The sequence below is a fragment of the Vanessa cardui genome, chromosome 14 (assembly GCF_905220365.1).
Source record: "Vanessa cardui chromosome 14, ilVanCard2.1, whole genome shotgun sequence".
NCBI lineage: Eukaryota > Metazoa > Arthropoda > Insecta > Lepidoptera > Nymphalidae > Vanessa > Vanessa cardui.
In genome coordinates, this window is record NC_061136.1 from 2,108,400 (window position 1) to 2,231,411 (window position 123,012).

The following is a 123,012-nucleotide window of genomic DNA, read 5'->3' on the forward strand; positions in this document are numbered from 1 at the left end:
TTTTTCAAACATAAATTAAACACGTGAAAACACACACGGCTTACTTCAATCTGAAAGCACTATTTTTGGCTACGATTGGCGTTTTTTTGTACGAAATCACCACCACCAGATATTAGCGTCATAAGCAATTTTTTACACCATTTTAAGCCTTTTGATAACCTACTTACCATTTTATATAAATATAAAAAAAAACTTCCTTCCACACTCAAGATCCACCTATTCCTTCCAATGACCTTATCATATATTACCTTAATCGCCCAATATACCTAAATAAAAATTACTGTTAGTCACCTTGTTATAGAGTGCGTGGGATGGAGCAATTTGGAAAAAGCAATTGCGACTATACATCACTGTCTTGCTGGTGATCTGTGCGTCGATCGTTGTGGATTGACGCCGTTGTGTTTTATATACCTCTATTTTATACAGGAAAACAACCGATATGGCTCAATGGTAAAACTTGGATGTAAGCCGGATTGAAAATCGAATCCGTGAATATTTGACGTGCTTAATTTGTGTTTATAATTCATCACATGTTCATCGGACAATATTGGAAGACTTGTTAGGGTGAATCAGCTCCAAGGCAGCTTCTCAAAAAGAGTACAAAGCTATAGCTGAGCAATAAGGCATTTTTATAGTTTTCTTCTTAACACCACTTGGTGCTTTAGCGAATACTTTATACAACTTGTTTGAAGGATATAATGTTACAGCAATCAAAGTTATTAAAAAATTCTGATTTATAAATTGAACTGCCACAAATCTTAAAAAATTGCCATCAATTTAAAATTGGAAGAGATTTCTTAGATTCTTATAACCAGAAAGAGTTCAAGCCCTGCGCCATCAACAGCTTTGCCTGCTCTGCGAGGGAAGGGATCGGTATATACATACGGATATATCAAATTTCCAGACCCCGGTCTATTACTGAACATTTTACGACTGGAAAAACTAATATTTTTTTTATCAGCCCATGACCGCAAGATTACATTCTACAATATTATATGCAGACCAACCAGAAATCTATGATAGAACAAGGTGAATGATATAAAAACCTTCTCTATTAAAAAGTACATGAAACCTTTTCAGTGATTGGGTTCATTTGTTAATACAAGATTGCTAGTTTCTGCCATCACAGGTTTTAGGAACCTCTTTTAATTTTTTGTATTTTGGTTGAGCGACTTTTCGTTCTTACGTAGTTAGAATAATGGAGTTTGATTTTTTTCTTGTTTCATTAAAATTTAATTTCGTTTTCAAATAATTTATTCAGAATCTACTCTGAGGTTTAAATTGTGCCCTGGCATGAAAGATTCATTAGCATATCTAAGGCGTTGATTAATATAACCCTGCATATAAACACCGAGCCTATGCATATAGGATTAGTCAAAATTGTAAGCTTAATTAAATCACTTAATTTATTCGATTCGAGGATTTCGAATTCAAGGTGTTGTTAGAAATTACTTTAAATATTCATAATTATGTTTATCTATTAAATTTTATTCTACAAGCATTGTTCTCCAAGGTAAGTCAGTAAAGGTCCAATGGAACGCAAACGTTGGCCGTGCATTGGCTAATGGTTAACATTTCTTACAGCACCAAATGTCTTTGGACGGATGCGACCACTTTTCATGAGTTGACTCATTTGGCCAACAGAATAACAATTTTATATAACAAAAAATACGTTAGCTGTTCCGAGTACTTTGTTCCGTGATGGTAAGCAGTGTATAATCACTCTCGAGAAACGTGTTATTAATTTCCTTTTTTTTTAAGCCTGACTTGTAGTGCTAGTGATTGTCACATCAAAACAAAAAAACCCTTCAGCTTTATTGTACTAGTATATAGAGGTGAATTATTCAATAGGGCGTGAATGACCATATCCAAAATTATGAGAAATACTCAAATGAGTTTAGGCTCGTTTTTTGATGAAAATTGAAACTGCATTATTACACTTTGCTAGCCTGGAATTTAGAAGCCTATATAGAAGCTTTGTAAGCAATATCTCGGTGTTCATTGTAATCGAAGGAGCCCTTGTAAAAGGATACGGTTTTCCTTAAAGTCGCTGACTTTGGTATATTTATATTTTTTCTAAATATAGTTTGCCAAACATAAAGATACTAGAGGAAGAGGAAGTATATGCCCAGTAGGACGTCAACAGCTGTTTCTTTTTTTAAATGTTATAATCTGGTTCTCACATTTGTAGATCTGCAATCTTTATTATTTACTTTGTAACAAGATGATAATATTTATGATATTCAAAAATATTCTAATGTATGCAATTGTTCTATTTTTTTAAATACGGATACATATCTTAAGTATTAAAACTAAGTAATTAAAGAAAATAATTTTATGGGAATCACAAACAAAAATACTTTAAGAAAAAATAATTGACAAAACAGAATAGTTAACAATAATTCTGTGTGAATTAACAAAGAGTAGATTAAATAGCAGATAGAGAGAAAGAGAAAGGGAGGGAAAGGTTGCTTGGATGGGATAATTAAAGATAATTATCCCATCCCATCAAGATCCTTAAATGACAATTTCTCCCAATTCACTTTTCTGTATACTATAGTTATATAAAAGGAAACCGTAAAAAAATCTCAAGCATCTACAGAAATAGTTATATATTATATGGCATTGCATCCAAGGTCATTGGACCAGCATAAAACTTTTGAGAGAAATATATCTTTGTTGTATGATAAAAAATAACTGAGTTCAAACTATAGATCAAATAAGTACCGTCCAATAAATACTAATTAATTCATAAATGACGAATTTCTGACTTAAACAGTTCTAAAAGAATCACAATTGACTATTAAACATCTTAAATTCTTCGAAGTCAATTAAAAACAATTGTTTACTAACAGGAGACTTTAAGAACGTAAATATTATAGAAAACTTGCAACTTGTACCAAAATACTTTGACAGATGTACAGAGCGATAGGCTATGTTGCCTTAGGTACTGCGACCCTTATCAACAATGTCGGGTGACTTAGAATCCATAATACAGAGAATATCACTTTGTAAATATAATCGAGCAATCAAATATAGACCTTAAAAGTAAATAACACAGAGCTTACAATTCTCCCAACCAAATGACCAGCTGAAGTAGGTCTTAGAAAATTTTGTGTTGCCCTCCTATTAAGTTGCTTGTGTTATATTGTTTCGTTTTGCCTTATTTCAATCAGCTGTGCAAAGGTAAGGAACCCAATTTTCTGCAGGGCTCTCCGAATTTTATTACACGGGTAAATAAATTATTTGTTGACTGTTTGGTCTTAGAGGCTAAGAAATATCAGCAATGATAGATCGAACATAGGTACATAAATAAAGATACATATATTACTAATTATTATTATTGTTGAGGATTGCTGAGTTGAGGTAACATTTGTAAAGTGAGAAACATACCTAAAATTCGTCAATCTTTATCTGAAACTATACTAGTAAAAAAACTACATATGTGTGTGTAACCAGTGCTTCAATATTGTAGTGAATAAGTTTTCACTTAACACCTTTTATATCGCTTAGTAGAGCAGAAAATAAAATTCTCCTGAAGACTCAAACTAAGTGGACCAAAGGAATACACGATGAGTCTGTTGGCTCACTCGTGTGGCATCTTCATAGCGGATTACATCGATACAAAGCATATCCTGTGCAATAGCCGTTTTATAAAAGAACGTGCCTTTAAATCGTTTGTATTGTGTGATATCATTCGATGAATTAGAATGCAAATCTATTTGATCGCAAATGTTACATAGCTGATACAGTAGCATTTGAATTCGACAGGACAAGAATACATTTTGGTCATTGTAATATAATAATTTTGATAGTCATTACTTTTAATAGAATTACAATTAAAAAAACACAGATCTTCATAAGACAAAGGTGAGGTGGAGAGGCAGAGGCGAGGTGCAGAGGCCTATGTCCAGCAGTGGACAAAAACGGGCTGATGATGATGATGAAACAAATATTATCACCATTAGACCGCTCTATAAGTTAAATTCGTTTCAAGATCGATGAGTTATTAGTTTTGTTGCTGTATATGAAATGATCAATATATATATATAGATGAGAATATGTCATAGTAGGTAGACATAACATTTTACGTGCTTAATTGTAGTTATGATTGATTTAGTCATCGCGGAGGATGGTATCTTGCCACAAGTACGGACTTCGTACAGTGTGACAAAGTAAGCAAAAACTCATGTCAATGGTATAGAACTATGGACATTTATCAGACGTTGTTATTAACAAAGAATCGTTAATAACAAATAATTGCTAGCGACCCAACTACTACCCAAAACACAGAGACAAATATCTCAGAAAATATTTACAGCAACGTCTGGGTATTCTAATTTATTCTAGTTAGTAACACAATAAGTCATCCATTATAAAATAGCAAAAGTGCAGTCTCTTGTCAAAGAGCTCATTGAAATTTATGTAAATAAATGATAATTTTCATATATATTTATTGGAAACAGAACAATACCAGCAATTGTATTTTTAAGTTTTATTTGTTACATTTTCTTTACTTTGCCTTTTCATTTATTGTTATTATTTCATTTTACCGTTATTTAAATAAGTTTAATGACAATTCTTCATTAACTGTATCCCTTGTTACCTGCAATAGTGTATTACACGATATTATTAATATACATATATGGATATATAGGTAGAGGACGGCCAAAGAAACGATAGATGGATTGTGTGAAAGAAGATATGGTTAGAAAGATGACGTTTGACCAAGAAGTATAGAAGGAGAAGACATGCTGCGCCGACCCCAAATAAAATTAGGATAAGGGTAGGAGGATGATGATGACGACGTTATTATGATTTTTTTAAATGATAGTGTACTGTTGCAAATATCAAAATTATGTCGACAAGAAAATGCGCCCTCAACTTCCAACAAGACCTTAAAAGTATCAAATTATCTTCATTCCTGTAATATCTGTCTGATATGTCCTTCAGACAGCTCAATAATATCGGATGATTGCTCTGGATTGTCGAGTGATGTTGTGTCTCAAACGTATTTAAAATATAATGTGTTTAAGAGATGTCAATATAAATTCGTAGGCATCTTAAATAAATGATCAATATATTTACAACAATATTATGTGTATTCACAGTAACATTGATAACTTTGATAAAATGAATTATAATCATTGTGTGTGCACTAGGAGTAAGGATAAGCTTATAACGCCAAGATTCCGACTCCGCAAAGGCAATAAATCCTTCTTGGGGCAAGGTATCCGTTTCTATAGTAAAATTCCGCAGACTTTGCCGTTTAGTAAATTCAAATCGTTTGTAAAAAATACATTGGTAGAAAAAGCATATTATTCGATACAACATTTTTTATAGATGATAAAAAAGCGTGGAGTTAATACCTGTTGACTTCCAAGCAGGATATATTAATTTCAATAAAACGCTGGTGGAATATGAACGAATTCATTCGCTATTTAAAGGTCGCTATTTAAAATTCCCACAAAATTAACTAAAAATAACAACTAACAAAAAAAAACTCACTTACTTACTTAACTGACTTACTTAATACAAATTTAAAATAAAATTTAGATAGAAAGACAGATCAATAGCTAAGTTATAAAAAAGAAATTTTGTAATATAGCCTAAATAAACTATTAATAAGTGATTCCGAGAAACTATCTATAACAGAGCACAGCACACACAGTATGTTCTACCGTGAATAATGCATGACAAATTTTGAAAATAGCTAAAAATGTAATAATTCAAAAATGGTTCACTTTTGGAGGTTTAATTTTTTAAAATTATTGCAAATAGTCACCCCTATCACCACCTAACGGATATACGTCGAATTACCAATAACCCTGTATAATGTAGTTATATTATTGTTATATTTGGGGCCGGTGTCCAATAAAATAATAAAACTTATTTTAAATTTTTGTGTGAGAGAGATATCAGTATAAATTCGTGGACGTCTTAAAAAATAATAAAGCTTACTCGTATTAATATTCAAACGAAATTATTTTAAATTTGTGTGTGAAAGAGATGTCAGTATAAATTCGTAGACGTCTTAAATAAATAATAAAACTTGTACTTATATTAAATACGAAGCAGTACAAAAGTGTCGAAATAGGTCACGTTGATATTTTAATCCATTTAGCTTAAGGACATTAATTGAATGGAAAAGTGGATTAACGGCGAGACGTTTTAATGTCTAATCATCATCACCTGCCCTAGTTTTTGAAGTCAATAAAATATCTCATTTAATCATATTATTTACACTTTGTAATTTTTATCAAATATTCAATCTTATTATGCTTGTAATGAAATTAACATAAGGTAAGGCGGAAAGTTATTCTATAATAATTGTAAAATGTATAGGACTTAAGAATCAAAATGGCGTATCACCATGAGTCACTTGTCAACATTTCTAGTGTGAGATACGACAATATCTGTGCTGTAAAAGAACTCAATCCAAAGTATTACGCTAATCTAGATGAATATATTATTTTTTTATTATAGATACAAGATAAACTGTTAACACAATTGGGTATTTGACAATTTTATAAAAAGTATTTTATTGTATTCTTAGGACACTAAAGATACGTTTAATAATTGTTTATTTCATTTTTAAAGTTAATTTATAACAAAAACAGACATTTTAAATAATACGATTCAAAATTCCCGCCAAAACAGCAAGTCACGTGACATATTAGGCCGTGACGTCATGATTCAATAAACAGTTAAGTGAATGATCCTGTGTAAACTGTTTTTCTCTTGTTTTTCTTGAAATCTCGAAGAAATGGCTTCGTCATCATACAAAGTTTGCACAGTTCCTTGCTGTACAAGTACAACAATAAAAATCCCAATAAATTATTTATTCATGTGCCACAATCGGGGCCTCTTCGTAAAAAGTGGTTAACGAACTTTATGCTCAGGGCATATTCTGCATTTCACTGTGCACAGAGTGTGCTCACATTTTAATTGAACATAACCAATAGCATCATCACCATAGGACTGTCTTGATGATCTGTAAATAGAAATATTTCAATAAAATAATTATGAAGAAACAATGTAAATGGTCAGCAGACCATGTTACGTATGTTTTGCATTCTAAAACTGCTTCAGTTAATTATATATTATTACCTACCACAATATAACCCGAAATATATTTTTGACATACATAACCAACAAAGTAAATAATGACAAAAAATATCAAAATTTTAAGGCTAAGGACATCGATTGAATTAGAACATTATGAATATATGTATATTAGATAGATACCGTTTTTTATACTTACACTGAAGTTTTCACGTTTCTAAATTCTGCAGAACAGAAGTCCGGGTTTGATGCAAAGAAATTTGCAATCATAAACGAATCAACTTTTGGCAGATTAGCACTATCAGCTTTTATAAAGTCTTTCTCCACTTGCATTTTGACTGAATAACTTATAAAATCAACACAAAATTATTAATAAAATAACACCACCGTACAAAAGTAACAGTGCAATTTGTTTGACAGACCAAACAAGATTTGTTTGTTTATTGAATCGTTACGTCACGCGTTCTGATTGGTTAATGAGCCGTTTGAGTTTTGTTATTGCACAGATGCAAAATTTCTTATTTATTTTTAAGAAATAAAAATATTTATAATGTTTAATTTGTAAATTGACATAGTTATTCTGAATCAGCATCTTGAAATCTACATAATTGAATTATTTTCTCATTTAATTGTTAGCCATGTCAAATACCGAATTATAGCATTTTAATTTCTTAAATCTTTCCTCTCGTAGGATACCGTGCACACCATTAATTTTTTTATCCTCCTGCTCTTTTTTATGGTAAAGATTAGCAGACGCGCATATGCCCACCTGATGGTAAGTGATCACCATTACCATACATAGATACCATACATACATAGACATAGACAATGACGCTGTAAGAAATATTAACTTTCTTAAATCGTCAATGCGCCACTAACCTTGGGAAGTAAGATATTATGTCCCTTGTGCCTATAGCTACACTGGCTTACTCACCCTTCAAATCGAAACACAGCAATACTAAGTACTGTTGTTTGGCGGTAGAATAACTGATGAGTGGGTGGTACCTACCCAGACGGGCTCGCACAAAGCCCTACCACCAAGTAAATCTTGTCTCAATTTTACCAGGAGCCGGCTCCACATTTCGTATTTTTCCATACTCATGTTTCTGATGTCATCTCGCGAGAGCCATTCTTTCCAGCCATATGATATTTCACACAATCCATTCATTGTTTCTTTGATCGTACTTCCTCTATATTCATTCACGTCCATGCTCAAAACTTTCCTTGCACATAAAAACGTGCACACCATAAAGTCGAATGAAAAAAAAAACTATTGTGTATTAATAAAAATAAAAAAGAAAGCTGACGTAGACTAAACTTATAAAACATAGGAACAAATGCAAATCAATTTTAAAACAAGACTAATGGTAATAGTCGATGAAAAAATTTGCACTCATCATGGATTACTAGCAAAAAACATTACAATAACTTCTTATTTCAAAATTCAATATTACAACTAAACTAGGAAACTATTGCGCTGCTATCCTTGTTTTAGTTAGCTAATGACCATGGGCCGGTAACCGAAGATATCTATACATATAATAAAATTGGAGTGTCTGTTTGTAACATTAAAATAGCTCTTTTTTACTCAATGCATATGTATCTATACACGGTACATATACCAAAATACTATTTATTACAATTTTTGCCGGTCTGACTGTCTGTCTGTCTGTCTGTTTGTTCCGGCTAATCTCTGGAAAGGCTGGACTGATTTTGACGGGACTTCATAACTAATATAATTGAGAGTAACTTAGGCTACAATTTTTTTTTTTCTTAAATTCAAATGCGTACAAGCTTCGTAGTTACTTAATATGACTTTAAAAAAAAAACATTCTTAATTTTTAAGGTTTCTCAGTCTATATATATACAAGCTATTACAAACAATATCTCTACACAGTACAGCATAGTAGGTAAAACATTTTTATCGTCGAATCTCGAAGATTAATTTCTCAAGAATCACCTATACTTTCACAGACACGATATTATTTTGTTTGTATTTTTATCACTAATTCCGAGTATTCCATGTTTACTTAGAGCCTTATTAGTCGTTTAAAGGAAGATAAGTTGTTTATCAAATCAAGGATTGCGTCATATTTGTAATGGAGTCTGATTCTCTCGAATATCATGATTAAAGTAGGTGTCATTAAATTAAAAAGAAAGTAAGTGTTTGGTCACCAGTGCTAAATTGTTTCCGCCATAGACGGCCTTCTTGACGATACCTACTCTCAACGTGGAGCAAGATTTAATAACAATCATATAAAATGAGTTCCTTGATAATATAATCATGTCTGATATCGTGTAGGTATATCCCTTATCTTAGGATAATATTTTTGTGATCTCAATACAATGCCAGCTCGACTTCCCTTTATCATTGAAGTTAAAACAAACAACAATAACAACAGCCTTAGCTCAGCAGTGAGAAATTTACAGAAATTTCCCACTGCTGGGCAAAGGCGTCCTCTCCTATTTAATGAGAAGGTTGGTCAATGAAGTTATCGCATCAAAAATGTGGTATTAATGAAACGCATTTTGTAAACGGGATTTCAGGCATTTTAGAAATACTGGACTTAAAAAAAAAAAACTAATTCTTTTCCTTCCATTTTTGAAAAACGAAATCATTACAAATTTCTTTAACCGAAGAATTGAAGAATTAGAACCAATATATTCAGCGCTATACACCGAGCTTGACTTCCGGACGTGGTTTCTTCCCGCCCGATTTGTCAACGTCACAGCTCATATTTTATCAACCGGGACAATGGTAACTACATTTTGATATCCCTGTAGTTTTGAGGAGTTTGATCGATTGCTGGCTGTATTAAGTCGGTCGTTCGTTCCAGTGCGGTCGCCTGCTGCCTTTATATAAGAACCGTTATTAATAGTGTCCTTTATGCATTTTTTTGATCAGTTGATTTACGGCCAGTAGTTAGCCAATATTTTTTTGGTGAAATCGTTATTTTTTTAGAATATGTATCTCGTATTCTTATATTTAGGTATATTTATCATTAACTTATATATGTGTACACATGATTTTGAATAACTGTAAGGTACTTAAGAAAAGTTATGCATTTTATTATGAATTGATTTCCCCATTCACAAATATCGATCAGTTTGCATTTTGCCTGAATTTTGCTATTATTATTAACAAAATGCGCTGAGATGGCCCAGTGGTTAGAACGCGTGCATCTTAACCGATGAGTTCGGGTTCAAACCCAGGAAAGTACCACTATATATATATTGTTGGACTAAACAAGCAACATCTGCGTCAAGTCACACAACTTTCCTTTAAAAAAAAAAGGCGGGAGATTCGTAGTACACACAGAGTAGACACATTGAGAATTGCGAATATAATTATTATGGTGTAATGTGATTATTGATGGTTACTTGTGTTGTAGACTAAATGTTTTTCTATTGTGGTAAATTGATTGTTATTTTAAATTAAAGATAATTGTTGATAATTGGTAATTGTTGTAGAGGTTAACCTACTTCCTACTTCTGGTTCTAAATATATAAACTTAATTTGTGTTTATAATTCATCTCGTGCTCGGCGGTGAAGGAAAACATCGTGAGGAAATCTGATTGTGTCTAGTTTCATTGAAATTCAGCATTCCACCAACCCGCATTGGAACAGCGTGGTGGAATATGTTCCAAACCCTCTCCTTAATATGAGAGGAGGCCTTAGCCCAGCAGTGGGTAATTTACGGGCTGTTACTTTTATTAACAAATAGTCCTTACAATTTGGAACATATTTAATGCAAGCAAACTTAATTTTTCAGACTGAACTGTTACAAATCGAATAAGAAGAGTAAAAATAGAATTTAATGAAAAAAAATATGAATGAAGGATAGTTCGATTTAAAAGAGTTTATAATGGCTTATCATGTTTAGTCGTATATCGAAGAGAAATACTTAACCAAATTATTAGAACCCAATCGTACCTATAATATTTTCTCAGTTCTCTAAATTATTTTTCTGTTTACCTTATTTGTTAAAAGATAGAAAATGCAAAGAACTAATCTGATTATCATTTTACAGTTTACCTTGAATGAAACTATCCATTTTTGTTTTAAGAACATGCAAATAACTTATATCAATTCGAGATATAGGCTTATCTGAAAAATAATCTTGAAACTCATCACAGAATACCATATTATATAACCATTTCGGTCCTTTAATACAAACGCTGGAAATATAGAATTTTTATCGTTTGATTAAAAACCAACATAAAATAAACTTAATAACTCCAAATGAAATTCACATCGGAATGATAAAGTGAGCCACTCAAATATGTACAGTCGCAAAGAAAAAAATGATCCACCAACAAAATGTTTACACGAGCGTATCCCGTCCGTTATCACGGAGGGAAAGTATTTATCACAGCGTGAATAGGCAGAGGGACTTTGACAGATCGCTAGCGTCTCGCTTTGTTAAATAAGTCAAGATTTCAGCGTTGACGTGGACCTTTTTGTCGTCGCCTCTTGGTCTATTATACTGACGTTGTTTGTTTCCACTTTGGCCAGTGCTCGTGTACAGTTTTGAATATAGATAGGCTTCAGTTATATTTCTAACATTTTTTGTCAATGTAAAAGTATTGTATATATATCACAGATTTTATTTTCCTGTTTTGAATTTTGATGTATTTATGAAACGTGATTGTTCGGTATTTACTTGGAAAGAAATAAATACAAGCTATATCACAGATATTAAGTAAAAGATTTACTGGCAATTAAGTCACAGTGTGGCAATTATAATAATTAAAATGAAAACATTCCACAATACAGAGAACATAATGATAAATACAAGACAAAAATGATACTTCTTAAGAGAAAAAAAAAAACTTAAACTTAAGCTCTAAACTACAACAGTGTGATAAGTTATAATTACTACCATCGATATCCTCAGTTATGCTAAATAAAACTCACATGCGCTTCAATTGAGTGGACGAAGTAACGTCCCCTTCAAATACGAGACACGATTTTCTTTAATATTATGAATAATAAGCTCTCATTGTGTGATTAATTTCACTCGGTGGTATGGTTTTGTGCACACCTATCTGGAGATCTACCACACAGTAAATTAATATTATACCGTCAAGTGTTCTTAGAAGTGGCAAATAAGTGAGCTAGTGTAACAAGGGACATAGCATCTTAGCTCAACATTGGAAGTACATTAATGTGACGTAGGGAATTAATATATCGATGATAGTGACCACTTAACATGTGCCCTTTTATATAAAATATATCAATGTTGAATAATACGCCTTCATCATCTTGGACCATTCCAAGTTGCTGATATAAGTGACCTGAAAATATTCCACTGCTGGGCTAACGCCTCTTCTTTTTGTGGAAATGCAGTTTACTCCTAAATATCAAAGTAGGTGACAGATTTTAATCGGCCAAAATTGATATAATACACAAATCTGTGATATTGTTTGACAAGATCTAATACTTTTAGAAGCATTGTATTTAAAATAAGAAATTATTATATCATGGTACAAGATTATCCCACCAATTAATATGAAGTCAACACTGAGAAGAACATTTAAAATAATAATAGTACAATTTAAATACGTAAATGTCAATTTACTAGCCAAGCTAATCCACTTTCCTTGTAAGCCTCAGTGAACTTCACATAAATCATGCGAAAGTCAGGACTCCTCATCAAGCGTTATTGATTAATCGCCCCTGAACTTGGAAATTGGTAGCACTTAAGTTACCAATTCCAGTAAATTTCAACATTCAATGTTGAATTTCAGAAGAATTCAATAGAATCATAAAATGAATTGAATTTATGATGCGGTACTAGTTCATTAACTCTCCGTTTATTTTTATTTAATGTTGGTAAGATTTTCATTTTTGTAATAGTGAAAGTGTAATCAGCAGAAGGTTTTATTAAATTAATGTTTTGCAATATCTTATTTTTATTGATGTGCTGAGTAATTGTATCCAGTTTTGTGAATGCACCCGAAACGAATTCTGTACCAATTGCAATTCAACTGATCAAAATTCTTACAAAAATAATTTTGAATTGAGAACATCTTATGGGAGGGTAAACCGTTTCGTTTCGTAACGCGTAGTCAATTTTTGACAAATGGAACTAATGATTGTGGCAGCGTATAATTTCAATATGAAATAGTTCATCTTAGATTAGTTTAAGTTATCACTATTGTCGAGCGTCCCGAGATGCACATGTATTTTATTATTATTTTTTAATGAAATATTAAGATGACCTGATAAGTCACTGATGATAAATGGTTCAGTTTTGAATATAGATAGGCTTCAGTTATATTTCTAACATTTTTTGTCAATGTAAAAGTATTGTGTTTTATATATCACAGATTATATTTTCCTGTTTCGAATTTTGATGTATTTATGAATGATTTAAGAAGTGGAACGTGATTGTTCAATAAATGATTTACTAGGAATTAAGTCACAGTGTAAATGTCTATTATAATAATTAAAATGAAAACATTCCACAATACAAAGAACGTAATTATATTTAGATGTGTGGACCTGATAAGTCACTGATGATAAATGGTTCAACTAACCTTGGGAACTATGTTATTACATCCCTCATGCCTGCAGTTACACTGGCTAACTCACCCTTCAACCTGAAACACTAAATTACGAAGTATTGCTTGGCATCAGAATAAATTATAATGTTTGGGTGGTGCCCACCTAACGGGCTAACGCGAAGTCCGATTACCAGGTAAAAGTATACGGTTGCAAATTACATATCATGCCTTCTTGATTTACTCTTTCTCATCTCTACACACGCTTTTCTGGTGTCTTAAGATTTTCATTCCGTTATTTTTAATGAATTAAGTATTAAATAGGAGTATTTAGCTCCACATGCTTTCGTGTTTTTAGTATATATAGATAAAATGTTGGTTATATTAAAAATACCGATCGCAGCGCCATCTAGCTTTTCCATCAAAAGTGGACTCACTGCCTATTATTTATATTTTAAGACATATGTACATATACATCTCACATGTAGCAGATTATCATCTAACACATTTTTCCTCAAAATATAAATTAAGAGCACTTGGATTTTTAGTCATGCATGTTATGAACCTGCACTTGTTTCTCGAAACTTACTAAGGTATATCCTTAGTTAAATAATTTAAACAATAATTGATAATGAAAATCAACGCAATATTCCATTCATTTCACAATCACGACCATAAAATTGATACCAGATAACTATTTATTGGACACAAACAACTCCCCGATAAAACAAACATCTGTACCGGTTCTCAACAACAAAGTTAGAGGCGATTCGCAAAAGGCCACTCGGTCGCATAAATCAAGGTAACAAGTATTAGCGAGGTATTAGCGAAGTTCGACCGGATCGATGACTAGACGCCGGGAACAGCTGTAACTTGTACTGTTGATAACACCGTGATATGTTACTCGGAAACTTCGCACGGTATATTAGATTTAGCCATACATTTTGCTATCGGCTGACAAGTTTTAGTGTATGTAGATATCGCTTACACGGTTTATCGATATTATACAACGATACAGTTACATCAAACCCTTTGGTACCATTCAGTATAATTGGTTTTAGTAAGCCAGATAATTTCCTACTATTGGCAGGAGTTCGGAGCACAGCGCTGTTCTATTGCTTTAACTGTTTAACTTTTTTTAAATGATAACTTCTTATGGAAGGATAACGTTACGTAACGCGTTACACGCCAGTCTGTCTGGCGTGCTGTCTAACACATACGCCAGCGGTAATCAGGATCTTCGTCTTCCACTCTCACCTCCATGAAAATCAAATATACTCCAAGAGTATTACTTATTAAAAAAATATTTTATTCACTTCTACATACATTTCAGTATGTGAACCGAAGTGTAAACCGCAAATTGTAGATACAAATATAAAAACCTCTACTAATTTTCTGGTGCTTAATTTCTATTAAAATAAACTACGTTCATAGAAGGATAATATAGTAGGAAATCTTCAAAAATTCATTTGTCATACGAGTGAGGAACGAAATGCTGTTACTGTAGTTTGTCAACCACACTTCTAACTCCCTTGACAGCAAGAATATTGACGAACATCTGCGGACTGTCGGTGATTGCTGCAATAAAAACCTACATATTCAATAAATAAACCGGCTTTAAATATTTACCAATACATCTCAATTAATTCTTTAAAGTACAGAGGCTGTCTTACCATAACTATAATCTATATTAGTATTATAAATTTGAAAGTAACTTTGTGTGTCGCTCTTTTACAAACAAACCAATGAACCGAGATTGATGAAATGAAGTGTGTAGCAACTTTCAAGGACGGACATAGGTTACGTTTTTTGCCTAACACGTGATAACCATCCGCCTCAAACGCGTGCGAACCCACGAAAACTGTATAACTGTATAATCTAATATGTCGATCATTCAACGACTTTTCCTTTTTTAATTTTTATATATTCAAATTCTGCTGCAGAAGAAAAGCTGTATTAAATAGTTATATATGCGTATATATTTCGTTTGCTAAAACGTAATCCGATTGGCAATTTTTCAAACTGAAATCTTAATTTAAGTTACGAATCGATTTATACCCTGACGAGTTTCCGAATTCTTCGAAGGCATAACTTAATAAATTAAGTTTTTGCTCGAGAATATTTGGAATTCGAAGGCTCAACTGAAACTCTCATTTTACTGGTATTTCGATCCATTTGTATTTAAGGCTTCGATTGTGTGGAATTAAAATTAATATCACTTTGGTAAGATTATTTTGGAAAGGACGTCGATTTATTGAATGGTCATTGACTTGAGTTTGTATTCTTTGACCTTAATATAGATTCTGGCGTATTCAATTTTCTGAATTTCTATCTTTACGAAAGATATTTCCTAATAAATTCCTAAAATATTCTTCAATTTATAAAGTGTAGTTTTAATCATCAAACTACAAAAAACTTGTATTTTCTTAATGGCTATGTATCTGTTTTTAATAATAAGCAATTACTTATCAACAGGTAACCATTGTTAATTATATATACGAAATTGGGCAAGTTCGTCTCGGGAGGTACCGACTTATAGATATTATACCGCCAAATAGCAATACTTTATATTTTTATGATCCAGAATCTGCTAGAACTATGGCTATAACCACAAGGATATAACATCCCGGCTCACAGTCATTCAGTCAGAATGGCTACAGTGGCGGATTTACAAATCTGCCGCTAGTAGGCTAGTAGGCTATTAAATTTTTGCTGCCCCTACTTTTTTAAAGCAACATTTCTGATTTGTGTTCTATCGTCCTCAATACATCGGTTTTACCCGTTATTAGTATGATTATAAAGTATGTGATATTTCTGTCAGTTACTAGATTAGACTAGATGAGGACAGTTTTTCCAACCCGCTATGTAGTGACGAGTATACGGATTACGGACGTAATGTGAATACATATAATTATAAGTCTTTTCATATTTCTGTAAGATAATAACAAATTTGGGCTAAATTTGTCGCCCCTCTAAATCTGACGCCCTAGGCTCCAGCCTACTTATCCTATTGGTAAATCCGCCACTGAATGGTTAGTATAGCAAAGCTATCATTTTCTAAGGAGATAAGCTAATTGTTATATTATTGGAACAAGATAGTGCTTACAAATAGCAAAGATGGACTCATTATCTCCTGATTCACAACAACTCAAAACAATTTGTGACGGTTATCGTATACGACTGAGCTGAAGTCAGAGGTAGGACAAACATCGTTACTTTGCTTTGCTTTTTAAGGTATGTCTTTCTAAATGTTTCTTGAAATAATGATATAAAAAAACAATAATTCTATATTGCTAGCCACTTAATTTATGAAGCCGTCAAATATCATAAAGCTAAGCTTAGACTATACATGAATGTAAAATACAAGAGAATCACCAATCAATCAAATAAAACGTTAAATGAATTAAATAAACCGAAAAAATAATGTATTTAACAATACTACTTTTATTTATGACGACCTCCGTTGTTGGGTGGTGTGTACACCGGTTTTCATGGGTACGCCATTCTGAGGTCCCGGGTTCGATTCCCGGCCGAGTCAATATAGATTATCATTACTTTTCTATGTTGTCTGGGTCTGGATGTTTGTGGTACCGTCGTAACTTCTGATTTTCCATAACACAAGTGCTTTAGCTACTTACATTGGGATCAGAGTAATGTATGTGATGTTGTCTCATATTTATTTATTTATTTATCTGAAATCAACACAAACCTCTTACTAATATTTGCTAGTATGTTATAAAAAAAAGAATGTGTATTTTATCAAATAATTCCTTGTAATTTCCCTCGTATTGGGGAATAACTTCCTTTAATAACATAAATATTTATTTACTTATCTCCGGTGAATAATACCTTTTATTTATAAATATTGACATGGCATACAGGAATCTTGTCGAAATTTATTTTTTACTAGCGACGCGACCCGGCTTTGCCCCGTGCGTACTTGATATGTATCTTAATATATGTAGCCTGAACTTAGATGGCCCAGTGGTTAGAAAGCGTGCATCTTAATCGATGATTTCGGGTTCAACCCAGGCAAGCACCACTACATATATGTATATGTGCTTAATTTGTGTTTATAATTCTTGTCGTGCTCGGTGCTGAAGGAAAACATCGTGAGGAAGCCTGCATGTATCTAATTTCATCGAAATTCTGCCACATGTGCATTCCACAACGCATTGGAACAGCGTGGTGGAACATGTTCCAAACCCTCTTAATGGAAGAGGAGGCCTTAGCCCAGCAGTCGGTAATTTACAGGCTATTACTATACTTTTTTATACGTAGCCTAAGTGTTATTCTGATGTATAACCCATGTTACTGTAAAATTTCATCCAAATTCTTTTAGTAGTTTTTTCGCATAGGAGTAACAAACATACATCCTCAGAAACTTTTGCATTTGTAATATTAGTGGGATTCGATACCGCTAAAACTATTCAGACAGGATACAATGATTTTTTGACCAAAGAGAATACCTCACCAGCTTTTCGTCTCCACTAAAGTTTGTACACTAACAATGAAACAATGGATGTTTGGAATAAAAATAAAAACACAAAAATGATCTTATATTCGGAAAACAAACTCCATTCACAAAACACAAGAACACGAATTCAAACAAAATGTTAACGTTGAAGGAGTTTTACGCCTTCCGGATGGACCTACAGTGCCAAGAGCAGATAATGATATGGGTCAAAGCAATACAGGCTGTATCGACAGCTACGAAAGTCTATAATCGCATGTCGTATTTAAAAGATGTTAAACAACCGTAGTCGTCAATTGTAACTGCAACTAGAAAATAGTACAGAGTAGTTTTATAATAGATACTTCTACATTTATTCATATTGCAATAATAATATTATTATTTACATTTAGTAGGGGTAAAATTGAAAGAAAATACGGGAACATACTTAATTTCTTAATTTGATTGTGTTCTATTTTTAACAAATAATTTGTGTGATATTTTTTATATAAATTGTTGTATTTAAATTAATATGATTTTTTTTTCAACCAATTAATAACTCCTCCGACCACCTTGGACGAGTAGTGTGTACACTGGTTTCCATGGGTAAGTCACTCAAAGATCCCGGGTTCGATTCCCGGCCGAGTCGATGTAGAAATAGTTTATTGGTTTTCTATGTTGTCTTGATCTGGGTGTTTATAGTACCGTCGTTACTGCTGATTTTCCATAACAACTCATAAGCACTTGGTTTTAGCTACTTACATTGGGATCAGAGTAATGTATGTGATGTTGTCCAATATTTATATTTATATGTATATTTATATTATAACTCCTACAATGAAATTTAACTTTAAGCTTTAAAGCTGTAACTATAATCGGCCATGATTAAAGTCTGTAACAATCCAACAAATCTTTTGCAAGTATTTTTCTAGGTCAATTATAATTTGTAGCGAGAAATATTATACAGTATTAAAAGATTAGGTAAGATTTTTCCTTCTTCCCGTCATTAGAGAAGGTTAGAAATAACGAAAAAAATACCGAATGAAAATACATTTTCCTTATCAGAACGTTGATTAGCATAATTAAACCTCTTAAGTTAATGGCTTAGGTGGAGAACAATTACCACGAAAATATACGATACGATACTTATTATAAATTGATTTTAATGTTGTTAATCTGCTTTTGTTTTAAATGATTTGTGTATCCATTTAAAGCCAAGTGAAAAATGACTTCATTTAATAGTCAAAACATAACATTTTGATTCCGTACTTAGCTAAAAAATCTTGATACTTGTGTTTGAAATATGGAGTGGTAAATATGAGACTAGTAAGACCTTATCTAGTCATATACTAAGTGTACATTATTAATTATATTTGTAGGATTTTTTATCAAAAATAGATTAAAACCCTCTTTTGTCAGTATAAGTGTAAGTACATACACACACACACACACACACACACACACACACACACACACACACACACACACACACACACTATTGTGTATATCGGTATCATGGAAAAAGAGACATTGATTCGACATGATCACTGTATTTCCAAGTAGCTACTAACAATCATAAGTCACAATAAGGTATTAAATACTAACAAAACAGGCAAATGATGTAGTGGCCTCTTGTTTGCATGTATGTTTCGATTTAGTGCCAAAATATAGAGGACTATAGACAATATTATTCTTAGCTATAATATGACGTATATTAAAATATTTTATGTTTATTAGTTTTAAACGTTACATGAATACAAACTCATAAACTCGGCGAAAACAATATCGATTAACAAAACAATACGACACCCACACAAATACAAATTTATCCAAATCGAATTTATAATTTGAAACAAACAAATACAATCAAGAACAAGTATCATCTAACTATAACTAGAATCATCTGTACACAATATACTCTGTAACTATTCCATGGTGAAAGGAGTCAGTTTTGAAAACAAAAGAACAGCAAACAGCGCTCGGAAGAGGATGTTTGCGACCGTCGCGTTGACGGTGCTCACGATCTCGTTCGTTGTATCGCAGTATGAGTACTCCATGGCCGGAGGTATGCTATTGATTTGTTAACTTATTGAGAGTATTACAATGCATACCTTGACTAATAAATTATTTGTTATTATTTGTGACTTATCTGTATTATCTGAGATCTGTGGGACTGATGTCGTAAAAACGGACGGGTGTGTGTAACACGAAATCGGGTACAACAACAATCAAATTTCCCACTGCTAAGCTAAGGCCTCTTCTCCCTTTGAGGAGTTTTGGAACATATTCCACCAAGCCGTTCCAATGTTGGTCTATGGAATGCATATGTGGAATTTTTATTAAATTAGAGACATGCATGTTTGCTCACGATGTTTTCCTTCAGCGTTAAACACGAGATGAATTATAAACACAAATTAAGCACATGAGTATTCAGTAGGGTGCATCTTAACACTGGGCTCTTCAAAATGAATTCGGGTAAACGCGCGCTTTGATTTGACCAATGAGCCCACGTGGTGCTACAGTTGACCTTGAAATGGTTCCAATCTATTTTATGAAAGGTTAATGAATGAATGAATGAATGAATATTATACGATAAGGATTGCTTGTTATGTAATACTTGACTTAAAATACTGAGCCGATATACATAAAGTTAGTTCCAAAAGACGCAGCGTTTGTTGAAGGTGGTTTTAATATACATTCAAATTGAAATGAAGCTTAAAGAAATTCACAAGTTCTTGTATATTTACTTCATAAAGTATAATTTGAATTAGAATTTGTTACAATATTATTTTATGAGTGTTTGCCCTTCACAGTTCCAACTACTTCAAATTCAGACTATTGGAACGACTAGAGTGAATTTCATGATGATTTCATAATTTTTGGGTTTAAGTTAAAACGAAAACATTTACACATACAAAAAAAAGACAATAATTTCGATACGATTCCTGAATTTTTATGTAGTCGTCTTAGGACTGATCCCAAGGAATTTATACCCCATTTATGGGTTAACCATATACCCTTTTTTTCAACAACAGTAAGGCAAGGTAAGACATTTGAGACACAATGAATGATTTTTTTTTTATTTTTTAAAAATGGACAACATCACATACATAACTCTGATCCCAAACAAACTCTTTCTGAGTTCAGAAGAAGAAGTAACGACGTTACCACAAATACCCAGACAACATAGAAAACTAAGGAACTTTTTCTATATCGACGCGGTCAGGAACCGGGAGTAACTCGACCACGGAGGTGTTCAAATGAATGAATGTCTTTCAACATCGAAATTAATGTGTAGATTTCCATTTCCACTGGATATTTATATTATTTCCAATATATTTCTCTTCCAGACCTTCCGAGCTACATAAGAAGCGCATTACGTCAAAAGAATCGATTCAAAGCGATCCCTCGTGAAAAGAAACGGACCATTTCTAATCTCACGCTGCAAGAAGTATTCGATAAAATAAAAGACATCACTAGAGCTCTCAATCAGCACGCCAAGAAAAACGGATACTTCGTTGATTATAAATTTCGTATTTTAGAGAAAAATTGACAAATCATATCTTGTTGATATTGGTAGAAAAGCTTTTTAAAATGCGGCATTTGACCTCTTTATGATACTAAACTATATACTAGATTATTTTCAAGTTATAAATACATAAGAATCATTAACATTAAAATATTAAATAAAACTAGTTACTGTACAAATCTTGACCGCGTGGAATGGTGGCAAGAATGCTAGCAGCATTTCCCCGTTGAATCGAAATTCCGATCCTCTGGGCAAAAAACGTTCCAGCCCTCCTGTCACCAGTGGAGGCAATGAGGCGAGTTATACTTTTGATGAAGCTTTTGCGTTTCGACAAATAAATACATAATATAAAATATTACAATCTGATCTTTCATTACATAAAAAATAATGGCTCAAAGCCCTGCTTGGTGGTAAAACTTTGTGCAAAACTCTGGGTAAAACCAGCCACTCATCACAAATTTGATCAGCCAAACAGCAATACTTATTGCCGTGTTCCGGTTTGAAGGGTAAGTCAGCCTTTGTTACAACAGGCATGAGTGACATAACAACTTAGTTCCCGCTGTTGTTATCACATCCGAGATGTAGAGAATAGTTGGTATTTCCTGCAGCATCAATGTATGAACGGTCTTGACTCGGCGATCCAATTCTTTTGCCAATAAATACAGAACTTTTGAATTTGTTGTTTTTACATTTTACTAATTTTGTTTTTTTTTTCTCCGTTTAATCCTAAACTTTCTTTATTTGCGTTTGAGGAGTACAATAAAGTATATTTCATTTCATTCATTCATTACTTTTCCTCGAAAATATTTTCGACTGAAATTACTTTCAAATAAAATCTCAGGAATTCATGAGACCAAATACAATAGCTATTTTTAAAGACGGGTAACTTTATCGAAGAACTTGTTTGGTCAAAATTAAGATGAAATGTCAGAATCAAACTTTAAATTCCTCATTTCTTCCAGAGAGATGGCCCAATAGTTAGAACGACACGACGAAGGCATCTTAACCGATGACAGCGCGTTTTAACCCAGGCAAGCACCACTAAATATTCATACTCTTAATTTGTGTTTATAATTAATCTCGTGCGTGAAGGAAAACATCGTGAGAAAACTTGCAAGTGTAACCTGTATTCCACCAACCCGCATTAGAACAGTGTGGTGGAATATGTTCCAAACCTTCTCCTCAAAAGGGAGAGGAAACCTTAACTCAGCAGTGGTAAATTTACAGGCTGTTGTTGTTGTCCACAAATTTTCCTTCTCAAGTGTTATATATAAAACTCGCACTAAGCTGATTAAATTCAGTTACAAAATTAATTGTTAGCACATGATAAGAAAACACTGTGTGCGAAGGAAATCAGATTACCTACAGCGCTAAATTGTTTTATTTCATGTGTACTGAACAAACGCGATTTAACTCAACGTTAAGTTATTTTGGCCCTTCCAGAGCGATAAATATTGAACCTACACGAGAACCAATTACGCGGGAGACGCTATTTTATTATCATTTGATTTTTTTAAATTACTTTTAGCTTATCTGTATTAGGTTAAATTAACTTATTTATACTGTGTGTGTTTGTAGAAATTTATATTATTGATCCAGTGTTAGCTCAATGCTTTGTTAATAGTTAATTAACACTACCTTGATTTTTGATTTTATTTGAAGAATTGTGCTACAAATATCTGGAGGTAAGTACTGGTTTTTTTATTGTATACAAACTGTGGGACTATTTGAGAAATATATTACTAATAAAAAAAATTTGTTTGGTGAATGAATAGACATAATTAGAAGCAACGAGATTATCCAATGAAGTTATAAATACTTAATTAAATTTGATATCATTCTCGTCCTTCAAAAAACGGTAATGTGTAAATATAAGAGATATAGGTTCATACGTAAAATTTGTAGATCAAATGTCAGTAGTAAAAATTCAAAATAAACCTAATTCAAGAAGGTCTTAACAAGCAATTTGGAATCGTCATTTTACAAACTGTATTAATATAAGTCACCTTTCAGTCCTTCAACATCGATCACGTGTATATTATGTCGTTTACGTTTTGTATTACAGTTGTTTGTTTGTAATGTTTGCTACAAAATATTTGTTACCTAAAAAAAAAGGTTTCATTTTATTTATTTTTAATTTTTAATTTGCTTAGTAATGAATTACCAAATTTGTTATTGTCTTTTGTAATTTGCATTTTATATTGCTTTATTATTGGTAGTATATTTTGTTTCCCCTTTTGTATAGAAGTAGAAAAAAAGTTGTGTTAGGTTAATAGATAAAACTGTTCTTTTCCATGCCGTGATAACTTTTAATTGAAACAACACTTAGATAAAATCTAATTATCTTTATTAAAACCTATAATGGTATGTTTTGTAAGTTTTCCTTATTAATAAATAAAAATGTATATGTATACAACATATCCAGCCTGGAAGTCAAGAAGAATTATAGGCCCGTACTAAAGTATGTAAAATACTCAAATTATTTTCAGTCGATCTAATATGTTACGACTGTGTTTGTTGACGTTTTATGCGAGTTGTTTAGTAAACGTAACAATATAACACTCGAGAAAACAGAGCATGCGACGTCCTTGTGGGTAAAACACAGTTTGTTGCAATTCCGAAGTGCTTGTGAAGATTGCATCGTGAATTTACACCGTATGCACACTCGACCTTACTATTCCTTGCGCTCTATAAAATCTAAATATAAACACGTGAGGTAATATTGAAGCTGGTGTGGCTCAGTTGATAGAATGTGTGAATCTTAATCCTAGTGCGAGTACAAATCCAGAAAATTAATACTTAATTTTCATGTATTCAATTTGTGTTTATTATTTATATCACGCTTGTAAGATTTATTTATGGTGATGAACATTATATTATTTTTAGGTTATAAGACCATAAAAGATTTTATGAAGCACAAATATTTATTTAACCATGATAATAGCTATTGTAGTCATAATTTTATTTTTTTTTACATTTACGTTTATCAACCTTAATTCTAGCTTCGTGTACTTATTGATAATTGCGAAAAGGAATTAATATATTATTAATAATTTAACAAGCAAAAGCAATGATAGTTTATCACATAATTATATCATACCTTAAATGATAATACCTAAATGATGGTCCAGGAGAAAGTCCTCCATAAGTAGCATCCATTAATTACATAGGCCTCACTGCAAATCACGTGTTTCACAATAATGAACAAAAAGTCAAAGTAGCGTCTTATTGAATATCCATGTTATAAATACAATAAAAAAAATTGACTTATATATTAATATAAATAAAATATAAATATGAGACAACATCACATACATTACTCTGATCCCAATGTATAAGAAGTAACGACGGTACCACAAACACCCAGACCCAAGACCACATAGAAAATAATGGTAATCTACATCGACTCGGCCGGGAATCGATCCCGGAAACTCAGAGTGGCGTACCCATGAAAACCGGTGTACATACCACTCGACCATGGAGGTCGTCAAATATAAATATAAATAAATAAAATACAAAAAAAAATATATTTTAATTTTTAAGAATTACTTAAAATATTCCATTAATATGGCATGCGTTGTTTTTGTTCATACTCTGTCACGCTAATTGAGGCTCTACGTAATGGAAAAGCCAGGGAAGTACCTTAGCCAAACTATGAAACATCTATGAGTACCTGTACTCAAATACTTTTCTTAAATACTTTCAAATGGAGCTTGTAATTTATTTATACATTTAAGAAAAGAACAATCCTCAATTCAATAGTTATTTTTAAATAAAAGTGCCAATGATAGACCTTGCCTTACTTATTAACTTAGGTCAGCTCAGACTACGAGAGTATAGTCAATATCAACTTGATTGCATATTCACACAATATGATCGTATTATTGGTCTACTGGTGTGCTTTGCGTATTAAGTGATAATATGAGCAGTATTTGCGGGTTCTTGTGTCTCCTTTTCAGTTATGGTAGATAGACTGACAAATAGGTCAACTGATGGGATGTGTCACCAGTGTATATAGAAATGTAAAACTATAGCATACTAGTCACCTGCGGCTGCGTTTGCATGCGTTGGTTGTTAGTTGTAATGTGTCGGGCAAAAAGTACTGTATGTCCTTTACTGAAGTTCAATTTTGCTTCATACCAAATTTCATCAATTCGGTTCGAGGGTTTGTGTCGTGAAAGAGCGACTGACAGACAGACGGATTTACTTTCACATTTATAATATTAATATAGATTAGCAATGTGGTGCCAACAACCAATGTTGGCAACCAACATTGAGAAAACCCTACCACTAAGAAACAAAAAAATATACCTTCAAATATTTTATTAGTAAACCGGAGTAAATTGTTAAATAATGTTAATTGTAGCATAAAACTAAATACTTTTATTATAGATTTTTTTTTTTTTTTTATAATTTTGCATAGTCGTACGTTCGTTACCTATTCAGGGCTTATTTTAAAGCTAATCGGTACTAATTGGGGCTAAGTAATTGAGCCAATAGTGGTTACAGTCACAAGGGACATATCATCTTAGTTCCCAAGGTGGCATATTGCCGATGTAAGGAATGGTTAATATTGAAGTGATAACATATACATATATTATTGTTAAAGAAGACTTTCCACTAATCAATAGTTATTCTAAAGCACCATTAATAAATATAATAAGGCCCAATATTAAATCATCAGTATCTTTATAATTACCGCACACTCTTAAATTCTTCGCAGACTGATGTGATTTGCTTTCAGCCTATCATCTATATCTCAATAAGATAGATATTATAAATCTTTTCTAAAACGTTTGTATTACAATTTTGAAGCAATTAGTACTCTTATATACTGTACTGTTCAGTTTATATATGTACCATATATATCTGTATTGTACTAGTAGTAGTAAGCGGTAATAATGAAGTAAAGATTATAATGTCAGTCATTTCGACCATGGCTTGGGAGCCATCCCCAGTGACACCGGCATCTCCACAGGCACGTATACAGTATACAAGTTTCTGTGCAAACATAGGTTTACTCGATATATTTTTATAATATGATGGGGAGGAATTTTGATAGAACCGAAAAGTTCACACAGAACCAACAGCTTCACTTCAAGGCTTCTTTCTACACTTCAACTTTCATCAGCCTGACCTTACCTTGAACGTAGGATCACAGGATCTGTGTCCTTATATATAATTAAAGTAAATAATCAATATAACGATGAATTTACCTCTTAAAGTTAATTAGACGAGGATATTCGGTAGGGTCTGTTGCAGGAATTTCAAATGTAATTAATTTCAACGATTCATTGTTCGAAGAAGCGTAACGGATAATTTTACCCATAACAATCAAGGGGTAACGCTATAGATTAATCTTGGATGTAATAGATATGAATACATAATACATCACCGACAATATTATTGGATCGATAACTTGTTCAAACTAGTTTTAACTGGATTCAATATTAATTCAATATTTTTGTCCGTTGATAAAATGTATAAATCGATGTAGTGTTTAATATGATATAGCTTATTCCAACCAAAGAGGTAAAAAAATAGACAACTTTGATATTATTTTGACGCGACGTCGACGTCTGGAAAAATCTATGATATTCATTGCGGATTCTCGAAAAAAACAGCGCTGCAAATACCGAACGTATCGGATAGTATCGGAAATTTGTAAGTTAATTAAAGGGGTTATAAGTTATTAAGTGGAATACTCTTGTATTAGTAATAATTACAAACTCCATTCAATATCCAATATAAAACAAACTTGCTAAATAACAAAATCGTTATAAAATTTTATCGAATGACAAATCTGCAAATATACGAACTTGGGATAGCATTTACAACAAAGTAGCGAGCGCTCATAAAGGATACCACTTCAATCTTCATGCTGGAGAACTTAGAACATCCGTTTTCTCTACACACTCGAAACTTTATTATGAAAATACTAGCGCCCCGCACCGGCTTCGCTCGTACGCGGGTGCAATACTAATACTAAATATACTACAGAATTTGTTTATTACGTACATCACAGTCACAGTGAGTCGATATGGCCCAGTGGTTAGAACGCGTGCATCTTAACCGATGATTGCTGGTTCAAGCCCAGGCAAGCACCGCTAATTTATGTTTTTAATTTTTCTTTATAATTCATTTCACTCGGCGGTGAAGGAAAACATCGCGAGGAAACCTGCATGTGACAAATTTCATAGAAATTCTGTCAAATGTGTATTCCACCAACCCGCATTGCAACAGCGTGGTGGAATATGTTACAAACCTTCTCCTCTAAGGGAGAGGAGGCCTTTAGCCCAGCAGTGGGAATTAACGGGCTGTTGTTGCTGTTGTTGTTGTTGTACATCACATTAGAAACTTCTAAAATTATCAGTGTTTCTTTACTATTTTTCCTTATATTATAAAAAACCTTCCTCTCGATTCACTCTATGTATTAAAAAAAAAACCGCACCAAAATCCGTTGCTTTATTTTGAAGATTTAATCATAGGGACATAGGGACAGAGAAAGAGACTTTGTTTTATACTATGTAATAAGTGTGAACAAAATTGTGTAAAAGATATTAAGAAGGACCGAGAAAGCGACTTCGTACTATGAAATAAGTGTGAATAAAATTGTGTAAAAGATATTAAGAGCAAACCTTGAATACTATCACTAATCATTTTAAAGATCTAAGCATACATAGGAATTGACAGTGGTAAGCGACTTTATTTTATTGCGACTTTAATTTGAAAATTTTTAATAGTTTTTTTTTTAGTAGTTACCTATAATAAACAGTATTCTTTATCTAAATATTGAATTCGATTTTTAGTATCATGTAAAACAAAAGTGACTAAGCGAATAAAAATAAATTATAGTCTATGTTATGTAAAGCTCCTGTATGCAAGTCAGCACTGAAATTTGTTATATTACAGAGTTGTGATCATAGCTTTACAAATGTTTGCTTCTGCTTCGCTTGTTTGCGCAGATGTATTAGATCCCTTACTATTTATTACAAAACAAGTCATCTGAGACAGATAAAATGGCAACAAAATAACTGTCTTCCATTTGAATGATGTAAATAAGACACGAACAAAATTGTATACGTTGTTATAATAAAATGTGACGTCACTGTGTCCGTAAATTAGATTTTTGACAAACAATTTTTTTTTTAAATAATTACTTCTTCCATTGTCTGTAAATACTTTAAAATCTGTTGATTATTATTATTCATTTCATTATGTTTGTATTTGAGTTATATCAAGACGAAACTACATCGATAATGCTTAATTAAAATTAAAGAAAAACATCTATAATCTCAAATTATATTTAACATGTGTAATAGTATTATACAAAGTTATTTCATTTTGTAAATAACTCAATTGTACTTAAGACTATCAAAAAACAAATTAGCTCGACCTAAATAAATACTAAAGAGGCTTATTCGAAAAAGTTTCCATATCGAATCAAATCTTATTTGTTACAACCGTTGCTACTTTTAAGCTACGTCAAGATAAAAAAAATTCAACTCTTACACCGTTTTGTATTTTTCTATAAATGATATATAGTTTTTTTTTTATGGTATAGTTTGGCGGACGAGCATATGGGCTACCTGATGGTAAGTGGTCACCATCACTCATAGACAATGAAATATTAACTATTCCTTACATCGTCAATGTGCCACCAACCTTGGGAACTAAGATGTTATGTCCCTTGTGCTGTAGTTACACTGCCTCACTCACTCTTCAAACCAGAACACAACAATACTGAGTACTGTTATTTGACGGTAGAATAACTGATGAGTGGGTGGTAATTACCCAGACGGGCTTGCACAAAGCCCTACCACCAAGTAAATATTAGTATAATATACACTTTATTACTAAAATGTAAAGATACAGTTAAAGAAACGACTTTAAACTTTTCCTTGTTACAAATATTTGTCGCGAGCAGAATAAATAGAAAACGGAGTTGTTTGATTAAATATTGTGAGTACAATCAAGGAATTCAATCTAACGGCGAAATATGCTTTTACGTTGAAAATACCTGAGCTATTATTTTATTCCGGAACTTTTCAATTATACAGTAAACAATGGAAAGTTTAACGCTGCGACCTCTCGCGGTTTTGACCCGGTGTTGACTTCGTTTCAAGTTTACTAAGATTTTTCACTAGCTTCGAAACTTGCTTGTAATATTTATATACATTTGGAAATATGAATTATTTACTGCTTGCAATCATCTTAAATTAAAATGTAAAGCATTTAAAAGCCATAGCTAAGCTAAGGCCTCTTGTTTAACGTTTGGACTTAATTCCACCACGCAGTTAGTAAGTGCTTCCCGTATTGGAGAATACACACACGTACCAGGTAGATATATTAAATACATTTGACCTCCGTGTTCGAGTAGTGTGTACACCGTTTTTCATGGGTACGCCACTATGTTGTCTTGGATCTGGGTATTTGTGATAACGTCGTTACTTCTGATTTTCTGATTTTGATCTGATTGGGATCTGAGTAATGTATGTGATGTTGTCTCATATTATAATATAATATTTGACTAATATTTATTTATTTATTGTAAAAAGTAAATGGAATTCAGGGGTTTTTGACTAAATTTGACCTTGAAATTTGGTATTGTTCGCGCAAAGGAAACCTACAAAAAAGTGTCCAATCTGGTGTTCTTGCGACTGGGGAATATAGCAATTATCTCCGTACATAAAATTTGTAATTATGTTTATTTGTATGTTCGTCTATTTATTCTTGAATCATGTATACAAGTATCATTTAACTTTAATTGACATAATAGGTTCTCACACATTACGGACGGGTAGATCTTTTTACGAGGCATAATATAAAAACGTCCTTATAAAGCGTTTCTTAAGATAAGATATAGTACGTTTGTATCAACCATTTTAACGGATCGTATCTTAATTTAAACGCTCGTTATCAGTAACCATTTACGAGTTACTGATGTACAGTCAGGGTAAGAAAAGGTTCGTCACCATAAGATCTATTTTCATGTGGTCAGTATGAGCGAAAATCATATATTGCGTCGCAATGATTCTATGTTTAGATTCATAAGGTACCAAGAGCTGAAGACTTGATAAAGGAATGAATTTGAAAACTAACGTAGGTTTTCTTACTCTGACTGAACAATAAAAATAGTTAATTATTATAACCGAAATTAATGATTTACAAATAAGTTTTTCGAGTTATCATATCACAAACATATTTAAAACAAGTGTTAATATCATAAAAGTTATAAACGCCAGTTTTAGTTGTTGCTACGCGGAACTATGATGTTGTAAACGATGAAAAAATTCTTTTCATTGCACAGTAAAGGTGTAATAAGATAAGTGTCACCTAGTTTTCAATTGTTACACCGTGTTATAGTTTTAATTTTTTAATTACTCAGTTTGTAACTCAGTTTGTAACAATATCGATATGTATAGTACGACATAACTTAGATCGGCATCGGCAAAATTCGTAAAACCGATCACATCCGAATTAAGTACGCTATCCCTAATTATTAGTATTTATTTCTTATGTGAATATGATCTTTACAAACGTAATAACATGTAGTATCATATGACTAATATATTCGTCAATTTGACACATTGATTTACATGCACTTGCTCTCTCAGGTTGAACTGACGCGAGAATCTATAGCGACGAATAGCTTCAAATGGGGCGATAGGGAGCTATTTCTATTGGTTGTATAAATCGGCAGTAATCGGTTTTTTTGAATATGCCGATGCTACATCTATGTTGTGTCGTACTTATGTCAGTAACGAATTTCAAACATCAACGATCACATAATATACAAGTCTCAGAATCAACAAATTTAAGGCATTTCGTTTTCACTTTGTTTTCGTCTATTCTCGTTTGAATCGCCATTGTTTTCGACTAAGGGTGCGACCAGACCCCAGGGCTATTTACGAGCTTTCTGTACGTGACAATTTTATGAGGGCAGCGTCGTTCTCTTGTCAAAAACACAAGTATACGGACACAGTCAATTACATGTTTGCTTCTTATCCCTTAACAAAACACGAATAGACGAATAATTTTAAATTTTATTCGAAGGAAATAAAGTTTGAATTACATTATCACAGTTTCCGAGTCAATGCAATTAGTTTCCTTTACGAGCGCTTATTGCTTAAGTAACTCAAGGGAAAGTTAGAGAAGCTAATTAATAGCTAAAACGAAGTGTATTAAGGATGGAAGACATTTTTCATATATTTGCGACTTTATTATTATTGTGACAGTGATTAGTAACAGAATTAAAGGTCATTGCTCTTAAGATCTTTTACACAATATTGTTTATTATTTATATGATTTATATTGATTTAAAATTATGATTATTTTAATAGTCCAGGATCCATGGTCCATAGATGTCATGTCTCAACGTGCTTAAAGAATTTTAGACGCTCAATTTGTAATAAAACGTTACAATGTTGCCTTTCGTAACGGTAGCACGCAAAAGCGATCCCGTGGCGCCGACTGAAAAGACGGAGAGGGTACCGCTGTTTTTTCAACCGACTTCAAAAAGGAGAGGTTATCAATTCGTCTGTATTTTTTTCATGTTTGTTACCTCATAACTTTTCACGGGGTGGACCGATTTTCATAATATTTTTTTTTGTTTGAAAGGACTCCAAATATAGCAATAATTATAACTAAATTATAAAATCGTAAATCGACTTTTAAGTAGTTAAGTCTAATATTTTTCATTTCATTTTACATAGGAGTAACACATTAAAAAACGAATCAATGGTCCTTTTTGCACTTGATTCCTATCAAGCTAATGTTTTGTGAGTAGCTTCACTACGATGAGACGCCCAACAATTTCCTGTACTAAAACAGAGGTAGCAGGGATATATCGATTTGATGATTCTCAGAAAAAATACTATGGATGACGGATTATAACATTAATTAAGTTATTATTATGACAAATTTAACTATGTGACTATTTTCAAAAGATCTTAAATTTAGACTATTAAATACTAGAATGTTGTCTCATAAGCCTTATCAGTTCTAATTTAAATTTTGCGAAGAATTAGAATGCCACTTTTTTAGGCGTTTTAACGTTTGGCGTCAATATGGCGTAATATTTCTTACAACGTCATTGGCTATGGGTGATGGTGACCACTTACCATCAGGCGGCCCATATGCTCGTTCGCCAACCTATTCCATAAAAAAAAGAATCGAAAAAATCAGACGAAGGACTGAATCGACTGTTTGTATATTTTGGCAAATATTTCGTTTCATATGAGATTTACGCTATTTATACTTATAATTAATATTGTAGCTAATTAAATTATCTGTAACTTTTGTTTTAGAGTAGGAAAAAATGTAAACTAACCTTAAAATTACGTATTTCATGACATATGCTAATAGCTCTGCTATTTTGTGCACTAATAAGAGTTTATGATTATGACATCTTTACTTATAACTTTGTCGTTTCGTAAATTCAAATCGTTTGTAAAAAATACATTGGTAAAAAAAGCATATTATGCGATACAAGATTTTATATATAATAAAAAAGCGCTGAGTTAATACCTGTTGACTTCCAAGTAGGATATATTAATTTAAATAATTCTATTACACTAAGGTGACTTTGTATTCTTTAAATGTTAAAAAAGAGTAAATACTGAGTTTCTTGCCGATTTTTCTCGGTAGAATCTACTTTCCGAACCGGTGGTAGCTTCACATAATTGTAAAATGACGATTCCAAAATGCTTGTAAAAGTCTACTTTAATAAAGTTTGTTTTGATTTGATATAATACACCATTGCACTTAACTAATTATTTCCACTTTAATTTAATTTCTATCATTACGATAACAATTTCGTCGACATTTAATAATAATAAATATAAGACAACATCACATACATTACTCTGATCCCAATGTAAGTAGCTAAAGCACTTGTGTTATGGAAAATCAGAAGTAACGACGGCACTACAAACACCCAGACCCAAGACAACATAGAAAACTAATGATAAAATCTATATCGACTCGGGAATCGAACCCGGGACCTAGGAGTGACATACCCATGAAAACCGGTGTACACACCACTCGGCCACGGAGGTCGTCGAAATTAAAACGAAATTTTTTCGCGGATTCATTGACAAATAATAGCGTGTCGATTTGATTTCAAACAACAACTAACCAATCCACTCCAATGTAAGCAAGATAAACTTAAGAATCGAATAGCTTAGACAATTACATAAGTAAAAGAAGTATTTAACGTAAATTTCAGAAACTAAATATTTACCAAATGATCAAATGAATTTATAGTTGCAATAGTTTAAAACTAGAATTTTGGAGACTGTTAGTATCAATTGAAAATACACGAAGCGAGTTGTCGCTAGTTTCGTGCACACTGGATTTTGTGAACTCAACTTTGCGCAAATAAAATTGGACGTATTATTATTCGAAACCGTATATTCGTATTTCCTTTAGAAAATACCTATTTCAGTATTGTTAAATACTTTTTCGTCACAAATACATACTGTCTTAATATTACTTACGTTAGTAAATAACCGTTATTATATACTTTAAAAATAATAAACAGTCACTTTTAACTTTGCGTAATATATTACCCAATTCATATCAAATCAAATCAAAATACGCACTTTTGAATCGTCATTTTACAATTAAGTGAAGCAGACCAGACAAGAAACTCAGTAGTTACTCTTTTTCTTTTATATTTATTTTATTATTTTGGTTTTGACTTTATTTGTAGTCATATTTTTCGGTTTCTATTACTTAGGCAGACGTTTCGATATTTCCACTAGAATCTCTCTGTTGTTCCATTGATTGTTATCTTTGTTATCTTGCAATTAATGGTCTGTTGCAATTGGGGGGCATTCATCGTCACATAACACGGTTTTTGTGCAGGATTTTTCAAGTCGAGATGGCCCAGTGGTTAGAACGCGTGCATCTTAACCGATGATTGCGGGTTCAAACCCAGGCAAGCACCGCTGATTCATGTGCTTAATTTGTCTTTATAATTCATCTCGTGCTCAGCGGTGAAGGAAAACATCGTGAGGAAACCTGCATGTGACAAATTTCATAGAAATTCTGCCACATGTGGGTTCCACCAACCCGCATTGGAACAGCGTGGTGGAATATGTTCCAAACCTTCTCCTCAAAGGGAGAGGAGGCCTTTAGCCCAGCAGTGGGAATTTACAGGCCGTTGTTGTTGTTTCAAGCACTTGTTCTTGTTCGAATTTTAATCTGCAATTTTCGACTTTAATGTACTTCTTCCGCTATGCCCTCAGCTGCTATTGATTCTATAAATATAACTTTATTTTCAGCCAATGCTTTCTTGTCCATATTTTCTGAGCGATATCGTTGGAATAGCTTAGATTGATAGGCACTAAGTGCTCTCTCGGTTTCCCTTTGGCGAAATTTCATACGTGATTTTGACAAGAATTCGCACTTTCCCATAATAAATAAATATATGAATATTAAAATTATGACATCATTATATCGCTTGTTCTAAATTTAAATAAATTCATTTCTGACCCTTTCTACTAAAATAAGAAGCCTTACAAAGTAGGCATGTGTATTTTTAGCAGACGAAAAATATAATTTAAGATATTTCAATGTAATTAATAGTTTACGCCTATAATATTTGGTGGTAGGTCTTTGTGCAAGTCCTTTAGCTAACCAAGAAGCAGCAATACTTGGTGTTTTGTTCTAGTATGAAACATTTCACTTCTCAAGATGACGTAAGATATTGTTAAAATTTCATATATCAATATATAATGGTCCATTTGACCGTAAGACAATCGATATCATATAAAAAAGCGATTTCAATCAGATCACGTAAGGAACATTTAAAATTAGCCAACTAAGCTATTTTAAATTGAGTTTCCACGGATTTCAACCACAGACTTGACTTTGACAAAAGACAATTCCCTATCACGCAAAGAGTTCTCAAATGAAAACGGTCCGTGACTTCTTAGATTGTCAGGTCCTGTCCATAGCTGAATCGTTAACGGTATTAATTTGCACTTTTTACTTTTTTCAATTTTATTTTGGGATTTTGTCCTTTTTTTTCGCTGGAAAAATACTTTACGCGCTTCCCCCACGTGATGGAAAGTGGGGGGAGGGTTTACCCATTGAGGCAGGGAGAGAAGATGAGCGAGTCAGCGGCGGCATTCTCTTCCCATTCCCGCTCCGCGGTTTCCTTCTGCGACATGACACTCTCGCAGAAGAACGCATCACCGACCAGCACATCTCGCTACCGAGCGTGGCGTTGATAGCGCTCGGCAGCGAGAGGTCTCCGCCAATAGTCGCTAGGATTTGGATGTGTGATTGTCCTACACAGGTAAGTAAGTCCTATTGTACCCTTTTCCTTTGGTTTTGACGTTATTTATTATTAATAGCTATTAAGTAGAACTCCAGGAGTATCCTAGCAAATTCTGACGAAGGATCTGCCAGAATACTCAGAACAAATCCAAGATTGAACGAATATACATTTAAACTATAGAAAAGTAACTTTCTCTGATTCTGTGTCTGCCACATTCCATCAACAAATTATATAGCTCTTCAAAAATTCCACACTTATCACATTTAGATAAATTTTAACATGAGAAAATAAATACAATATTTTGATAATTCAAGCCTTCAAAACTACTGGACTGATTTTAATGGTCAGTGTGTGAATTTGGCTCACATGTATAAATCTTATATGCAGGTTTCGAAATACAACTACGCAGTGTGCTATTGTTTGGAGGTAGAATATTTGTTAAGTGAATTATGTCTCTCCAGATGCACCTTTACAGGTCCGGCTTTCATAGTAATAACTCATAAATTCTATAAAGCAAAATCTCAATGGAGAAATAAATTAATTGTGTTTATTTTAATTCATTTCAATCCCAAACACAGCGTTCAGTTATTCAAAAGTTAACTAATTTGTTTGACAAATCAACTTATACAGCTTAATATTTATTTATTATAAATATTTATGTATATTATAGACACAATAAAGCGCTGCTTTTAATATATATTAAAAATTAATTAATGCGCAGTCTCTGATGACTTTTTTATACTAATGAAGTATTGATAATTATAATTTACCGAATAGGTGGAATTCCACTTATCGTAAATAGCAGGGTTTCCGATTTTGAATGGGTCATAGATGGTATTCTAAGTCCTAAATAAAAATAATAGGCTAATGAACTATTAAAAAAATCTCTCTGTATGAAACAAAATAATAATCTTTTCGGACTTTCTTAATTTCAACTATTCAATTATGTACTAAATACGATTGTCTAATTTATATACAACTTCTTTTTTTCAATTTAAAGCTTAACGAAAAACCAGAGTTATTGTGTACAAAACCAATCATGTCGGATCACCAAAAAAGTTATTTGGTTTTGAATTGAAAAATTTCTAGGAACAAATCTGAGTCTGAAACTCAGTATGTCGTGTACTCTGAAAGTATGTAAAAACCATTGTTCTTGTGATGGTAGCACTATTCTGTTAGAAGGAACTAGAAACTCGAAATTTGGAAAATAAAATACCTGTCATTAGAAAAGCCGGCGGAAGAAACACAGCGTTTGTTACTCTTTTTAGTCAATTTTATTATTTACATACATTCATTATGAAAAGAAGAAAACAAGAGGCGATCGTTTCGTTACCAAGGTGTGCTATCAACCATAAACTCACAATTTATCACTTAATATTATTTTAACATTTTTTTTATTTGGCATCAGATGCATTTTGAGTTCGGACAAAAGAATATCGTCATAATTTATCTAAAATCATATAATCTCGTGGTCGGTTAAAATGAAACTAAAATACGGGCACTTTCAATTCATTTCTTTAATACCACGGGTTTATATAAACCAATATTTTATCGCGTTTAAAACTAGCACTTAACCTAAGCGCTCGATTCTCTGTGGATGATGGATCGTGATAAATTGAGCTCTTCGCGTCAATTATATTTCTTATCTTAATCGTTTAAAGGAATACGGTTGCGAGCTTTGTATATGTATAAAAGTGATGCTTCAAAAACATTACCAATATTTCAAGCAGAAAAATATTGCTTGAATAAAGTTTATTTAAGATAATATATTAGTTTTACCTAATTAAATACAAATCTAATGATTATCAAGTCATTAATTACAAAAGGATAGCATATGTATTGAAATTCCTGTTATTATCTAGGTGGTATATCTGTAAGCCTGTGGCCTATCTAGGTATGTACCACCAACTCAACGTTGGCTGGCCTGAACTTACATAAATATCTTGATATTTAAAAAATGTCGTATTTGGGAATGAAACGATCGCCTCCTGGCTATTTCATTTCATATTAAATTGTTAATATATGTGACAAAAAAACCGCTAAGTTTCTTTCGCCGGTTCTTTCGCCGGTGATAATGTTTCAATTGAACATCAATAAGAAAGTGTAATACTTCTATATTGAATAAAGTTATTTGAGTTTGATTTTGAACATGTAATCATAGAAACAATAAAAATGTTTTAAAAACAAATATTTAATATTTTTCCGTCGTACGTTTTTAATAAAAGTTCATTCAAAAACATTAAATGTTATCTTTAGTTAAAAACCTTAAAAATATTCGAAAAAAAAAAACATTTTCGATTGACGACATTTACGCCATAATTTATAGTTGTATAAAATATTCACAGAATATAGTCTTTCAGACATATTCGATGTGTTTTTATTCGAAAGATAAATGGATTGAATGGTTAATACTTTTATACAACCATTGTGACAAGTTATATGGGATATTTTGTTACTTAATTTATAAATGCATTAATCTCATAGCTTTCGTAATAATATTTAAATGAAAATAATTATTTTCGACGCTCCAAGCTAAGTTAATTTAAGTTCAACAAAACTAATTTATTATAATTAATAGTGCTTACGTTTTGTTTATTGTTAATTAATTCGGTATTATTTTTATTCAGTAATAATTATTAGATGTATTAGGTACTAATATAATCAAATTAAAAAAAAGTCTTTTGTTACCTTATACACTAATTAGTCTAGATTACATAGATTATTTTTATAGTTAACTAGCGAACCTTCCCGGCTTTGCACGGGTGCAATACTGATATCAAATATACTACAGAAGTTGTTTATTAACAACATCACATTACAAACTTTTAAAATTATCAGTGTTTCTTCACTATATTGTCCATATATTATTAACAAAACCTGCCTCTCAAATCACTCTATCTATTAAAAAAAACACATCAAAATCCGTTGCGTAGTTTTAAAGATTTAAGCATACATAGGAACATAGATACAGAGAAAGCGACTTTGTTTCATAGTATGTAAAGATGTTGATTTAAGCGACTTATACAAGCTTATATTACGTAACACTTTAATTTAATCAACTAAAGTTAATATGGTGACTAAATACACATCAATCATAAAAGAGAGATAGGTATATAGAAACAATGAAACAGATACTAATCTTGTGACGCTACTAAATCGGTACCTATGCTAAAATATTTTGCCAACTAAAACTTACTAGTTACCATAAAATATTCTAGCCAAATTATACAAATATAAATGCCCCAAGTAACAAATTATATTCCTGAAAAATATCCTACACAGGACGTTCAAGGGGCCATTTTCATTTTCCAAGAAATATGATGTCCATTTGAGCGATATGTTTGTCCTAAACGGCTAATATGTTATTTATTGTATTATTTATTACGCATCAAAACATATCACAAATGTAATGGACGTTTTATTTGCTTGCCAACTCGTGGTGGACTTAGGAAGTTATATTTCCAAATATTTATTACAGACTTGGAAACATATATGGAAGATGTTTTACGATTAATCGACGGCGTTTAATAGACTTCGTGGAATAATATATTTGGAAATGGATTTATCTGTAGTAAATAAAATAAGCAATTACATTGATATCATTTTTTTATTGGCCGTAAATGTACTACGATTCACGTGGAACGTTTCATAATGTTAATAAACAGCTTACATGGACCCTGTACTAGTTTTCGGTCAGTATCACAGGTTTTCTTATTAACTGGACGGTTTCATTGGATATTGGAGTAAGCATACAATTTTTACTTAAATTCTAGATAAGGTAAATAATATATGTATGGTACTGAATGTGCCTGCTGTTCCTCTTTTTCCACACTGTGGTAACCTTTAGAAATCTACCCGAATTTGTTTGAGGAATCTGCCTACCAAAACCAATTCGATGACCATCTTTAGCACGGATCGAGAGCTGTGCTCCCCTCTTGGCTCAGAACTCTCCTCGAGGTATCTCCGCCTCCCCCAACTCTTTACTAGTGCATACAGCAGTTCAAGTTATCCTGATAGCCATCCTCCTCTGGGTTGTCTGAAACAGGACGCATCTTTTTTTAGGACTGTGGCGCATCAACCTACCCAAGAACGAACTTGATATTTCATGAGCGATGAAAAAAATGTAAACGACACAATACAGACGGAGTTTCGTTATATTTTATCATCATTTTAAAATTAAATAAAACTTCAAATATACCGACATAGAGAATGCATATTTAACCACTTTTACTTATTTCAGCTTTATCTCGAGGACTTTATCTAACTCAAGTGTATATCTAACCTCTGTAAGCACTTCTAAGATAGATCATGACGAATGAACGCCTTCAATTGCCCTGAAGTTCTTATCTAAACCGTTCTTGAAGAAATATAAGCTTGTCGCTTTTGAAATGTACTATGAGAACTAATTCCAAAGCGGACGAGATAGACTTCATATCGTAAAATTTTCTAAGCTGAAGATTAAAATAGATCTTTCATCGAAATAAAAAATAAAGAAATATTTAGTTTATTTTTATAGTATTTAAGAATCCTATTTAATTCCTTCGTTGTTAGTAAAATACCTCCCCTTATTATAAAGGATGAGATAGGTTAATACAGGGTTTAAATTGGCCCAATAAGTTTAATAGAGGCAAAGCCCTACTGTGAGCCTTTTTGGGTCGAATGGGACCTCAATCAGTTGGCTTTGCTGTTTAGATATGCAATTCAGAATTTAGCTGCTATCGAATTCATTTGGAAATTAGGAATGTTAGTTAGCTATTTTACTTTTCTACATATCAAATACTATTGAAACATTTTCTTATTTCTGGGATAAAATATTACCCAATATAAACCATCAATTTTTTCTATGAAGTTCGCTGAAAAAAAATTGTAGTATATATTGCATTTTTTTCTGGCATCGATTTAAACTGCCAATAGATATTGGAACGATATGAGATTGTAACCATTTCTTGCGTTATCAATGGGCCATTGATTTGGAAACCAAAACGTTATCCCTCGTGCCTGTTATTCCACTGTCTCAATTATCCTACAAACCGAAATACAATAATACTATTTTTATGGTATAGTTTGGCGGACGAGCATATGGGCCACCTGTTGGTAAGTGGTCACCATCACCCTGTACCAATGACGCTGTAAGAAATATTAACTATTCTTTACATCGTCAGTGTGCCACCAACTTTGGGAACTAAGATCTTAACTAAGATTATATTATAAGATCTCTTGTGCCTGTAGTTACACTGGCTCACTTACCCTTCAAACCGGAACATAACAATACTGAGTGGTGGTACCTACCCAGACGGGCTGGCACAAAGCCCTACCACTAAGTAATTCTTACTACTTAATGATGAAATATAAGAGCGGGTGGATTTTTTTAGATTCTTTATGACGTCACGAATTTATTCAATTTTAAAAATTCATTTTTCATTTCGTCTAGTGTGTCTTTGCGTAGGTAAATTATAAGTTGTCGTGTTACATACTAACAAAGATATCACAGAGCGGCGCCTTAATTTATTACTGGCACAGAGTAATATTTCGGTAGTGAATAAAGGGAATCTGAGTGAGGTCGGAATGTGCCCGCTATCACTCAACGTCATTCCCGTATTTATCACTAGACTGCCATCTCTAGAAAACTGCGCTAAACTATAACAAAGTAAGACATGAATTTGTATATTCGGAACTAGTACTGGCTGTCTGTGGTTGTGCCCCCATTGAATTCAATAATGTATTATATTTATCACTACCTGTGCCCGAGACCTTGTACGCCTTTGAATATAACAAAAGTAAATATTATTGTAGCCTAAGTTACTCTCTATTATATCAGTTATTGGCCAGTGAAAGTACCGTGAAAATTTGTCCAGCCGTTCCAGAGATTAGCCGGAACAAACAGACGGACAGACCGTCAAAAATTGTAGAAAATATTATTTTGGAATATGTACCGTGTATACATATGCATTGAGGAAAAAGAGGGCTATTTTAATATTACAAACAGACACTCCAATTTTATTATATGTATCGATTTGTGTTTATAATTCATCTCATGCGTGAAGGAATACATTGTAAGGGAACCTGAAAGTGTCTAATTTCCTAGAAATTCTGACAGATGTTTATTCTACAAAAAGCATTGGAACAGCGTTGTGGAATATGTTCCTAAATCTTCTCCTTAAAGGAAGAGGCATTAGCCCAGCATAGGAAAATTTACAGGCAGTTGTTGTTGTTATTGTTATTTATTAATCAAGTCAAATCAAAATAAACTTTATTCCATTAGGATTTTACAAGCACTTTTGAATCGTCATTTTACAATTAAGTGAAGCTACTACCGGTTCGGAAAGTAGATTCTACTGAGTAGAACCGGTAAGAAACTCAGTAGTTACTCTTTTTTAACATTTAAAAAATACAAAGTCATATTAGTTAAATACAATTATTTAAATTAATATATCCTGCTTGGAGGTCAACAGGTATAAACTCCACGCTTTTCTATCATCTATTAAATCTTGTATCGAATAATTTGCTTTTTCTACCAATGTATTTTTTACAAACGATTTGAATTTACGAAACGGCAAAGTTAAAAATGTCTGCGGAATTTTATTAATTTCAGACGTATCTAAAAGTTTATGTTTAAGTTGATCGCTTCGTTGATCTTGTGATTTAGCTTATAAGGACAAACATACTGGGACTCTGAGTTCAAACCGAAGGTCAGGTCTATTTATTAACTTCACGGGACGCCGAGCGATGTAAAAAGTCGTAGGATCGAGCCCTTGGGCTATTGTCGTGCCGTTAAAAGTTGGGGTAAATAGGAATTACTAGTAACTCCTTAATTAATTTGGGTCATATATATTATTATTCATACACAATATACTGATATATTTCGATTTGTAGATCATAGTAAAAAAAAAACTTTAATATAAGTACTGTTATATTTTAGTTTCAAATAAAAAATACGTTATCAATTCGTCTGTATTTTTTTTAATGTTGCTACCTAATAACTTTTAACTGGGCGGACCGATAACAATAACTGCAACTACGTTATATAATCGTAAATCAACTTATAAGTAGTCTAATCTTTTTAATCTCATTTTACTTAGGAGGCCTCTAAAAAATATGTCGAATACGCAATTGTTTTTATTACTTTTTAGTGCATATTTATTTGTTTCAAAATAATGTATTGTTTGAAGTCGGTTTTTATTTTTGATAAATTTTTTATTTATGAGTCTTGATTTCCAAAGTTTGGACAAAGTTGATGACAGTTACATTCAATTAAGTTTATATACATTTCACAAGTAAAGTATGTTACCTCAGGACAAATAAAAATCCAAATCGCACTAAGATAAACTATTACTACTATTATTAATACCATTCATCGAGTAGTGTTCAACAAAATTCGAAAACGTGTTTCTTTTAGGCACTGATATTATTTCAGATGATTTTCCTAACTTAAGACCAAAAAAGTCGATAGCAATATCAATAGCACTAATACCATTTCCACCATTTCCAATTTACAATAAATGAATATATTTTGGAATTATTTTTTTTCTAATAAAGTGAAAAGTGAACTGCCTATAAATGCGGCACTGTTTGGCTAAGGCCTTTTCTCCCTTAGAGGAGAAAGTTTGGGGAAAATTCCACTCTGCTCAATTTTTTTTCGTCATGTGATAGACTTTCATCGAGTGTCGGTTCTCACGAAGTTTCGCATGTCACGATGTCGACCTTCACCGTCAAACACGAGATAAATAATAAAGTTATTAAGCATACGGAAATTCAGTGATGCTTTCCTGAACTTAAATCCGCAATCATGAGCATTGTTCACGTATTGTATTCACCAATTAGTGGTGGTTAGGTTTTTGTAATATCTTACTTGAAAAAATACCTAACCAATATACCTTTAACTATTACCAGAAGATATAAAGCTTAGAGATGTCATTAATATATGTAATATATGTAGATCATTATTATGTGCACAGATATATAAGGAGAGCCGAGATGGGCCAGTGGTTAGAACACATTCATCTTAACCGATGATTGCAGGTTCAAACCCAGGCAAGCACCACTATATATGTGTGCTTAATTTGTGTTTATAATTCATCTCGTGAAGGAAAACATCGTGAGGAAACCTGCATCTGTCTAACTACATTGAAATTCAGCCACATGTGCATTCCACCAACCCGCATTGGAACAGCGTGGGAAGTCCAGCAGTGGGAAATTTCCACTTTACTTTACTATATAAGGAGTTACGTTTCACCGTTTAACCATTTTTACAAAATAAAAATCAAAATAGTCTTCGTTCATAGGCTCAAAGCACGTTATTTTATTTTAAATTCTCACGGTATAGTGTTGAACTGAATGTTAAACTACCACCAATTGGGAAAGTAGATTGCACCTAGAAGAACCGGAAACAAAATAAGCTACACTCTTCCACCATACTTATAACAGAGTACGTCAATTAATTAATCCATAATCTGCCTCAAAAAATACCAAGTCTAAGTTGTAATATCTGTGGAATTTTATTATAGAAACTTATTCCGTGTCTAAAAAATATTTATTGACTTTGCAATGTTGGATACTAGGTGTTATTAATTAATCTTTCCTATACATTCAAACTATTAACGCAATAAAACTAAATTTAAAATTCTTGTATAGAATAAGTATATATACAATCAACCTAATAGGCTACGGCCAGGAAACAAAATTCAAATATTCAAATTTCGAACGTTAGTCAGTATTCGTTAGTGTCAGTAATCGGCGTGTTCCTTTATTCCAATTTCTCATGCAACTGTTTGCTGATGAATATTCCGAAACAACACGGTATTGGTCGCCTATACAAACATATCCGTGGAATGGAATTAGCATATTATCTGGCGACTCTAAATATTCAATGCTTACGTTTAGTCCGCCAATAGGAAAGCATAGTTTGTCGACAGCTTTTTTTAGTTTGTATGAATTTTTGACTTTAACAATGCATATGATAGGAAGGCGGACATTTCTATTACAAAGGATAGAAATTTTACAAGCATTGTTAGTGACATTTTTACAGTATTGAGTGCAGCGAGTATCAACACGGTTTTAGCATACGAAATACGCTTCGTTAGAACCACAGGCCGTATGTTATACTTGTTAATGGTATTTTTACATATTTTCCACATAATGTTTGAGGCTCATCTGATGGAAAATAACTACCAGTGCCAATGAACTTCTACGATACCAGAAAGTTCAAGAAATTTCCCTCGGAGAAATCGCCATCGGAAGCTGGTTTCACAGAGTGGCTGTGCGATTCGGAAAATGCCTTAAAAATCGTACTTTTGTTTATTTTCCGACATCTAGATGGTGTGGATGAAACTTCGAATTATGACGCGATATCCAAAGAACAACTTTATAAAGATGGTGAATATAAATAAATAAAAATATACTTGACAACATAACATACTAAGTGGCTAAAGGTATGCGTTATGGAAAATCAACAGTAACGACGCTACCATAAATACCCAGACCCAAGACAAAATAGAAAATTACTGAACTTTATCTACATTTACAGTATCATAATCTACATTGGAATCAATTAAAAATCAGGTGGAGCAATCACATCGTCAGTATTTATAAAAATAAATGTAGAAATATCACAGAAGAAAATCTAGCAAAATGTCGTTTATCATAGAAATGCTACGACTAAAATGTCTACGTTTTCCACAAAATTACATGACTTTTACATGCGAGAAACACATTTTTCTAAGAAGTACCATATTTTATTATAATATTATTAAAAGCATCACAACATCACACAAACGACGTTTTATTTATCAGGCAAGTTTTGACGTTTTCCGTTAAAATATCATCGAATATTATGTTCTCTTAGAATTTATTATAAGCCAAATGACGTCCAGTAAACATTTACGGAAGGCTTTTACGATTAATCAGCCGTAAAAATGAGTCCGTAATAGCCTGCGGCAGTTCTGCCTTTTCAAATCCTCTTACATATTATAGTGCCTTATTGAAAACTGAGGCAATAACGATAAAAACATTTCTGATTTGAAGATCGACGAATGTTTTGTCGAGAAATTTCTTTATAAATAAATATTTGATTATGTAAACAAATATTATGGGGTTGTAGAGTGACTTATATGCCGTGATTTGTGACGGTAATTTATGGCATGTATATCATGTTTGATGATAAACATCAGCCAAAATTCCGTTTTGGTCACATTTTTTATAATTAAATAACTTGTGACCAAAAATTAGCATACTACTGTCTCATCCTTACAAATAAAATTTGTATTAACGTTCACAGCCGATCACAAAGTTCAAATGATTATCTTAAAGACGAGTATAATTTAGCTTTCGAGACACATAGACTTAGGCTTTTTTTCTTTTGATGGTATACCTCAACACTTGTGCACTAACCCACATTGGAGCAGGAATTAAATAGGCTATCTCTGAAGGGAGGAGAGCTGACTTAAGCCCAGCACTGAGACATTTATGTTATTTTTTGACTTTACGCAAAGCAAAAAATATTTTATGCTACAAATGTTAAATTAATGTATGAATAGACGGCGTGTTTTGTAAAATTGTATATCAACATCACATACATTACTCTGATCTTAATGTAAGTAGCTAAAGCACTTGAGTTATGGAAAATCAAAAGTAATGACGGTACCACAAGCACCCAGACCCAAGACAACATAGAAAACTAATTAATTTCTACATCGACTCGGCCAAGAAACGAGCCGGGGACCTCGAAGTGGCGTACCCATAAAGCCGGTGTACACTCGACTACGGAGGTGTTCATTGAAGGTATTTGGATGGAACTTATTTTGTTTATCAAATTTAATTCACAATAAGAGTGTACTGAACTGTAATATGCTTTATCGTAAATAAAGATATCCAGTCAACGTATCTCGCAATAAACGACTACATTTTCAGAGCAAAAACCGTCCCCAGATCTTGGATAATAGGCAGAGATTTATCCATTACATTCACCTATTCACCCATAATGTCCGCGAGCCATTAAAGAGCGCTAATGTTCCTCTCCGGGCGGAATATCAGTTCGCACAACAATATCGAGACCTCTTACCGGAAAAAATAAATAATATTTATTGATGTGGATATACCGAAACTTATAATGTAATATTGTTTAATAGTATTTATCGTTTTCATTGATATTAAACCATAAATAATAAAAAAAATTACTTAGTGATTGGGTCTGTCGCCAAGTACCCAAACAGTACCATCACACTATCCTTCTTCATAAATTCTACAACCAAGCAGTAACTATAGAAGGATTATGATGCAATATTTTTGGAAATGAGTGGCCAGTGCAACTAATGCCAGTCAATAGACGTAATATATTAGTTTCAAAAGTTAGTGAGGCATTAAAAATGGAAAGATGGTTAACATTTCTTACGATGCCAAAGTTTGTAGGCAGTGGTGACCATTTATCGACAAAATAGAAATACTTCAATAAATAGAAAGACCTTTCTTCTACTAGCTGACATACTTAATTTAAATGATAAAAATTGAAGATACAAAAGGTTCTAATGAAGGTAACCTACCTTAATTATTAATTATATAATTATATATAGTTTTGATGTCACGGAAAAGACGAAATTTCTAAATATACATCAATTTTATTTATTTGCCTGACGTGTTAATTGATTGACATATTTCGAGTCTTGAGCGTAAATCGTTGACAAAAGCGTTAGTAAAAAAAAAACACACAAAATAAAAACAATTTTCCTAGCATCTCCAAGACGCAGACGCGATAGTGCTCCAAAAAGTTTTGTTCCAGGTCCTAATTACAGGCAGATACTAATCTGCCTGTAATTAGGCAGAATTTAACATACTAATGTTAGGCAAAATAATCTGTGGTTATTATAACACAGGTTTTATTTTAAGCTATGTATTTTATCGATTGTATATAATTATAAAATCTAATTAGCATAATTACCGAATTGGTCCCTATTATAATTAATTTCAGCTCATTAATATTCTATCACTTGTTTTCACGTGGACCTGATTTGTAACCAGCTGACACCATCTCTTGTCAGATTGTTAACTATGATATAAATGTTTCAATCCCTTTAGATATAAAATATATTATATTTAAATTTCTAATTATGTAGTTTCTGTTTCTGTGAACAGTATAAACATCCATGTAATTATTATAAACTAGCACTATTAATTCTCGTTAAAGCCATAATAAAATAAAATATATTTTATTTTATTATAGCTTATACCTGAGAGGTAGACATTAATTTAAATAATTGTATTAACTAATATGACTTTGTATTTATAAATGTTGAAATGGATCTACTGAGTTTCTTGCCGGTTCTTCTAGATAGAATTTACTTTCCGAACCGTTGGTAGTTTCACTGAATTGTAAAATGACCATTCAAAAGTTTTTGTAAAAGCTTACTTGAATAAAGTTTATTTTGATTTTCATTTTTGATTTTGATATACTATCGTTGACTTGTTGTAGATATTTTTAAGGTGAACAGTTCAGATGTATCTCGTAAGGTACCAGCGTCTGCAATATAATCACTTTTCAAATATTTAAAACTACCAGTATTTCTCTACTGTATTGCACTTACGTACTCACGCACTCTAGCTATTTAAAACGCATTAAACTCATTTCCTAATTTAAATTACAAAATTAATAAATTTCATCAATACATTTTTTACGTCTAAAGTTAAGTACATATATTGTCTTTTCGTAGTGAGAAATCATTAAAACATATATTGGCAAAGACTGACAATATTATTTTATTAAGTATAGTAAAGGAGAATGAAAATTCTCAGTCGGTTATCGAACCTACAGACAGACACAGCGGGACACTTTCATTTACTGCTCGTGATAAGCAGCGCGCCTTAAAATACAAATTATTTGCACCCATTGTTATGCTATATCAATATCTGTCACCCACAGAACCTTAAAGACCTTCGCAGGAATATCATTGATTGATTGAACCGTTCTGCTTCATGGATTCTCTATAAATTCAAAGGAATACTCTGAGATTCTGATTTAATATTGAGAAGCATATATATAGCGTACAAATATGTATGTACGTTTATGGTAAATAGATATAAAATAAATATGTGAGTATAAATAAATACTAAAGGAATTTCTAATTCAATTTTATGTATGTAAGTAAAAGCTGAAAAAAGGGACTGTTCTAGTGTACAATCTATTAAAATCAAAATATAATTTATTAAGTCACGCTTTTACAAACACTTTTGAACCGTCATTTAACAACTATTATAAGTGGAGCTATCACCGATTCGGAATGTAGGTAAAAACGCAGTAGGTGCACTTTTTCACAATTAAAAATACAGCCGTGTTAGTTAATTACTAACTAAGATAACTACTAGCTTAGGTTGCTGGTTTTGGAAAAGTACGTAAAGCCCTGCCTCTATATCTACTCTATATTAGGTATTTCTCGTTGTGTTGCCGTCTCATCGAATTATAAGAGGAAGAAAAGAGATAGACAGTCGCTGTGTATGCGTAAATACTTATGCATTATTATTTTCCCAGTAAGTACTGTTAGAATAGAGTCATAATGAATAATAATAATAATTCAATCTATTTGATTTTTTGAGGTTTGATAGTTACTTACAATTATAAGAAAGTGCTTCACACTGCTTTAGACGGATTATATTCAAACACCACCGAAGTAGTAACAAATTATGATGTTACTAAATGTCACGCGCGGTTTCGTTCGCGTTTAAGGGGTTTGGTTGTCATCTGTTAAACAAAAAAGTAACCTATATCCTTCCTCGAACTTCAAATGTGTTTGGTCGAGAAAGACTGACAGACAGACAGTGTTACTTTCACATTTTTTTTTATTTTTATGGTATAGGTTGGCGGACGAGCATATGGGTCACCTGATGGTAAGTGGTCACCATCACCCATAGACAATGACGCTGTAAGAAATATTAACTATTCCTTACATCGTCAATGTGCCACCAACCTTGGGAACCAAGATGTTATGTCCCTTGTGCCTGTAGTTACGCTGGCTCACTCACCCTTCAAACTGGAACACAACAATACTGAGTACTATTATTTGGCTGTAGAATAAGTGATGAGTGGGTGGTACCTACCCAGATGGGCTTGCACAAAGCCCTACCACCAAGTAAGTATAGAATATAAGTATAGAAGTATGGATTAAAAATGTCAATAATATCATTTAAAGGGCTTACATTGTGTAATGCAGGTTTCCATTGAAAGATAAAATTTCAATACGAGACCTAATTAACGTTTCGTTAATCCTCAAGGGAATAACTATTTGTACAATATTCAGGTACATTCGGTGCCTTTATGTAACCACATAATTTAAACCTTATCGTAATGTTGACCCTTCTACGCTATTAGATTCTGAACTATTTGGGTTTATAGCGAATAGAATATTGAACATTTCACGCCGATAGACCTTTAGTATCAAAATTATTTCAATGGTCAGTATATCTGCGTTTATTATTAATGTAGATTATAACATTAAATTTTAGAAGGGATTAGGATCGTATTGCTTCCAAAAGTTAATCTAAATTTGGAAATTACAAATATGGTCGCAGCGTTTTTGTAGGCTTATCTTTATCGATCACCAAATAGTTTAAAACCTTCTCGGTTGAAATTTGTTCTAAACCTTATCCGCATTGGGAGAGGAGGCCTTAGCCCAGCAGTGATAAATATTACAGGTTGTTTATTGTTGTTGTAAATGGTTTAAAACCGAAATAATAATAATTATTATTATATGAGACAACATCACATTCATTACTCTGCTCCTAATGTAAGTAGTTAAAGCACTTGTGTTATGGAGATCAGAAGTAACGACGGTACCACAAACACCCAGACCCAAGACAACATAGAAAACTAATGGTAATCTACATCTACTCGGCTGAGAATCGAACCCGGGATCTCGGAGTGGCGTACCCATGAAAACCGGTGTACACACCACTCGACCATGGAGAAGAACAAGGCTTAAGCAAGTAATAACAATCACAAGGGATAATATAATGTGCCCTGTGGTTAACGATATGTACGCAGTTATCGTTGATTCGATTTATAATTATGTAAAAACCAGCCAGCCAAAAGTACCACTTATGATAAGTGATGTATTGTCACTTATATTAAATAATAAAACCCGTTTATTTGCTCTCATGGCGTTTTTATTAGTCATTGTTATACTATAATTATAATTGTTGTTTTATTTTTTTTTATATCTTATAAATATTTCAAAGGATACCAAATTAATTCTTAGTAATAATTTTTGGAATAGCACAGTGATATTTTTTATACCGAAAAATAATAACATCTGCAATAACGTGGATTTTTGAGTAACTTAATGAGATGGGTGCATTAGGTTAGAACGTGGGCAAATTTATGCCCAAGCTAATTATAAAAGGAAAAATTAATAATTTATATAACAACAATAACAGCCTGTAAATTCCCACTGCTGGGCTAATTGCCTCCTCTCTTTTTAGGAGAAGGTTTGGAACATATTCCACCACGCTGTTCCCATGCGGGTTGATGGAATACAAATGTGGCAGAATTTCTATAAAATTTGTCACATGCAGGTTTCTTCGCGATGTTTTCCTTCACCGCTGAGCACGAGATTAATTATAAAGAACCCGCAATCATCGGTTAAGATGCACGCGTTCTAACCACTGGGCCATCTCGATACATGCTTCAATCATGTAGTAATAATGTACTAGTTGTCGCCCACGACTTCTTTCGCGTTTTAGGGGATTGGTTGTCATGTGTTAGGCAAAACCCACCCCTGAGCCGCTGAGTTTCTTTCGCTGGTACTTCTCAGGTCAGGGTGTTCCTTTTTCCGAACCGGTGGTTTAATTTGACCATCAATAAGTAAGTATAGCTTCTGTGTTGAATAAAGTAAATTGAGTTTGAGTTTGAAAAAAAAGTAGCATATGTCATTCTTTGGAGTTTAAGTTTGCTTCATGGCAAACTTCGTCAAGTTCGGTTCATTAGTTTCGCGGTTAAAGTGCGACAGACAGACAAGCAAACTAACTACTCAAAACTCAAACTCAAAACTCAAATAACTTTATTCAATATAGAAGCATTACACTTTCTTATTGATGGTCAATTGAAACACTACCACACACTACTGATGATAACTAAGTGCTAACTACTGATATATTTATTTTATTAGTACTCATATTAATTACTAACCTGAATGTACACGAATACTCCAAGTCTACTTATTATTTAATTTTTATATTCTTCGTATAAACGAACTTTTGTTAGCCAACTGTAAACATCTTTGGTGTTTTTGTAGTAAATACTGTATAAATTTGATACAATTAGTTTATTACAATATTCCATATTGTTTGAATATTTTATATATTTAGGATATTTGATCATGCGGACGACGTGGATCAGATTTTACTTCTTAGAACAACATAGTGAGGTCGGAGACAGTTACACATTTTTTTTCTAAATAGTCAGTTGAAAAATAAACACAAATCACATTGAGTCACTAAAATTGATGGCGTGACCCTTCCAGTCTGCTACAACTATCAGTATTTCGGTTTATTCTTTCAACAATTTATGACCCCCGTTTTCCCCTTAAAATTTTGGGGAAGAGTTATAAGACCATTGTCAGACCTGCTGTCCTATATGAATCATGTTACGCGAATGGATAGAGTAAAGAATGAGTATAAACCTACATAAGAGGAAGTTAGAAAGTGGCACCGATAGCCGAGAAGTTATGTGGAAAGCGACTGTCATGGTATGGGCATGTTATGTGACGACAAGAGGAACATATTGTGAGGAATGTCTTGAACATGAAAGAGAATGGATATAAATATAAATATTTGACAACATCACATACATTAGCTGGCTAGCACTTTGGCAAAAGACGGTACCACAAACACCCAGACCCAAAACGACATAGAAAACTAATGAATTTTCTACATCGACTCGGCCGGGAATCGAACCCGGGACCTCGGAGTGGCGTGAACACCTTACTCGACCACGGAGGTCGTCGAAGATATAGAGGATATAGAGGATGGGGAAGACGAATGAAACGATGAATGGATTGTGTGAAAGATAATTTGGCTGGAAAGAATGTTACTTGTGAGATGATGTCAGATAGGGAAGTATGGAAGAGGAAGACATGCTGCGCTGACCCCAAATAAATTATGGATATAGATTAGTGATAATGACATTAAGTCACTAAACACTAAATGATGAATGACTCAGCAGTTACAAACAGCAATCTCCAAGGTTCACTAAACAACTGAATGGAAAGCACGCAAAACGCTCTCCTTCCTATCTGGTGGTACTTGTGTTTTGGGTCTAGTAATGAATTATAAATTACGCCTTCTAGAGACATTATGACTTACATGAATAAGGATTTTTTAGGAAAATAAATTTATAAATATTCACGAACAGTATCCAGTGATATTAGTATCGAGTCGAGAGAAAATTAAATAACTCGTTTCATTTGAATAAGTATTTCCATGCTCAACCAAACTTCATACCTATTTATGTATTTTTGGTGTTTCTGGTTTTCTGTTGGTTTTTCAAACGGGATCTATTGAATTTCATTTAGAACTCAAGTCAAGATATTAAAACAGACTTAGTTACAGAATGATTTTGGGATATTTATATTACGTTTTATTATAATTATAAAACAAAAGTAAAGTTACCAAAAATAGAATAACAAAAAATGTGAGACAAAAAAGCATACAATGAGATTTAAGATGTCATTGTATCCCAACTTAATATTTTTAAATTAATTATATTAACAATTCCCACGCGAAAAACTTGGCTTGTTCGCGGCAACAGCTAGTATATAATAATAAAATAAACATTAAAAATGTGTCTCTAAAAATACTGTATCAACCAATCAAAGCAGAGCATAGCAACAATCAAATCGAATACACAACACACAACGCTCTACCTAAAACCACGTAAAATAATTATGAAAGTATTTCATCAGATTTCCAATTAAAATTAATAATAGTTTAATTCATAACGTCACTTCTATTCTAACGTCTCTAAAAATAATTCATAAAAATTGGGTATAAGAACGGTGGGAAATTTCCTTATTTGCTCAGCAACTACGGTCATTCTTAAAAAGGTAACTGCATTGGCTACTGATTTAATTCTCATTACCAATAACATTAAAGAATAATAACTTGATCTGTCTATTCTTACTTATCAATATATTCTAAATTAGTCTATCTCTTTCAGTCTGTTTGGCTTTAAAAGAACAACAGGTTCTTTCAAAGCCAAAATGAACTGATTTTGATGAAACTTAGCATGAGCTTGAATTCCAATAAAAAGGTAGCCTTTATTTTTACATAGATTACTTTTTATTCCTAATATCTAAAGACCTTTATATTCAATATTTTTAATATATTATTGTCGTATCACATTAGGCTAGCTGGTCTTCGAATCTGTTTTTTTAAGTGATCAAATTTCATTTCAAATATAAATTTTATGAGCATTGAATAAGAAACTAGTCCTAAAGTAAGAAATTGATTATTAATAGTTACTGGTCCATTTTATTTTAATGAATAATTTGCTGATAGTTATGGTCAAAGAAGGGATCTAAGGTTAGATCAAAGGTAACTCAAAACCCTTTATCCGGTAATAACCCTGGCTTACCCGGTTTATATTTCGAAACTATCAGCATCATCATACGATATTTAGTTGTCGTTGAATTTTTGTATTTGTTTTTGTTGTATTGAAGTATATTGAATTCTTATTATAAATATATATATTATTATAATTATACTCTTGTAACAACAACAAACAACAACAGCTTGTAAAATTTCCACTGCTAAGCCTCCTCTCCCGTTAGAGGAGAAGGTTTGAAACATATTCCTCCACACTGTTCCAATGCGGGTTTGGTTCAGGCTTCCTCACGATATTTCTTTACCGCTGAGCACGAGATGAATTATAACACAAATTAAGAACATGAATATTCAGTGGTGCTTGCCTGGGTTTGAACCCGCAATCGTCTGTTAAGATGCACGCATTAGAAATCCTGGGTCATCTCGGCTCTGTATACTGCATATACTATATTCTTGTAATGCAATCAATTTCAATGTTACATAAATCCAAATGTTTATTTTCGGGTATGAAGTAAAAAATGCGTTAGATTTATAAAAACCTAGTATGCTCCATTATGCTAATAATTTTAGGTATCTGTAATGGTGATAACAACCTAGAAGCCGTCAGCTATATGCGATTTATAAATATAAGAACTATTAACACAAGCGCATGAAGCATTATGATAAACGTCGTATTGTGAGAATTTGATTATCATTTATTGGTATGTCAAGGTAAAGTAAGTTAGAAATTATGTATATACATATATATATAATTTCTAAAATAGTACATCATAAGAACCTATTTATGTGGGATATAGCTTGATTTAATGCATAACACGGTTTCTTTAATTCATATTAACTTTATTATTTCTTTCATCAATCTTAGTGACAGACACAATACAAAAACGTTTCTGACATTACAAGTTGCCAGTCATTATCAAATACATAATATACTTAATATAAACTATTTCCACATTTATATAAAATAATAACAATGCGTCTTGAAAATTAATGAAAGCCCAAAATCTGTCACACAAATATCAATGGAATCGTATTTGATAACAGCGTAAGCCAATTTTTGTCCCATTGATTAGGGAACGATAGCTTTTTATGTACATAAAATATCGGGTATGGTCTCGCTTTGATGAGCTCCAGCGATAGATGTGCAAAAAAATATAGGGGATTTTTAATTGTATATTACTAAATTATAACGATTTAACAAATAATTATTTTTAGAGAGCGAAAAAGTTACTGGGCATGAAGATAGCGGCGTTATAGCTGTATTAAAAAAAATTGCAAATGCTAAAATCGAAGCAAAACTTGTCATAGGTTCAGAAATTTGTAAAAATCTGTTGATTAAACATAATTTATCGCATAAAACATACTTGGCTTATTAATTATTTTTTTCAAATATTACAGTTGCGTATGCATCGTCAGTACCGCGAATTAATGCCAATATCGTTCAGTAACCGAAGATCTCGAATATCTACCCGTTAGGGAGCACTTAACAGCAGTCGTGTTAAATTACTCAGAGAAAAAAATAAGATGTCGATTGCAATCTACGGTCCATCTGCTCCATTATATCTGAAGGTGGCGAGAATTTCAAATGGTACGTTCACAGTAGAATGGGTGACTTGATAAGGATTGAATTTGTTAAATGGAGGTAGGGAATAGTAGGTTTTAGTTCGCCCTTATTATAAAGAAATTATGCACAAAGTTGTTTCATTTATTTATCGATTTAGGGAACAAAATTATAATTACATTTAATGATAAAAAAAAAAAACAAATATAAGAAAAGTAAATCAATTAAGTGTCCACTCAAAATTAACGGACAAAAACTAAATCAAAATAAACTTTATTCAAGTTTTACAAGAACTTTTGAATCGTCATTTAACAATTAAGTGAAGCTACCACCGGTTCGGAAAGTAGATTCTACCGAGAAGAACCGGCAAGAAAGTCAGTAGTTACTCTTTTTCAAAATTTAAAAAATACAATCATATTAGTTAAATACAATTATATATTTATGTAATGTAATGACAACTTACCTTAAAAATAAAAATAGATAATATAAAAAGCAAGTAAAACAGTTATAATTTAATAATATGACGTAAACTAATATTAAATTCACTATTTTTTCTATCTATTTTTCTATGTATATTGTATACTATGGTCCGCCATGAAAATAGCTCAAAATTTTCCAGCATTGATATATTTACAGAATCTGTTGCTAACTTTAGAACGTTTTTAGAACCATAAAATCTTTTATTAGATTTTTTTTTTTAATTTCCCTTTTCATATTATTTCTTTTCTTCTTATTATATCGAGAAATTGTTCTGACCTCATTATGATTTAGTTATACGTGGTAACTTTACAGGTATTTGTGGTAATTTTATGTTATAGCTGTGTGAATGAAATGGACTGTTTCTTTCTCAAATATAAAAAAAAATCCTATACAATATTTCACAACCATTGCGTGTGTTACAATAGAGATTTAGGAAACATAGGTTATTACAGACATGAGAGTTAAAAGGGTTTAGTTTGCTTTCATCGTCTATACGGTATGTATACGTAAGATGCGTAGACGAATTTTAAGTGAATTGTCCGAATTTCAATCACAGTGGTTATTGGTCAGTAAAGAGAAGCCTCCGCATTTTTAAACAATCTGATTGATCAGACCTTGAACACCACCACAGACTACCTTGATGTCCGAAAATCCACAACATCGTGATTTCTTAGTCATTTTTTGCCTCGCACAACCACCACGGTTTTTCCGAACCGATATGACATGAACCTTCAAGAAAAGAGCGTACTCCTTCCTTAAAAGTCGGCAACGCACCTGCAATCCTCCTGGTGTTGCAGAAGTCCATGGACGGTGGTAGTCACTTTCCATCAGGTGTGTCTCCTGCTCGCTTCCACCTAAGTCATAAAAAAAAAGATATTTGACCTGAGTTTCTTTCGTCGGTTCTTCTCAGGGTACTTTCTTTTCCGAATCGGTGGTAGTGTTTATTTTTGTCAATCAATAAGTAAGTGTATAGTTTCTTTATATAATAAAGGAATTTGAGTTTGAGTTTGTGTTTTAGTTTGATCTAATATGAGATCGATCAGGTGCGAGCCAAATGGCTAAAATTGTAACTTTTTTAGTTTCCTGATTTGGGGCTTTTTATTTTATTGACAAAATTTTATTGATAAAATTAATCAATAATTTAATTTTGTAACCTCTCGCCCTCGGAATGTCTGATAAGGTACTCAGTTGAAGGTGAAGCAGCTAGCCAAGTATAATGTATTAAGAATAAATTAATATAGGAAAACAATTGTCTATGGCTCAAACATTGCAGACGTTAAGTCAACACCATTGTACGAAAATATCCCGAAACAGTTAAATAATAAATATTAGAAAACGAAAATAAGATTTGTAATATACTAGTTTTCGTCTTTGGCTTTGCTTGCTTTATAGAGCTTGTTTGTCATGTGTTATTCTCACAATATTATTACAAATTATACCATATGCATAATTCTGATGTATAAGCTATATAATTGTATAGTTCCATTTAAATCATTCATTAGTTTTTCATTAAGAAGCAAAAGGCATCCCTACATATAAACTTTCGTTTTTATAATGTTAGTAACGATAATAAAATAAGAAAATTGTTTTCTGGACCGTTTCTTCCTATTCGTGACTATTTAACAATTGACTGTCTACTACGACTCATTTGGTATAGTTACTGGCAGTTTTGTAGTTTAAAATAATAAAGCAACTAACCCTCTACTCAAAACTAGCAAAAAGAATACAAAATTGGGACACAAAACAAAAATAAAGGGGCAATCGACAAAAAATCTGTAATTTTTATAAAAAAAATTCAAAGGCCAATAACTTGAGAAGGGTTAGGTTTAGGATATGGGGTTCCATAGTCAAATCGGTTAGGAATGATGGAATCTATCCTCTCTTAAAGGATTTCGGTCGACTTAACCTGTAACCCTGTATACATCAGATCTAATCTTGTTATCTTATTGCTTGAAATATTTTGACGTATTTTGCATGCATTCCTGTTGTCTATGTTTTTAAGCATATATAGATTTATTTTGACAATTTTTCGTTTTTTTTTTTATTCCATTTTCAAAGTTTATTACAAAATGTTTCCGAGTCTTTCGAATTTATGAGCTATAAAAGTGATAGAGTGGCAATATTCGAAAGCATTACGCTATCAAAGAAAAACAGTTGAGAGCTTAAGAGATTATCTCGTAAGTAATTAATTATGATTTGCTTTTTATATATGTCAAGAGAAATATACTGGATAACGTACGTAAAACGCCTCCCATTCCAATTGAATGGAGATGATTAACTTTTACTTTAGGCACGACTAATATATCAACAAAAATACATTTTGTCAATAATATTCTAAATAAAGCAATTCTGGTTTTCGTCGAATTTGCTATTTTATTTCAAAAGGATATTTTTACGAAGTTCGTAATCACTACAAAGAATATAAAACAAAGTCGCATTCTCTGTCTATAAGTATGCTTATATCTTTAAAACTACGCAACGAATTTTGATGCTGTTTTTTTTAATAGATAGAGTCATTCGAGAGGACGGTTTTCTTCATGGACAACATAATAAAGATACACTGATCTAGGCCTAGTATTAGATAACTAAAATGTATGATTAAAATAACGCAATTGTATTTATGCATCTTAATTGTTAAAGAAATGAGAGATGAGAAGAGAAGTAAGAGAATTGTTGTTGATTATTTCAACAATCTACAATCAACCGGTGGTAACTTAAAATTTAATCTTGTAAAACGATTCAAAATTGCTCCCAATAGTCTACCTGGATAAAGTATATTTCGATTTTGATGTATCGCCGCTTAGACCAGCTATGTCGCTTATATCTTCGTCGGCATCTTTAATAAACCTTGATATTCGATATATAAGAAGGAAAATAGAATTTACATTACATTTTTGGTGCAAAACTTTCTATTATAAGGATATTACTCGTAAAGGTTATTTTATAATTTATCCGTAGAAAAATGCCACAGCATGTTAGTAACAAACGATTAAACTAAAATGTATTAACATCATTACATATATAAACACATATATACATGCATCAGACACATTTCAATTCGGCAAGACTCACATTCAAATTTAATAAAAATATATATATCTAATAATTTAACTCTGCAAACCAATAATTCCTTATTGTAAAAATGTAATTTAATGGTTTTGTGAAACAATATTAAAAACAGCCTGTAAATTTCCCACTGCTGGGCTAAGGTCTCCTCTAAACATGAAGAGAAAGTTTGGAACATATCTCACCACGCTGTTCCAGGTTGGTGAAATACATAATATGTGGTAGAATTTCTGTGTAATTATTTAGCTTTAATGTGCTTAATTTGTGTCTGTATTTGATAATACAGACACAAATTAAGCACATTAAAGCTCAGTGGTTGCCTGGGTTTGAACCAATAGATACAATACATACCCGCATTACCGGAACCGAATAATTGATAATGGTGGTACCTACCCTTGTAGAGTTATAATACTTTAAAAATATCTGTTTGGTAAATTATATTGTAAAAATATACCAGAGTAAGCGTCTTTGAGGAAAACCGTATCCTTTTACAAGGGTTGCTTCTATTCCAATGTACAGTCAGGGTAAAAGGTTCTTAACCTTAAGATCTATTTTCGTGTGCTTAGTATGGGCGATAATCTGCTTTACTGATTGAGAATGACATATTGGGTCGCAATGTTATTATAACTCACGCCTAGTAAAGAGTCTACAATGTAAGTTTTATTTTATATGCATTTGTCAGCTTAGTGCCTTAGTTTCAAAAGGTACTAAGAGTTGACGACTTGATAAAGGAATGAATTTGAAAACTGACGAAGGTTTTCTTACTCTGACTGTACATCGAGATATTGCTTACGAAGCTTGTGTTTCCTGTTGCATTGTGAGATGAATCGCTTTATCTTGTACCTTGTCGAGAAATTCGTACAATTTTATATAAGGGAAGAGAGATTTAATTTCAAATAATTTGAACTTAAGTTCTTAAAAAGTATAACAATTACTAAAATTATTGAAATAATTTCTTTCCGTAAATCTCTTAGAGAATAATTAATAGTTACTTTAATCATGCTTTAAACTGGTGAAAGAGTCACCTGTTGCTATGTGGTCACCACCGCCTATAATTGCATCGCTAATACACCAACAATCTTGATAGATAACATGTTATATCTCTTGTGTTTTTGTTGTTACACTAGCACACACTGCCCTTAAACTCAACAAAATAAAGGATTGCCACTTGGTGGTAGAATATGTGATGAGTTGGTGGCACCCAGACTGGGTTGCACAAAACCTTACCACCAAATAGACATTACATTTTAAAAATTATTAACATTTTGTGGTCGATCTCTGTGCAATATTTGATATGTTTATTTTTACATTGGCCTTATAAACTAAAACAAAGGATATTTATAAATGTCTGTGCTTAGTCATGGTATAACCACAGAGTATTGACTTGTACTGTTGCTACCGATTTCGTTCAAATCCATTACAACACTTCCATTATATTCTGTGTCCTTGTTACAAAGTTGTAAGCTGTCTTATTTGTAACGGAAAACTCTATACAGCAAAACAGCGATCGCTCTTCCTCGACGTTTTAAATTATTAAATATCTTTCTATAATACAATTCGTAAAACGTAACGTACCTTTAATGATTGATAATTTTCTACAGTTATATTAAGTTTACTTAATGTTTGATTTGAAATAATTACAAGTATTATTATTTTCAAGTTACATCTCAGATGTTATAAGTTTAATTTCAAGGTCGAATTCAAACGTTTTTTTTTCGATGTTTTGCGTCTCATTCGTTAAATTAATGAAAAGGCATATAGATTGTATTTTGTTCTTATTTCGAATTCAGTTACAAGGGAAATAGTAGGGTATTTTGTATCATGTGTGTGCGATATTTATAGTGAAATCTCAAAAGAAAGAAGCAAAATGCAACCAAAAGTTGTTGCGCAACAGAATCAACTGATTTTAGTGATTTTTGAGACAAGGGAATTGAAACACCAAGCTATTTCTATGATGGTAGCTGATAGAAAGATTTTTTGACAAGAAAACCTAAAAATTTTTAATGTAATCAATCTGAAATTGGAAACTGACATCAGTATAGCTTTGTAAATTAGCTATAAGATGAAGTAGTATAAGCTGTACAATAAAATGGACATATTTTCATTCGATAACTCACTCAACAGTTTCATAGACTCTTTTAATACCAATAAAAAGTTGGAAATTAAGAATGTTCTCAAGCCACGGAAATTCTCATGCAAGTATGTCTTTTCCATGACAAGGTCGAACCCTATATCGCCCAAATCGTCAGATGGCAGAGCCATTGGATTATGAGAGTGGGAATATTGAACACTCATTCATCTTTACATTAAAAAAAATCTGGCACAGATGATGAAATATTGGTGGACGAGCATATGAGCCACCTGATGGTAAATCAGTCACGATCACTCATAGACAATAACGCTGTATGAAATATTCACCATTGCTTATCGCCAATCAGAACCAACCTTGGGAACTAAGATGTTATGTCCCTTAATATCATGTGCCTTTAATTACACTGATTAACTCACCCTTCAAACCGGAACACAATAATACTGAGAACTGTTATTGGGCGGTAGAATATCTGATGAGTGGGTGTTACCTACCCAGGCAGGCTTACACAAAATCCTACGCCCAAAATAAATTACAGAAGATGAAATAATAAAAGATACTTTATTTAAGCATATTTGCATAACACCATCTTGGTGCCATGAGTGCTCCGATAAAAAGTTGAATCCATTTTGACTAACGTCATCTCACATCAAGCCGTCGAAAGCCAAATAATTCAACCAAAACAGTCCCTAAAGGAGATCAATTGAAGTAATTTCGGTTCACAAAAGCCGGATGAACAAAGACTCTTCCGCAAACTTGAAGCGTATTCTCAAAAGATCGTTTTATTTTTAGCTCAAACAATTCTAAGCTAAACTAAACAGTATTGGCGGTCTACCGTTTAGCCGGCAGCGAGGGGCAATCGATTGCAGCAACAATGCCAATTTTGTTTCTAGAATTTTTATTACGTTGCAATTATTGACTTCATTTTTAGTTTCAGTTTAAAGATGGCTTCCAATATATTAGAAATAATTCAGCCATAAGTTGGTAGTTGATCAGTAATAAGGATTAAAAATATGGAAACGTTATGGGAATATGAAGATATGCAGATGTCTTCACGACTAACCAATTTTAATTTTAATACAATAAAATATTAATGTCCTTTAATATTGACCAACTTTATTGTGTAAGGTCATGTTGACTTAACTAAAGTATAACCTTTATATGATACTTTATATGACCTCTTCATATTTCAAATATATGTTATTCTTACAGAATCGTATCATCACATTCAAGTCGTTAATATTGACGACATATATATATATATATCATGGCATTAATCTCATATACTTATAGCGTAAGCCGATTTTTGTTTCTGTTATTTTTGGACGATAACTACTCACAACAGATCGGTTATGGTCTCATTTTGAAGAGTACAGTCGTAGATGTACAGAAAAATAAAAAGGAACCTTGATTACAATTTATTAAAATGTTTGAATTTAAAAAAAGAATAAATTTAAGGGAACTTTAAATTGTTACTGGCCGGTTAGAAAATAAAAATAAAAAAAGTAAATTGCTATCATTAAATTCGAATTTTAACTTAACTGAAGTAAAGTTCCATCATTTTAGCGCCAAATGTGTAAGAGTGTGAGTGACTTGCAGTTTACAATGAAATGAAATAAAAACAAAAACTGTCATAGGTTTAGAAATTCCTAAATAAATACTTTCAATAAACCAGAAACTTCGATGGCGACACTATAGTTACTACGTTATTAAGTTCAAGAAAAAATATTTCATTTAAAAACACGTGTATGACTCTAACTCATGTACTTTGCTCTTTTGCTGCTGCATCCCATCTTACTTTTAATGAACACGTATGTTCTGGTAAACGACTGATGAATGATAAATAATTAATAATTGATTGTCTTGAACTCATTTATATTTCAAATAAAGACATTAAAGAAATTACCTATTAAAATATAAAATTCAAAGGGTTACTTCTGATTAGATATTACAGGTATTGAATAATGTATATGTATGTATATTTTTAGAAGAAAATTAAAATCACAAATAGCAACACTCTGAAAGGATATATAAGGACGACTGTTGGCGATAATCGTCCATCCGCTTAACTGTCAGAATATTTAGCGATTTGTCTGTCATAGAATGAAAATGTATGTTGGCCACCACTTAAATATTTAAAAAATAACATTTCGTAATTCTGTTTGTAATATTATATTAGTTTATTGATAGACATAGACAAGTTGTTCGATGATGATGGTTAGATACTACTAAATCAGTAAAAGTCGAGCAAGAGTAGCAAATTTTAGTCGCGTAATCCTTTAGATTCCAGCAACATATAATTCATATTTTGCGAGCCCAACTTCTAGCCGATTGGAGCAGTGTTTTAACGTTGAATGGAATTTGGATTCGTAATGTGTTCTAACTACTCACCTTAGTTCCATATAAAGGTACTATATTCTCTTGTATGTGTGTGTTAAATAAAAGAAATAATTTTGTAATTGTAATATAATCTCGTATGCCACTTTTGTTTATCTCTGATCTGAGTTTATAACATTTCTACGTTACATTAATAGAAATGCACAATTTAACCACGATAAGGCATTATATAATCAGAAAGAGCCTGTAGTCGAAACAGTGGAACATTGCCAAACTCCAAACATATGCGGGTTAGTTACCCCAATTTGAATGCAATTTTTCTGTAAAGGATATAGTGCTTTGTACTCGAGTTTTATCGTTTTAAAAATGTTTGTTATAATGCTTTCCGTTTTAAAGTTATTAAAATTGAATTTAACATTATAATTTTTGGATCCAGAACGGCAATAAATTTAAGATAATGGCCAGTGATGAAATAATTTCGAGAGAGCAACGTGCTTATGGAACTTTATAAATTGTCAAATTATTTTTTCTATAGATATGCGTCGTACGTTCATAACGTCTCTTCAACGAAGCTTTCTACGAGATATTAAAACGACTTCAATTATTTGATATTCTTATGAGCAATGCAAGCTAGATTAGCTGGTAGCTGGTATGTAGTTTTTACGTACAAAAGATAAAATATTTTTTTTAGTATTCCAGTGTTACTAACGCCAATGTTTTCTTTCATATTTAATTCATACTTTATTCTTATTCTAACATAACATATATTAATATCAGTTTCGTAAAGTTAACTAATATTTTCTTGGTGGTAGGGCTTTGTGCAAGCCCGTCTGGGTAGGTACCACCCACTCATCAGTTATTCTACCGCTTAACAACAGTACGCAGTATTGTTGTGTTTCGGTTTGAAGGGTGAGTGTGCCAGTGTAACTACAGGCACAAGAGACATAGCATCGTAGTTCCGTATGTTGGTGGCGCAATGACGATGTAAAAAATAGTTAATATTTCTTGCAGTGTCATTGTCTATGGGTGATGGTAAATACATACTATCAGGTGGCCCAAATGCTCGTCCGCCAACCTATACCATAAAAAAAATATTCTGCTTATTTGAGCACACTTATTTTTTAACCTAAGAATTCCACCTCACCTAAAATCAAACTCTTCAAGGTTGCTAAAAGGTTTCGGGATCTGCAATAGAAACTACGGAACCTCTCATCTATCGTATTATTTATTCACTCACTAGAGATATCCGTTAGCCTATCTAAATTGATTATATAATACTTTTTATATTTATCACTCATCCTTATCAGCTAAAATCAAATCACTATTTACAAAAGTGGTATTCTTTGAAAATGCTTATATAAATTATTTTCATCTGGAAATAAGTTTTAATCATTTACTACGACATATCGTATATTAGACGTACGACATTATTTCATGTTAAAATTATGCATTGAGAAACAAAACCTGTGTACCTTTACATCTTAAAATAAATTTCAAAGAAGATAAAAGTTATGTTTAATGTTTAGGAAAATTCTTAAGTAAAGTAAGTAAAGTAAAGTAACAGCCTGTAAATTTCCCACTGCTGAGATAAGGCCTCCTCTTCCATTAAGAAGAGAGTTTGGAACATATTCCACCACGTTGTTCCAATGCGGGTTAGTGGAATGCACATATGGCAGAATTTCGATGAAATTAGACACATGCAGGTTTCCTCACGATGTTTTCCTTTACCGCCGAGCACGAGATGAATTATAAACACAAATTAAGCACATATTTATAGTGGTGCTTGCCTGGGTTTGTTGCACGTGTTCTAACCACTGGGCCATCTCAGATTTCATAGGAAAATTCTTAATTAAACAACAATTATAACAAAACCATGGATCAATGCGAAGTGGACTTCTATTTAAATTTCACTCATATTTCAGAAGTGTTTCTACCGTTCGTATTTCCCTCGCATATTTTATAAGCGGTCGGAGAAGTCGGTGTACCTCATAATATCTACAGTTGTATTTACAGAAAGGAAATTAAATTTGCTAAATAAAATCAACAAATACTGTAGAAGAAAACAGAAAATACTCTTAGAGAATATCAGAATATTTTATTAGAATCGAGAGGAATTTGGAGTCAGATTTCGTGGAAAGAAGCATAGTGTTATGTAAATACGTTTTCAACCATTTCTAGTTGAAAAGTATTGAGGGGAAGCTCAGATATGTAATCCTTAAGCACAGTTAAATGCTACCCACGCAAATGCCAAATACTGATAAATACAAGTATCTCTCGAGTTTGCTTGTAGATCTAGTTCTATTATAGGATTGTAAGCTCGTCGTACTTTGTATGCTAAATCACAAGCGTTTGGAATTTTACCCCTGCGCAGACTTGTTTAGCTAGCAGGGGAACTAAAGGCCCGCATAACAAGGCATAACGTTTTTGCCAGTATTGAGTGGATTGTCTTCAATTGTCAGTAAAGGAAAGCATGTGTAGTATTCTGTTAAAGAATCCTATAATGCTATTTTCTGAGTATCCAGTACCTATAAGCATTTATTTTACCATTTAGAATATAAACAAAAATAGCATTTAGCTTGTTAGCTCTTCAAGTATTTTATATTGTACCAGCCGACCATTATATCCACGTTCAAATATATTGATAACTGCCAAAAAACCTTCGAAATACGTTAAAAATATTCGTCCAAATTTCATGTCAAAATGTTCGGTGATTTTTGCATGATACTCATTAAAAAAAACAGCAATCTTATATATAGAAATAAAGAGTTGTGTTCAATAATAAAAACCCTTTGAATTATCCGTATAATATTAAGCTTACGAATTTATTTTCATCTAAACATCTGTATATTTTAATATTGTATTTATAAAGGCAAAGGAATTCATATGCATCACTTAATTAATGTTAATTAAAAAGCAGAATGTACTGTTATGTATTTTTAGTAAAATATAGCGCTAACTAGCGTTAGTAAATTAGCTTGTAAAATATTCTCGAGTATCTTACAGCGGCTTTAAGCGGTTTGTTACAATAACATTATATCTCCAAGAAAATGTGGATGAAAACAGGAGTATAAATTTACGACAATTTCCATAGAAAGGTTCTAATAATAAACTAGAGAATAAGTTATCGTCGTCGAGGTCTGTTTGTTGAGGGTGTTGAAATATTAATAGACTGGGTTCAAATTCTCAGGGAGGATTTTAATAGATACTGAAGATTTTTGATATAATATTAGGTGTATTTGGTATTTATTTTTGAGTTTGGTCAACGCTTTAAATAATAAGGCTGCTATTAAGAATGGTTAATATTCGTATATAGTAATATAATTATTGCTAACGAGCCAAGTAACAGTAAAAGCGGGCCAAAAAATAATAATATTGCTAATATTATGATAACTCCTAAATAATAACTAATGAAAAGTGGTCACCACTCCCAAATTGAGACCGTTTGAAATTTTAACAATTTCTTACATGCGCCGCTGACCTTGGGAACTGAGATGTATATCCCTTGTGTCTGAAGTTACACTGACTCACTCATCCTATAAACCAGCTACGGCAATATCTGATAAGTAGGTGGTACCTACAAAGGCATTTACTCAAAGCCCCAAGTAGTGTTGATGTATTAAGTCACTATGCCAATTTTGATCATACCGGTCCTAGATTAAATTGCTTATTATTTTGATATATACTATCATTAAAACAGCATGAACAAATCTTTACTAGTATATTATAAATGCAAAAATCTGTCTATACATCTGTTGCTGTTTCAAAATCAAGCCACTAAACCGAATTTGATAAAATTCAATTAAAGCAAGTAGGAACTTGAACAAGGAAAAGTAGCGAACTACTTTTTGAGGCCTAGCACCGAACGACGAACCCTTGAAATTACAGGCGAGCGAAGTCACAGGCGACCACTAGTTCTATATGCGTATGTGATAATCTCATCGTCATGTTCAAAGTAAAGTTACTCATAATTTGAGAGAGTATTAAAAGTATCTGTTCTCAAATGCTTCAATTTATTTTCAATAAGATCGAGATTTATTTTGTCCTATAAATAGACTGTTTAAGTCAACATCAAATTTGAGCTACGAAGCTGTAGACATTACGTAGGCAGTTTTGAATTTCGAACTGGTTCTAAAAAAAAAAAATTAATTCCCCTGCTAATTTTTCTTTCAAAAGCAATTCATTGTAAGCAAATAAACAGTTAGCAAATTTTCAATTCGTAACATCTTGCTTTGTCAACGTCTCTCGTCTTTTATAAAACCGATAGAAAACTATGTACTTTTAGAAATACATTTCTATAAGCTATACTGAGACTACGCAAAAGGCTGTATACAGTATTAAGCCATCTTCAAAAGCTATTTATGAATAACACAATGTGTCTGTTACCATTTATTTTTACGAGAATAATGAGTTTATGGTACTTGAAAAATATTTTTTAAATGAAAATTCTGTAGATTTTAGACAAGAATAACATCCGGAAATATAGGCTTTTACGTAAAGCCCTAACAGACGGTGGTCTTGATGAACAAAGCTAGGCTCTCAGATACAGTGTATAAGGGTACCCTCACACTGAACTGATTTTTAAACGACATTGTTGAGTTGCATAACTCGAACAAAGTAAGCCGAGTAAATAGTCATTAAAAAGGGCGTGTTTATTCACTTGAGTGTGTGCGATTGTAGATTAACGACGTGATGTAGGTAAGCTTAATAATAAATATAAATATAAATATTGGACAACATCGCATGCATTACTCTGATCCCAATGTAAATAGCTAAACCACTTGTGTTATGCAAAACAACATACTAATGAAATACTAACTAATGAACTTTTTTTACATCGACGCGGTCGGGAATCGAACCTGGGACCTCGGAGAGGCGTACCCATGAAAATCAGTGTACTATTCAACCACGGAGGTCGTCATAATGAAAACTCTTATTAGTTAAATATCATTGACGTTAATATAAGCTGGAATTAATTCGAGTACATTGAAATCAATAGCAATTAATTCTATAATATCATAGAATAAGGACTTTTTTCAATAAAGCTTAACCCTTTAGCTTATCGACAAAAAGGGATGGATTTTGTTTAAATTTAAATTTAAGAGTTCTATAAGTTGTTCTTATTATTTTTTTATTGTATTAAGCAAATTGCTTGGTGGAAGGGCTTTGTGCAAGGTACCACCCACTAATCAGTTATTCAACCGCCAAATAACACTACTCTGTATTGTTGTGTTCCGGTTTGAAGGCTGAGTGAGCCAGTGTAACTACAGCACAAGGGACATAACATCTTAGTTCCCAAGGTTGGTGGCACATTGACGATGTAAGGAATAGTTAATATTTCTTACAGCGTCACTGTCTATGAGTGTTGGTAACCACTTACCATCAGGTGGCCCATCATACGCTTGTCCGCAAACCTATACAATAAAAAAATCTAAATATTCACGTATTGATTACTATATAATCTTGATTGTTTATTAGTGATAATCATCACACACAATATATAAGATATACTTCTATAACTAAAACATTCCATCATCGTTATACTATAATATTTTCCGTAAACTAAATTGGCAAATATTACGCGTTTTTATAGTCGCTCCTTGAGTAGGAAGCCCTTATCATCAGACTGGGCCGGGCCATTTTTAATGAGTCATGAAAGACATTCATCTGCTGACGTGGCTTTTTATTCACTTAAAAATTATTATGGACAAGACTTGTAATTAATAATTAATTTATAGTGAATTAATAGAATTATAGTATGATATATATATTCCTTCATCGATTTCCTTTAGGCCTGTGTGTGTGTGTTTGTGTTTCTGTGTGTGTGTGTGTGTGTGTGTGTGTGTGTGTGTGTGTGTGTGTGTGTGTGTGTGTGTGTGTGTTTGTGTGTGTGTTTGTGTGTGTGTGTGTGTGTTGTGTGAGTGTGTGTGTGTGTGTGTGTGATTTAATTTTAAAACACATGTAATTTTTAAATTACATCTATCTTTAAAATAGATGGCCCTGTGGTTAGAACGCGTGCATCTTACACGGGTTCAAACCCAGGCAAGCACCACTGAATATTGAAGTACATAAACTACTACTACGACTAATTTCATAGAAATTTTGCCACATGTGTATTCTACCAACTCGCATTGGAACAGCATGGTAGAATATGTTCCAAAGTTTCTCCTCAAAGGGAGAGGATTAGGTAATTAATTATTTATCTTTTATTACATATTGTTCAAATTTAGATTTTGCGAGATTGTCAAACATTGCTATATTGGTAACAATGTTGGTGGACATGGTAAATGATCGAACGTCAACCTTGATTGTTCTTTACGATCTGTTCAATTAGAAATCATGTCTTCTGTCCCATATACCTAATAGTAAGTTGTTATTAGTTTGACCCAATTTATTGGTTGGATCTCCAGTGTGTTGTTCAAAGACAAAGAGTAGAATAACGTTTTCGTTTTGGGCTTATTCTGCCCTTTTATTTACGAAACATGACCTTTTAAGAAAATGCTTAAGCTATGTTGTGTACGCAGTGTCACTATCGTAAATATTTTTAAAAAACCAACAAGTTTTTATAACTAAAATCAAGATGCTATTAAGCACCGTAATTCATTTAGTCTCTGGTTATATTTGATTTAATTTTTTGGAATGTGTGTATGAAATAAATTTTCAACGGGATTTTTAAAATTCACGAACAGCTCCATCTTATTGCTATGCAAACCTTATCTAGTAATATTCGTTTATAAAACATACAGATTTTACATTAATTTCACATTATTATATTATTATTTTAATTTTCCCAGTAATATTTCCGAGGACTTTAATAAGACGGTCATAAATTGATTGCATTTTTGTTTGATATGCATTTAGTTTAATAGTTATTATTTAAAGTAACTAAACAACACAATGAAAAATATGTTCATAATTTTATAATTTGTGAAAACATAAATGCCAAGTTTTGAAGATTGCTAATGCACATAAAATTTAAGCCTTTTTAGTATTTGTGCTGAGTTAGTCCAGTGCGTAAACGCATGCGTATCAATCGGTAATTGTGGGTCAAACTTACGTAAGCACCACCAAATCTTCATGTGCTTAATTTGTGTTAATAGTTTATATCATTTCCAGTGGTGATAATAACACAGCGAGGAAACCTAAATGTGATTAATTTTAATATTTTTTACCTAAGTTAATGTACAAATTGACCCGCATTAGAGTAGGTTCTCAACAGTGGGATATTTATTGAGTGATAGTTTAGTTTTGTTCTTTAAAGTATATCACGCGGTACAGATGATAGATTAATATGATATGTCTTGTCCACGCTAGTCTTTCCTAATAGCAAAATTCTAAAGAATCTACACTTTTACGACAGGCTGAGGGCATTCGTTTACAAGACAACATTAACGATAACAATTTTTACATCTCTCTCAAGCCCACGGTCTCATTCATGGCCAACTTTATTTCCTTTTCTCTTTGCGCTATTGAAGTTTGATGATGAGTTAGCTTTTGTTAATTTATTATTTTTTTCAATACACTACCGTCTTATTTTGCTACTGAAATGCCTCTGGTTTTGATAACATTACAGATCGTCATTAGCAATACTAAACAAATACAAAAGTGCCAGAACTGCACGTTCTACTTCTTCTACCTAAATAAAAAAATCGATTTATTTATAACGATTTTTGCTATAATGTAATGTAATTTCTCAACCAAACTTTTGTCATCACTACTATTTAAGACTTACAAATTTAAATATGAATAATAATAATCAGGAAATCGATTTTTAATTAGCGTACGACTACGTCATGTTTTTGTGTCCTGTGTTGCGTCATGAAACATTCATACTACGCCAAAAGAAGCATAACTTTGAAGAAAGAAAACCAGTAAAAAATAATAGAACATTTATTTACCTAATTAAATATAAAATTAATTACTAAATAATATGCAGTTTTTTTTTAAATAGATTTGAAAAAGTAACGGAAATGCTTATTGCACGTAAAACTCACTCCAAAATAATTTAAAGACTGTCAATTGTCATGACAGTGTTGCTATCATTGTAAAGTAAAGTAAAGTAACACCCTGTAAATTTCCCACTGCTGGGATAAGGCCTCCTCTTCCATTAAGGAGAGGGTATGGAACATATTCCACCACGCTGTTCCAATGCAGGTTGATGAAATGAACATCCGGCAGAATTTCGATGAAATTAGACACATGCAGATTTCCTCACGATGTTTTCCTTCATCGCCGAATACGAGATGAATTATAAACACAACTTAAGCACATATATATATATAGTGGTGCTTGCCTGGGTTTGAACCCGCAATCATCGGTTAAGATGCACACGTTCTAACCACTGGGCCATTTCAGCTCCCAGCTATAATTGTGTGTGTGTGTGTTTTGTAATTACAGACATGTCTCTATGTATGCGTTAATACGTATACATAGATATATGTCTGCAGACACCTGCAGTAGTATGCAGTAGAGAGGTGTGTGTGCACGTCAGTTGTATTCGTTTAAGTGTATGTTTTAAGCAATTATAGTTTTATAATCAATGGTTTAATTTAAGTATTCTTAAACGTTTTCATTTATTTCATTGATTATGGTATTTAAGCAATAAATATATAAAGAAAAGAATTTACCATCGACGACGCCATTTTTTTTAATAAAAGCAAATGTTTTTAGTTAAATCAAAATAGACGTAATTTTTTAGTTGTGTTAAAGCTGAGATGTTAATTTCAATCGAAGATCTTGACTTCCAATCTATACAAGCACTACTGACATTACATGCTGCATGCATATGCTGCTACGGTAAGCTGTCTGTGATTAAGGAAATTGACTTTTTATAAAATCTTTTTTACGAAAATATAGATAATATTTTAACTTTATAAGTGACCTAATAGATATAGGAGTTCAAACATGACTCTAAATCGAACCCAAAGTCATATTTACAAAAGAACGGGTCCATATATCGAGAATGTATGCAGACTACGAAATTAAAATTGGCTTGAGGCCAATATAATTTCATAGTACGCTGGTATTTATCGCTTTAGATAGTGTTGTGTATATTAGCATTAGATTCGAAATTTTTAGTTATAATATGATCCTTGCTTGTTTTTTTTTTATTTGTTTAATTTAATTCGTAATTTAAAATCTCAAAGGTTACCTGGAACATGAATACATATCAAGGTATGTATTTAGTAGAGGTATGTATTTATTATTGTTTATTTTAATAATTATTTATCTTCTTAAAACTGGGTTCAATATTGATATTAATAAATATAACTATAAATATGTAATTTAAGTAATTATACTAATGACAAAACTAATAATAACACTGCTTTAATGTCACAGTTGTATTTGCTATAGAGGTACCTTTTCAATTTTTTTTTCTTTGCTTTTTTTGTATAGTGTATTTTTTTTCTTGGATGTTTACTTTATAATTTTAATTAGTTTTTTTATTTTGTAAATCATTTCCATCATATCACGTTGGCTTCCCAAATAAATAAATATAATCTTATAATTCCGATGTGCTGATGCTAAATCAGAATTGTCCAAAACTATTTTTATATTAATATCGGTGACAGACCTTTTGTTTCTAATTTTACGCGCGAAAAATCTTGTATTAATTTAAAAGATGATCGAATAACGTTCTGAAATCGATAACAATTATTATTACGAAATCGGATACACCAAAAAGTATTTATTAAATTGATAATATTCATATTATTGTAAATGCATAATTACGAATTTCGAACACAATATGAAGTGAAATATGAATATTATTTCCGAATTAATAAGGATGAAAATGAACAAGATGAGAAAACATAACCAGTAATAATACTACTCTATATTGTGCTGAGCTGTAGTTATATATGTCATACTTCACTGGGTAAGGCTATGTGCAAGACTTCTTGGTAACTTGGTATAACCCGCTCCTTGGTACTGATACATTCCACTATCTTTGCTACCAAGGTTGGAGGCACATTAATGATGGAAGGAACGGTTAATATTTCTTGCAACACCAAAATCTAGGGCCGGTATTAACTACTTGCCAGGTGACCTACAGTACGTAAAAATATGTTTAAGTATTGGGTTTTGATTGGCAACCTTTAACAAAAAAGACTATGGTGATGAAGGTGGTAGAATATATGATGATGGTGGTACCTACAAAGATGTGGTGTTAAAATATCCTACCACTTTGTTCAATCGAGTTGAATATTATCACAGGTTCAGAAAAGGAACAGAATCATAGAAAAATCCACGAAATAAAGTCGGATAAAAAAATATTCACACCTATAAACATACATATAATTACTTCCGAAATATATTTAGCGGAAACAATAAAGCCAAAACAAAATATACTTTATTCAAATAGGCTTTTACAAGCACTTTCGAATCGTCATTTAACAACTATTTTTAGTGAAGCTACCACCGGTTCGGAAAGTAGATTCTACCGAGAAGAAGCTCTATATCCTGCCTGGAAGTCAACAAGTATTAATTCCAGGCTTTTTTACCGTCTTTAAAATATGCCTTCTTTACCAGCTTTATGAAAGCATTTGGTATATCAAAGACTGCTTAAATCATAACCACTTTAATGCTTCCGTACATGGGTAAAAAACTGTGACGTCACAAGCCTTTTAGTTTACATACAAGATAATGAATGACACATACAATTAATAAGCAATATATGTTTTAATATTCAAGTGATTTTACCACAAAGGATTGATCAACGATACCATTTTCCGCGACATATCTCTGAAGTACCTAACGCAATATACAAATCGAGTTTGACCTTTACGCGCTATGCTATGACATTGTGCTGAGAGGTCTACTTATATATGTTGATTACAGGAAATGTATAAATCGGGACGCTACATTTAATTTTATTTGATTTATTTTATTATTTTTTCTTTATAATTTTAAAACATATTTTTTATTTGACATAGTCAGGAAGACTGGCAGAGGAAATTTGATGGTAAGATGTTACCACTACCGATGGCATTATAAAAATAGTAACCACTAAAAATAGTTTCCAAATAGAACTGGTGATGAGAACTGATGGCATGTCGTCATCACTACTAATAGACAGTCACACTGTAAAAGATGGTAATCATGCAACATATCACCAACGCGCCACCAACCTTGGTATCTAAAATGTAACATTTCTTGAGCCTGATGCACTGGCTCACTACATAAACCAAAACACAATAATGTTAGGTTATGCGGTTTTTCAGGAGAATGTACGATGATTTGGTGGTACTATGTGAGTTTTGAATTATTTTTTGTCCATTTGGTTATATTGTAAGAAAATAAATAAATCATAAATTATCTTTAAAATATTAATGTAGTTTGGATTTAAATAAAAACAAAAAAAATCACATCGATTAAAAGATTTTTTCCAAAGTTCGTTCAATCATTTTCGATTCAGCCGCTTTGTAAACGTCACAAAGAACTAACGTTACTTAAGTGACCTTGTATTTCAATTAAAGTGGAAGAAATAGGAAAGGGATGGCCGAAGAAACGATGGATTAATTGTGTGAAAAACGATATGGCTGGAAAGCATGTTACTTCTGAGATGACGTCAGACAGAGAAGTTTGGAAGAAATGCTGCACTGACCCCAAGTAAAATTGGGATAAAGGATCTCCTCTTATAATGCCCCCGAATTATCAAACCACTGCTGATTTGAAATATAAAATAGAAGGTATCTTATACGGGTCTTTTTTTTTTAAATTTAATCCTTTTTTTTAAATAAAACTAGTTATAACGGATTTTAATCGCGTGTATTAATTATTTTGGACATCCCGACGTTTCGAGCACTTTACAGCATTCGTGGTCACGGGTAGACAGTCTACCACGAGACAGTTTACGAACGCTGTAAAGTGTTTAATTAATTAATATTATAATTATAATTAATTAATACACGCGATTTAAATCCGTTATAACTAGTTTTATTTAAATGTGTAATAATCGCGAGAATTTAAGATAATCCTTTTTTACATGGGTAATCCACATAGAAAGATCAGTTGAGTTACAATAAAACGCAAAGTATATGTAGGTACTAAAATTTGCATTATTTTCAGTAACAGAAAAAAAATACACAGAATACTTAAATCTTAAAAATGAATCGCTATTACGTTTTTTAGTTATTTTTTTTAATCTACACGTTTTCATATAAATTTTTCATCTGTCATCTATATTAATTCCATTGTGCCTGCTATTTACGTATACATAATATATAGCTGAAGCAACTTTGTTCCAACCTGGAGTACCACGATACAAATATTTTTAATTTATTGTTCTTCTCTATAGAATCTACTTTCCGAACCGGTGGTAGCTTCACTTAATTGTTAAATAACGATTCAAAAGTGCTTGTAAAAGCCCACTTGAATAAAGTACATTTTGATTTTGATTTTTTTGATACCGTAAATACCAAAAATCCTTTTAAATATTAAAAACTATATTAATATTATAAATTTGAAAGTAACTCTGTCTGTCCGTCTGTCTGTAGCTCTTTCAAAACCAAACCAATGAATCGAATTCGATGAAATTTGTTATGAAGCAAACTTGAACTCTAAAAAAGGACAAAGGCTACTTTTTTGTCTAACTAGTGAAAACCAGCCCCTAAAACGCGAGCGAATCCACGGGCAACAACTAGTATATAACATAATATAAAGGTTTTATTGTAGTCTATAACATTTGCGATGCTTCGTCGAGTCTAATACCTATACACAAACAGCTAAAATACCTCACCATGACTCCCCATAATCGAGTAAGATGAGGGTTATAAAGCTTTCCGAAACAATTTCTCCTTCGTTACAAAGTAAAGGTACGGCAACATTTCTGGCAAAAATTGGCAGTTATCCTCCACAAAGGTAATCTACCGTGAGTTTCGTGTTGTTTAGCCGACTCCACTTACCAAAACATAATTGTATTGGCATTATGCCAGAACTGTTTCATCTCTAAATGGCGGTGTATATAATTTTATATGGCCGCTTATGTCAGGATCGTTATTTGTATATTGCTCACTTTATATCAACTATTTTCATGTAGAAATGCGTTTACTTAAAAGTGGGATTATATTTGCTTTTTATTCATTTCGAAACCATTTCTGCTACGTTAGTTATATTAAGTTTTTGTTAAGGTCGATTACTTTTCTTTTGGTCAAGTATTTTTCACTTTGGAATTTTTGATTCTTTATATTACCGAATAGAGTGTAAAAGAACTTGGCCGAAAGTAAACAACTGTAAATTTCTTACTGCTGGGCTAAAACCTCCTCTTCCATTAAGGAGAGGGTTTGAAACATATTCCATCACGCTGTTCCAATACGGGTTGGTAGAATGCACATGCTGCAGAATATCGATGAAATTAGATACATGCAGGTTTTCTCACGATGTTTTCCTTCACCGCCGAGCATGTGATGAATTATAAACACAACTTAAGCACATCTGTATAGTGGTGCTGGGTTTGAACCATCGATGCACGCGTTCTAACCACTGGGCCATCTCAGCTCCCCATTGGGCCATCTCAGCTCCCTCGGTCGAAAAATAATAGCTAAATATTGGGCACTATTAAACGCAGACTAGTAAATAAGTATGACGTATGGCGAGTGTCGAGTGTAGTAGTGACGCACACCGAGATAAAGTCGAATCGTTGGTTTTGTAGTACGACGTTATTTAACTCATTATCATTATCTGACTCATACATACTCCTCGCACTCGTTGGATTCCAGTTGTGATATGCTATCAACTAAACTTTATTGACTCATTCAGCATTTATGTAAAACCTTTTTTTCTCTCTTGAAAATCTGCTTACCACGATGAAGTGGAGAGAGTATGGGACTTACCGGTGCCCATGCCGCAGACTCGCGATTCCCTCCGTCTTTTCGGCGCGTGTCACGGGAACCCTTACACATGCTACCGTGATTTGAATGTATAGGCTTTTCAAACTATAAGAAGAATAAAATTAAACAAACAACTCTGACTGTGAATTAGTGCGATTTCATTGGTCGAGTTTTGGTAAAATGGAGTTTTGAGTCAGAGCAACTTTGGTACCACAATTTTGGAAAATAATTTAATTGATTTATAATTTAGTGATATAGAATTTGATATGTATTTTAAATTGCAAAGATAAAAATAACATATGGAGAACTTTTAACTATTCGAATTATTTGTCATAATAGTAGAAGTTAAATAATGAACCAGGAAAAAGAGCATATTCATAATTATATTAATTGTTCTTATTACCTATATTGACATAATTATGACCTATTGACCTCTATCGGCTATTGCTACCAATCATCAACCGTCCAAGTGTGTTCTGCACAGGTGCAAAATCTATTCCCTCACTCATAATCAAGATAACAAGATAATATTAGGAAGACTTCAAGATAAATACTAACAGATTTACGTATTTTCCGTAAAATATATGAGTGGGTGCAAAAAGCCCTGCCAAAAGGTTATTGAGAAGATTTATTTAAAAACTCTCTTATAGTAACTATTATTTGCCCTACTAGTTTTAGGGTGTTGGTTGTCATGTTTTTGGCAAAAAAGTAGTAATCTCCTGTCTTGGAGTTCAAGTTTGATTTATACCAAATTCAATAAAATTGGGTTCAGCGGTTTGGTCGTGAAAGAGCGGCAGATAAAGTTACTTTCACTTTTAAAATATTAATATAGATCTATACCAAAGTCTGTTGAAATTGTGTATTTTCAACCGACTTCAAAAATATTCTCGTATTATTTTTTGATAGATATACTATAGGGTTTTCTTGGCTGACACCAACTCCAAATTTAACAATAACTATAACTACGTTATATAATCGTAAATCGACTTTTAAATAGTCTAATATTTTTTATTTCATTTTACTTAGGAGGACTTAAAAATATGTTGAATACGCAACATTTTTATTACTATTTAGTGCATATTCATTAGTTGTTAAATAGTGTTATGTTTAAAGTCGGTTTTTCTTTTTGTTAAAATTTTTATTTATTGTTATATTTACGCACTTCGGATTTACCGAAACCACATATTATTAATTGTATTGTAAAGAGCTATCGAAAACATATTACGTCAATATGTTATTACGAAACAATAAGATTTGATCTTTTATGACGAGTGCGTTTTAACCACGAAGGCAAATAGGCCTATTAATAAAATTAGGTATACACAAATATTTCATAAAAAGTGCTATTATTTTTGTAACGGTAATGTTATATCAAAAAAAAAACCTCGAACATGTATGAATTATTGAGAAGTTATAAAATCAATAGCAGTTGTTCATGCTATGTCTGTAATATTAATACTATAATAGTATATCTAGGCTATGTCTTATATAAAAAATGTTATTAATAATATTCAAATTATTAATATTTTTAATGTGAACATTATTTTTTCACATGTTAATAAGACAGTACTGATTTCCGATCCAGTGTGAATCGTACGTCATGAACTGACGTCATAAGTCAGTTCCTTTCAAAACAAACACTATTTAAATAAATAAAAAAAAAAAAACAAAAACATAAAGAAGGATTGAAAAAAATTTATTATCTGTGTCTAATCTAAATTAATCTGAATACATGTTTCTGTTCCCATGTATATGTATGTACATACCACTTTAACTCACACATATACATGCTGTACATGTGTGAGTTTCAGTAATCGTATGTGTGATATCTTTGGATGAGAGTGACATAAGATACTTAATTTATCTACCATTTTTAATATTTTTTAATTTAGTTATATGTTAAATTAATTTAATTATATTCATAATTAAATTTTAATTATGTCTTATAATTTATATAATTATGGTCTTATTTGTTTTTAAATAATTGGTCTGACTTATAACCAGTCCATTTTAAAGACTATTGTATTATTGCTGATGAACTTTCACTTAAATTCACATTTAACTCTAATAACTGGAAAAGTTATCTTGTGTTTTACGTGTAAGTACTGGATAATAACGACCCGACAGTTCTGTGACATATGTATTTACATTTATGTTCAAATAGTTTTTGACCAGATAGGATTAATTAATAAATTAGCCATGATTTACTCGAGTTAAAGTACATTACTCTTGATTGATGATTCTGAGTTCAAAGCAAGCACCAGAGCAAACACGTGCTATATTTATGTTTATTGCTAAGGAGACTACCAGGTGAAAGATGAAAAATTGTGTATTCGTCTCGTGGTGGATTCGTCTTATTAAAAGGGAGAGGAAGTCTCAGGCCCTCATACTATGCCATATGAAGTTTGGCACAGCTATGTAATATAGTCTGAAATAGCACTACCTTTTATCTCCTTCTGTCTTAAATGAAAACCTCTAAATGAATATTTTAATATCCAATAGTATCCATTAGTTCAGTTAGTTTTGGAGTATGTCGAAAAAATTGTTAAATGTTAATGAGTAATAACAGTCCGTAAATTTCCCACAACTGGGCTAAGAGTTCTTATTTATAGATACGAAGGTTTAGAGACCTTTCCGCAACGCCGATTTGATGTGGTTTGGTGGATATTGATAAATTTATTTAATAAAAAATATTATCCTTCCTATAATAATTTATGAGGATAAAGTAAATTGTTTTAAACAACTAAACGTAATGGTTTTAAGGAACAATGCACTTTAAACGCTATGAATAACGTTCAAATTCAATTGACGTCAGAATTTAACCCTTTCATAAACTATTTAAAGCGAATCAAAGCGCAAACCGCTTTATTGTGTTAGCGTTGACTTTTGAAACGAGTCCTGTGCTACAAATATAATAATAATAAAAAAAACCATCAGTTCTCTTTACATATATTTTTTCTGACTCGAAATATTTTTTTATATTTAAAATGTCATTTTTAAATGAGAATTCAGTGTAATATTTAATAGTGTACAAAGTGATATTTATTATATGGTAAGTAATTAATGCAATTGATAGTCGATGCTGTGTATTATTTAATCTATCGAGAAACAACACTATCTTATTTCGATGGGATTCGATAGCAACCTCATCTGACAGCCAGGACTATTACTGGCACACCTTTGCCTATATAAATGTAAAACATTAAATAATTTATATTTTTGATTTTCTTTAATTGCTTCTGACAATTATTTCAAAATTAGAACATTTTGAAAATCGAACAGTATTTATGTATAGTCGAGGAGGTGTCCAATCTCTTACAATAATAGATAAAGGAACGTTGTTAATGAAAAATGATTATCTGCAAACTAGCGTTCGCTAACTCAGTGGCACTTTGCTCGTCGAGTTGTGCGGAACTGCTTTTACAAACGGTACGTTCTGTATGAGATTTATAATTTAAATACAAACTTATTTTAATTTCGAATAACCGGTTTGAACTGGTTAGAAATTTTGAAATAGGAATTATTATATCGTTAACGGTCAACAGTTAAGGATGAAGTGAAGATGCTCATGATAAAAATAGAGTTCAAAGAATGCGTTGTACTGATTTAAGTAGAAGGAATCTGCATGACAAATGCAATACCCGATATAGAATCGAAGTAATCTTTACTGAACTGCGTTTATTTCAAATAGCTTTCAATTAAATATATTCTGATGTCATTAATTCGTGTTTATAATTCATCTCGTTCTCGGCGGTGAAATAAAACATCGTGAGGACGCCTGCATGTGTTAAATTTCGTAGAAATCCTACCATATGTGTATTTCGTCCTCAAAGGGAGATGAGGCTTTTAACCCAGCAGTGGGAAATTTACAGGCTCTTGTTATTGTTATCATTAATTTTCATAGTGAAGACTTATTTATTTTTTGCGATTTTTTTAATATAAAATTGCCGGAGATTTATTTACTTATTCAATAACTGTCTGATAGCCACACTGTCTGATAATATAACCAGTTCAAACCTACATCATAACAGTATTGTACAGTAGTACTCGTGACGTCAATACTTGTAACTATAAAAGAAAAAATATATAAATATATAAGAAGTCAAGACTATACTTTAGTCGTAATCTTGAGAGAGAAACTCCGACGAAGTTTATATATTTAAAGATTAAATATAAAGGTCTTAACGTAGCTCTGTATTTGCGTAACGACTCAACACTTTCTATGCGAAAACAACATCGTAAACAATGTAACGGATGGTGACAAAACAAATGGTCTGAGTTCTAGAAGAAAATAATGGCCGCATAATGTCCCGAAAACTGAAAACCTTAGAACGTAAACGAACAGAAGTAGCAAAAGTCCAACAATCAGTTTTCTATGTTATATGTGTTTGCGTGAGAAACTTCAATGGATTTTAATTAATAAAAATAAACTTTATTCAAGTAGGCTTTTACAAGCACATTTGAATCATCATTTAACAATTAAGTGAAGCTACCACCGGTTCGGAAAGTAGATTCTACGGAGAAGAACCAGCAAGAAACTCAGTAATGACTCTTTTTCAACATTTAAAAAATACAGTCATGGTAGTAATTGCTTTGTTATCAACTAGTGATACGAAATGTACTAGATAATTTGTTTATTTACAACATCACATTAGAAACTTCTAAAATATCAGTGTATCTTTAGTATATAGTCGATCTTCCTCGCATTTTGGGGATTTGGTTGTCACGTGTTAGGCAAAAAAAGTAGCCCATAACCATCCATGGCGTTTAAATTTGCTTCATAACAAATTTTATCAAATACGCTTCGGTGGTTTGATATTGAAAGAGCGACAAACAGACAGAGTTACGTCCACATTTATAATATAAGCATAGATAAAAAATTAAGATATTAGTCTATAATGACACAAGCTGCTGTCCTAAGTTTGTTTGATAAAATTGATGCAAAGTATAAAGGTTGAGGTGTTAAATATCTTAGAATACTTACGTTAGGAAATAAACCTATGTAACAAATATTATGTAAGAGTACTCAAGATTGAGTCTTATGTGGCTGTAATTAAGATGTAATTGGTTGATTTAATAGATTTTCACATGTCTTTTATTGGTTTTTAATCGAAAGTAAATATCATAAAATAAATTATTTATCACTTCTCACTCTATGTTTAACCGCAAATTTATTAATAATACATCTGTTTTGATTAGTGGAATAAATATACAACAGTAAATGCTACATGAAAACACATATTCGACGGTTAAATATCGGAGAGAACATACTTTTTTTTTATTTTGGCCTTTTTTGTGCCAAGAAACAAACGGCAAACAAGAAACGGCACAGTTTATTGAATAGATGAAGAAACGATGGAGAATTATTTGCTTAATTTAATTTTGAAGGCATAACAGTAGTAGACGGGGTATTATCTTATACTGACAATTAGGTAACGTCAGATGTCAAACATTACTGCGGTTACTAGCAACGAAACGACAAAAATGTGAAGTAAAATAATAATTAATCATTTATAATTTTTCATAATAACATTTAAAGACGCAACCGTTAATTAGGTTGGGCTAAAGTTATATTATTCTAAAATATAAAGGACTATAACAACAACAACAGCCTGTTAATTTTCCACTGCTGGGCTAAAGCCTTCTCTCCCTTTTGAGGAGAAGGCTTGTAACATATTCCACCACGCTGTTCTAATGCACTTTGATGGCACACATGTGGCAGAATTTCTATGAAATTTGACGTTCAGGTTTCCTCACGACGTTTTCCTTCACCGCTGAGAACGAGATGAATTATAAACACAAATTAGGCACATATACTCGTATATAGTGGTGCTTGCCTGGGTTTGAACGCGTAATCATCGGTTAAGATGCACGCATACTAACCACTGAGCTATCTCGCCTCTTTTTATTAATGAGTACTCCTTTAATTGATATGAATATATAACATCGTCTCATTTCCAACTCGTTTTTCTTCTGTCTCGAAAACAAAGAATTTTTTTTTTATCATAGAGTAAACTTGCGCTGACTCTTTGGCAGGTCATTTTTCTAACATTATAAAATTCAATATTTCATTTACAAACTTGGCAAGGGACAGATATTAATGTGATTTTCGCAGATGTAGCTTTATTTAACAATATTCTAGTTTTAATAAATCACATATCATATGTCCTATTTTTAAAGAATTATCCGTCATTTTTGTAAACGTCAAAAAAAATTTTCTTTTATAATCTTACTATAAGCTAACTTGCTTCGCACGGGTGCAATACTGATACTTAATATACTACAGAATTTCATAGTTTTTTGACATTAGACATTATAAAGTACTATGTTCTGCATTTTAAATCTGTAGTATCTTCCAAATCACTGCATAGTATAAAACAAAGTCGCTTTCTCTGTCCCTATAACCCTATGTGTGCTTAAATCTTGAAAACTACGCAACGGAATTTGATGTTGTTTTTTTTAAAAGATAGAGTAATTCGAATTGAAGCTTTTCATATATAATGCATGCACAACTTAGTAAAGAAACACTGATAATTTTAGAAGTTTCCACTGTGTAGTCATATCATTGCACCCGTGCGAGGCTGGGGTGGGTCGCTCGTATTTATTAAAATTACATGCTGTAAAGGGCTGTATTGTTTTATATGAATTGCATAATGTATTTTAGGTACTTTATTGGATAAGGATGAATGTTATATTGCTTGAAATTGCGTTGTAAATAAGCCATTATTTCTCTTAAAAAAGTAAAGGATAAAAAATGATTATTGTGCGTTATCCCTAAGAGTATATATACCATTGCGGATTTTTTTTATATACCTTCTTGAGGTGTACAACACCGTAGTATAATATTATTTTGAACTATCAGGTAGGTTTCAGATAGCTTTTGCAATGTTGCTTACATTACTTTAGAAACATCTAAAGTAGTCACTATTTCTTTTCTATATAAATAAAATATAAACCTTTTTCTCGAATCAATATATCTATAAAATTGCACCAAAATGCGTCGTTTATTTTTAAAGATGATAAATAAAAATTTTAACAAAAAGAAAAACCGACTTCAAACAAAACACTTTTTTAAAACAAATGAATATGCACGAAAAAGTAATAAAAATAATTGCGTATTCAACATATTTTTAGAGTCTTCCTAAGTTAAATGAAATGAAAAATATTAGACTACTTAAAAGTCGATTAACGATTATATCATGTAGTTATAATTATTGTTATATTTGGAGTCGGTGTCAGCTAATAAAACCCTACAGTATATCTATCAAAAAACAATACGAGAATACTTTAACAAATATGTTTTTTACAAATTACCTTTTACACAATAATATACTGGATCAATCAAGGGGCTCGTATCGCTTCTTTCTTTTGATTTTTGGGGCAAGGGCACCGTGGCTGACACCGGCTCCAAATATACCAATAATTATAACTACATGATATAATCGTTAATCGACTTTTAAGTAGTCTAATATTTTTCATTTCATTTAACTTAGGAAGACTCTAAAAATATGTTGAATACGCAATTATTTTTATTACTTTTTCGTGCATATTCATTTGTTTTAAAAAAGTGTTTTGTTTGAAGTCGGTTTTTCTTTTTGTTAAAATTTTTATTTATGTGCTTTCCGCTTGTATCTTTGTAAAATATTCCGTTTGTAAAATAAGTTGTGATTTTATTCATAAGCGTACTCACGAGTGGACCATAACGTACTAAATAGGATTTAAATTCAGATCAAGATATGACATAAAAAATATAGATATGTATATTTATCCCCCGAACCGTATCATCTCCGTATCAAAGCACCTAGATCGCATCTCAGAGAGATGAGACCTAGGTCCTTAAGTATTTTACAGGCTGTTACATTTTTTTTTTTCTTTATAGATTTAAAACGTCATAAATAAAAATTTTAACAAAAAGAAAAACTGACTTCAAACAAAACACTATTTTAAAACAAATGAATATGCACGAAAAAGTAATAAAAATAATTGCGTATTCAACATATTTTTTAGAGTCTTCCTAAGTTAAATGAAATGAAAAATATTAGACTACTTAAAAGTCGATTAACGATTATATCATGTAGTTATAGTTATTGGTATATTTGGAGCCGGTGTCAGCCACGGTGCCCTTGCCCCAACAATCAAAAGGAAGAAGCGATACGAGCCCCTTGATTGATCCAGTATATTATTATGTAAAAGGTAATTTGTAAAAAACATATTTGTTAAAGTATTCTCGTATTGTTTTTTGATAGATATACTGTAGGGTTTTATTGGCTGACACCGACTCCAAATATAACAATAATTATAACTACATGATATAATCGTTAATCGACTTTTAAGTAGTCTAATATTTTTCATTTCATTTCACTTAGGAAGACTCTAAAAAATATGTTGAATACGCAATTATTTTTATTACTTTTTCGTGCATATTCATTTGTTTTAAAATAGTGTTTTGTTTGAAGTCGGTTTTTCTTTTTGTTAAAATTTTTATTTATTTTTTGATTTTAAGTGAAGCTGATGTTGACTAACTAATTTTTTTTAATATAGATAGATTAAGCGTTCCTTTTATATGAGTCAGAAACTACTTCGAGGACAATTTCAAAGGAAACTTGCGAATAAAGCAAAAATAGACTTTCGAGAATGCGGATTTAATACGTCACGCGGCGTAAACTACAAGGATCCCTCGAAAGAGCTGTAATCGAACTCAGCAAAAAAACTTTGAAAAAGACCAACTATATTTCGTACATCATATGACATCACATCACATACACAAAATTTGATTATAGATAGTAAGAAATTCTGCCCCATATCGCACCCTAACTGCGAGCCGTATAGGAGTTCCATCACTACATAGTATAAAACAAAGTCGCTTTCTCTGTCCCTATATCTTTAAATCTACGCAACGGATTTTGATGCGGTTTTTTTTAAAAGATAGTGTGATTCAAGGAGAAGGTTTGTGTATATAATACATGAACAATATAGTAAATAAACACTGATAATTTTAGAAGTTTGCGATGTGATGTCGTAAATACACAAATTCTGTAGTATATTTAGTATCAGTATTGCACCCGTGCGAAGCCGGGGTGGGTAGCTAGTTGATTATAATATTCGACTATGATAATTACATAAACATAACCACATTACGGAAGGTGACTCAAATATCCAAATAACCTATAAATAAAAGATTCGACTGAGTATCGCTAACGTGCTCCTCAGAATTGTTCCGTTCCCTTCCGTTCCGTTACTTTGTCATGGATCCTGTGATCAGAACCTTACCAAACTTTCACCAAATTACCCTTGAAGTATATATTTTATATTAAAAAAAGAATTATCAAAATTGGTTAACGTGATTTTCAGTTATTCACCGATTTGTCACGCATATACATAATGCAAATTTAAGACTTATGTCGTTTTCATATGGATACCATCATCGGAAAAAAAATTAAAAAAATGGGACCCCACGGGAAGCACTACCTTTCAAACAAAAAAAAATTATCAAAATCGGTCCACCCAGTGAAAAGTTATGAGGTAACAAACATAAAAAAAAAAAAAAAATACAGACGAATTGATAACCTCCTCCTTTTGGAAGTCGGTTGAAAACATACAAGAGACATATTATGTTAAGCGATCTTGTTTTATACTATGTAATGATTCTGGATAAGCACTATGCGATAAGTATGTAGTTATCGGAAAAAGTACTATGCGAATCATTTGAACCGATTTTGTTATGTTTATATTTCAATACTAGATATATGTAAATATGTGTTTTCTTGGCTGACATCAGCTTCAAAAATAACAGTAATTGTAACTAAAACTAACGTATTAATAAGTAGAAAATGTAAGTTGATTATTATTAATTTGTAAAAGTAAAATACGCTATTATTAATTTTATTCTTTTTAGTGCATATTATTTTGTTTTAAAATAGTGTATTGTTTGAAGTTTATTTTTATTCACTGCCCTTCTTATTGTATACAGTCTTAAGTAGTATAATTTGAAGTAATTTTTTTGTTTTTGTTTTATTTTGCAAGGTAATTTGAATTAAAATTTTGTCGTTTTCATTTAATTATTTTTAAACATAATTATATAATTTTATCTACAATCTACAACTTTATTTAAACGAAACCTCTCGTTTTAATATGTATCCTTTTATTAATTATTTATGAATGTGTGTGAAAATTTTCATTTATTTAGAATAATGATGCAATTAATTATTCGGAAGGTTTTTTTTTTAGACAATGACGCTGTAAGAAATATTACTTACCTTACATCGTCAATGTGCCTCCAACCTTGGGAACTAAGGATGTTATGTCCCTTGTGCCCGGCACACTGGCTCACTCACCCTTCAAACCGGAACACAACAATACTGAGTACTGTTATTTAGCGGTAGAATAACTGATGAGTGGTGCCCTACCATCAAGTCGCATATTTTATTGCTAACTTTGTTGTAGTAGGTTTAAAGGTATACAGTCGAATGAAACTAATTCAGTTGAGATTTGATTCATTCAAATATTGAATCAAGTGTTATTTGAACCGTCTGAAATGACTTAAAAAAATTCTAGTTAGCTATATATGTTTTTTTCTTTAAATGATTAGTCCGTTCTTTAGTTACGTTTACAGTTACATAGTATGATTCAAGTAAAGAAAATCATATTCATATATTTCTAATTGAGCACTTAAGTCATTTCAATATATATAACGATGCATTTTAAAATATTTCTGTTTCAACGTATTTTAGTAATGATGTATTAATATTTTATTTCCATTAGACCACGAAAATATGTGAATACATAAATATTGTTTTTCATAGCGATAGTCATTTGCTTTGCACATATTATTAATAACGTTTTAATTTATATATCAAATATTAATAATAGGTGAATCTATGTATATTTTCCATTAATGCCTCTGATTTGATTGATTGGTATTATTATAAAAGAACATAAAAAATATAGTATAAGTAAAAAAAATACATCATCAATTTAAAGTTTTGTACAATGTACTAACTAGTTACCCGCTACGGCTTCGCACGCACGCAATACTGATACTAAATATACTACAGAATTTGTTTATTTACGACATCACACTAGAAACTACGAAAATTATCAGTATTTCTTTACTATATTGTCCATGTATTATATACAAAGACCTTCCTCTCGAAACACTTTATCTATTAAAAAAATCTGCACCAAAATCCATTGCGTAATTTCAAAGTTATAAGCATAGATAGGGACAGCGGTAAGCGACTTTGTTTTATATCATTGAATGAAAACTGCCTAATGGCGTTGCAACAGGCCACATATGTCTTGTTTATATTTGGAATCTAGAGATGATTATTTCTCAAAGGCTTCGCTAACCGACAGACTTAAATTTGACAGCAAACTCCACAATCTCCATTCCCTCAATCAAAGACCGTAGATTGTACTGTCAACCCAAAACAGGAAATCTTAATAAACAGAATAATATTAATAACATTCAACACGCGATTGCCATTAAAACATAAATTTTTAATGTTCTCATCATAATAATTAATATTTTATAGTTCTTTATACATTTATGACGTCATAAAATTGATCTGTTATAAATTTATGTTATGTTTTATAATTTACTAGTTTTATTTTGTAAGATATAAGTTGGCGGACGAGCATATGGGCCACCTGATGGTAAGTGGTCACCATCACCCATAGACAATGACGCTGTAAGAAATATTAACTATTCTTTACATTGTCAATGTGCCACCAACCTTGAACTAAGATGTTAGGTCCCTTGTGCATGTAGTTACACTGGCTCACTCACCTTTCAAACCGGAACACAACAATACTGAGTACAGTTATTTGGCGGAAGAATAACTGATGAGTGGGTGGTACCAACCCAGACGGGCTAGCACAAAGCCCTACTACCAAGTGTTGTAATTGATTTAAAATAAATTTAAAATCGATCTTAGGAAGTTTTATGTAAAGAGAAAAAGTGAATTTATAAGGGTATCTTTTCATAGATTAACATAATATATATGTATATTAGTCAGTACAAGAAACTCCATACGTCTATATATACCTAAGAATAATGCGTTAAATTGCAATCATATATCACGGTTCACAATATTTCGACAGTTTACAATCTTTCGAGATAGATTGTAATCTAACAATGTTTGTAATGTTACGGTGACATATAGGTACATACACAACGTATTTACAACTATATCGCTCTACATGTCTTAATACGGGAAGTATTTACATTCACTTCTAAGAAATTTTTAACTTTTCCGTTTAGTAAATTCAAATCGTTTGTAAAAAACACATTGGTAGAAAAAGCATATTATTCGATACAAGATTTTATAGATGATAAAAAAGCGTGGAGTTAATACCTGTTGACTTCCAAGCAGGATACATTAATTGAAATAATTGTATTTAATTAACATGACGTTGTATTTTTTAAATGTTAAAAAAGAGTAACTACTGAGTTTCTTGCCGGTTCTTCTCGGTAGAATCTACTTTCCGAACCGATGGTAGCTTCACTTAATTGTAAAATGACGATTCAAAAGTGCTTATAAAAGCCTACTTGAATAAAGTTTATTTTGATTTTGATTTTGATTCGATCTTCGAATGACGTAGGGCATCTCGTATAAAATCGTTCCTCATTAACGTTTCATTATGTTAGTAAGTGTTCACAACTGCCCTTAAGAAGTATTAACCATTCCTTAAATCGTAAATGCTTCAGCATCCTTGGAACACAATATGTTACATCTGGATCAAACCGGAATTCAAATAAGATCTGTTTTTTCATGACATTGGTGACAAACGAGCAGGAGGCTCACCTGATGGAAAGTGACTACCACCGCCCATGGACATCTGCAACACCAGGGGGCTTGCAGTTGCGTTTCCACCCTTTAAGAAAGGAGTACGCTCTTTTCTTCAAGGTCCTCATGTCGTGTTTGGTAGTAGGACATCCAATGAGTAGGAGGAATTTACCCCAATGCCCTACCAATTGAAAATACCAATAATATTTTAATATAATATTCTTATTGAGTCATTCAAGTTTGTTAAGACAATATGATATGATTTTCATTGTATCACTTGAATTTACTATAATGCAGATAACAAACGCTTACTAAGGCTAAACTATTCAAGTGCCATAGTGACATTATTATTTTATCTTTAATGACAAATGATTGAGAGTCGAGATGGCCCAGTGGTTAGAACGCGTGCATCTTAGCCGATAATTGCGGATTCAAACCCAGGCAAGCACCGCTGTTTCATGTGCTTAATTTGTCTTTATAATTCATCTCGTGTTCAGCCGTGAAGGAAAACATCGTGAGGAAACCTGCATGTGACAAATTTGGTTGGTGGAATGCACATGTGGCAGAAGATGATGCACGCGTTCTAACCACTGGGCCATCTGTGCTCATTCATGTTGTTAAATGATTTTTACTATAAATAACTACACATTGAAATGTTAACGTTTCCGTAAAATTACTTTTATAATAGACATACATTCTTAAGTGACACACATAAATCTGACTCTGAGGTGCATTCAAATTCATTTATCCTGTATTAAAATATGCTGTTTTTACCAGTACTTAACCAACCCTATTGAAGTTGACATTACCCATATTCCTTGGTAAGCGTTTATGAAATTGTCATGAAAAGGTCACGCTAAATTTCGCGTCAATTGCTAGAAGTTTGCTAGAAGTTATTAATAAATTCATTAAAGTCCTTATCTCAAAGAGAGTGATGCTTAGGCCGATAGAAGAACATTATAGGTTGTTACTTAAATTGAATCAAAATATAATCATATGTCTCAAATACTAATATTATAAATGGAAATGAATACTGCCCGTACCTATATTACGATTTCAAGGATAAACTCTTGAACCGATTTTGATTGCATTTAGTTTGAAGCAATCCTGAATCCCATAGAACGAAGGTCTTTTATGACTACAATTTATCACCCACTCCAAAATATATATATGTAGTTTCACTAAGAGTCGTACTTTGTTTAACGAATATGAAACAAATTATTTTTTTAAGTCTTATGCTCTTAATAATGTGTTACATCAACTTGTATATTTGATCTTTGAATTGTCTCACACTGATGTCTTACTTTGTCTACAAGTACGAAGTATTAACTTTGTCCAACAAAGTTCCAAGACTGGTCAGTCTCAGTACAACAATGTTTTGTCTTATTTCAAAGACTAACATTTAACGCTAGTTAGTAATTAACGAATACGTACCTAAACTAACAAATGATCTATCTCGGATAAGGATTAATTAATTTTGAACTTTAGTCTAATGTGATAAGATCTATTTTGCAAGAAATAGTAAAGAGGAAATTGCTGTTTAATAAATTAATTATTGTTAACGAGGTCGAATAAGGTAAAGGTGATTATTGTTTATCGTATCTTTGGTAATGAATGATTAATTTCAATAACAAATAGTCATTTCATATTATATCGTAGTCGTTATAGTATCAAGTACCTTTTTATCCACACTACACGTGGAACGACGGTAGATCAAAATAATTATATACGTTTTCAGGTCTTAATATGCTAAAGATTTTTATTTTTTGTTTCATGGTTCACCAACTACATAGCATGTGTGTGTATCTATTAGTTTTATGAAAAACTGCTAAAACTAAAATGATAAGTTAATTATAAGTAAACACCGAAATAAGAATTAAGATAAAAATTAACAATTAAGTACTTGTATAAGTAATCAAAAGCATATCTACGCTAAGCCTAATTATAGGTACAAATGAATTATTATTGTATTAAATATACTATTTAAAAAAAGCAAGAAGCCAAATACACACACTTTTACTTTAAACTCTAGATAAAGCTGCAATAGTATAAAATATTTATTTTATTTATTTAATAAAGTCGTAGATTAAGATATTCTAACGCCCTATGTCATATAAAAATCATTCTACGCTATGTAATGTACTCGTTCAATTAAAGTACGTCTTGTTTAGCTTGTACGTTGGTAGTTAGTCCTCGAAGTACTTGAAATATCTCCCGGCGTGCCCTGGGGTTAATACAGATTCGAATAGGTACAATTACAGCAAATAGCATGCTATCTTTGTTGTCAAAATTAATGTAAATGTACACTGACAAATGTAAAATCCACTGACATTATAAATGTATTATTTTTCGTATTAATAAAATTATAATTTTTTATTTCTATCTTTTCAACCGACTTCAAAAAAGAGGAGGTTATCAATTCGTCTGTATTTTTTTTATGTTTGTTACCTCATAACCGGCTCCAAACAATAATTATAACTACGTTATATAATCGTAAATCGACTTTTAATTAGTCTTATATTTATCATTTCATTTCACTTAGGAAGACTTAAAAAAAAATGTTGAATACGCAATTATTTTTATTACTTTTTAGTGCATATTTATTGGTTTTAAATTAGTGTTTTGTTTGAAGTCGGTTTGTTAAAATTTTTATTTATTTTTGAATTTTGATTTCATTCAATAGCATGGTGGCAATATTTTTATAATATTTAGACATATCTGTGCTCTGTTTTTTTAACCAATAATCATTAGATTTATATTTGATTTGCACAATTTGCAACATCTGATAATGACTGACGTTAATAGTACAAATTTAACTATCTATAATGAAACAAAAATAAACATGAAACTCATTGAAATACATGATCATGAAATTGGAGAACGTGATATTATGAGCTATTTTTACTTTTTATTAAATAGTCTCACTATCGATCCGCCCCGGAATTACACGGTAATACTGATAATAAATATATGTACTATAAAGTGCATAGATTTTTGTCAATAGACAATACAAACTCTTACGTCAATGCATTTTAAAACTGTAATATCTTCGAAAATATTAATTTAAATTACATTCTGTGAAAATCCATATCGAACAATGTAAAATGCGCAATCTATTTAAATACTTAATTGGATAAAGATTAAGGCTGTGTTGCTTAAAATCGCTTCGTAAATAAACCATTATTTATCGTAAAAAGTAAAAGGTAAAAAATCGTGGTTGTGAGCTATCCCTAGTAATATATTAGGGATACATCATCGCTGTTTTTTTTTTTTTTTTATGTGTACAATACTGTACTATATTATATTGATCTATCTGTAGGGTTTAGCCAGCTTTTGCAATTTTGCTAAAATTGTGAGCGCTTAAAAAAGTGTTTATTAACGTGCTTACATTAGAAACCTCTAAAGTTCTCTATTATTTTGTACTACTCCGTTGCGTAATTTTGAAGAGTTGATAATGCAGCGGTAAGCGACTTTGTTTTATAGTATGTAAATCAATAAATCAATCTACATGTTCTTATCTATGTATCTTATCATACGTAGTGATAATATTTATGTATTCAAAATCAAAATAAACTTTATTAAAGTAGGCTTTTACAAGCTCTTTTGAATCGTCATTTTACAATTAAGTGAAGCTACCACCGGTTCGGAAAGTAGATTATACCGAGAAGAACCGGCAAGAAACTCAGTAGTTACTCTTTTTCAACATTTAAAAAATACAAAGTCATGTTAGTTAATACAATTATTTAATTAATATATCCTGCTTGGAAGTCAACAGAAATTAACTCGACGCTTTTTTATCATCTTTAAAATCTTGTATCGAATAATATGACTTCAAGTTGGAGTAAGGTTCTTCGTGACATTTTTATTTATTCGTTATATTGTTATTACAAATTAAATACTGCATTAAAATTAAAAAAAAATCATAATTATGTATTCGTTTGTAATCTGATAATAGTAATAAAAAAAAACAATAAAAACGTACTACATATACATGCGAACTGGGCGTGGGACAGTAAATAAGTATATAATATTGTAACAACAATACATTATAAAAAAAACACAATGCAAAGTCAAATTCTCAATTAATGTAATATGCATATAATACATTGAAGCATCTTTTTGAAATATTAAAATAATATTTTTTTAAATATTTATCTGTCTGTCTGAGCCAGACTCGAATCCAGGTAAGCACCACTGAATAATCATATGCTTAATTTGTGTTTATAATTCATCACGTGCTCAAAACATCGTAAGGAAACCTGCATGTGTCTTATTTTAAAGAAAATTGTGTCACATGTAAATCCACCAACCCGCATTGGAGCTCTTTACCTCACAACAAATTTACTGGGTCTAATCTAGAGTCAAAAACGTGACAAGATTTGAAACCAGGACCTCAGTATAGCAGCCAGCCAAAAGACTAATGCGGCATTTGAAACGAATAAACGAAATCAATTATACGTAGTTAACGTATTGCATAATATTTAGTTCGCACTTCATTATATGCGTTCGCGCACCGTTCGAAGTTCAGAATGACGAGGTACAATCTTAGAAGTCATAGCGTTGAATGGATGTGTGTGACGTTTGTATATTGATAAACGTTTGTTTGTGTGTGTGTTTCGTTTGTCCTGAGTTAAATATATTGGAATTTCGGTGAACTAATTGAGAAGGTATGATTTATTTACATTTCAAATTATCGAAAGTATTTTTAAACATTTTTAATTGTTTATAGAATACCAGATCAAAGAATGAATTGTCAAGAAATTGGCATAGGTAGTTGTTATTGTTATAAATATATTTATATATTCAATAATAATAATAATTTTGTTCGATAAATAGTTTTTTAAATGCATACGCTGAATAGTAATTCGTTACAGCGAATTTAAGAATAATATTTATTGGAAGTACGACACTTGATTTTGTTCTAGGAAAAAAGGTAAATTAATTAAATTCTTTAAAGGATATACAATTATCCAGGAAGTCAGTTCAGTAATTGAACATAGCTAGATATGATCGTTGTGTTATTAGTGATGGACTGAATATAATCAATAATATCTCCTGTTTTATCATTTATTATTTTTGTAATATAATTAAGATTTACGGCATTTACTGTGTGGAATCGAAAATTTTGTGTTATAAGTTACCTTAACTCGTCTTGTTTACACAATAATTGTCGCTGGTTGTATCAAAACGATCCGTATTATTGGGAATATTCATAATATTGTCTTATGCACTTGTAAGTAACACCATTTTGGTATAATCTCGTCTGGACAATAAAGAAGGTAGCTCGTTTTGTACAAAGTAAGAAATTTCAGTATCTATGGCGTTTTCAAATTCAAACTCAAATAACTTTATTCAATATAGAAGTATTACACTTTGTCAAGTGAAACAGTACCACCAGTTCGGAAAAGAAAATACCCTGACCTGAGAAGAACCGGCGAAAGAAACTCAGTGGATTGTTTTTTTTTTTTTTTTTTTGTCTCATATATTATATAAACATGATTTCATTTAATATGAAATAAAATAGCCAGGAGGCGATCGTTTCATCCCAAGGTGTGCTATCGGTCACAAACTCATTAATTGTATAATAACCTTTTTCACACAAGCAAATATTAATATTTCGTAAATAATAATCAAAATATGCTAATCGAGCAATATCAATACCAGTTACTTGTCTAGCCATTCTTATGGCTTGTGTAAGTTTCTGTTAGGCTGTTTTCTAGGCTGTGTACTAAGAGTTTAAGACTTGATAAAGCAGTTAATGACGAAGGGTTTCTTACTCTGATCGTACGTTAAATGAGAAAAAATAAGGCCGTCACGTGACGCCGAGCAAGGCAAATATCGTATTTGTTGATTGTGGAAATTATAAATAATAAAATAAAAGTATTAAATATATGACTATTCGTTATTATATTGAAATGAAGTATGCATATACATATATAAATATTTGGTCAACATCACATACATTACTCTGATTCCAATGTAAGTAGCTAAAGCACTCGTGTTATGGAAAATCAGAAGTAACAATACCACAAACACCCAGACTCAAGACAACATAGATAACTAATGAAATTTTTCTACATCGAACCCGGGACCTCGACGTGGCGTACCTGTGTACACACTACTCCACGGATGTCGTCAAGGCACCACGTGTATAGGAACCCATATACTAGACATGACGATATGGCCTAGTCGTTTCACGGCATACGAGTTAATTTTATATATATTAATAAAAGGACAAGTCTATCTATATTGCTTGCAAAACTGTAATCACCTTTATAACTCTCAATATTTAGCTTAAAAATTCAATATCAGTTATTAACTGACAATAAAATTATCTCTTATAATATTTTTATGATATAATAGAAATTATTATGTGTTATTACTTAAAAACATACCAGCGCTATCTGGTAAAACTACTCCACGATCTACGAGATCTACCACAGAAATCCAAGCTCTATATCTTTTACATTACGGACGGTATTCCTTTGAAAACGATTAAAATTTTAACTATACCTGACTTACAAAATTGAACATGCAAATTTCATTCTTAGATAGAGGCACGTAGCCGTTCGTTGATCTAGTAAACAAACTTTGCATACTGATAGGGGGGCGGGTACGTTACAAAGAGGGATATTGGCTAGAAACCTAGTGATTAAATTAGTCCTAAATAAGACGCCAATAGCACAGCACATACGGCTGCTATACGACGTTTACGCTTTGAAATATTGACGAATACTCTTCCATTGAAGAAAATCTAATATCACGTGATCATCTCGAATCACCATTGGCCAATCAATCATACGAAATAGCAATAGTTATTGTTGTGATCAATGAGCCAATATCACTAAAGACAAATGCGATGAAACATTTTAGTTCCCAACGTTCATCTTAGTTCCCGAGATTACCTTATATTGTTATATCACGCACCACTCACCATCCTGCAAGTTTTTTTAAAAAAATGTATAAACTGTGATTTAAAACATAAGTTCACTAGATTTTTTTTTGTATTCCATACGTATGTGATATGAGCATCGGAAAAGATTAATTATTTATTTCCCGCCAGTTCCATTCGTTGGAACACGTTCGAAACCAGTTATAATTCTAAATTTAAAATTTCTTGTAAGAGCCTTGTATAAAGTTTTTATTCATTTGATTGGTAGAAACTATTTTTTTTAATCAAAATGTTCTAAATTCAATTTGGTATATAAAAGCAATTTTGAATCGTCATGTTAGTAAATGTTGAATTGAATGTCAAGCTTATAACTTCTTCTATCCTATACGTAGGTCATTTCGGCTCTTGTGAGTAAAGTACAATTAAACTGGTATATATCCCACCTAGAAATCAACAAATACTAAGTACAAATTAATATTATAAATGTGAAAGTAACTCTGTCTGTCTGCTACTCTTTCACGACCAAAACGCTCAACCGAATTTTATGAAATTTGGTATCAAGCAAACATGAATTCCAAGCAAGGTAATATACTACTTTTTAGCTTAACATGACAACCAACACCCTAAAAATCGAGCGCAACCGCATTCTACTAGTAAATATTATCAATGTCATTTAATACGAGCTTAATTTAAAAAGGACTTATAAACACAAGCAGTATCTATCGAAAACGCACATTTTAAACGTACCTATATTGAAAATTTCGTCTATTATAAACCACATCGCCGTTCAATTGAAACTCATTGTGTACAATAGAGCAGTGAAATAATTTATTTATAAATAAACCGCGACTCGTGCGGGCCTAATGTCGGATTATTATATGTAGGGTTGTAAGCGACTTAAATTTTTAATACTTAGGCAGTATCGATCGATACGGAATGTTAAGAATTCGATTTTTTGGTTCGATTTTTGAAATAAGAATCTTTGTTTAAACCCGTCAGGGTACCATCCACTCATCAAATATTCTACCGCTTTAGTGCTCAGTATTGTTGTGTCCCGGTATGAAGGGTAAGTGAGCCAGTGTAACTACAGACACAAGGGACATAACATGTTAGTTCCCAAGATTGGCGGCGCATTGGCGATGTAAGGAATGGTTAATATTTCTTACAGACATCAAGGTGACATCTATGTTTGATAAGGTTAGGAGCTTTTTCTCGATTCTTCTCTTTTCTGGTTTTCTGCTCCAGCACATGCAGATATTTCTACAAAGTGTCCTTTACTGCTGAGCACGACGTAAATATGATAAAAACCAATTACGCACATGAATATTGAATATTCAGTGGTGCTTATTTGGACTGTAATGCACAATTTTCTGTTTTTGATTTAATCGTCAATAATATTAATGGTAACACTGAATTGATTTTTTTTTATTTAAAATGCTATAGTCTGTCTGAAAATAATATTTGAGCTAGTGGATTTCTTTCTTTTGAACTATATTTTTGAGACGTGCTTAAGTAAATACTTAAGAATGTCTCACAAAACAATAGATGACATTCACAAAATGTCCGGTGATTGAAAATAATGATCGTGTAGGCGAAACCTTGCTCGATCTCGTGTGGGTTCAGAGAATGAACGAACAATTTAGCTAATTGGGTAAAAACGCGAATAAGAGATTTTAAACAAAACATTCACATTCAACTTGCATGTATCGCAAATTCACGCAGTAACATGATAAAAATATTCTGATGAATGATGAATGAAACTTAGCAATCTTATGTCAATTATATTTATTGGAAACTAAGGATTACATGTAAATCTAAACGCAAAAGTTTGTAACAAAATTACATGAACATACAAAAAAAATGAATACAGAATTGTATACCATTTACAACTACTTGATGTGAGAATAACCTTGATCATTTTGAAATTATCATCAAATGTATAGTTTGTATTTGTAAGTAACCATGTTATTAAAAGAGTATACTTATTTTATGATTATAGTAATACCACTATAATTTTCAATAAAATAAATTAGCAGATATCAAGAAGGTAAAGCCAAAGAAAAAGAAATAAGGATTCAAGTAGAAATAAAATTATTTGTACGCGATCCATCTTTTCTGTTTTCTCAGAAATTCCTAAAATATTTTTAGTAATAGCTCTAGTTTTACATATAGATTTGTTGTTTATTGGTAATATTTCTTATAGATTTTTGAAGATTAAAGACGTAGAATGGCTGAAATAAGCAAGCATTTATTCGAGAGAACGTGCAGAGATGTTCACTGCAGCGTCCTCCTGCATCCTTGGAACAGAAGCTGTTGGACGTCATCATTTTCAACGTATGGAAATTCTTTAATCGGAAGCGCTAAGTTTTATTTCATTGTACATTTGGTGAGTTAGATACTTATCTATCATTTATATGTAGCGTTATTTTCTTAAATTTGATATTTATTTCAGCATCTATCTCTGTAAATAAAATTATGCTTAAATTCAAAAAATATCTGATATATTTTTTATTTAATGAAAAACAAGTTCTTATACAATGTTGTTTTTAGAATAACGTACCTAATCTAATAAAATAAATATTTTTTCTTTATAAGCTTAATATAATTCTGTATAGAAAATTATAGAATTATTGCAATTGGTCGTAATGAAAGTCGGGTATTCCCCATCAAATTAACTTAAAATTGTCGGACGCTTGTAATAACACCATTTCGCAGGCACAAAACTTAATGAAGGGCAAGAAAATGCTGAAGAGAAAGGAGTTAATGAAGGCTGGCGAGTATTACGTGCGATCAACCCTTTTGGGTGCTCTTATAAGCGGGACTTGTGTCAGCTTCGGCTGTTTGTTGAGGTTAGTGCTTTTGTATAATGCGTTAATTTCTTGAAATTAGATTTTGTTGTCGGCTAATAAAATGCAGACATGTTTTATATTTATTTTATTGTTATTGTATAGTTTGATATCTACGTGTTGACAACGACTACCGATGTACTGATAAAGCCAGTGGGGTTTTTGTTACATCGTCGTCAATATAATAAAAATAAAAAATAGCCTCAATCTCAATTTAAGATAACATACCTAAAGTACGAATAACGTTTCAATGATATCAAAATTATTATACAGAGAAAAAATAATTTTGGAATATTTTGTTTCGAAGGAATAGGAAACCTCTTTAAATTGGTTGACTGTCACACGAACATACAAGCACTTATATTTATGTTCTAATTTTAAAGTTATGTAGATACCGAGAAGATACAGAAAGAAAGTACATTCTCTATTGCAATATTTGAGATACAGTTGCTTCAACGGGGAATTTGCAATGATACCTTAAATATTTGAGGAACAGCCTGTAAATGTCATAGTTTTTATAAATTAGTGAGGTAAACTGTCAAATGGGTAGCTTGATTGTAAGTGGTCTCCACAGCTTATAAACATTCGCGTTGTATGAACTGTCATTATTCCTCACATGCTCGCTAATGCTAAACCAACTTTAGTCATGAAGTTGTGTTCCATTCTTTCTGTAGTTAGTGAATCACTCACCCAGGAATACAACTATAAAGTATTGTTATTGCCCTACTAACTAGTAAACTGTTGGACAAAGGCAGAGGTCTTTTCGAGGAATAGGTTTTTAAGCAAACTCTGCTCCAATACGTTGGCGGGAGAACTGCTCAATTTGAATTCGAAAACATCGGCTAAGATTTACGGATTCTAACCACTTGACCGTCAGTAGTGTTATGTTAGTAGGCTTTAGAATTATTAATAGCTAGTAGTCGCTCGCGGCTTCACTCGCGTTTTAGTGTATTAGTGATCATGTTATATCCTTTCTTGGAATTCAAGTATGCTTCATACCAAATTTCATGAAATTCGGTTAAGCGGTTTGGTCGTGAAAGCGGAAGACAGACAGATAGAGGTACTTTCACATTTATAACATTAAAATAATATAGATTGCAAAACGTTTCCGTTTTTAATTTTTTTGACTAATGAACATTATAATGCTGTACAATGAAATACTATAAAAAATTTTTTTTTAAATCTTTTGAAGAGATTACTTTTGCAAAGATTTTTATATGATAATTGATTTAATCTGGCGCAATAGTCAGGACTGAACATTTTTCTTTCTTAGAATTTAATTGGTTAATGCCGAGATCGTGCTAGTTTTAACCAGATCTTACCGGTTTTTATACAGGATGATTGCCATCTGACCTCTCTTACTCCTAATGGACAAACTACATTGGATAACATTATATATCCTACTACGGTTTAATTATGAATCAAGAACGACTATGAACTAATAGCAGGGACATAAATACAATATCTTATATAGATGTTCAATTTAAAAGTATATTTTATTCAACCTTATCTGACGAAAAAACATGTCAGATAACAAATGTCTTCAATATGTTTCAAAAAATCATTTAATACCCTAACTAGATATCGCCCGCGGCTTCGCTTGCGTTTTAGCAGCTCATCAGATGTTAGGAATGAAAAGTATCCTCTACATTTCCTTGGAATTATTTATACCAACTTCATCAAACTCGGTTTAACAGTTTAGCCGTGAAAAGACATTAGTCAATTCTTTCATTTGTAATATTACCATAGTTCTGCCTTTGTAAAAAATATATCAATTTTTTTTCTTTTCTCTCTTTGTTATTCAAAGTATCGATATATTCCGAATAAATTGGAACACTCGTTCTGAAACAGATATTCGTCTGCCCATTTCAAAGGTCCGTTCCGATCGGAAATCGAACTGGCAACTGATACAGCCTTTGTTTCAAATATTTTTATTACTATACTTGTATATATTTTTACATAACTAATTTATTTTTTAAGTATTGTTGGCAAAATCTATATCTTTATTACGAAGTGTGTGTGAATTTACATATGAATATAAATTATTTGGTCTGGATAGGGCTTTGTACAAACCCATCTTGGGTAGGTATTTCCAGATATTCTATCGCTAAATAGCACTACTAAGTATTGATGTGTTCTCGTGTGAGTGAGTGAGCCAGTGTAACTATACGCACAAGACACAACATCTTAGTTCCCAAAGCCAGCGGGACATTTCTGTCATATCAGGAATAGTTATTAATTCTTACAGATCAAATTTTGTGCTACTTACCATCAGCCTACCTATAACATAAGATATACAATTAATGTTTTTTTTATAAAAAAAAATAATAATCCAAAAATGTACGGTCGTTGGTCTAAGGAAAATTATATATTGAATATAATAATAAATACGTAAATACATATATATTTAAAAAGTATCAAACTATGAACCAGATTAGAATAGTAGCTGTATAGCAAAAATTTTTGCTGAAAATTGAGAAAGGTCGGTTATTATTATGTTAGTCTTAACAAACAATCTAAGAAAATGATTGGCACATGAACATTATACACATATAAATCATCGTATACAAGTGCTTAGATGGCCCAGTGGTTACAAAACTTAACTTATGGCATGACTCTGTGTTCAAACCCGGGTCAAGCAACACTGCATTCATGCGCTTAAATTATATCTACAATTTATGTCGTGCTCGATGAAGGAAAACATCGTGAGGAAACCTGTGCGCAGTAGATAAGATTTTACCACTTATACACACAAACCAGTTTTTAAGCAGCTAGGTTCATAGCTTCGTCTCAAAAAAAAGGGGGGGGGAGGGACTAGGTCGCCAAGTAGTGGAACATTATCGAGTGAAAAAAGCATGCTTCAAATTGTGCTTCTAGAAAATTGACTGTAATTTTCACACACTTTTTCAATTTTAAAAAGGTAGAAGTACAATTATTATATTTATATAATAATGAATCAGTACGAACAATTTGACAAATCATCCCGTCCGTTCGTTCAGTTGGTCAATGTTAATTATTTAAGTATTACAGTTGATTACTCCACTAATTATAAAACAACATAGTTGTATGTTACAATGCATTTGTTGTTCCACTGAACGATTGAAAGTGAATTACTCATTCAGAACGGATGCGCTGTGCAACTATTAATTTCATCATAATTGCCGGTAATTTTTTATTTTACTTACGCAAATGTTCGAATATATTTATATGTGGCTTTTGTTGTAAAAAAATGGTCTCGTGGGAAGTTGGTATCAGATTATACTGTGACGTATATTGAGATCATATAAATGATAAGTTATTCTTATTAAAATTTCGTGTGAATTAAAACAATATAATAAGAATTTTAAATAATTTTGTATTAAACTGTATATAATATAAAGAGAGAGACAACGAGTTTTTTCTTACTCTTTCTCGCATCGAAGAAGTATGAGGAATAGATCGCCCGAAGGAGGCATATAACCATTTCTTTATCGTTTTCTACACTCTCTGTGTGCACTCACACACATACAAACACACACACACACACACACACAAAAGTAAAAGGATTTCGTTTAAATGCTTCTCTAAAATATAATAATGGTTTTTTATCATGCTGTGTCTATCCACACCAGGAATATTAAAAATATATACTATATATACCAAAAATATGACGTATACTAGGTATGTCCTTAGTGCTAAATATGAAATTAGTAGTTTTGTTTGAATCCATCATATGTACAGACGTTTTCGTGGTGACGTATAAAATATATTATGTGAATAAATCAAGAGGAATATTAATTCAAAACAATAACCAAACGTAACGTTTTTATTAAAATATTGGTCTATAAATAAATACTTTACACTATTTTACCTAAAATAAAGTCGTGACAAGAACGAATTTTATTTCCTGCTATAAACGAAAAATAAAAATTTATTACAGATGGATTCTCGGAAAGCAATTCACATATTACACCTATTTCTTGATTCCCAACACGATAAACGGTCTCTTCATACTCTTAGAGCCCCCGAAGAGAAGAGGTCTGGTCATAAATTTATTTTGTAATCTGGTAAGTTGCTTTATAAACTTTATTATCACATTTTCGCTTATATACTTATTTTTCGCTACTTGAAAACATTTTTTTTTTAATTTGAATTTAGAATGTTGAAGGAAATTCAATGTTATTTACGAAAACTGATTTGCGTGTCATCGATGCATAGATACAAATGCGTGCTGTAGTTATACAACTTTGTATTAAGGAAAAAGTTTAAATCAATCTTCAATATGAAAATAAATAACAACAACAACAACAGCCTGAAAATTTCCCACTGCTGGGCTAAGGCCTCTTCCTCTTTGAGGGGAAGGTTGTGGAACATATTCCACCACGCTGTTCCAATGCGGGTTGGTGGACTACACATGTAGCAAATTTTTTATGATATTAGTCACATGCAGGTTTCCTCACGATGTTTTCCTTCACCGGCGAGCACGAGATGAATTGTAAACACATATTAAGTACACGAATATTCAGCGGTGCTTACCTGGGTTTGAACTGGCAATCATCGGTTAAGATGCACGCGTCCTAATCTCTGGGCCACCTCGCCTCATCTACTACCTATTTTGATCGCGGTTGCCATTATCAAATGAGAATAAATAATTCCCCAGGAGATATTTTAATGCACATATGAGTGCAATACAGATGTCCTATTTATTCCTTAACTATCTTTATTGAATGGGATAGTAAACCGACAAAATTAGAGAGCTCAGACGGTGGACGTATCTTTATGTACTTTTCAAGTCTTTGGAGTGTGAACGCTAAGATACAAACTGTATCTACTGTTGAGAATTTCTGACAGAAAAACCGAACGGCTTTAAAGGGCAGAATCTTGGCCTTCAGCCTTATAGGCTAGAGTCAATCAACTCTGCGATAAACACATAGACAATATATTTATATCCGTTGACTTTATAAAAAAAAGTTGAAGTTGTAATTTTAGTGTTATTATGTTTTTCAGGCAATCGAATATTGGATGCGTACACTTGAAATTAAGAAAATGATATCAATGACAACGTCAAAACAAACTTTAATGTTTATGACCGGTAGCGCTCTCCTTTTCTATCTTATGCGGTTAGAAGGTGACAGAGCTAAGAGGACTCCATTATTATGGTAAGTTAAATGGATTGTTTTTATTTAAAGATTTTTTTCGTATTAGCTTCCCTTTATGAAATCGATTTAAGTAAATATTTTGTGTAACATTGACATATGTTCTAAAACAGAATATCTTTAAATTATCCCTAAATATTCAAGTACTATTAAAGAATTATTTATCAGAATATCCCTTAGCATACAAACCATGTTTTCTTTCACTGTTAAAAATTCGCTAAACCAATCTTAATTTTCTCTTAATTTTGTTTTCAGGCTTTTTACACCTGAAAAAGTAAGACAGAAAACGGACGAATCAAAGGATGTTTGTCCCCACACTGGACCATGCGGCCGATATATTTTTAAGGTAATATATATTTTGATAAAGTATTTTTATAGGCAATTTAAGTACTAATAATGTTCATACTAAAATAAAAAAAAAATCACGAAAAAGCACCTATATTTTAATCAGTAATTATTACTTATTTTGAAATCAATTGAAAGTGCTTTACTGGAAAAACATGTTCGAAAAAGCAAAAACCGTTAATGTTTTTATTGGACTTGAGGCCTTCTCATTGAAAAGGCTCAAATATAGCTTCACACTCATCAGATGTAGATTTTGTTAGAATACGAGATAAATTATAAAAACAAAATATAAACATGAATAGTCAATAAGGGCTTGATTCAGCGACTAGTCTAAATATTGAGCAAACTCGGCTTCAAGTTTGAAACATCTAGAACATGATTATAATCTATACATATAATAAAATTGGAGTGTCTGTTTGTAATATTAAAATAGCCCTTTTAACTCAATGCACACGGTACATGTATCAAAATATTTTTTTTTTAATTTTTGTCTGTCTGTCTGCCTGTTTGTTCCGGCTAATCTCTGGAACGGCTGGACCGATTTTGATGGCAGACTTTTACTGGTAGATAACTGATATAATAGGGAGTAACTTATGCTAAAATATAAATATAAGATACGCGTATAAGGTCGCGGGCACAGCTATTTATTAATAATAACACATATTGTTTAATTTCAGGGTGCTTTGACTTACTTCGGAGTGGGCTTAGGTTTCACTATCGCACGAGTATTATTACCAAGAATATCTTCACCGTTAAAAGCCCTTTCGAGTTTAAGAAGAAATCATTTAAACATGGGACTATTCTTCGCTAGCTATATCGGTATTTATAGAGTACGGTCATGTTGTTTTACCCTTTTAAGTATAATAGGTTATGATGATAAGTGGTTACCATTGCCCTTATATATGAATACTGTAAAACATATTACCTTTAGCATTTCTCGCCAATTCACTAACATCCTGGAGAACTGGTATACTTGGTGGTAGGTCTTTGTGCAAGCCCGTTTGGGTAGATACCACCCACTCATCAGTTTTCTACCGCCAAATATCAGTACTCAGTATTGTTGTGTTCCGGTTTGAAGGGTGAGTGAGCCAGTGTAACTACAGCAAAAGGGACATAACATCTTAGTTCCCAAGGTTGGTGGCACATTGACGATGTAAGGAATAGTTAATATTTCTTACAGCGTCATTGTCTATGGGTTATGGAGACCACTTACCATCAGGTGGCCTATATGCTCGTCCGCCAACCTATACCATAATAAAAAAATCCAAATGTCTTTAATATACTGACCCTTCAATCTAAAATACAACATAAAGTAGTTGGTAAAACAATAATAATCCCATAGAATTGAAGTATGGCATCGAGTAAACTAAACTTAATTCCTAACCCACATTTAAAATAATTTATGAGATATTTTTTTTTGAATGCAATTAGTCATTTTTAGTCTCAATGCCTTAATGGTATACATACTACCTAGTGGTGTGATGTAAAAGCCAATAATATCAGTAATTTCTTTACTTCTCTTCGTAGTCCTTTCTGATGAAACTTAAAGGAAAGGCTACATAAAATGTATTACAAAACTATTTTCTTTATTAATGAATGAAGATACGGGAAGTAAATCAGTTAGTCTATAAGCAACTTTCATCCAATTCACAAGTATTTCCTTTTTTTTAATAGCAGTAACCTGTTTTCAAAAGCATTTATCTTAATCAGTGTGTAAAATATAAAAAATGATAACATTTTTTATTTCTATTTCATTGCAGGCTGTGATATGTTATTTATGTCGTAAGCAAGGATATGACTCAGCGTTGTACGCGTTACCAGCGGGATATCTCGCTGGATTGTCGTTCCTATTCAAACCGAGTCTTGGGTTTGCCATAGCATCACTGACAGGCGCTTTTAAGGTAAGATCTTGTTATAGGTGTACGTGGTTTTTTAATGAGATTTCAACGAGTACCTTTTTATGAAATAGGTAGGTGAAAGGACAAATGCGCCACTTAGTGGTAAGTGGTCACCACTATCATAGACATTGACGACGTGAGAAATGATACTGAATTATGACATCCCCAATGGGCCACCAACCTTTGATAAAATTACTTTATTATGTTGCTTACGCTTGTAGTTACGCTGGTTCACTCACTGCTGAAGCCGAAATACAACAATGCAAAGTTTTATAGCTTGGTAGCAGAATATATGACGTGTGTGTGGTACCTACGCTGACGAGTGTGCATAAAGCCCCACAACCAAGCGAATTGATAACCATATAAATTCAAACCTTGGCAATGTAAATATTGGTGATGACAAATAACCCCAAATTTGGACATCGTTCTGAAATAATTTCAAAACTTGTCTAATTATTTTGTAAAATTCTAACCGATTTGTGATATTCTATACCGGAGTGTTCAATTGGTTGTTTAATCTAACTAACAATACTTGAAAGAAATAACTATGGCACTATGTAAACATTAGGTGTATTTCAAAATGAATGATTTTTCGGAAGTTGTTGTAAATAATGATCACAAAAGTGACCAAATTATATTCGATATTGACTACAAAAGATAATATCGGCTACTTAAATTATAATTACATTTATTCGTCTGCTTTTTAAATCTTTTCTTTCATTCGTAGTATTATTTTTCTTTTAGTTATATACAACGATTCTTTACGAGAAGAAAGTTTTACCGGAGAACGTACCCTTATCTGTGATGCTGTATTGTCTTTGTCAAGGATTACTTTTTCACTCGCGTGTTATGCATCCAGACGTGTGTCCGCAATATATTTTTAAGGTCATGAATAGTGTTACCAATGGAAGGTAAGTATTTACGTTTATTATTATTTTTTAGAATAAAGTGACATCAAATGCAAACTCATTTCTATCTATTAACGCTTGAATAATTGGGGAATATTTTTTGTCCATATGTTTTTCCTAATTATTGCCAGCTTATTCCTCTACAGATCTAGATTTCAATTCCTGAATTGAAACTATGTGATTTTTCTGCAAAGTAAATCGCAGTCAATTGTATAAATTACATTGTTTGCAATAATGCCCTTCCTGTGCCTCGGAAAGCACGTTGGTCATTTAAAAGTAGACATACTTATGCCCAATACTATCTCCGTCGTAGTCTGCTGGTCTCCATTTGGATATACCAGATCTATTAGGCAATAGTCATGTTTCATTAAATCTTTTGATGTTCAATTAATCCTTTGTTACAGAACTGAAATAATATATAATAACTTATTGGAGGTAATCAAAAGTGCGACGTAAAATAAACTTGAAACGTCTTGAAAAAAGGAAGAGTATTTGCAAATTTATTATTGAAATAAAATTTTAAGTCTCTTGCAAAGATTGACGGAATCATGGACTGCTGAAAAGTTATTTGGAGCATCTACGTAAAACAAGATGTTATAATATTTAAAGTTCTTTCGTGTGAACAGAAAAGTGAAAACATAGAACTTCGATCGTGTTATTAAATATAAATATTATTTATAAAGAGTTACTGTTTTTTATTGTATTTAACTAGAGCTTGAAAACAAAGCGTAATCTTTATTGTAAAGAACTATTATTATACAACAGATTTAAATCGGATTTTTTAATAATTCAATACGATTGTAAAAATTTTTTATTAATTAAAACATTTTGTTTAAATTTCAATCATAAGCAATGATTAAATTAACAGTATGAAGAATATTTGAAGTTTGTAAATCTTTTAATATAATTGCTATTTCTATGAAAACTGAAACTTGGGTAAATGCTTTGGTGGCTAACAGTCACGTGGAAACAAACCTTTATCTACTTTTTGATATTAAAATCTTTTTATTTATCGAGATTGGAATTAGACGATATTATGTAGACGTTTTTTATAATCGCTGAAATTGGGGAATTAATGGTTTTGCTACAATTTTTGTTGTTGTTTGATTACGTCCTTTCTTTTTTGTTGCACTCCAAGGGTTTACAATGAGAACTTTTTTAACTCCACTTTGACCCTTTTCCGGAGGTCTTATAACACCGGTGGCGAATTTGCAGATTGAGTCGCACTAAAAGTATGAGAAACAGTTGTAGAAATATAGCACTCAAATTAGCCCATACGAGGCGGATTTATTGTTATCAACAACAACCTGTAAAATTCCCAATGCTGGGCTTTGGCCTCCTCGCCTACCACGATGTTCCAATACGGATTGGCGGAATACACATGTAGCAGATTTTTTATGAAATTAGACACATGCAGGTTTCCTTACGATGTTTTCCTCCACTGCCGAGCACGAGATGAATTATAAACACAAATTAAGCACATGAATATTCAGTGGTTTTTGCCTGGGTTTGAACCTGCAATCATCGGTTAAGATGCATGCGTTCTTACTGGGCCATTTCGGCTCACATACGAAGCGGATTAATTGTTATTAAAAAGTATATTCATCTAGTCCATATTAAAAAATCTGTATTTTACTTTACCTGTTCTTTGTTATAGAAATTGTTTTTATTCCCACCGCAACCAGAGTATATCCTTTTCTTACAGACCTTCCAAAGTGGATCATAGTACCATCTTTCGAGAGCTCCAAAGCAGAATCCGTAGTCGAACGACAAACTGCACCACTTCGGTCTTCTTTCTAAAATATCAAATAATAATATAGGTTTTTATTTTTTTGGCTTGAGAAAAAAAATGGATATTTTTTAAGGCCTTAGGTTATTTAGAAATTAAATTTGGTGGAAGTCAAAATTTATCCGTGGAATAAAGCGTTTTATTAGTAACAAATCTTCCAAAGTGTTCTGTATCTGCATTATTTTCGTTGTGGTAACTTTTTAATTTGCTTATTTTATTCAGACTTCTTAGTCCGAATTGTCGATTTTCGAAGTATAATCTGATTGTTTAATAATTATCATCAATACAAAGCTACACTATCCATGCTTACTTAAATCATTATAATATATCGTATATTATAATGATTCAAAATTCAATTTCTTCATCAAATTTTGAAGTCAATGATATCGATCGATCAAATTTCTTCATCAAATTTTGAAGTCAATGATATCAAAGACCAGTCTTCTAGATAAGTGATTACACAAAGTAATTATTAGAAGCTGTTTGGAAAAAAATGACATTTTCTATTTTCGAAGATCCCTTAGGTCATGTTTTAAGAACATTGACCTGAATCGACACTGGAGCAATATTGATTTCTGTGAACCGCTCCGCGTGTCAAAAGCACGTTCACGGTTTAATCAGCCTAAACCCTGTTACCCTTAATCACCGGACCGGTTGCGAAAATCGGATGAAAATCTTCGTAGATATTGCTATTCTTTGTGATCAATTTCTTTATTATATTTCCATATTATACTCGTTCTTATATTGATGTAATTATTAGTTTTGTTTATAGAAGTGTCTCATTGACGCTTTTGATTTTTTATTGCTATTAACTGGTATTTCCCCAATATCTTTAGAAGATTTAAAATGTATGGGTATGTGCCTGCCTGGAAACCAACTACTTATCACACAAAGCCTCATATCTGTCACCGAACAGTAGTACTCAGATTTACTGTGTTCCGATTTGAAGGACAATTAAGGCATACATAAGGGCCATAACATCTCGGTGTCCAAAGTTAAAGGTGCATAGATGTTATAAAGAATGGTGTATATTTTTTACGGTGATAATGTGTATCGGTATTGACTTACCATCAGGTGGATAATTTGGCCATCAGTATTACTATATTCCTAAAAAATAAACCAATGGTATCTCCTAGATTCCGAATTGATTCTTGAATAACTTGGAGTTACAATTTGGTCAGACCTTTTTCATCTTTTTGTTCTTCAATAAATATTTGCTGATATAAATATAATACTTACTTGTTTGTCCGGATTGACTAAGGCACGTTGTCATGCACTCCCTATTAGTATCGAATCTGTTTCCATTCCCTTGACATCCTCCCCATATAAATAAGGAACAGTTACCATCAGATGGTTTGTAAAAGTACATGGGGATTTCGGACCGACATGGACCGATATCTGGTTTTAAGAGACATGTTTTATCGATGACTGAAAAGAAAACAATTGAGGCTTTACAAGTATTGAGGATTATAATATATGATTTCGTTGAAATTTAATTTTTCATTCAAGGAAAAATTAATAACAGTTTTACTACTATTATGTATTTTGTAATAACTTTTACTATAAAATATATTTTATTGGCAAGCAATGTTCAGTCTGATTCGTACCGGTACTGTAACGATAATCAAAATCAAAACATACTTTATTCAAGTACGCTTTTTACAAGCACTTAAAATCGTCAATTAACAAACTAAATTAAGTGAAGCTACCACCAGTTCGGCATGCAGATGTCATGTTAGTTATTAACAATAAAATATGTTTATAATGCATTCTGGAAGTCAACAATTATTAGTAATGTGCTAGCAACCTTGATAACTAAGATGTTATTTCCATCGTGCCTTCTACTAGCTCACTCATCCTTCAAACGAGAATAGATGCTGAGTTAGAGAGAAGTGAGAAGTCAACCCTTTTTACAAGATTTTTATTTAATGTGTATATGATACCAGTAATTTATTGAATAAAGTTAATATGAAATTCAAAGTTATAGAAATAATATAAAAAAACAACGCAAAATGAAATACCACTGGGTTGATGAACCGTCGCCCTCGTTAAATCGTTCTTCAGTGTATTATAAACTATTTTCGCTTTTATATCAAAAATCGAAAATATATTAAAGCAAAATAACCAAATGAAATGTGAAAACATTTTTAAAACGAATATTTTTAAATATCAAAACACGAACGATATTGAATCACTAGAAACAGCGATCAGCAGTAAACTAATATTTTTATTACAATATTTTATGCATAAAATAATATTATAGTTAGTTATAGTCGCTTTGATAGAAAATAATATTATGCTTGATGGAAACAGAACAAATCTTCAAAGGAGTTATATTATGACTGTATTTTTAATACAAGCTACTGCTTCAGGTGTATATATTTTTTTATGTAATATGGAGGCCTGTAAATTGGCTGTTATATGGTTACTATTGTCCATAGAAATTGGAGCTGTTAGAAATATTGACCTTACTCGGCCACAAAGCTAAGCTGTTATGTGCCTGTTGTTACTCTGGCTCATTCAAAACACAAAAATATAGTAATAAAAGTATTACATTAGTAGAATAACTGATGAGTTGGTGGTATCTATCTAGATTTGCACAGATCCCTGCCACATAATATTAAAATTAAATTTTAAAAATATGAAATGATCCACTGCTTAGCGTCTTCCTTTAAGGGGCAAATATATCATCACGTTACTTCAACACGTGTAGGTATATAGGTATACATATACACGTGACAGATTTCTTTGAAATAAAACACATGTATCAGCACATGTTTGAGCACGAGATGAATTGTGTGCAGTCAGAGTAAGAAAAGGTTCGTCACCTTAAGATCTATTTTCGTGTGCTCAGATAATCTGCTTTACAGTTTGAGAATGACATATTGCGCCGCAATGACTTGATGTTTAATTTTAAAAGGTAATAAGAGCTTAAGACTTGATAGAGGTATCAATTTGAAAACTGACGACGGTTTTCTTACTCTGACTTACTCTAAATAATAACATATATTTTGAATACTACTGATGATAGATTTCGGATAAATTGTTATGGAATACTAATTTAAAGTAAAATACTGGAAAAAGTACCAATAATCTTCGCTGAACATATATTATAAACTGGAATAGACCGGGTAGGTCCTGGAACGAAAGACACCATATCTCTCTATGCTTGTGATTCAACATGAGTGTCAGTGAGCGGTACAAAAAAATCTAAAATTGATTTCCAACTCGACATATTTTCCTTCAGAAAGGAAAACGGAAATAGTAAAGAACATATTACAACATAAAATCACAAAGTTGGTGAAACATAGGTGGCACGTGTAATTTATATTTAGAATTTTGTTGTTGTAATTAAAAAAATAATAATAATGATAATTTGAATAATGATGGTATCTCGCATGAGTGCCAACATTGGTATACCACGGTAGAGCTTTCTCATCTGAAGATAAGTGAAATGGAAGGGAATGGAATCGCCAATTAAGTGATTAGTCGCTCAAAATACTCCTCACACCGTAACATCATTTACAGTTCCTATTTGTGAAATTACTGAGTTATAGTCGTGATGAAAAGAGAAGAAATTTAATTGATAATAATTATTATTTTATATGAGCGTAGGCACAAGGTACACGCGACAGCAGTTTACATTAGGTAGAATAAATAATATATCAACCTGTAATATTAAAATGCTTTAGTACAGTCAGAGTAAGAAAACCTTCGTCAGTTTTCAAATTAATTCCTTTATGAAGTCTTAAACTCTTAGTACCCTTTGAATCTAAGCAACAAATCATCGCGACATAATATGTGATTCTCAATCGTTCATACTCTGTATACGAAAATAGATCTTAAGGTGTCGAGCTTTTTCTAACCCCGACTGTACATGCGAGAAAAATGTATATAATAAAATTTTATAGAATATAAAGTTTTCGATAAATATAGTTTTCTACATAATGTCACGGGTGATTTAATTTTTTCCATTGCCTTTTATACTTGACGGCTCTTTTATGTCGCTACAAACAATTACTCTTTATAATATTAAAATCCGTTCTTTAAAATGAAATTTGTCGAAACATTGAAATTGGAAATGAAAAGGTATATTTTCGTAAAGGAATTTTTCATTTAGAATTAATTTTAGGGAAATATGAGAATCAAAACTAAAGCCATTTCTAAGAATTCTTTGGACAAAAATTTTCGACAAAAGTAATTAGAACTTTTAAGCACGCGTTTTTTTCAGTAACTTGTAAATTGAAATTTTGTATTATGACGACGATATTCAAATTAAAATGAAGGCTGTAACTCAACCTTGATTCGATTTCAATGTTTGTGATATATATGATATTATAAATCCGAAGGTAAATTTATACTTATATAAATTACGTCTTTAAATGAGTAACCCTGTGGAAAGTAGCCACTCATGATATTAGTTCTGCAAAAAATATTAACAATTCCTTATTGCCAATCGTGTATATGAATAATTACACTGGCTCTTTCACCCTTCAAACCAGAACACAACGATGTTACATATTGTGTTTGAATATCTGATGACTGGTGTACCGTAGGCTTTTATAATCGCTAAAGTGACTTAAATCACATTAAAATTACTTGGTAGGGCTTTGTGCAAACCCGTCTGTTTAGGTAACAGCCACTTATCAGATATTCTACCGCTAAAATACAGTACGCAGTATTGTTGTGTTCCGGTTTGAAGGGTGAGTGAGTCAGTGTTACTACAGGCACAAGGGACATAACATCTTAGTTTCCAACGTTGGTGGCCCATTGACGATGTAAGGAATAGTTAATATTTCTTACAGCGTTATTGTCTATAGGTGATGGTGACCACTTACCGTCATGTGGCCCATATGCTCGTCCGCCAACCTATTCCATAAAAAACAGCGTTTTCTAAGTACAGTTTTTCCGTATCAAGCAATGGACATGAATAAATAAAACATGAATAAATTGGTTAGTTATTGTTGATTTCATTTGAGAAACAAGAATAACTATAACAGTACATAGAATGACTTTGTAAATAGCTAATATTTTATTAATACATGTTTTTGCGCAACAGCACACGCTCAGCGGAATTATTTAAATTTCGAACGAATAAACTTCTGCAAAACTCGAACGAAGCTAAGACTCTTTAACTTTACAATACATCCATAAATTAGCTGTGACGACAAAATACTAACGAAGTCTTCCAAACTCGGTGTGCAAAGATGGGGCTCTTCTCGGTTCTACTAAAATATAGAATAACGCGCATTTGCGACAAATTTGTATTTACGAAATGTTATAAATTATTGCAAAAATTCATCATTTTAAGACGTTTTAGACATTGGATGGAAGAATGCATTTAAGGATGAGGAGAGATCATCACCTTCTAAAGAGAATAGAGCTGTAGGAACTAAGTATTGCTGGTTGGCGATAGTATATCAAGTGTATGGTACCGATATTTGATGAGTTGTTGGTACCTATTCAGATAAGCTTGTACAAGGCACTGTCGACACATAAAAACCGACTTGATATGTTCGTATTTATATTCTTAGGAAATTGACCATTAACTATATTATAACACAAATCTACCTCTAAATATCCCAAATCTGGACTAAATAATCCTCCTCTTTAGAGTGGGAGGTATCTGAGCATATCTGATAGTAATACACTGATGGGTGGTGTATGCACAAGTAGCAGATGCATACATATATGTTTCCTTATGATGTATCATCGTTAAGGACTGGGCAGGAAACTCAAAGATGGAACGACAACTGGAGCACATTGATTAATACTGTCCAAGCTAGTGAGAAACGTCACCCAACATCTGTAGATCTCCAAACGAGGGCTCGACAGGGTTAAGAAAATAGAGTATCAGATATAAAAGTGTGGTTGTAGTCTGTATATCATAGTTATTTAAACGTTCGTGGTCATTACTATCATCTACAACAGTAATAAAAAATAGTTCATAGAAACTAAGGTAATATATAATAACGTCTTGGTGCTCTAGTGGGTATATAGACTTCAAAATCTTGAATTCAAAGGGTTGGACTTACCATCGATATGGAATATGACAGTGAGATTATTAGTGAGTAGACTTGCGATTCAACAAACACTATAAATAATGTAATTAGCCCTAAAAATTTTTGAATACGAAAAGTTGCCATCGCTTTCTTTTTTCATTCACGATAACACCAAAATAGGAATTTTCCCCTTGTAAAAATATGCAATTAACTTGTGTCAATTGGGTAAGTGTCGCTTATTTCTTAGACAAACCAGAAGTTGCATGACATTATTCTTCTGTGACAAAATATCATATATATAGTTCTATAATGCTTTAAGTACCCTTTAAAATGTATGGTATATCTTACCTGACGTTTCATCAATGATATCACAGAATAAAAAAACAAATGAATACGTTTAAAGTTTCCCACGTTTTAAGGCATCGACTGTCTTGTCTTAAGTGTGTATCCATAATTCGATGCAAACTACGAGCTAAAACCTTATTCTATGACGTTTTTCTAGCACTAAAACACAATTTCCATATGTATTCGCGGTATGAAATTCAGAATGGCTTTTGCAGAGATACGTATATTTGCATTGTTAATTGTGGTTTTCCTGGATAGGGAACTTCGGAGACAAGACCGCGTGTTCCACTTTTCGGGAATTGGACGGTTTATTTGTATATTCTAATTTTAAATGCTAGCTATTTATCATGGTTTCACCTGAGTTATTCATATTTTTTAAATCTCTTCGAAATTTGAACGAGCTCAATCGTTCCTTTGATCTCTGAATAATCGTCTAGAATCCAAGTGATGTTAAATATAAACCAATTTATGAGTTTATCATTGAAGCTAATTTCAGAAGTATAAAAAATATGATATCGTTAATGTATGTTGAAAATTTAAGTTAAAAATAATATAGCAAGAGAATATTTAATCCATAATTATTAATTTAATTTATTTAAATTAAACTTTTTAACTAACTTTGACGAATTTCATAAAGTTTACTCCAAAAGGTGCAGACTTATTTTTACTTATCATGAAATAAAAATTAATTATGAATTCAGAAGTACTTGAACAAAATAGTGCTTTCTTTTATTATATCCGTGATCTTTTTACATCTTGCCTCAATTCATGATATAACAAATCGAAAAACCGACCACTACCTGATAATAAGAAAACTCACAAAGGTGAACATAAAAAAATAATGAATTGCAGTTTAACATATTTAGTATATTTTATTTAGAATTCAGAATAACGGGACAATAAAACAATTCGAATTCCGTCAATACGGAAATCCGTCCAACACTCAGGGCTAAATGCCGGGAACAGTGCTATGCAGCTAGCATTCTCTCGGCAAATCCCCCAATCCCAGACTTCTCAATCACAGCCCCGGGAAAGCGGGATTGTACAAGATAACTATTCAAACCTTTTACGCTTCGAGCGTTTTATTTAAATATTTATCTTAGGGTTGTTCGTATAAACTATAACTCGATTTTTTTACATATGTATATATTTTTCAAACTATCTGTCAATTTACCAGATACAAATGCTGTTGAATCCTTAGGGTAATGTTATAGAAATAAATTGCATATAAAGCTATCAAAATTTTTGAATATAGAAAATATAATATCTAATAAAAATAACCGGAAAAGGATACGTTTCTCTTTTTCCTTATTCCATCAAAGTGACGTCTATCAGACATCCTTGGACGTGTGAAGAATTGGAAATATGAATTCCACTAATAAATAAAGTATTGCAAATACACAATATACGAACTTATCGCAACCATAAATAAATAATTTACCTTTATCATCTAGGTATGTATTTCTAAAATGATCGATCGTTTTTGATCGTCGAATATTAAATGATGAAATTATTATAGAATTACCCAAGTGCTACAAATGTTTAGTCTTGGGTAAACAACCTAAGTTTGAAATAGTCAGATAGACGTAGTATCTTGGGATCAAATAACACAAGCTCCTCCTTTAAATAAGAACGAATTGCTGGATTATTTGGTACTACGTTATAGGTTGACTTGTCACTATAATGAATTTAGGTTTAAACTCAATATCAATAAAGGCATTAATATATTGATATAGAACAAGTCTTATGCCGTTTCTCAAATTAGTAACACATCTTCAATCATCAATTAGTATTTCAATTAAGAATGTTTTATTAATGAAATATATTTTATTATACATTTATGAAGCAAAGGTTCAGTTGATGTTATTAAAGAAATAGAACATGCTGATGAGCAACCTCAAGCTTTGATCTAAAATCATACGAATTTAAGCAATTTCAATATGACAGGTTCATAGTTTCAGATTCAGGTATGAAACGTGAGGTCGCTCAAGTTTCCTTAATTGATCTTCATTGGTATTTAAATATCACTGGTCTATATAAAATTTGCCTTTTATATGAAAATGTACTGTATTGATAATATATTTTGCTTATGGGATCTTTCGATGGCCTGGTTGATCTAGTGGTTGATTATGAGACCGGAAATCCATAGGTCCTGAGTTCAAACCCCAGGTTGAGACGATAAATACTATTGGATTTATCAATCATAAAATTCGCAGCAGGCAGGTAGGTTTTTTATGGCATGGGTGGTAAACAGAGTGCGTTGTAAGCCTTTAAGAAAGGTGTAGGCTCTTTTTTAATTATTCACAAGTCGTATCGGTTGCAAAACCCGCTGGCGAAGACTAGTCCCACAGAGTGATTTTACGAGACAGAAAATGCCGTAGAAACTTGAAATTTTTGACAAGAAGTCCACGGAACATCCCCCGTGAGAAATGCCGTAGAAGATCCAGAGTGATCCAATATATCTACGCAAACTCAAAGGATAGTGGGATAGGGCTTGATTGTCGATAATTCGACTCGTACTTCTTTCAATACGTTGAAGATGTTGCTGAGGAGTACGCGTTTAGAGATGGGAGCAGTCCTCAATGCTGGACAACATTGTTGAAATTGGTCAGGACGACATCATCATTATTAAATGTATCCATCGAGCATGACTGATTATTTGTACATAGATAGGCATCTATTTACTTTTTAGTATATTAGATAGCTGGCACATGGAACGATAAGATTTTTATTTCGTTATACATTAAATACTATATAATACATAACATAGAGTTGTCACTTTTCGCTGATATAGGAAAATAGGCCTTACGTTTGTTACTGTCTTTCTGAGAGCCTCGACAATCTTGTTACTAGATTGCAGAAGTGGTTTTAAATCTCATATTAATATAAGGTACCGATCTTAAGGTACATCTTTTAAGACTTTGATCTATAGCTATGTCAGTTTTACACTCTCGCGCCTCAAGTAATGCACTTAAAGTCTTTCCAGTTGTGACAGAATTTATCCATGGTACCATTTGTTCAATAGTTCGTTGAGAAAAGCGACCTTAGTTGGATCGGTCAGGTCGTTAGTACCTCATTTCGCCTCTAACATTGATATTTAACATAATACAACTCTTTCTTACCATTCCATGTGGAACATGAGAAAATAAGCAATTTCTATTTGGTGGTAGAATAGCTGATAAATGTGAATATCCTGTAAACCATCACGAACTGTATTTCATCGCCTTTTGAATCGTGATTACCTTCAACCGAATACAATCACTTACCTAAAGAACCTACTTTAGTTCTCAAAGGTTTGGGTTACGTCACATAATTGGATGCCTAATATGAACGCTCTAATAAACTTAGTTGCCTTAATTGCTTATATCATCAGGTCAGCAAGGCACCTTGTATGATTATTTATAAACACAATAAATCCGTTATATAAATAATACAACAACAACAACAAAAGCTTGCAAATTTCCCACTGCTGGGCTAAGGCCTTTTCTCCCGCTGAGGAAAAGTTTTGGAACATATTCGATCACGATGCTCCAATGCGGATTGGTAGAATAAAATTGCTGGTTTCCTCACGATGTTTTCCTTCACGAGCACGAAATGAATAATTATAAACAAAAATTAAGCACAGGAATATCTAATGGTGCTTGCCTGGGCTTAAACCAGCAATCATCGGTTTAAATACTCACGTTCTAACCACTGGGCCATCTCGCTCTTACAATAAATAATACACTTCAAAATAAATATCGTATTCCTTTGAGGACCGACTGCTGAATAAAATCCAAGCGAAGTATTCACGCAATATCCACACAGCGGAAGCTGCGGCGACAAACTATGTGACGGGAAGGAGCTCGTGATAAATCTCACAGAGTAATATGGATGATAGGTAAATACTAATATTCGGTAATAAACATTTTTATTCTTTGGTCGATTTTCTTGACACGATATTTGGCCAGATGTGGCACAAATACAGATTGAAATAATTTGTTGATATATACACTTAGAAAATAAAAATAAATAATAACCTACCTATATTATTAATGTAATTGTGTAAGTAATTGTCTGTCTATCTGTTGCTCTTTTACGAACAAACCCTTGAACCAAATTTGGAGAAATTTGGAATGAACTTGAACCCAAGGAAGAACATAGGCTTTTATTGCCTGATACATGACAACACCCTGAAACACGAGTGAAGCCGCAGGTGACTACTAGTAAGAATATAGTTAAAGAAATAATAAACGAATTGGATTTTAAAGTGAATTTTCGGCACAGTGACAAGTGAAAATTCGTGGAAGATAAAACTCTAACCATCAAAATAAAAAAAAGACGTTTGAAATTCGAATAAAATATTTTATTTAATAATACACGAGTAGCTGCTAGTTATTTTAATCATTATGTTAATGTGACATCATAATATTTACTAATTTGTTAAATTCCCATGTGTTGTGGGATCTGCTGGTTAAGTGCGCAGTGGCGTGATTCAAGTGATGAAATGTGTTCAGTGTAATTGAGTAAAATGACACTTAGTTTTGGTAATTATTTGTAAATTTAATTAAGTAAAAACTGTATCTCAAATTGTCACTTTTGGTTCTCACATTAACCAATTGTTGCGTACATTTTAGAATTAATTAGTTTTAATAAATTAATTTTAGTATTATTTTTGGAACCTGCGTTGCCCTTGTTCTTAATTGATTAACATTCTAAAATTAAGAAGGAATGAGAACGGTCAATATGAACTTATAAAAAAATGAGTAAGAGGTCGTAAAAGTGCACTGCATCACCAATGATATCTTCATACCTATCATAAATAACATTCAATCATCGGATATATCATGGCCTTTTATTTTCTCTTTTTACCTCGCATTTGCCTGCATGTGCATTTTACCTGATACTAATTGAACCGGAATATCTACAAAAAACCAGTGGTACTTCTCTGCCTCGCCACTTTAGGCATCATCGCGGGATCGCTTGCTTATGGTACTGTGATGCATAGACGGTCGACGATCAACACTGATATAGGCCTTCAAGCTAACTTATCTAGGTTCCCGGGGTATAGTGATTTCTCTACTCCCAGCGACGCTTGCCGTGGGGGTAGAAGATGTTTATACAACCGACGTCATTTCCCCAATTTTCTTTGGCAAAGCAGGTCAGCGGAGGCACTTTTCTCTCAATCCCGCTTCGAAGAATTCTCGTGATATTGTCAGTTAATCCAGAGTAATCTTCTAGATATCCATCTTAAGACATATATTTTCATTTCTATAATAGTTCACTATACGAAGCTACTCTGTGTGCCCTACAGGGAACCAACTCATGGACTATGTTTGTTCATTAGAGGTTTAATTTGATTTTTCTAGCGCGCCCTAATTGCGTTGCTTTTATAATCTTCTCATTTATGCGAGGACGCGGGCCACAATTAGTTCATACCATTTGTTTCGCGTTGCTTAGCTTATATTTTTTATTTATTTTTGCTAATTCTTTTCGAAGTATTTTTTTATTTTCAATGAAATAACAAGTATAGTGTTTAATTAACATGTTTATGTTTTATTGCGTACAATAAGAAAGTATAATATGAATCATCTATCTAATGTTAATGTGAGGCTAGAGATGAATAACAAACAAACAAATCAAATACATTGTAATAATCTCGATACGACCTAAAACCTTTTTCTCACTATGTGGAGTTTGATCCTAGACTATTCTCGAGATCAGATTTGAAATGAGGAAATCCGCAGAAGAACTAAGGTAACCGACATAGCCAGAAGAATGGCCACACTCAAGTGGCAGTGGGCGGGGCACATTGTTCGAAGAACCGACGGCCGATGGGGCCGAGAAGTTCTCGACGGTCCACGGACCGGAAGACTCAGCGGTGGTAGGCCGTCCGACGACTTGGTGAAGGTTGCGGGAAGCTGCTGGTTGCGGGTTGCACAAGACTTGGCGTTGTGGCGATCTTTGGGAGACGTCCAGCAGTGGACGTCCTTCGGCTGAAATGATGATGATGATGATGACCCTAGACTTAGTCATTGAATCTCGGGATTATTAACTTAATAACCATTTACTTGGCTGAGACGGGGTTAGGATTCTTTACTTTCACGCTGGAAAAGTGCATTTGGCGTTTCCTCCACGTGATGGTATGGATGTATGTGGGACTCCTGGACGGTCTGGACACCGAGTGCGCCCAGGTACACCGGTATACGCACTAAAAACTTCTTTTCGGTGGGCGCCGCAGGATCGCTTTCGCATGCTGCCGTGACGCCGCGGCGTTGGAATCCTGGGCCAAAAGATTTGTAG

General features: G+C 32.2%; 2 protein-coding genes across 4 annotated transcripts; one reads left to right on the forward strand and one right to left on the reverse strand.

Moving 5' to 3' along the window:
- Positions 1-22,871: 22,871 nt before the first annotated feature.
- LOC124535336 (transmembrane protein 135-like) lies at positions 22,872-109,279 on the forward strand. Of its 3 annotated transcripts, none has more exons than XM_047111524.1 (10): positions 22,872-23,239; positions 99,666-99,848; positions 100,178-100,311; positions 104,228-104,354; positions 105,295-105,446; positions 105,699-105,789; positions 106,466-106,618; positions 107,549-107,689; positions 108,431-108,597; positions 108,999-109,279. In XM_047111524.1, the coding sequence occupies exons 2-10, from the start codon at positions 99,690-99,692 to the stop codon at positions 109,048-109,050; spliced, it is 1,176 nt and encodes a 391-aa protein (XP_046967480.1). In that variant the 5' UTR covers positions 22,872-23,239; positions 99,666-99,689; the 3' UTR covers positions 109,051-109,279. The 3 variants fall into 3 exon arrangements, with proteins under 3 accessions (XP_046967480.1, XP_046967481.1, XP_046967479.1); XM_047111525.1 differs by lacking the exon at positions 22,872-23,239 and adding an exon at positions 80,816-80,834; XM_047111523.1 differs by lacking the exon at positions 22,872-23,239 and adding an exon at positions 95,074-95,237.
- A 252-nt stretch (positions 109,280-109,531) lies between these two features.
- LOC124535335 (BPTI/Kunitz domain-containing protein-like) lies at positions 109,532-112,619 on the reverse strand. Its single transcript, XM_047111522.1, has 4 exons — positions 112,405-112,619; positions 111,623-111,811; positions 110,236-110,390; positions 109,532-109,820 (listed from the first exon to the last, which is right to left on the reverse strand). Exons 1-4 carry the CDS (start codon positions 112,526-112,528, stop codon positions 109,644-109,646), a joined length of 645 nt encoding a protein of 214 aa, XP_046967478.1. The 5' UTR covers positions 112,529-112,619; the 3' UTR covers positions 109,532-109,643.
- Between the last annotated feature and the right edge of the window lie 10,393 nt (positions 112,620-123,012).

What these genes read in the sequence shown, in the direction of transcription:
- LOC124535336 (XM_047111524.1), top strand. Translation starts at nt 99,690, where the DNA reads ATGGCTGAAATAAGCAAGCATTTATTCGAGAGAACGTGCAGAGATGTT. An exon ending in AAGAGGACTCCATTATTATG is followed by an intron (nt 105,447 to 105,698) that starts GTAAGTTAAATG and finishes TTTTGTTTTCAG; the next exon opens with GCTTTTTACACCTGAAAAAG. An exon ending in GCGGCCGATATATTTTTAAG is followed by an intron (nt 105,790 to 106,465) that starts GTAATATATATT and finishes GTTTAATTTCAG; the next exon opens with GGTGCTTTGACTTACTTCGG.
- LOC124535335 (XM_047111522.1), bottom strand. Translation starts at nt 112,528, where the DNA reads ATGTTTTCACATTTCATTTGGTTATTTTGCTTTAATATATTTTCGATT. An exon ending in GACGGTTCATCAACCCAGTG is followed by an intron (nt 111,812 to 112,404) that starts GTATTTCATTTT and finishes TTTTCTTTTCAG; the next exon opens with TCATCGATAAAACATGTCTC. An exon ending in TAGTCAATCCGGACAAACAA is followed by an intron (nt 110,391 to 111,622) that starts GTAAGTATTATA and finishes TTGATATTTTAG; the next exon opens with AAAGAAGACCGAAGTGGTGC.